Source organism: Hemitrygon akajei, chromosome 31, assembly GCF_048418815.1.
Source record: "Hemitrygon akajei chromosome 31, sHemAka1.3, whole genome shotgun sequence".
In the NCBI taxonomy this organism is placed as follows: domain Eukaryota; kingdom Metazoa; phylum Chordata; class Chondrichthyes; order Myliobatiformes; family Dasyatidae; genus Hemitrygon; species Hemitrygon akajei.
The window spans coordinates 30,230,571-30,374,749 of record NC_133154.1 but is presented as its reverse complement, the minus strand read 5'-3'; the positions used below and the strand labels follow the sequence as shown (position 1 = coordinate 30,374,749).

The 144,179-nt window shown below is 43.7% G+C and overlaps 3 protein-coding genes across 3 annotated transcripts; 1 reads left to right on the top strand and 2 right to left on the bottom strand.

Moving 5' to 3' along the window:
- Window positions 1–34,789: 34,789 nt before the first annotated feature.
- On the top strand, window positions 34,790–46,495 carry LOC140719210 (guanylate-binding protein 1-like). The gene is made up of 9 exons (XM_073033649.1): window positions 34,790–34,961; window positions 35,441–35,565; window positions 36,143–36,252; window positions 37,264–37,448; window positions 38,280–38,525; window positions 40,094–40,374; window positions 40,722–40,934; window positions 42,227–42,329; window positions 46,119–46,495. The coding sequence occupies exons 1-9, from the start codon at window positions 34,790–34,792 to the stop codon at window positions 46,493–46,495; spliced, it is 1,812 nt and encodes a 603-aa protein (XP_072889750.1).
- Window positions 46,496–59,468: 12,973 nt separating this feature from the next.
- LOC140719209 (uncharacterized) lies at window positions 59,469–93,961 on the bottom strand. The gene is made up of 15 exons (XM_073033648.1): window positions 93,835–93,961; window positions 93,535–93,716; window positions 93,034–93,276; window positions 91,553–92,164; window positions 90,899–90,978; window positions 88,847–88,986; window positions 74,616–74,849; window positions 73,993–74,120; window positions 73,280–73,389; window positions 68,488–68,675; window positions 67,404–67,649; window positions 65,559–65,839; window positions 64,780–64,992; window positions 63,394–63,481; window positions 59,469–59,830 (listed from the first exon to the last, which is right to left on the bottom strand). Exons 1-15 carry the CDS (start codon window positions 93,959–93,961, stop codon window positions 59,469–59,471), a joined length of 3,234 nt encoding a protein of 1,077 aa, XP_072889749.1.
- A 14,518-nt stretch (window positions 93,962–108,479) lies between these two features.
- On the bottom strand, window positions 108,480–138,010 carry LOC140719035 (guanylate-binding protein 1-like). The gene is made up of 10 exons (XM_073033388.1): window positions 137,962–138,010; window positions 123,025–123,258; window positions 122,400–122,527; window positions 121,731–121,840; window positions 119,968–120,155; window positions 118,348–118,593; window positions 116,655–116,935; window positions 115,224–115,436; window positions 113,849–113,942; window positions 108,480–110,498 (listed from the first exon to the last, which is right to left on the bottom strand). Exons 2-10 carry the CDS (start codon window positions 123,233–123,235, stop codon window positions 110,155–110,157), a joined length of 1,815 nt encoding a protein of 604 aa, XP_072889489.1. The 5' UTR covers window positions 123,236–123,258; window positions 137,962–138,010; the 3' UTR covers window positions 108,480–110,154.
- Between the last annotated feature and the right edge of the window lie 6,169 nt (window positions 138,011–144,179).

The window sequence follows — 144,179 nt, the reverse complement described above, 5'->3', positions numbered from 1 at the left end:
CTGAGTACTTGTGATTTGAAAAGCTTGGAATGGATACCAGAGAAACTCAATGTAGACTTGGGACTCTCGGATTGTAGAGTCAGGATATGCACTCAGAATAAAGGCACCCTCTCCTCAAACCACATATGTCAAAACATCACTTTTCAAACTTTGCTGAGTCCATTACTTGGCAAGATCCTTCTGTCATGCTGGAGACAAAAACAAGAGTTCATACATAGAAATTCCAATGTAATATTATTGTCTCAACAAATCACTCTGACCAATGAATCTTATGTCCAATGTCAGCTGCCCTCTCCCTGCTGGATCCATCTTTGTGTGGTTAAGACTTGTTGTCACAACGGTGTGGATGTGGCCCAAGTGCAGAGTAAGAGACACTGACGCAGGTTGGTAGTTCACAGATATTAATGTGAACAGTGTTAAAGGGAAAAGAAAACAATAAACGCTAGGCTAAACAGGGCCATTAACTAAAACTCTCAAATGGAAAACGAAGTCCACACTGCAGCTGAAAAGAGCAACTGATACTGAAAAACGGATACTGCTGGTCTTCAGTGTCAGTTGACTGGACAGTCCAATTTCCCAGGCAAGGCTGAATGCAAACAGGCAGCGAAACGTTGCTGTGTTCCAGGCCTCGACAAATACTGCGATGGAATGAATAGAGTTAAATACTATCATAATTAAATAATAATTAGCTGACATGTGCATATTCATGAGCACAATTGCTGAATCTGATGCGCTGCTGAATCCGTGGTTGTAACAGATCAGAACTGTACACAGTACTCCAAACTCAATCTCACTAATGTCTTACATACTGTAACTTCATTGCATTCAGTTCTGCTGTCCACATTATAGGAAGGATGTGGAAGTTTCAGAGAGGCTGCAGAGGAAATGCTGCCTGGATTAGAGCACATCTCTCAAGAGGAAAGGTTGAGTGAGGTAGGGCTTTTCTCTTTGGAGAGAAGGAGAATGAGAGGCAACTTTTTAGAGGTGTATAATATTTTACACAGTGTGTTGTCGCTGACTGGAACACATTGCTGGGGGCAGTGGTAGAGCCTGATGTAATATGGGTATTTCAGAGGCAAATCAATGTAAGAAAAATGAAGGGTTACAGACTCTGTGGGAGAAGGGGTTAGAATGATTGTGGAATAGGTTTCTATAGGACAACAAAACACCGAGGGACACATACTGTGCTGTGCTTTCCTATGTTCTAAGACCTTAACCTGTGGATTCACCCTATCTTTCTCCATAACTATTGAATACAGGTGCTTCCCCCCCCCCCTACAAAGGTAGAGCATTCCTATGAAACCTTTATTAAGCTGAAATGGCGTAAAGCAAAGAACCATTAATTTTTACAGGAAAAATTTTTGTAAAAGCAAAAATCCTCTTTGTAATGCGAAAACAGGTTACTAATGTAGGTCTTTTGTAAAAGCGAATTGGCATAAAGCAAACATTCGTAAAGCGGGGGGACACCTGTAATGGCTGATTAAATATGCCTCCTCTCCTTTACTCTCTTTCACCCTCCTTCACCCCACTATCCTCCGTTTTACCACCCTCTAACCCCTCTTGGTACAGGGTCGATAAAAATGTCTCTGCTAAATCAACACCGGACTCATTCAAACTGTCTCCTGTCTCAGCTGCCTTTCTAGACATGCTGCGAGTTATTGCGCAGGCGGGATAAATCTTAGAATCTATGGGCGGGTCCTCAGCACTTATGGGCTGGCTTGTCAGCTTCACTGCTGAATACACATCACCACCTGCCAGATTGTTACCAAGTAGGATGTTCACGCTGTCCATTGGTAGTTTCGACCTCACCCCTATTTCGATTGGTCCAGATACCTGGTCACATTTCAAAAATATCCTGTGCAAAGGTATGACCTCAGTCCCTTTTCCGATACCTCTTAACACAACCTCCCCAGTCTCGGTCTCAGAACCAAAATCTAATACCTTCCTTAAAATCAATGACTGACCAGCCCCAGTATCTCTCCAGATCCGCACTGGAACTGGGGTTTCACCCTCCTTCACAGACATCGTCCCTTCCGAGATAAACTTCTCACACCCCTCTTGGGCTCTATCTAACTTCGCCTTCCTCCTCTATCCATTGACCAGCTCAATGCAACCAGTCGGAATTGCTGTTTTCCCTTTTCCTGTCTCTTTCTTTGGAGCAAAGCACTTAGATGCTACTGGGCCTGCTTTTCCACAATTATAACATGTAAAGTTAGGAACCTTCCTGCCAGCCTGCTTTTCCTCCTCCTTACCTTTTCCACTAGTTCCCAGCTTATTCTCTGCCTTAGCTGGTGGGCTCTCTCTACCATCCCTACTGCCTCTCTGGTAACTCTTATTTGTGGAAAATTTTGTCTTGTGGGTTAAGGCGTACTCGTCTGCCAGCTTGGCAGTCGCAGACAGAGTCACTGTCTCCTTCTCATCCAAGTACATCTTCATACTTTCAGGGATATAACCTTTAAACTGCTCAATCAGCACTATCTGTAACAGTTTTTCATAATCTCCAATAACCCCTTTTGAGGTGCACCAACGCTCACAATACATTTGCATCTCACGGGCAAACTCTAAATACGTGTGGTTCCATGGTTTTCTCAAGTTCCAGAACTTCTGCCAGTATGCCTCTGGCACCAACTCGTAACTCCTCAATACAGCCCTTTTTACTTCCTCATAATCCTTAGACTCCTCCATGGACAATGCCAAATACGTTTGCTGAGCCTTCCCCCTTAGTACGCTCTGTAACAGAACAGCCCATTTCCCCTTAGGCCAGTTCTGATTGACAACTACTTTCTCAAAATGGAGGAAGAACTTATCGACATCCATCTCCTCGAATGGAGGCACCAACTGGAACTCCCGACCAATCTTGAATCCCTCATTTGGGTTTGCTGCCCGGTCTTTTCCCTGTGATGCCTTTAACTTCTCTATTTCCAGCTCATGCTACCTCATCTTTCTCCCTTTCCTCCCTCTGCTTATCAGCTTCTTCTCTCTCCCTTGCAGCTTCCTCTCTCTCCCTTTCAGCTTCCTCCTTCTCCCTTTCAGCTTCCTCCTTCTCCCTTTCAGCTTCCTCCCTCCGCCTTGCAGCTTCTTCTCTCTGCTTTGCAGCTTCTCTCCCTGCCTCCAGCTGCCTTATCCGAAGTTCATGCTCCCTCTTCTTTTCCTCCTCAGCCAACCTTAATTTTTCTATCTCTAACTGAAGCTCACCTTCGGCTGGTTTCCTCTCAGGGAACAGGTCCAATACATCCGGCGTGAACACACCCGTGGATACATAATGCATAGCTATTGCTCTCTGTATATCTACCTTTCTCATCAACGATTTCACTGCCGAGAGGTTTAATCATCTCGCAACAAATCATCTCACCAATTCCAACTTTCTGGCATCCTCTAATGCCCCCGTAGTTAGTCCTTTTAAAAATTTGTCAATTTTCAACTCTGCTGGTTTCCCGTCTGGTTATCTACACAACCAGATCAGGTCAGGGACTTTTATCCCAATTCACCAGCCCCCCCAATTTAATAATCAAATCCCGGATGAGCCCCCAATTTGTTACGTACCCATAACTGGGTGTCAGACCAGCAAAGATAGAAGTATCAACTGGAGTCTGGTGATACTATATTTCAAGGTGTTTATTAGTAAAATATACAATAAAGTATCAAAAATGCAAATACACATATAACACAAGTTAGCAGTAATAAACCTACAAGTGTAGGAATAATAATAAGCAATAATAAACAAGCTCTATTGATGTCTAGGGGTAAATGATCTGACATAGAAGAGTATAAAGTTCAGTTCAGTTCATTCGTGCTGAGGTAATTATGGTTGTTGGGTTGCAATCGTTGGAGAGAGAGAGAGAGAGAGAGAGAGAGAGAGAGAGAGAGAGAGAGAGAGAGAGAGAGAGAGAGAGAGAGAGAGAGAGAGAGAGAGAGATTGAGCAGCTGCAGTCAGCAAACTTTCCTGTTGCCTTTTGATTCCGTTGCACCATCATGGTCATTCGACTATGACCCCTCCGTCCTTCAGCTAGACCATTCTTCTGTGGTGGACTCATCACTCTGGCATGAGTGGACACACACACAAGTCCCCACCGGCCCTGCCTTTACACTGTGAGCTTTACTGACCGATCTCCTGATTCAGTCTCTGAAGAGCCCACCTTTCTGTGGGTTCCACAGCACTCAATTAGTGTCCACTGGTGTGTCTGAAGGGTGTCTTCCCAGACCCGTCTTTTATCCCTACTAACGGGGTCTTAGCTATCCATCAACTCTGATTGACTGTGTCCATCAAATCAGGCCACTCCTGCTGTCTCCTGGGGAATTTTAACGAGCAATATCATGTCCTTGTAGTGGAAGGTAAATAATCCAGGATGAGTCAAAATACCACAAATCAACAGACTCTTTCCCCCTCTTATCAGTGGCAGCTTTTCTTGCCTGTGTTTTTGTCTCTCTTTCTCATGGTCAGCATAGCAACAGTAATAGTTCATGGTTTTCGGGGGGGGGGAATGGTTAACTCTGTACCCCGTTGTCCATCAGGTCCATCAGGTCTGTTAATCACTCATAACAATCTAATACTCGCCTGTCTTTGCTCAAATCTTTGACACACCTGCAGCTGAAAAATCCATCAATCTCAACATTAGAAAAATTCACTTTGGACTCAAAACTAAAAGAGTTAATATATGTGGAGTGTTAAATGTCTCTGCGCTTATACTCAAAGGGAGTACTTAAAGGGCTGGAGAGTGTGGGGTGTCTCGTTAAGACATACAAAATACTGAAAGGAATGGATAGAGTGGATACCAAGAGGATATTTTCATCAGCAAGAGAGTTTAGCATCTGAGAATATAAAGGGACATCCTTTTAGATATGAGATGAAGAGGAATTCCTTCAGACAGACTCCACAGAGGGCATAGAGGTCAAATTATTATGTGTTTCTCATGCATAAATTTACAGATTCTTAATTGGTTAAGGATTGCAGGGAGTAGCAGCCATGGTAGAATGGTGGAGAAGACATGATGTCTTCTACTCACTTCTACAGGTGCCTTTGATAATAATCTCAGGATTAACAACTTGGTGATTCTGCTCTTCTCCTGCATTCTAGAGGCTCATTCTCACTCCACAACCCTTCTTCTATCATATAACTGACTTGCTTTCAATGTGTACCAGGACAATTGGATCATTCCGCTCTGATCTTGAGGATAAACCCCAGCCCAGGACAAACACAAATGTGAGGATTTATGCTCCCAGGCTGTGGAGAATAGTATCTCTCCCCCTGGATTACTGTTCCTGTCACCAGTACATTCCCTCTTCACTCCCACAGCCTGAATGACCCTCTGTCCCACAATGCTATAATCAGAATCAGGTTTATCATCACTCGCATTGGTCATTATTTCTTTTGCAGCATTAGAGAGCAGTACATAAAATTACAACAATACTGTAACGTCTTCAGCTCCCTAGCTCTGTCTATATGTGCCAAAGACTTTTTCACAGTACCCTATATACTACTCAATCACACCTAGCTCATGATTAGATTCCAGCCTGTAATTCACTCCTTGGGATCCGTTATTTATATATACAGTATAAAGCCCTTGAACTGCTCGATTAGATCTCAGTTCTCTAACTCTTAAATCTATTTATCTATCTGTCGATGTATATATCCAGTCAAAGTTACAAAAAAAACAATAAATATTAAAATTGAAACTAGTATCACATGCTGAATTGCAACATAAATGTTTAGAAAAGTGAGTAAAAAGATAACGAAGTGTTGTTGAGCAGAAACTGAAATTCCAACCTACAACTAATTAACCAGGAATGGAGGGCTGTTATTATCAGGAGAGTCTGGATACACCAGATTCATTGTCATTAGAACACAAGAGGAGAAAGTGACTTTATAGAGGTTTATAAAATTATGAAGGGCGAAGATAAGGTACTTTCCCTCTGGGGTAAATATCAAATTAGAGGGCACATGTTTAAGTTATAGTGAAAAGATTTAGAATGGGATCTGTGGAGCAAGATCTGCAAGCTGCACAGGTTGACTCTGTGGTTAAGAAGGCATATGGTGATTTGGCCTTTATCAATCATGGGATTGAGTTTAGGAGCCAAGATGTAATGTTGCAGCTATATAGGACCCTGGTCAGACTTCACTTCGAGTACTGTGCTCAGTTCTGATCGCCTCACTACAGGAAGGATGTGGAAACTATAGAAAGGGTGCAGAGGAGATTTAGAAGGATGTTGTCTGGATTGGGGTACATGCCTTGTGAGAATAGGTTGAGTGAACTTGGCCTTTTCTCCTTGGAGCGGCAGAGGATGAGAGATGCCCTGATAGAGGTGTTTAAGATGATGGGAGACATTGATTGTGTGGATAGTCAGAGTCTTTTTCCCAGGGCTGAAATGGCTAACACGAGAGGGCACAGTTTTAGATGCTTGGAAGTAGGTACAGATGACATGTCAGGGATAATTTTTTTTACGCAGTAAGTGGCAAGTGGATGGAATAGGCTGCCAGTGATGGTGGTGGAGGTGGAAACGATATGGTCTTTCAAGAGACTCCTGTATAGGTACATGGAGCTCAGAAAAATAGAGGACTATGGATAACCCTAGGTAATTTCTAAGGTAAGAACATGTTTGGCACAGCTTTGTGGGCCGAAGGACCTATATTGTGCTGTAGGTTTTCTATGTTTCTATGTTTCTAATATCTTCTACCCAGAGGGTGAGGTCAGTGTAAGGAACAAGCTGTCAGAGAAAGAGGTAGAGACGGGAACAATTGCAACATTTGGATAGGTTCATGGACAGGAGATGTTTAGAGGGATATGTGTTGAATGCGGACAAGCATAAGTATGTGTCAGTGTTGACATGGACTGAAGGGCTCGTTTTCTGTGCTGTACCACTCTGTGACCAGCCACTTCGTATACTTGTCTAGCTCAGGGCCAGAGCTGCACCCACTGGGAAACACTGGCAATGAAAGTACTCACTCTGTGATGTCTTTCTGTCAGATGAGTCCTTCCTTCACCAGGAGAATCCTTCTCATTAACCGAACTGATATGGCAGATTCAAAGGTGAAACGGACAGTCTAATCTATGTTTTCTGAGGATGAAGGAGCTCCCATCAAACCCTCCTGGCTTCTCTGCAGAGGCTCTTAGTGAGGAGTCACAAGGCTCTGTTAAACTGCCTGGCAGCCAATCCAAGCAGGGACAATACACTTATGGACTGTTTTAGTGCTCAGCTCTATTGACCCCTCCCCCAGAGAATGAACCATCTGAGGCCTCCGGCTACTGCACAACTTCCTGCCTCAGGAGGCTACACTACATGTAAATGAGCTAACTGGAGTCATTGAAAAGTACAGCACAGAAACTGGCCCTTTGGCCCATCTAAATTGTGTCAAACCAGATAAACTGCACTGCACCATCGACTTGCACTGGGACCACAGCTCTCCATACCCCTACTATCCATGTAACTATCTAAACTTCTCTTAAATTTTGAAATTGAGACCTTATCAAAAACCAACTGGAAATGCAAGTGTATCACAACCACTGGCTTGTTTTTATCTCTTCTACTAGTTCAATATTGAAAGAGAAAATTCACGCTAATCAAGGCCTGTGATGAGTGGAGTACCACAGGGCTCAGTGTTGGGTCAGATCTTGTTCATCATCTATATTAATGATGTGGTTCAGAAAATTTGCAGTTAACACCAAGATTGTGGGCATTCCAGACAGTGAGGAAGACTATCAAAGCTTGCTGCAGAATTTGGCCCAACTGGGAAAATGGCAGATCGGATTTCATGAATACAAGTGCAAGGTGTTGCACTTTGGGAGGACAAACTAGGGTAGGACTTATACAGTGAATGGTTAGGCACTAAGGAGTGTGGTAGAACAGAGGATTTGGGAATACAGGTCCATAATTCCTTGAAAGTGACATCACAGGAAGATAGGGCTGCAAAGAGTGTTTTTATCACGTTGGCATTCATAAACCATAGTATTGAGTACAGGAATTGAGATGTTATGTTGAAGTTGTGTAAGATGTTGGTGAGGCCAAATTTGGAGTATTGTATACATCTCTGGTCACCTACATACAGAAAAGATATCAATAAGATTGAAAGAGTACTGAGAAGATCCATAAGGATGTTGCTGGGACTTGAGGACCTGTTATAGGGAAAGTTTGAATAGGTTGGGTCTCCTGCCCTGGAGCACAGGAGAAGGAGCGGTGATTTGATAGAGGGATACAGAATGTTGAGGGGCATAAATAAGGTAAGTACAAGCAGGTTTTTTCAACTGAGGTTGGGTTTGATTACAACATTTAAGAGAAATTGAATTAGTATCTGGATGGGAAGGGAATGGTCCAGGTGTGGGTCGATGGGACAAGGCCAACTAAATGGTCTGAAAGGCCTGCTTCTGTGCTGTAGTGCTCCATGACTGTGAGTACAACACAGGAATAGGCCTTTTGGCCCACAATGCAGTGTCTAACTAACGACACCTCACACTTTCTGCCTACACAATGCCATCTCCATCAATTCTCTACACAGTCAAGAGTCAAGATTGTTTAATGTCATTTCCTACACACAAGTGTTAAGGAGGACAAAATAATTGTTACTCTGGTTCAAGGCAGCACAAAAAAGTCACAATAAGACAAAGAAAACAATAATAATAAAGAAAAACACAATAAATATAAATATGTAAGATAGCTTTTACAGATAAATGGATTGTATGTTCATAAAGTGAAGCTGGGCTAAAGAGTGTTTGTGACGTGACTGGTGGTTAGGAATGTGGAGGGGTGAGTTAGTGGGTGGAGGGGTTATATGTATCTAAGTGTGCCTTAAACATGTCCATTGTTATGTCTCCACCAACACCCCTGGCAGTGCATTCCCAGTGCCCATCATTCTCTGTGTAAAGACTTGTCCGGCATATTACCCTTGACTAGGAAGGGGAGGAGGGAAGAGAAGAGAGCAGTAGTGATAGGGGATTCTATAGTCAAGGGGGCGGATAGGAGATTTTGTGGGGAAGATCGGGAGTCTCGGATGGTGTGTTGCCTCCCTGGTGCCGGGGTCCGGGACATCTCAGATTGGGTGCAAGTTATTTGCGAGAGGGAGGGCAAGAACCCAGATGTTGTGGTCCATATAGGGACCAATGACGTGGGTAGGATGAGTGAGGGGGTCCTACATAGTGAGTTCAGGGAGTTAGGTGCGAAGCTGAAGGGCAGGACCTCCAGGGTAACAATCTCAGGATTGCTACCTGTGCCACGTGCGAGTGAGGCAAGGAACAGAAGGATTATACAGATTAATACGTGGCTGAGAGGATGGTGCAGGAGGGAGGGCTTCAGGTTTTTAGATAATTGGGCTTTGTTCCAGGGAAGGTGGGATCTGTTCCGACGGGACGGTTTACACCTGAACTGGAGCTGTACTAACATTCTTGCAGGAAAGTTTGCTAGTGCTTCTCGGGGGGGGGGGGGGGCGGGGTTTAAACTAAATTTGCAGGGGGCAGGGATTCAGAATGCGAGAGAGGATAGCGAGATGAAGAATAAAGGACAGGTGGGGACTACATGGTTCTGGAATATTAAGTGTGTAGTAGAGAAAGGTGAGGCGGAACAAGTGATAAGGAGGACACATGTACAGAGGGATGGTCTGACGGAACATGGAGTTAAATGTGCAGAAGGAATAAGTAAATTTAGGAAGGACAACAAAATTCAAGGGGCCTATAGCCCGATGGGAGTTCGGGGAGCTGGGTTAAGCACAATAGACAGCGATTTAAACACAGAGAGGAGAAATGGGCTAAAAATTCTATATCTGAATGCACGAAGTGTCAGAAATAAGGCGGATGAGCTTGAAGCTCAGGTGCGAATGGGTAACCATGATGTTGTTGGGATAACGGAGACATGGCTGCAGGGAGATCAGACCTGGGAAATGAATGTACAAGGGTATACGTGCTATTGTAGGGACAGAAATGTGGGCAGAAGGGGTGGGGTGGACCTGTTGGTGAGGAATTAGATTCAGTCCTTTGCAAGGGGGGGACATAGGATCAGGAGAAGTAGAGTCTGTGTGGATAGAACTGAGGAACAGTAAGGGCAAAAAGACCCTAAAGGGTGTTGTCTACAGACCACCTAACAGTAACATGGATATTGGATGCAAGTTGAATATGGAGTTAATATTGGCATGTGGCAAAGGTAATGTCGCAGCAGTTATGGGGGATTTCAACATGCAGGTGAACTGGGAGAATCAGGTTGGTGCTGGATCACAGGATAGGGAGTTTGTAGCGTGCCTACGGGATGCATTCTTGGAAAAGCTTGTACGAGAGCCGACCAGGGACAAGGCTATTCTGGATTTAGTGTTATGTAATGAACAGGATTTGATAAGCGATCTTGAAGTAAGGGAGCCATTAGGAGGTAGTGACCATAATATGATAAGTTAATATCTGCAATTTGAGAAGGATAAGGGCAGATCGGAGGTGTCAGTGTTGCAGTTGAACAGGAGAAACTATGGAGCCATGAGGGAGGAGCTGGCCAAAGTTAACTGGACGGATATCATAGCAGAAAAGACAGTGGAACAGCAATGACAGGTATTCTTGGGAATAATGCACAAGGTGCAAAATCAGTTCATCCATTGGAGAAGGAAGGATTCAAAGGGGGGAAAGGGGCCACAGTGGTTGACAAAGGAAGTCAGAGATTGCATAGCATAAAAAAAAAGGAAATATGACAGAGCTAAGGTGAGTGGGAGGACAGATGATTGGGAAATTTTTAAGGAACAACAGAACTTAACTAAAAAGGCAATATGGGGAGAAAAAATGAGGTACGAGCGCAAGCTAACCAGGAATGTAAAGGAGGATAGCAAAAGCTTTTTTAGGTATGTGAAGAGAAAGAAGATAGTTAAGAACAATGTTGGGCAATTGAAGAATGAATTGGGTGAAATTGTTATGGGAAACAGAGGAATGGTAGAAGAATTTAATAAGTACTTTAGATCTGTCTTCACTAGGGAAGACACAAGCAATCTCCCAGATGTATGGATGGGCCAAGGACATAGGGTAACAGAGGAAATGAAACAGATTGACATTAGGAAGGAAACAGTGATGAGTAGACTGATGGGACTGAAGGCTGACAAATCCCCAGGTCCAGATGGTCTGCATCCTAGGGTACTAAAGGAGGTGGCCCTGGAAATTGCGGATGCATTGGTAATCATTTTCCAATGTTCCTTAGATTCAGGATCAGTTCCTGAGGATTGGAGAATGGCTAATGTTATCCCACTTTTTAAGAAAGGAGGGAGGGAGAAAACGGACAACTATCGTCCTGTCAGCCTAACATCAGTAGTGGGGAAGATGCTAGAGTCCATTATTAAAGATGAAATAGTGGCATATCTAGATAGCAGTGATAGGATTGGGCCGAGCCAGCATGGATTTACCAAGGGCAAATCATGCTTGACTAATCTATGGGAGTTTTTCAAGGATGTAACCAGGAAGTTAGACAAGGGAGATCCAGTGGATGTAGTGTACATCGATTTTCAGAAGGCATTTGATAAGGTCCCACATAGGAGATTGGTGGGTAAAATCAGAGCTCATGGCATTGGGGGGAAGATATTGACATGGATAGAAAACTGGTTGGCAGATAGAAAGCAAAGGGTAACAGTGAAGGGTATCATCAAGATTGCTGATGATACTAAGCTGGGTGGCAATGTGACATGTGATGAGGATGTTAGGAGAATTCAGGGTGACTTAGATAGGCTGAGTGAATGGGCAGATACTTGGCAGATGACGTTTAATGTGAATAAGTGTGAGGTTATCCACTTTGGGAGTAAGAACAGGAAGGCAGATTATTATTTGAACGGCGTAGAGTTAGGTAAGGGAGAAATACAAAGAGATCTAGGAGTCCTTGTTCATCAGTCACTGAAGGTGAATGAGCAAGTGCAGCAGGCAGTGAAGAAGGCTAATGGAATGTTGGCCTTTATTACAAAGGGAATTGAGTACAAGAGCAAGGAAATCCTTTTGCATTTGTACAGGGCCCTGGTGAGACCACACCTGGAGTATTGTGTACAGTTTTGGTCTCCAGGGTTAAGGAAGGACATTCTGGCTGTAGAGGAAGTGCAGCGTAGATTCACGAGGTTAATTCCTGGGATGTCTGAACTGTCTTACGCAGAGAGGTTAGAGAGACTGGAATTAAGGAGATTGAGAGGGGATCTGATTGCAACATATAAGATTATTAAGGGATTGGACAAGATAGAGGCAGGAAATATGTTCCAGATGCTGGGAGAGTCCAGTACCAGAGGGCATGGTTTGAGATAAGGGGTAGGTCATTTAGGACAGAGTTAAGGAAAAACTTCTTCTCCCAGAGAGTTGTGGGGGTCTGGAATGCACTGCTTCGGAAGGCAGTGGAGGCCAAGTCTCTGGATGCTTTCAAGAAGGAGCTAGATAGGTATCTTATGGATAGGGGAATCAAGGGATATGGGGACAAGGCAGGAACTGGGTATTGATAGTAGATGATCAGCCATGATCTCAGAATGGCGGTGCAGGCTCAAAGGGCCGAATGGTCTACTTCTGCACCTATTGTCTATTGTCTATTGTCATATTTCCTTTGAACTTACCCCCTCTCATTTTAAATGCATGTCCTCTGGTATTGGACATTTCCACTCTGGTTAAAAACATACCAGCTATCTATTCTATTTTTGCCTCTCATATTCTTATATATCTCTGTGAGGTCTTCCCTCAGCCTCTGCTGTACCAGAGAAAACAACCCAAGATTGTCCAGCCTCTTTATAGCATCAGATCTCACTCACGAGTACACTATTCCCTTTTCTCATCTCTACCACAACCAGTGTCATGATGAGGTATTCCATTCTACAACATCCAAGAGGTCCTCTTTTTTTCAGGAAAGTGGATCCCCTACTGATATCACTGTAAGCCTCACCTGCATCACTTCTGTTTCCCATATGTTTAACCTTGCCTCATTCCCACAACCCCAGGTACAGAATTTCCTTCATCCTCATCTTCCACCCCACAAGCAGATACTTTCTATGCCATGTTCGCCATTTGTAATGGGATCCCACCACCAGGCACATCTCTCCCCTTTCTGTAGCCTCTCTGGATATATCATTCTTTCCAGGATTCCCTTGTCTGCCTGTCCTTTCCCATCGATCTCCCTCCAGGCACTTAACCCTACAACTTGAGTTCGGTGTTACACTTGACCATATACCTCCATTCAGGGCCCTAAATAGTCTTTCTATGTGAGGTAGTCCTTCATCTGTGAATCCACTGGTGTTATTTATTGTTCCCAGTGCAGTCTCCTCTATTTCAGTGAGACTCGATTCAGATTGGGGAATTGTTTCATCAATCCCACTCACATACAAGCTGGGATCACCCAATGGCCATATTCCAATTTCCATTCCCACTTTGACATGTTTGTCCATAGCATCCTGTACCGCTGAGTCTGCATTTCACACAGATTTGAGGAACAGCAGCTCATATTCTACCTTGGTAGTGTCTAACCTGATGGCATGAATATCAATTTCTCTAACTTCCAGTAACCACTCCCCTCTGTTCCCCCTCTTTTATCTCTCAAATTCACCAGCCCTAACACCCTTTCTTTCCCCACTCATGCTCTTTTGATCGACACATCACCTACATACTGTTCACTCTGATTCCCCTCCTCACCTCCTTCCCTTTGCTCGATCGTTCATTGTCCTCTTCTATCAGATTTCACCATCTTCAGCACTTCAGCATTTCCACCTATCAGCTTCCAGGTCGCCCTTTGCCCCCACTGGTTATCTGCTCTCTTTCTATCTAGTCTAGATGAAGGGTCTCAACCCAGAACATAGGCTGTTTATTTTCCTCCATAGATGCTGTCTGACCTATCAAGTTCCTTGAGTATTTTTGTGTGTGGATCTTTTTATAGCTCTCTTCTAATCCAGGCAGTATCCTGGTAAGTCTTGTGGAGTTAGTGCATGTATTCAGCATCTGCTGTATTACCTGTTCCCCATCTACAAGTCAGCAGGGTGATGATGCACTTCCCAATTCTCTGGGTGGAATCAGTGCACATGCTCCACATCTGCCACATTATATCTCTCCTATCTACAGATAAGGAGTGTGATGGGATACTCCCAGTTCTCTGGGTGGGGTCAGTCCATGCACTCCACAGCTCCACGTGTCCTCACTCCCTCCTACAGGTCAGCAGTGTGCTGAAACACTCTCCACTTCCCTGGCTGAGAGTGGCTCAGCACCATCCAGAACAAACCAACCCATTCAATCTGCCCCCCATCCACCTGAAACATGATTGCTGTCCAGCACTGACACACAGTGGCTGTTGTGTGCACATCAACACCCTTTATCAGCAATTAATTTACCACAATGTTTGTCCATATTACTCCAGCGGCATCTAACACACACAACGCCTCTCTCTCAAGCTGGGCAAATGCGGTAGGTAGAGGGGGGCTCCTGGCTCACCCACCAATTTTTAGCTCATACTGACTTGGATATACACCCAGTGGCCACTTTATTAGGTTCAGGAGGTGTATGTCCATGGTATTTGGCTGCTGTAGCCGATTCACTTCAAGGTGCAACTTATTGTGTTTTCAAAGATGTTCTTGTGCACATCTCCGTTGTATCGTGTGGTGATTTGATTTACTGTCACCTACCTGTCAGTTTCACCCAGTCCGACCATTCTCTTCTGATCCTCCTCATTAACAAGGCGTTTTTGACCACAGAGCTGCCACTCTGGATAACTAGATGTTATCTTGGTTTTTCACTCTATTCCGTTTAAATTCCAGAGACTGTTTTGTGTGAAATTCCTAGGAGATCAGCAGTTTCTAAAATGTCGAAACCATCCTGTCTGGCACCAACAAACATTCTATGGTCAACATCATTTAGATCACATTTCTGACATTTGGTCTGAAGAACAACTGGCCCTATTTACCATGTCTGCATGCTTTGATGCATTGAGTTGCTGCCACGTAATTGTTTGATTAGATATTTTTCACAAGCTGTGGGTTTTTGTACGAACTGTGTGGCCAGACGCTTTGCTATCACTAGGAACGGCTGGAAGGCGTGAGCACTCAGGGCCGGGAGGTTCAAAGTCGGGGAGCAGCCCCGTGGGTGACCTGGTTCTCACTGGTTTCACCAACTGAAATGTCGTGAAAGACTGAAATATCAAGACTGTAAACACTGAGACAGCAGGCGATGTGTTTGCTAACCATCACCTGCTGTTAGAGGAAGGCCCCTGTCCTCAAGGGTGCCCTCTCTTTCGAGAGACAAAGGGAGAGAGAGAGCCCGTTGGTCCTCAGTAACACTCCACATCTGCCACATCATATCACTCCTATCTACAGATAAGGGTTATGATAGAATACCCCCACTTCTCTGGGTAGTATTAGTCCATGCAATCCACATTTGCCACATTATATCTCTCCTATCTGCATGCTCTTATGCATTAAGTTGCTGCCAGGTAATTGCTTAATTAGATATTCTTGACAAAGTGTGAGTTTCTGGACTAACTGTGTGGCCTATCGCTTTGCTATCTCCCAGAATGGCCTGAAAGACATGAGTCCTCAGGTCTGGGAGGTCAGTTTTCAGGGAAAAGCCCCAAACCAGCTCCTCACTGATTTCGCCTGCTGAAGTATCGTGAGAGATTAAAATATTGAGACAGCAGTCAGCGTGTGTGATAATCGCCGGCTGCTGTCGAGGAGAAAGCCCCTCTACTCGAGCAATCCCACGCTCTCTCAGAGAGAGCTTGTTGGTCCTTAAGACAGGGGTCAAAGGAGTAGTGACATGGAAGACTGTAACATCGGAACAGCGGGTTGCTGGTCTCTGATCTTGGGAGGAGCGACCTCTTTCTCTCACTGGAGAGTGAGAGCCTGACTGAGATACTGAAGTGCTGGTTTGTGATCTGTAGTTTGCCAGACTCCGGATCAAGGACACTTTGGGCTCTACAGCTGCTGCTCGCACGGTGAGGGTGTTGGGGGTTTGTCAGTGATTCTGCTGCATGGGTGGTCATTGGGGTGGGTGGGGCTCAATGTTTTTGCTGCTGCTTGTGTGAATGGAGAGGGAAGGGGAAGCTATGGGGTTGATGTTTCTATCATTCTGTGGGGTTTCTCTGTTTCATTGACTTCTGTGAACAGGATAAACTTCCAGTAGTACGCTCTATAAATTTTCTGATATTAAATATACTTTGAAATATTGAACTTTATTTGCATTAACAAGCCGATGTACAGGTGTACCTAATAAAGTGGCAGAAGATCAAGGAGTGACACAGCCCCACCCATCTTCTTACCATCAAAGCCAACATACTGGAAATTAATACTGAACTCTGTCACACCCAGTCAGAAATTTTTTGAGATTTAGAAGTCCCCATTTGTTTTTCTGAATGTGAGTATATAAGGTCCTGGAAATGAAATCAATTCTCATGTGCGAGACTTACTATTGCTGGAACCAGTGTGGTAAAGCTTCAGTGCAGTCCACCACTGGTGAGAATATATGGAAGGGCACTAAATCTTTCACTGTAACCCCATCAGTTCCCTTTACTGTAACTCCCTCTGGCTCTTGTTCTTCTCCCCAACATTATAACCACCCAGCCCAACCAGTCTTTCTCCTGAAATTACCACCAGCTCTTTCACTCCTCCTTAGCAACGTAATGCCCTCAGGCACTAAAACTCCTTCATATTTTTGTAAAACTCTCCAGCCCTGTCACACCTCCCTGTCTCTGTAACTCTCTCCAGACCCTATACCAATGGTTCTCAACCTACTAATCAACCTAATGTGATTCATGCACAAGCACTCCCAAGTCCCTCTGCACAACAGCATGCTGCATTTTTTTTACCATTTAAATAATCTATTCTTTCACTTTTCATCCCAAAGTGGATGACCTTTTAATTTACCAACATTATACTCCACTTAACCTATATGCAGACTCTCCATATCTTCTGCATAATTTGCTTTTCCACTCATTTTACTGGAATTAATACAAGGCATTATAATCTTTAATTATAATATTATATTAGTATTGATATTCCTTCACCAAAAACTTTGACAAAGTCCTATAGATGTACACTGGAGGTATACAAGACTGAGTCAATAACTGGAACCTCATCCAGGGTTTTGTGGGGGGTGCGAAATTGATAGAATGTCACATCACCGGGTGTGGGTTACAGGCTGGGATTTAACACAGGAGTTCGAGGAGTTATATAAGGAATAACAAATCCCCAGAAGGAAGTTCATTCTGTGGTGCATTTTAAGGGTTCATGAGTTTATATTTAGAATAACCTATCCCTGTGAGTGTTTTACAGACTGAGATGTAATCCAGGTTTTTGGGGTAGAACATATCTTTGGGAATAGATTACATGATGGGTTCTAATCAGGAGTATTATGGCTGGTAGGTGGGATGTACTGTATGTTCGATAATGGATTCCCACCGTTATTTACAGACTGGTGCTTAAGTGTCTGATCACAGTAGAAAGCAAAGGCCTGTTTTTGTAGTCATCTAAGTACGTATATTGTTCAGGATTCACTTCCCATCTTTGTTATTTCTACCTGACTGAAACTTGAACTCCACAAGCAATGTGGTTTTAAGGTGGCGCGCCATAAAGTGTAAACTCCCTCTCAGGGAGTTGTTTCCTGGACAGAGGTGTGTCATTACAGTCAGGTGACATGTACATGCTAACAACATTGAAAATAAATCTGGATCCTGGTGAAAGCTCAGTGCCCTCCACGGTGAAAGGAATTTTGGTGAGTAGAGGAATTCAGGAGCGTTCATTTTATATACACATTCAGTTATTTAATTCTGAGTTCAAGGGACAGGAGGGATCAAGTGGGCTGGGATGTGGTTGTAGTTTATATTATAAAACGACAGATAGGAGAAGGTGTGTCCTAACCCAAAGGTTTGAGGGGTTTGATATTGTATTTGTAATATCCTTGTTTAAGTTTATGCTTTATTTTATTAATGCAGTTATGCTATTGAGTAAGTGTTCCAGTAAATTACATTATACAATCGAGTATTTCATTCTTGCTGTTTAAAATAAAAATTCAGTTGAATAAGTTAGGCTTGTTATATTACCCAATAGGATTTGTCTTGTTAATTTTTTTTGAGAGTTTGCATGGCAAAAAAGAGCTGGGAAGTCATTTTACAGTGAACATAGCATCGAAGAAGGAGAAGGAAGGAAAACAGAAACAGACAATCACCACCATTGAAGAACATGGTGAAATGTTCACAGAATCTATTTGGAAGGACAGACACTGCTGTCGAAAAATCCTTCTGCATATTTTGGTTTCACACAACCTTGGAGAAGGTTCAACACTTTTCCTTGGTTGTTGCATGAATACTTCTTTCCTGGGATGGTTATTCAGTGCAAAACCAGTTCAGTACCGTGTGCAAATGAAATGAAACAAACTGAATTGATTATGCCACTTTTAAAAATATTTTGTTAATACAATTTTAATTTAAGTTTATACTGGTGTGAGTCAAATTATTGCTTCCCAATGAATAGTTATTCATGGGTGTGTCACTATTCATACAAGTAAGAGTCCTACCTTCCCTTAAAGGGACATTCAAACTTATATGTTTGAATTTACCTGAATCATATTTATCCTAGATGTGTTTATTTATTGGAAATGGCATTTTCTTTGTTATTCCCATGCATTGTTGAGTATGTTGCTGTTTGCTTGTATTCACAGCAACAGGTAGTTCATTACAAGCCCATGGTGAGAGGGTTACATATTATATCTGTAATGAGAGAGCAATGGAGAGTGGTGAGCCCAAGTGCAGAGTAAGGTCTAGAATTAACTCAGACTCAGACTGGAAATAAACAAGACAACACCAACTGATTCCAAAGGCAAAATCACAAACAGTAGCACTAGAAATGTAACTTCTATGACTGAACACTGGGTGCTTGGCACTAGACCTTTAAGTACAGGCTTTCCATGAAGGGATGTGGCAGGCAATAATTAGCAGCCTGAGTCTTAAAGGGATAGTGGCAGCTAACCATACTCTGGGGAACTGGAGTGCCAAAACATGGATGCCTGCTGCTGTTCAGTGAGGACTATGACAGAACCACCTACTGGGCCAACTCCTGATGACCCAGGGTGATTATGATGGTGCAGGTGAAAGTCCTCAGCCAGAATAGGGTTCAGAATGACCCATGAAGGAACCAAGCTTCTTCTTTCTGGACCTTATGCCTCTCAATCTATGAGATACTGCCTTTTACTTCAGGCTATGTGGGTGTCCAAAAGTTGCTGTAATGTGTAGGCGGGTTGTCCCTCAACAATTTTGGGAGGAGAAGGAGGTTTGGGAACTGGAGCCAAGGGTTTGAGGTAGGATACGTGGAATGTGGCATGAATCCGCATGTTGCTTGGGACTTGGAATCGACAGGTAACCAGATTGATGTGTTGCAGGATTTTGAACAGAGCAATGGAACAAGGGACCAATTATTTGGATTCAACCCGCATGGGGAGATCTGTGATTGAGAGCCAGACCTGCTGACCAGAAAGCAGTGCTGGTCCCTGTCTTCTCCAGTGTTTGGCCTGGTCTTGTTGTTGTATGAATTGGCCAGCAACATCTCTCTCACCTTAACCCATTTATGTCGACATCTTTCGATCAGTTGATCCACTGATGGAACCCCAACCTCTGGTTCTTCTTCTGAGAACAGTGGAGGATGGTACCCCAATTGGCATGGGAAAGGGGACTTCCCAATAGATAAATGCTGAAGTGTGTTGTACGCAAGCTCTGCCCAGATCAGTTTATCACTCCAGGTGGTAGAGTTCCCTAAGGCTAGACATCCGAGTGTTCTCTTTAGGTCCTGGTTGAACCCCTCTATTTTCCCATTGTTGTGCAGAAGCAACCTGGATAACAGACAGGCAAAGGCCCCAATGAGATTGCAAAAGGCTTTCCAAAACCTAGAGCCAAACTGGGGGCCACTATCAGAGACATGTGCTGGGGGGAACCGTGAACCCCGAAGATGTGCTGCAACATGAGCTTGGCAGTCTCTGAAGCTGATGGTAGTTTGCGAAGGGGTATGAAGCAGCCAGCCTTGGAGAATCATTCTATGACCACTGCATAACCCTGAGATCCTGGCAGACCAATGACAAAGTCCATAGATATTTGGGATCTAAGGCTAGTTGGAATGGTGAGAGACTGGAGCAAACCATAAAGCTTTGCTCAGAATTCTTTGTTTCGTGCACTGACATCACACGTTCTCAGACATCTTTAGTTAAGCCTGGTGACCAGTAACGTCTCTTGATGAACTCTAGGATGTGAGTCACCTCTGATTGCCAAGCCAGGTTTGAAGTGTGTCTCCAATTGAACAGTTTTGGTAACAAAGATCATTTACCTGGCTCTGCCCCAAGCTGCTCTTGGGCTCAGCGTGCTAACAAGTCTGTGTTGCAGCAGATGAGCACCACCACTCAAGGGCTTCAAATTATACTTGAAGGGTCTCTTCTCTGATATGTGCTTTGAAATGTTAAGAGAGTGTGTCTGGTTTTTGATTTTGTGATCCTGAGTGATACATAATAAGGAAGTCGAACCTACTGAAGAATAGGGACCAATGTGCCTCCCTGGAATTCAGCCTCCTCACATCCTGTAGGCTGGTTTTTGTGGTCAGTCCATATCACAAACAGATACTTGGACTCCTCTAACCAGTGCCTCCACTCCTCCAGTGGCAGATTAATGACCAACAAACCCTGATCCCAGATGTCACAGTTTGCCTTTTCAGGAGAAATATGTCTCCAATAGAAGGCTCAGGGATGTAGTTCGTGATCTGAGGATGTCGTTGGGACAAGATGACCCCCTACTCCCATGTCCAATGTGTCGACTCCCTTGTTGAGGCTGGTGTGTGGTGCTACCACTGAAATGAAATTGCAGATAAACTGCCTGAAAAAGCTGGCAAAATCTAGAAAGCACTGGAGATCTTTCACAGAGGTGGGTTGCAGCCATTTCTGCATTGTCTGGGTCCAATTGTATGTCGTCATTAGAAAAAACAAACCCAAGGAATGAAACTGTTGATACCTGGAAGTTGATCTTTGTGCTTGACAAATAATTGGTTCTTGAATAGCTGTTGTAGAACCTGTCAGATTGGCTGGGCCTATTTTTGAGTGGCCTATTCCTGAGTTTCTTTATTAAAATTTTAAATAACATGACCCTACACATAAAAAATAGGCCAGTTAAAATTACATTTCATTTTTTAGTGACATGTCAGTGTGAAGAGCACGGTCTGAGACACTAACTGTACTTTTTTCCATAGATGCTGCCTGGCCTGCTGAGATCCTCCAGCATTTTGTGCATGTTGTTCTGATTTCCAGCATCTGCAGATTTTCTCTTGTTTTTGTCCAGTCAGTGTGAAGGCTGTTGCTGCTTAGCTTGAATGAGGTCATTAACTTGTGGGATGGTCATATTGGACATTCAATCAATTTTGATGTTTAGTTTTAGTGGTTTTAATTGAAAACCCTGGTTCTTGCAGGGTTTACACTTCCACAGCACACTTTACAAGGTGAGGATAGGCTTCTCTTAAGGAATGCCAGAATTCTCTAAGGCTTTTTCAGGTAAACTCCAACTGCAGTCAGTTTTTTGTCCCAAGATCAATGAATTCATCTTTAGTTAGATTAACATCTACAGTTTATAGTAGAAGGGAAAGAATTGTGAATCCATGGTTCAAATTAATTGCCATCAAGAAGGAAATAACTTTTGAGAGAGATCTGAAGTGTATCCATGTCTTTGCAGATGTCTCTCTTCAAAGAAATTGACAGAGAAATTTGTATTTCAACTCTATCTTGAAAGTTTGCAGAAGTGTCGGCCTCTACTCCCTTTTTCCATATCGACAGCTTAACCAAGAAAGCTTGTAATTTTTCAGTCTCATCCATAATGGTTGCTTCAGGACCTTGAAATGAAAGATTTATTTGATTAATATTGTCAAAAATATCTGCCAGCTAAGCCAACCCATGGATACAATCATGTCTTTTTTCTCAAACTGTCCCAAATATTGGTTTTCTTTTCCTTTCAGAAAAAGCAAAACTTCTGTCCTTAGTTTGAAAATATGCTTCAGGACTGGTCCGCTTGAGCCACCAGCCTTCTGTGTGGTAAAGAAGCACTTCGTTTTCTGCACCTATTTCTTGATAAAGACTTAAAAATGCTGTTATTCAGAGACCTGCTTCTGATAAAGTTGATGGCTTTTATGGTTGTTGACAAAACTTCTTTCAGCGCTGTTTCAAGAGTCTTTGTTACTAGTGCAAACCTGTGTAAAAGGCAACGAGTGATGATGACATGAGGAGTCTTCCATTCTCACTGAAGTAGCAAATCCTGATGTCTTACCAAGCATCACAGGAGCACCATCTATGTAAAGAGATGGATTTTACCTTTCCAATCAAAGTTTTGTTGGCAAAATAATTTTTTACCATTTCCACAATGTTGACGGTCTTTGTATTTTCCAAAAGGGAATGACAAAATAAGAATTCTTCTTTGATGGTATCAGCATAACAAACAAAAACAAGGAGCTGACTACATTGAGAGATGTCTGTAGTTTCATTCTGAATAAGAATTGTGAGGCTGCCAATTCCTCAATGACTTGCTTCAAAATGATGAAAGAAATATCATCTATTCTAGGATGTCAGATCAATTGTTTGTTCTAGGCCTATACTCACTGGACTTCAGAAGAATGAGGGGGATCACGTTGAAACCTATTGAATGTTCAAATGGTCTCAATAGTGTGGACATGGAGGGGATGTTTCTTATGGTGGGGAGTCACCAGAGGACACAGCCTCAAAATAGAGGGAAGCCCATTTAGGCTTGAGATTACAGAGAGAAGGCAAGACATTAGGCCTGGGAAGAAACACGATCAGCCATGATGGAATAGCAAATCAGACTTGATGGGCCAAATGGCCTAATTCTGCTACTATATCTTATGATATTATAAGGGATCTGGTTCCAGATTTTCCCTCTTTTCTAGTTCACAGACCAGCTCGACCATTTCCAATGCACATGATTTTACTAAAGTCTCTCCAATAGTGTGGGGCATATACATGGGGCAAGAACATATACGTCAACATATATGACCCTGAGATTCATTTTCTTGAGGGGATACTCACCAACAAATATATGGAATAATAACTATAACAGAGTCAATTAAAGACCGCCCAACAGAATAAAGGAAGCTCCATTTAGATCAGAGATGAAGAATGTTTTTAGCCAGAGTGGTGAATCTGTGGAATTTGTTGCCACAGTCAGCTGCGGAGGCCAAGGGTTTTAAAGCAGAGGTTAATAGTTTCTTGATAACTAGTCTCTCAGCTTTCTCATTGATATACAGGAGGGGTTAGAGTGGTCTCTTTTTGAATGATTGTAAGGATCTCAACCCAGTGGCTCCTCCAGGACTGTCCAGTCGAACACTGCCCCAGCCACTGAAAAGGACCAGCTTACGTGTATTCACTCCCCATTCAGCTTAGGGAGACTACCTTCAGACACTGTGTATTTTTGTTTCTTTGTTGGTCTGCCATGCCATTGAAGTTGTGGAATCTGATGTCTCAGATCCCTTCCCATCTATTTTCCCTAATATTTTTCTACCCTGAGCTATACAACTAATCATCTTCCTTTGCAACCAGCCTTCATTATGGAGTAGAGTTCCCGTTATACTTTAACATACTGTTCAGGGCTTGCTGTCGCACTCTCTCGGTGTGCTCGGCTTTTGCTTTTACTGTGGGTCATGTTGATGCAGTGGCAGGTGCGGTCACTTGGGTCCTCTGCAAAGACACTGTTACCAGGTACACTTGATCTCTTGCTCTGTCTGTGTGTGGTGAGATGGGAGGGGGCTATGACAAGATGGTAAGTCGTATGCTTTAACCTGAGTCCAATGATCCCACTGGCTGCGTCGATATGTCTGCACACAAACACAGCTGTGATTTGCTAGAAGTACCATCTGTGATCCCATCCATCTGCGGGCAAACTCTGCCTTTTCAATCAGCACCCTCATCTTGATTTAATCACCTGGCTGTGGGAGGACTGCCTCCTCTCCCTCTGGTTCTCTCTGATCAGCAATATACTGCAGTGATGAAGTGTTTTGAAAGGCTGGTGTGGAAGCATATCAGCTCCTGTCTGACTGGTGACTTGGATCTGCTCCAATTCACCTACCAAAGCAACAGCAGATGCTATCTCGTTGGCTCTTCACACAACCTGGAATATCTGGACAGCAAAGATGCATACATCAAGATGCTCTTTATCGATTACAGCTTGGCATTTAACGCCATCCTACCCTCAAAACTAACCAGTAAACTCTAAGTCCTGGGCCTCAATAACCCCCTTGTGCAATTGGATCCTGGATTTCCTCACTTGTACACCACAGTCAGTTTGGATTGGCAAAAACATCTCCTCCACAATCTCCATCAGCAGAGGCACATGGATGTGTACTTAGCCCCCTGCTCTATTTGCTTTACATCCATGACAGCTCCAACACTATAACAAGTTTGCTGATGACACCACTGCTGTAGGCTGTACCAAAGGGGATGATGAATCAGCATACAAGAGGGAGATTGAAAACCTGGCTGAGAGGTGTAATGAAAAAACCTCCCACTCAATGTCAATAAGGCAAAGGGACTGACTTAGATTTCAGAAGAGGGAAAACAGAGGTCCATGAGCCAGAGGATCAGAGGTGGAGAGGGCCAGCAACTTAAAATTCCCGGGTGTCACTATCTCAGAGGACCTGCCTTGGACCGATCATATAAATATTATTGTGAAGAAAAAATGACAGCACCTTTACTTCCTAGGTTTGGCATGTCATTGAAAACCTTGGCAAACTTCTATAGATGTGTCTGACTTGCTGCATTACAGCCTGGTACAAGAACACCAATGCCTTCAAAAGATAGTGGACTAGGCCCATAACACCATGGGTAAAACTTTCCCAACCACTCCCAACTACATGAAACATTGCCATGGAAAAGCAGCATCCATCATCAAAGATCCTGACCACCCACATCTCTTCTTGCTGCTGCCATCAGGTAGAAGGTACAAGAGCCTCAGGACTCGCACCACCAGGTTCAAGAACAGTTACTACCCATCAACCATCAGGCTTTTGAACAAAAGACATTATCTAACCTCTTTTAAGGACTATGTTTTATTGTTATTTCATGTTCGTTATCTATTGCTATTTATTTTTATCTGCATTTGCACAGTTTGTTTCCAATTACTGTTCTATAGATTTGCTAAGTATACCCTCAGTAAAAGAATCTCAAGGGTGTATGTGGTGAGGTGTATGTACTCTGATATGAAACGTTACTTTGAACTTTTGAACATTAAACTTTTGTGTTGCTCGATCCTTCAACACTTTAACTTGGTCACAGAGGTCCTTCACATACAGAGATAGAATGACTTAGTAACTTCCAGGCTCACCACAACCCATAATCACCCCAGAAGGGAGTCGCATTGCTCACCCCATCAATAATTTGTAGGGGCTGAGACCCAGCGTGTAGTTTGAGGTTGCTTGTAATTTCTTCAGGATTCCTGGTTGATACATCAACCCATGTTTTGCCCGTCTCTGCATTAGTTAAGGTAGGTTTGATTGTTTGGTTCATTCTTACTGCCATTACTGACCTCTGAGGGTGGTATGGTACATGGAACATAGTCAAATCCCTAACAGCTTGCACATTTCATTCATCACTTTCCCTGTGAGATGTGCTCCCTGATCCGAGTCCACCTGGACTGGAGTTCCCCAATAAAACCCTAAACTAGAATCCATGTAGCCGTGCTGGTGGTGCAGACCCTTGTTGGGAAAGCCTCTGTCACCAGATGAAATGATCCATGATCATCAGACAGTAGTGTAGGTTTTCACAAATGAAACAAATTGAGGTGATTTATGTTTAATGAAAACCGGAACACATTTCATTGAACTCCAAAACCTAAACACAAAAGCACACTGAAAATCCTTACATAATCACATCAGACCAGCCTCTTAAAGTGAAACCTCAACTCAAAGTTGGTGGTTGTGAACTATGTACATTTCTCCCAGTTATGTTACCCTGCAAAGCCTCCTTCCCCCGCCCCACAACCAGAATTCATTAAACCTGGTATAGTGAGCCTATCTGCAGGTCAGACAAGCTGCCCACTCAGGCCTTGTGTTCCTTGGGTGGAGAAACAGCAAATGCGTTTGGCTCATCACGAGGTATATTGACGCACTCATTGACACAGAGGATCTCCCAGTGGCCACACATTTTAATTCCACATCCCATTCCCATTCTGATCTGTCTATCCATGGCCTCCTCTACTGTCAAGATGAAGCCACACTCAGGTTGAAGGAACAACACCTTATATACCGACTGGGTAGCCTCCAACCTGATGGCATGAACATTGACTTCTCTAACTTCCGTCAATGCTCCTCCTCCCCTTCTTACCCCATCCCTGACATATTTAGTTTTTCTCCCCCCTCCTTTTATCTCTCTCTTTCTGCGCATCACTCTGCCTATTCTCCATCTTCCTCTGGTGCTCCCCTCTCTCTTTCTTTCTCCCTAGGCCTCCCATCCCATGATCCTTTCCCTTCTCCAGCTCTGTACCCTTTTTGCCAATCACCTTTCTGACTCTCAGCTTCACCCCACCCTTTTGAGTCTTCTCCTATCATTTCGCATTTCCTCTCCCCCTCCTACTTTCAAATCTCTTACTATCTTTCCTTTCAGTTAGTCCTGACGAAGGGTCTCGGCCTGAAACGTCGACAGTGCTTCTCCCTATAGATGCTGCCTGGCCTGCTGCATTGCACCAGCATTTTGTGTGTGTTGCTTGAATTTCCAGCATCTGCAGATTTCCTTGTGTTTGCTTTTCAAATCCTGGGAACGTTGGTTTAAGTTGAGATACTGAAATATATTTGGTTTACCCCTCTTAACTTTGATACGTAAAAGTTTTTTCCCTCCGTTCCAAAACACAGGAGAAGCCACCATAAATAGACAATAGACAATAGACAATAGACAATAGGTGCAGAAGTAGACCATTCAGCCCTTCGAGCCTGCACCGCCATTCTGAGATCATGGCTGATCATCTACTATCAATACCTGGTTCCTGCCTTATCCCCATATCCCTTGATTCCCCTAAAGGGGCCTAAGGGGATGGTGGTGTGTATCCTCCAAATCTTGCGGGAATAGAATAAAACCATGGGCAAGAGACTCAAAGCAATATTGCTGACTTTGTTTTCTTTGCTGCAGTAGCCATTGGTAATCTGATATAAAAACTGATAATTAGTAAATAACAGTACAGTATATACATGTGTGTGAGAGAGACTTTATTAAGATCAATACAATTGTGTGATTAGGCTCCATAGAATATTAGTAAATGTTGAAGAATTATACTTAGTGTAATCCCAAATGAAAAGGTATCAATTTTGTTGGATCCCTGTAATTTTTGATCCCTGGTTCTTTTTGGAGTTCAGGAATAAACAAGAAATTTTGATTAATTGATTCTGCACTATCATTCATTTTTATGTTTAAACAAAGATACAGGAGAAGTAACAAGGCGCATGAGAGACGAGAGAAATTAAACAGATTCAATAGATCCGATGACAAGATGGCACCTTTGAAAAATCTATCACCTTTATATTCACGGTAACAGAAATTCCTTAGATTACAGAATCCAATCTAAATCAAATTAAAACAATTATACAGTGTAGAATGAGCTAATAGCCAACTAAAAATGAAAATAGTAAACCATTATGTAACTGATATACTGCTTCTGCCACATACTGTGAAAAATACATGGGTTTAATAAAGATACAAATTGTTAAAAGTACAAATTATGGTTTTGTTTTACTGTCATGATTAAAATTATGATTTTAGTCTTGCATTAATCCAAATAATATCTTATAAAAGGTATAAATAGCAACTGTTTCCAACCATATTGAATACACATGCAAACTAAAACTAGCTTTTTAGTCAGTTTTTAGATACATTTTTTAAAAATGCTACTATATGTACAAATTTCTGGCAGGAATAAAGAGTGTGTTCTGGCATTGAACTTCCTTTCAAACCATGGTAAGTATCAGGGACTTAATGGAAGTTGTGGTGGTAGATAGTGATGCAATGGTAGACTTCATGTATTCTTGCCTCTCTGCAGTTTAGCCATTTGTGGCAGAATACCCGGGTACAGTAGCTGCTGTCTTCATGCCACCTTTTATAAGTATTATAATACACATGGGTCAGAGGAAGGCAACTGTACTGGTGCTGCATTCCCTTGTTGGGTACCTACTGCGTGAAGTGATCCATGACCATCAGACTGTTGCTTCTGTCCCAGTTTTTTTTGCAAGGGCCCCATACAGTCTATCTGGATCTTTTGCCAGGGTCCTCCCAGCACTGGCTGGTTTGGAGCCTCACCTTTATGCCCTCCGCAGGGTTTTGCTGTGCAAACAGGAGTGACAGAAATTCTCAAAATTGTCACCCATCCCTGGCCAACACCAGTCCTGTCAGAGGGTTATCATCCTGCTCTGCCTTCCCTGAAGCAACACCCCATGACACAAATTCAGTAGTATCTGCCACAGAGATTCCTGTTTCCCTGTGAGTCCAGATTCCATCTGGAGCCTCCTTTGCTCCCTTTCTCCTCTGCCTTCACCTCTCAGTTTCTTCCTGCCCCATTGCAATTTCAACTGCCTCTTGTTCATCTGCTGCCCTCTTCACACTGATGTCTGCCTACTCATTTCCATTCTGCTCCTTACTCTCCCCTTTCTGGTGACCCTTTACTTTAATCAGTTCAAACTCTGCTGGCAGCTTCACTGCTTCTAACAGATCTTGTACCTATGCTGAATAATTGCTCCTGTTGAGGTTACATATTCTCGATGTCCCCATACCATCAGATAATCATGCACCACCCCGAAGGAATATCTGCTGTCTGTGTATATATTTAATTGTCTCCCCTTACAGTAGTGCAGTGATTCTATCAGGTCCAGCAGTTCCATCACATGAACCTCCTTGCAATACTCCTACAGCTAATTTCTCACTGAATGTTGAAAGGACTAGATAGGGTGGATGTGGAGAGAATGTTTCCATTGGTGGTGGTATCCAGGATGAGGGGGCACAACCTCAAAATTGAGAGGCGACCCTTTAGGACAAAGGTAAGGAGGATTTTTTTTAGCCAGAAAGTAGTGAATCTGTGGAAAGCTCTGCCACAGACTGCAGTGGAGACCAAGTCCATGTGTATATTTAAGACAGCAGTTGATTGTTTCCTGTTCAGACAGGGCATCAAAGGATATGGTGAGAAGGCAGGTGTAAGGGATCCAGGATCAGCCATGATGGAATGGCGGAACAGACCTGATGGGCTGAATGGCCTAATTTTGCTCCTAAGTCTTACAGTCTTATGTTTCCTTCACCACAGCCCATCCAGTCCGCGGCTTCCTATCTATGTACCTCTGAGACACATTTATTAAAAAATCCTCCATTTCCCTTTCCAGAGATGTTTCTTTTACTCCAATACCTTCCTCCTGTGGTTTCCATTTGGCTCTGGTGTGCTTCACCGTTTGTTAGGATGGTGCTTGTGGGGACATTTACTCTTACTATTCTCACTGACTTGTCTTTAGGATGAGAACTGTCCCCCAACTGCCCTTCTGCTGTCAGTGACTGATCTCAGCCTCCCTGTATTCAGGAGCTCTACAATGGTATGGGGAGTGTGTCATATGAGTTGTCCCATCATCACAACAGGGTCACTTACTCATACAGTCTAAAGTTGTTATGCAGCAGGGAAATTCTGCTACAACATGTGCCTGTTTCATTGAATAATATGCCACTGGCTTTCTTGTGCCCCCATGGTCCTGCACCACTACTGTGTTGCAATTCCCTCCCTCTCTGCTTCAGTGGGGGTGAAAGGGGTGAACTGCATCTGGTAACACCCCATGCCCCCTACACCCATTATGTTTACTGGGCAGGGCATGAAGCTGTTTGCAGAATGTCTGCCATCTAACATGTCCTTCCTCCCATGGGAGATCATGTGGGAAATCCTGCCCCCTGTCACTCTCGAAGTTCCACATACTGCTGGTGTCTTCCATAGTGAAGACTGATGTAAAATATTTATTCGCCTGCCAATTCCTTTGTCCCCTAATACTATAAATTTACAGTGGTCTGATCTCCACTCTCACCTCTCTTTCACACTTCATGTATCTGAAGAAACATTTCATATCCACTTTATTATTGGCTAGCTTACCTTTACATCCTATCTTTTCCTTCTTTATGTCTTTTGTAGTTGCCTTCTTTAGGTTTTTAAAAGCTTCCCAATCTGCTAGTTTCCCACTAATTTTTGCTGTATTATATGCCCTGTCTTTAACTTTAATGTTGTCTTTGACTTTGCTTGTTAGCCATGGTAGTGTCATCTTGCTTTTAGAATACTTCTCCCTCTTTGGAATGTATACATCTTACGCTTTCTGAATTGCTTCCAGAAATTCCAGTCATTGCTGCTCTGCCACCATCCCTGCCAGTGTTCTTTTCCAATCAATTTTTGCCCACTCCTCTTTCATGCTTCTGTAAGTCCCTTTACTCCACTACAATACTGATACATCTAGTCATATTCATGCAATGGGGTGTTGATTGCATTCATACCTATGCAGACATCTCATTGATATGGATGTCTCCCAGTCCGTGACTTACTCTAAACATTGTGGTCTTTGAGTTGTATTTATGGAATGGGATGTTGATTGCATTCATGTATATGCAGACATATATCAGTCAATTGGATGTCTCCTGGTCTGCAGTTTACACTAAAATGCAGCTTCAGGAAGACCAATGCTCCAAACCACATTTTAAATTAATCTACATTCCCTACTCTGATCTGAAGGTTGTTTTGCCATTGACATTAATATTTCCTAAGTTACCCTAAATCCAGAATACTCCCTAACAATAGATTCTTTATTAGTCAGTGCAAGAAGGGACATGTAGAGAGGCTGGAGATTGGGGCTAAGGGGGAAATGGATTAGCCATGGTAAACTGGCAGAGGATTGGGTCAGAAGGCCCAACTCTGTTTTATGACTCTAATTGAACTCATTAAATGGCTCTAATAGGAGGAAGGCATGAACATCAATTCCTCAAACTTCCAGAAATTACTCCCACCCTTCACCATTCCCATTTTCCTCTCTCAATTTATCTCCTTACCAGCCTATCTCCTCCCTCTAGTGCTCCTGCTCCTTCTTTTTCTTTCATGGTTTTCTACCCTCTCCAATCAGATTCCCCCTTCTCCAACCCTTTCTCACTTTCAGGTATCAGCTTACCAACTTTTTTTTAACTTCATCCTTCTCACTCTCCTCATTTCACCCATCACCTACCTCCTTGCACTTCTTCATTTCTTCCTCCCTACCCTCACCTTGTTCTAACTTCTCATCTATTTTCTCCAGTCCTGATGAAGGGCCTCAGCCCAAGCCTTCGACTGTTTACTGTTTTCCATAGATGCTGCCTGGCCTGCTGAATTCCTCCAAAATTTTGTGAGTGTAACATCCAAACACTAACCCCTCCTACCTACACAATGCCCATATCCCTCCATCTTTCTTTCATCCATTTTCCTATCCAAACATCTCTTAAAAGCCTCTTTTTATTTGCCTCTACCACTATACCAGGCAGTGCATACCAGGCATCCACCACATTGAGTAAAAATTACCCCTCACATCCTCTTTGAAACTACCCCCTCTCACCTTCAATGTATGACCTCTTTCTTCCAAACCTGTCTACTTTATAGACAGACAGATGACAGACAGATAGATACTTTATTCATCCCCATGGGGAAATTCAACATTTTTCCAATGTCCCATACACTTATTGTATCAAAAACTAATTACATACAATACTTAACTCAGTATAAATATGATATGCATCTAAAATCACCCTCTCAAAAAAAAGCATTAATAAATAGCTAATAAATTAATAAATAGCTTTCTCCACATTTAAGAAGGTGTTTCATCCTTTATTCTTCAGTGGTCCCATTTGCCCCCTAGCTATCCTCTTGCTCTTGATGTACGTATAGAATGCTTTGAGATTCACCTTAATCCTACTTGCCAAGGACTTTTCATGGCCAGTCCTGACTTTCCTAATTCCCTTCTTTAGTTCTTTTCTGGGTTCTTCAGACTCCTTGTGTGCTCAGTTTGATCCTGACTTCCTAGGCTTTATATACTTCTCCTTTTTCTTCTTGAATAAATTCATCACCTCTCTAGACATCAAAGACTCTCTGATCTTTCAATCCCCATCCTTCCTTTTAACATATCTTTTCTCCTCTCTGTGTAATTGATCCTTAAACACCCTCTAAAATTGTCAGAAAAAAAGATACTCCCAATTAACTCTTCTTAGTTCCTGCTGTAATGCCCTTGTATTTTGCCCTATCCCAATTTAAAATTCTCCTTCAAGGACTTTCTTATCTATAGCTATCCTGAACGTTAAGGACTTGTGGTCATTGTTCACCTACTTAAAGAACAGTCACCTGGCCAGACTCACTACTCAACACCAGGTTCAGTACGACCCCTCCTCTCATTGGACTATCCACATATTGATTTAAGAGCCTACCTGGATAACAAATTCTACCCCATCTAAACCCTTTACATTAAGAAGGTCCCAGTTTATATGAGGGAAGTTGAAATCCCCCATTACAATAACCTGGTAATTTTTACACATTTCCTTAATCAGATTACATCTCTGTTCCTCAGTGTCCCAGTGGCTATTGGTATAGTACAGCCCTATCCATGTGATTGCACCCCTTCTATTCCTGAGCTCTACTTGATAGACCCAGTGTCTGATCCCTCCATGATGTCAAGTCAAGTCAAGTCAATTTTTATTGTCATTTTGACCATAACTGCTGGTACAGTGCATTGTAAAAATGAGACAACGTTTTTGAGGACCATGGTGTTACATGACAGAATGCAGTTGTGATATTGTCCATGAGTAGTAGCACAACTCCACCCCTGTTTTACTTTCTCCTCTATCTTTTCTAAAATTCGGTACATTAATCACCCATTACAGTTCCTCTCTCAGCCAAGTTTCAGTACAGACAGACAGACATACTTTACTGATCCCGAGGGGAAATTGGGTTTTGTTACAGCCACACCAACCAAGAATAGTGAAGAAATTTAGCAATATAAAACCATAAATAATTAAATAATAATAAGTTAATCATGCCAAGTGGAAATAAGTCCAGGACCAGCCTATTGGCTCAGGGTGTCTGACATTCCGAGGGAGGAGTTGTAAAGTTTGATGGCCACAGGCAGGAATGACTTCCTATGCCGCTCAGTGTTACATCTCGGTGGAATGAGTCTCTGGCTGAATGTACTCCTGTGCCTAACCAGTACATTATGGAGTGGATGGGAGTCATTGTCCAAGATGGCATGCAACTTGGACAGTGTCCTCTTTTCAGACACCACCGTCAGAGAGTCCAGTTCCACCCCCACAACATCACTGGCCTTACGAATGAGTTTGTTGATTCTGTTGGTGTCTGCTACCATCAGCCTACTGCCCCAGCACACAACAGCAAACATGATAGCACTGGCCACCACAGACTCGTAAAACATCCTCAGCATCTTCCGGCAGATGTTAAAGGACCTCAGTCTCCTCAGGAAATAGAGACGGCTACAACACTGTAGTCCTATGTACTGTTTACTAGCAGGAACGGGATGATAGCATGGATGAATGAATGTCTAAGGATTTGTTGCAGCGTACAGGGTTTCAAGTTCTTGGATCATGGCACCACTGGTAATCTGGAGGTTACTACTCTGGACATCTTTCTCGTCAGCCTCTTTCTTCACTCTATATACTCACTGCATAGGACATCTTCCCATTTTCTGCCCCTGGCATTGATGCCAATATGTACCATGACCTCTGGCTCTTCACCCTTCCCCTTGAGAATATCCTGCAGCCGCTCCAATACATCCTGGACCCTAGCAGCCAGGAGGCAACTCACAATCTCCTTTCTGACCTCTATAACTATCGCACTGCCTGACTTTAAGTGTCTTGGCCTGAAACATCAATGTTTACTCCTTTCCATAGATGCTGCCTGGCTGCTGAATTCCTCCAGCAGTTTCTGTGTGTTGCTTTGATTTACAACATCTGCAAATATTCTCTTGCCTGTGAAGCCAAAGCCTTCCCACTCTATCACTGGCACACTCCAATAATAGCCACTCTGCTTGACCCAATCTTCCTATTATTTGCATCTGAGTCGAGGCTTCTTACCATACCTGTGAAACCGACAAAGATGGACTTGTTGAATCTGGGCCTTTTCTACACAGTCCTCTCTCCCGATTTCTGTAGGACTACGACAGTCACATTCACTGTACATGAGCAACTGAAAAAGTATAGTTGAAAATCAGTAGGTTTGTAAAAGATATTGGTTGATAGTTTGTCTCCAGAGATGGAAATAGAACGATCAAGAATGTGAAAGGAGGTGCCAGAGATGTACTAAATGAAATTAAGTGCAGGGTGGAAGTTAGGGACAATATTGATATAATTAATGAGCTCAGCATGGGTAAATGAAGCAGCACCAACACAGTGGAGGAAGAGTTGGGGAATAAAACTGGGCAAGGTTTTGAACATAGACTTTTCTACATAGCCGACAAAGAGGCAGGCATAGCATGGGCCCACAATAGTGCCCATAGCTACCACTTGGCTGTAAAGTGGGAGGAACCAAAGAAAAACATTTTCAGGATCTGTGGTAGAGATTTAAGGGCTGGGTTAAATCCATGGTATTGAGAATTGGTTTATACTGTAGATTAACAGACCCTGGTGAGTAAATTAAAGTTTGTGATCTACTCCAGGTTCGCAGAATTGAAATGCGGTTGTTTTGCTGATGCCTTGTCTGTTCCATTTCCTGTGATTCAAATTGTGTGTGATTCCCTTACTCTGACTTTGTAGATATTTTGGGAAAGCACTGTCAGATGTCAGTAATCAGAGACACTGCTGCCACCAAACAGAAGATGGAGAAACCCTTGCAGCTGGTTTGCAACAAGGATGGGAAACTGCAACTTATCCCAGAGGCTCTGAAGGTTCTCCAGTCCATTGAGGATCCAATGGTTGTTGTAGCTATGGTTGGTGCTGCTCGTACAGGGAAGTCTTACCTCATGAACTGTCTCGCAGGAGACAAGAACGGTAAGGGCAGTGGCTGTAAACTCCCACCTCTAACCTTCCACCTCTGTTTACTATCTGTCTTGCAGAAATTATCCTGAGACCTGGGACACACAGAGCACACTTGCATTGTCAAGCTGTCAGAAGTGGGAGATGTACTAGAGACATCTGTTGGTGTCACATTGGTGTTCCCATCACTGTTTTGGCCAATGGATCTAGAGAGATCTGGGGAATTTAAAATGCATGCTTGTTTCATATCTCAGATGCAGAGAGCACACTGGTCTTGTTCATGGCAATCAGAGTTACTTGCTGTAAAACTGACTCTGCACCGACCATCAATAATTCTTTTTCATGAATTCTACAAAAATCCCTTTTTTTCTTCCCATGCTTCCATCAATTTCATCCAAACCCTATCCCTCACTCAAAAATGTGCATATCTATGAACATAATAGATTCACTTTTCTACTCACAAACTTTACCTTTCTGTCTCTCTCACCCTCCAGGATTCTCAGTGGATTCAACCACACAGACTCACGCCAAAGGAATCTGGATGTGGTGTCGACCCCTCCCTGAGAGACCCAATGAGGTCCTCCTGTTGTTGGACACCGAGGGTCTGGAAGATCCTGAGGTCAGTCCCTCCTTTACAACTATCCCCCTCCTCAGAACAGTGGTTTCATTACCAAATGGGTAACCCACAGAGGAACGATCCACAGATCAGAGTTCAAATCTCACCACAGGCAGTGTTAATGATTAAGTGCTGTTTATAATCTAGATTTAAAGTAAAAATTAAATAATTAACTAACATTGTCATCTCAGGTTCATGCTGAGCTTCAGGGAAGAATTCTGCTGTATTTTCCATTTGAACTGTATGTAGTCCAAGACCATTACCCACTCCAAGCTTCCTGTCCCCACTCACCCCAATTCCCATGCCCATCCTCCCAGATGAAAAGGATGTTAAGGTACCATGACAGTGTATTCACACCAGCACTGTTGTGGTGAGCACTGGCGGAGACTCTGTCTGTAAGGCTTCCCTTGGCCATACACCGGCCACTGGTGGCATTGACAGGAAGGATGCTGTGGAGGGAAGCCTCACCCACCAATCTCTGTAAACACTGAGCATGAACCACCTAGAACTGGGATGCTTATTTATTCAACTGATCTCTGAGCAGAAGCTCTCACTAACCGCTCGTCTGTTCTACTTGCAGGGAGACATCGACAATGATAATTCCATCTATTCACTGACTATCCTTCTGAGCAGCATCCTCATTTACAATGGTCAAAAAAACATAGACCAGCAATCCCTGCAATACTTACAGTATCCTTCATGGTGTCTCTCAGTCCTTCTCTTTCAGGGTGATATCTCTACAGTGACCTGTGTCTCTCAGTTCCTCTCTCTCGGGTATAAATACTGTGACCAATGTTTCTCAGTCCCATTCTCTTGGGGAGATATTGTAGTCTGATCAATTTATCTCAGCCTGTCTCTCTCAGTGGGATATCTGTGCACTGCCTGATGTTCCTCTGCCCCTTTCTTTTGGCATATTTCTTTTGTACACTGACCATTGTCTCTCAACCACAGAGTCATTGAGTTATACAGCAGGAAAACTATCCCTTCAGCCATGCTTGTCCATACCGACTAAAATGTATTCGCAACCTGATCCCATTTTCCAGTACATTCCCATATTGCTCTGAATTCTTGTCATCTTCAGACCTGTCCACATACTTAATAAATGTGTCTAATATACATGCCTCACCCACTTCCTCTGCTAGCTGGTTCAATATAATCACCACCCTCTATGTATAAATAATTACATCTCAGTTATTTATTAATCCTTTCACTCTAACCATAATACTATATCCTGTAGTTTTCATTTTCGCAACCTTGCAAACAAAGACCACAGACCCTATGAATGTCCTTCATGATTTTGTTATTACAGCTGTGAGATCACCCCTCAATCTTCTATCCTCCAAAGAAGAAAGGCCACGGTGTATAACCTCTCATTTCTATGACCCCTGGCAACATCCTTCAACAGTTTCTTTACTCTCATCTTGGTTTAATCTAACCCTTGCTACAACCACATGATCAGAACTGTACACAGTACTCCAAGTGTGACTACACCAATGCTCTATACAATCGTGGTGTAACCACCCATTTCAAACTTAGTGCACTAACTGCCCTGTGCCGTTCAGCCTCTCTCTCTCTGAGGGGGAAATCTGTGGACCAGTGACTCTCATTTCTTCTCTCTCGGGGCAGATCTGTACAGTGACTGACATTCCTCACTATTTTCCTGCCAACCCTTCATTCCTTTATCCTTGATGTCATTCCTAGTATTGTGACTGAAATGACGAAGCGGATCCTGTTGAAGTCCCAGCCCAATGTCCGTGACAGTTGGGACTTCGTCCGTTTCTTCCCTGAATTTGTCTGGCTGATCCGTGATTTGACACTGGATATGCACATTGATGGGGAAGATGTGACTCCGAATGAGTACCTGGAGCACAGCCTGAAACTGGACTGTGAGTATGTAGCAGTGCCAATCACTGAGGAGATAGGGCAAACTTGGAAAGGGGCCAGAGAAGGGAGGGAGCAGAGGGGAATTCAATGTGTGAGGGGGTGGTGGAGGAAGGGGCAGCCCATTACCTTTGATGATCTGTGCTCAAACTCTCCAGTGTCTCCCCAACCCTTCACATCTCTCACTCCCCACTTACTCTGCATTCCCCTGCCCTGTTCACATTCATATATCCTCAAAATTCCCTGGAGGGTTACATAATTGGGAGAAATGTGGATAATTCACAACCACTGACTTTGTGTTGGGGTTTCTCTTGTGATGACATTGCTACATAAGGGGTTTCAGGGCATTTTTGGTGTTTAGGTTTTGGAGTTTAATAAAATGTGTTACAGGTTTCATTAAACTTTAAACACCTCACTTTGTTTTGTTTGCGAAAACCTACAACCAATTCCCATGACCTCACAATTCCCTGGAATAACCTGATGCCAATGTACAGCGTCCTCTGGTTTGAAGGTATAAATGCACCATTCCCATTCAGCTGACAACTCCTTCCCATCACAGTTTCACATGATTGGCAGGGTGCCACACTCAATCAATATGATCCTCCACTACACTGTACGACACCAATGTCACATCATTCCCCTCCATGACAAGTCACCCATGACCTAACGGCAATGCAATGCACCTCCCACACATCCTGTCCCTCGCCATTACTGCCTCCCCTCTGTTTCCTTCCTGTCCTTCACCTATTCCTGTGGGTAACAGTCACCATGCTGGGAATGGGAGAACAGACTCAGTAAGGGTGATTCCTGCCTGAATCCTAGTTCTTTTTTTCTAGGTGAGATCAGTGAGCAGGACAAGGAATATAATGAACTCCGCAGGTATATCCGCGATCATTTTCCCTCACGTTGCTGCTTTGCATGTCCCACTCCCACATTCCGGAAGAAACTCAAGCAGCTCCAGGAACTGGAGGACAAGGATCTGGATGAGGATTTTGTCAAGGAGCGGCAGAAACTCATCAATTACATTCACACCCACAAGAAAGTCAAGAGAGTTCTTGGGGGTCAGCTGGTCACGGGCAGGAGTGAGTAACCGGGCAAAACCTCACCACCTCTCTTCAGTATAACACACTAACCTGGCAGGAGAAAATGTGCAGATGCTGGAATTCTGAAGCAACACACACAAAATGCTGGAGGAACTCAGCAGGCCAGGCAACATCAATGGAAAAGAGTGGACAATCAATGTTTTGTGCCAAGCCCTTTCATCAGGACTGGAAAGGAAGGGGAGATATTCAGGATAAGAAAATGGGGTGGGGAGGAGGGAGAAGGACAAGTTGGCAGGTGATAGGTGAAACTGAGAGAGGGGTAGCTGGTAAAGTAAGGAGCTGGGAAGTTGACTGGTGAAAGAGGTAACGGGCTAGAGAAAGGGGTATCTGATAGGAGAGGACTGGAGACCATAGAAAAAAGGGAAGGGGGAGGAGCACCAGATGGAGGTGATGGGCAGGTGAGAAGAGAAGCAGTGAGAGGGAAATAAGAATATGGAGTGGTGAAAGAGATGGGGGTGGTGGCAATTACTGGAAGTTCAAGAAATTGATGTTCATGGCATCAGGTTGCACACCTTCACTCCGTCTGCCACCAAAAGCCAGATTTCCTGGTGGTCATCTATTTCAATTCTACCTCCCATTCCTTTTTCAACATGTCAGTACATGGCCTTCTCTGTTGTCATGATGAGGCCAGTTTATATTCAGTCTGGGTGGCTTCCAATCTGATGGCATGAACATAAATTTCTTGAACTTCTTACTTGCCCATCATCTCCCTCTGTTGCTCCTCCCCCTTCCCTTTCTTCCATGGTCATTCTCCTACTCTATCCCTTTATCTCTTTCACCAATCAACTTCCCAGCTCTTAACGTCACCCCCCTCGTCCTCTCCTAGTATGACCTATCACTTGCCACCTTGGACTTCTTACTGACTCCTTCCCAACCTTCTTATTCTGATATCACCCCTTCCTTTCCATTCCTGATGTAGGGTCTTGGCTCAAAATACACACCTGGAATGAGAATATACAATTTGAGTACATGGGATTATGGATAGTGAGATTGAATGGGAAGGTATTGGGATCCCATTAGAAGTGTATACAATGGAAGAGAATGGGAAAGGGGCTGAAATCCCATTGGAAGTGTGTACAATAGATGTGAATGTGAAGGGGTGGGATCGCACTGGGAATACTGATGATACAAATGTGTAGGATGGTGTGGGATACTAGCATGAGGGTAGAGGGTAGAAGTGAATGGAAAGAGATAGAGTCCACTGCGAGTGAATGGGGAAAGGGTGGGCTCAAATTGGTAATATCAACTGGTATTGAATGGAAAGGATTGGGAATATTGACTGTGGGATTGGATGGGAAGGTCTAGAGTCCCATTGGGATCATGGACTGTGGAAGTGAATGGGAGCAGGGTGGGGATCCCATTGGGAGCATAGACTGTGGGATTGAATGGGAAAGGGCTGGGGTCCTATTGGGAGTATGAATGATGGGAGAGAATAGGATCCCATAGGAAGTGAATGAGAATGGGTTGGGTACATTGGGATATGGAGAGTGGGAATTGAGAGTGTGATCAGATCTCTAGGCACTGACCTCCAGAAACATCCCACACAGGATTTGTTGAATTGATCAAGATGTACGTGGGCATGATGGCGGATGGGGTCCTACCGTGTGTGGAGAACTGTGTCGCCAAATTAGCGGAGGTGGAAAATGAAGCAGCAGTAGATGAAGCCTTCAAATTCTATGATAATGAAATGAGAATAATCCCAAAATCTGACTGTCTTACTATGAGCAAGCTCATAGAGTATAACAATATGAAGAGCAGAGAGGCATTCAATATCTTCCACAAAAGATCTATGAACAACAACAGTGGCAAATACATCCAACAGCTGAAGGTGAGCTTCTAATATTCGATGATTACCAACTGTCTCATCTCCGAACACCAGTCACTGGACCCAACCCATACAGACATATACTGAGAGACAGAGAGCATAGGTATCATCCTGAAAGTGAGGGACTGAGAGACACCAGATAGTACTATCGCTCTGAGTGAGAGTGGTGAAGACACACCGGTTTGTATAGAGATCACTTCTTGTCAGTGTAGAGATCTCTCCCTGAGAGAGAGCAACTCAGAGACACAGTCAGTGTGCAGATCTCCCCTAAGAGAGAGGGACTGAGAGACACTGGTCAGTGTACAATACTTGGTATCCTACTTTACTGTTCGTCTTTCCTTCAATCCCAGAGGAAGATGTATTCCATTTACAAGTCTGTCATGGCCAAGATCAAGGAAACCTCACAAGATCAATGTAAAGGACATCTAGCAAAAGAATTGTCATCAATAAAAGAAAACCTGGCATCTGGATATTACCAGAGAGCTGGTGGTTTCCAGGAGCTGAAGGAGGATCTTGATAAGGCCATCAAGGAGTATGAAGAGAAGACCAAGGACGAAATGGAGGTGTGTTCAATATATTACAGCAAGGCATTTACTTTTCAATTCTCATAGCTTTTCTTTCCTCTGCCCTGCATGGATTCAGAAAACTCCCCCCTCTGCCTCCTTCCATGTCACCCAAAAAATGTGAATTTGCTTTCCACTCTCTGACATCTGGAATGGGATTAACTTGATGGAGTGAGTCTGGGATTAGGTAACCAGTTATGGCAGGCTATGGGAGGAGTTTCATTGGGTGGGGTTTGTCAGTGATGGGGGTTAGTGCCTGTGAGGTTGTGGAAGGGGTTTCTGTGGGTAGGAAGAGTGTGTGATGGAGGTGATGCTCATGGGATGTGAGTTGTTTCAGTGGGTGGAGAGGCAGTAACAGGGCAGAGTATCCATGGGCTGTGGAAATTACCTTTTAATGCTAGTTTTCAAACACTTTCCATCTCTCCCTTAAAAAAACTTAACCTTCTGCTTCCACTGTGCTTCGATGGAGAGAGTTCCAAAATTCAGTCATGCACTGAGAGAAAAATGTTCGTCTCATATCTCCGTTGATCAAGCTACCTGTTTCTCTAACTCAGCTTTGTGAATCATGACCATCTCCCATACTCTACCCATCCAATCTGTGACTTCTAGTTCTGGGATTTTCCACAGAAGTGTCTAGTCACAACCTTTCCTACCTTCTCTAATAAGGTAATCTGTCCTTCCAGGTATCAGTCCAGGAACTCATCTCTGAACTGCTTCCAGTGTGCTAGTGATAAAGGAGACCTGTTCTATCCATATTCCACATGTAATCTCACAAAAACCTGATTTAACTGAAGATTTTCCCTTTTATTTTTGTTACACACTCTCTTTCCCACTTACTTGCACACAAACATTTTGTGAACCTTGCACCAGGACACCCAGATCCCTCTACATCTCAGAACTTAATTAACTCTCCCATTTGGTTAATATGCTTCTACTTATCTTTCTGCTGTAATGGATATTTTGCATTATCCCACGTTGTGCTTGATTTGCCTGATCCTCAAACATTCACAGAACCCATCTCTATTCTTCGTCACCTCTGTGTGTCATTCTTACAACTTGTCCTTGTGTCACTTAAGAAATTTCTGCCTCCATCCAAGACCACGATATAAATTGTATATAGTCTCCAATCATGGTCTTACCAGTTTCCTGTAGATTGGGAAGAGGAGTTTCCTAATTGTGTATCAATCCCCAGCACTAGATGTTTGACGGTGAGAACCTGTCTCTGGTCCCTTGTGGACAGGTGTGGTGGGAGCGAGCTGGATATGAATGATTGTATCTTCTCTTCTCTGTAGGGGTTTGCTGTCCTGACCCATTTCCTGAAAGAGGAAAAACATCATCTAGACCAAATACAAAAGATGGACAGCAAGCTGGGAAAGGAAGAAAAGCTTGTCTCTGGTGAGAAAATAAATAAAATGCTCAAAGAACTGTGGGATTGTAGGAAGTAAGGCAGTAAAAAGAGGAGAGCTCAGTGGGAGGGTGGGGAGAAGGGCTGGAGATATTGGGAGGCATGGGATACCAAGAGTGAATGGGGTAGGATGTTAGAAAACAAGGAGCAGTAGGACACAGTGGTGGCATGAAATAATAACATTACAGTGGCAAAGGCAGTAAACACAAATATCCAATGCATGTTAGAATAGATCAGTAGGTGTGATCAGCAGCACTGGGGCTCCACAAGGGACTGTCCTGTCTCCCCTTCTCTTCACCATCTACACCTTGGACTTCAACTACTGCACAGAGTCTTTCCATCTTCAGAAGTTTTCTGATGACTCTGCCATAGTTGGATGCATCAGCAAGGGAGATGAGACAGAATACAGGGCAATGGTGGGAAACTTTGTCACATGGTGTGAGCAGAATCATCTGCAGCTTAATGTGAAAAAGACTAAGGAGCTGGTGGTGGACCTGAGTAAGGCACTGGTGAGCTCTGTTTCCATCCAAGGGGTCATTGTGGACATGGTGGAGGATTACAAATACCTGGGGATATGCATTGACAATAAACTGGACTGGTCAAAGAACACTGAGGCTGTCTACAAGAAGGGGCAGAGCTGTCTCTACTTCCTGAGGAGACTGAGGTCCTTTAACATCTGCTGGACAATGCTGAGGATGTTCTACGAGTCTGTGGTGGCCAGTGTTTGCTGTTGTGTGTTGGGGCAGCAGGCTGAGGGTAGCAGACACCAACAGAATCAACAAACTCATTCGTAAGGCCAGTGATGTTGTGGGGGTGGAACTGCACTCTCTGACTGTGGTGTCTGAGAAAAGAATGCTGTCCAAGTTGCATGCCATCTTGGACAATGACTCCCATCCACTCCATAATGTACTGGTTAGGCAGAGGAGTACATTCAACCAGAGACTCATTCCACTGAGATGCAACACTGAGCGTCATAGGAAGTCATTCCTTTCTGTGGCCATCAAACTTTACAACTCCTCCCTCGGAGTGTCAGACACCCTGAGCCAATAGGCTGATGCTGGACTTATTTCCACTTGGCATGATTTACCTGTTATTATTTAATTATCTATGGTTTTATTTTGCTATATTTCTTCACTATTCTTAGTTGGTGCGGCTGTAATGAAACCCAGTTTCCCTCAGGATCAATAAAGTATGTCTGTCTGTCTGTCTGAATAGGACTTGCTTATTGAGTAGATAGATCAAATTATTCCAGACAATCTTGAGGAGGATTATGTAGAATGCATCTGTGATAGCTTTCTGAAACAGTGTGTTACTGAACCTACAAGAGAATCTACTATCTTTTTCTCATCCTGGGTAACAAGAGTGGAGAATGATCTTGTAGTTAGAGATCATCTTGGAAAGGGCGATCAGAGTATAATTAATTCCTCATACAAATGGAGGGTCAATAGTTTGATCAAAAACCTGGTGAATTGTGCTGAAACAAAGGTGAATACAACAGGATGAGAGAGGATTTGGACTATGTAGATTAGAAACACAGGCTACATGGTGGGACAGTGGCTGCTGGAGTGGGACCCCAGTACTTACACTGATCATGGCTGTGGGTGATGGGAATGGACAAAAGCTGTGGGACACTGACCCCTCTCATGAGGCAAAATAATGGTGCTCCAGTGGTTAGGGGAACTCCCAGTGATTGTGGACTGTCTGCCCATTTCATAATGATGAATAATTTCCCTGGACTTGTTTACAGGGGTCAGAAACTGTGCAAAGGGTTGCAGTGAGGAGACTTGTTCCTGTTTACCTCAGGATGTGGCTCCAGATGGACTTTCAGAGCCAGAAACAATGAGGGCATCCTTTAGTCTGACCCCTGATGTGGAGACGGTCCCTCCCCTGTGGTCACCACAGGATCAGACTCCCCTGTGTTGTCTGAGGATTCCTCCACCACTGATCCTGGGGTTAGGATTGTGTTGGAGATGGGACAAGCTGGTGGGTAGGGGAGACTTACTGCAGAGTGAGGAATGCACGTGTCAGCTATGAGTGGCTTCTGCCTGGAGAGAGACAGGTACTTGTAGTAGTTGGGGGTTTTGGTGTCCATTGACTGTGAGAAGATGGACTGTTGTGTGACTTGTATGATAATTCCTCTCATCCTAGATCCTGCAATAAGTCCCCACTGGCTATTGACTTCTAGGTTGGAAATAGCAGAGCTCACGGGGTGTGTCTGTAACATTCTCCAATACACCTGGTACTGTGCTCGGACCACCACCTGTTGTGGGCAGAGCTCATTCTATCACACATGTGGGCAGGGTCTACGTACTGGAACTTTAACAGGCTGGAGAACAGCCTATTTCCAAGATCTGTTCTGACGTAGAAGGACAGCAGGGGAGCTCCCCTCTCCAAGGGTCATGGGCAAAGCTGACATTTGTCTCTTCTGTCAGGAGTATATCTGGGTGCTGACCAAGGAGTAGAGAAGATTGAGGAAGAGGACAGAGATGAGACTTTAAAAATGTTGTTGTTGATTGCATGTATATTTGTAAAGAATAATCTGAGAAATATCTAACAACGTTTGTTAGAAGCAAAACAGTTTGAACACTGATGTCCTTCTTCAAAGAAAGGGATTCCCTCCCTCCATTATTGATCCTAACCTCACCCACATCTCTTCCATTTCCAGATTATTCACACTTACCCCATCTTCCTGCAACCTGTAACAGTGATACAGTTATTCTTGTCCTTGCCCACCACCCCAGGAGTCTCCGCATTCATCTCATCATCCTTTGCAACTTGCACCATCTCCAATGGGATCTTACCACTAAACATATCTTTGCATCCCTCTCCCTCTGCTTTCCACAGGAATCGCTCCCACCACAATTCCTTTATCCATTCATCCCCATGGACCCCCAAATAATACCCTCCTGGCGTTTATCCATGCAAGCAGCCTAAGTGCCCATACACCTTCTCCATCATCTCATTCAGGGCCCCAAACAGTCCTTCCAGGTGAGGCAATGCTATACCTGTGCATCTGCTGGAGTCGTCTATTGCTTTTGGTGCTCCTGATCTGGCCTCCTTTACAATGGTGAGACCCATCGTAAACTGAGGGACCGCTTTGTCAATCATCTCTGCAACAGCCGCCTCGAGCAGGTCTTCCCAGTGGCCAAACATTCTCATTCCGATTCCCATTCCTGTTCTGACATGTTGGTCCACGGCCTCCTCTTGTGACAAGAAGAGGCCAGGCCACCCTCAGGGTGCAGGAACAACACCTTATGTCATGTCTGGTAAGCCTCCAACCTGATGGCATGGATATCGATTTCTCCTTCTGATAAACAAACATCCCCCCCACTCCTTCTAATCCCCACTCTGATCTTTAACTTCTCTCACTTGCCTGTTACTACCCTAAGTTCTCTCCTCCTTCCCTTTCTCCTATGGTCCACTTTCCTCTCCTATCAGATTGCTTCCTCTCCAGCCCTTGACCTTTCCCACCCACCTGGATTCACCTATCACCTTTGAGATGGTATCTTTACCTTTCCCCTCCTCCATATTTTTATTCCGGCATCTTCCCCCTTCCTCCTCAGTCCTGAAATCGGGACTCTGGTGAAACGTTGACGGTCTATTCATTTCCATAGATGCTGCCTGACATGCTGAGTTCCTCCAGCATTTTATGTGTGTTGTCTTGGGCTGAACAGTGAATGAATCTCCCTCTGAATGTCCTGTCACACACATCTCAAGAAATGACCGCTTCAACACTCTCTGCACGGACTAACCAATTCATCCTCTGCCCCTTTTGTCAGCTTTGGAAGAGGAGCTCTCAAGGGTGAAACAGGAGATGAAGAAGATGGAGCAGAAGGGGAAGGCGGCTGAGCAATGCTGGCATAAGGAGATCAAGCAGCAGATCAGGAAGAGGCTTGAGGAGGGTAAAAAGTGCAGTGAGGAGGAACTGAAGGAAGCCATGGAGCATACGAGGAGTGAGATGGAGAAATACAAAGTCGAGGGCAGGGAGGAGGATGCCGAAAGGGCTCAGCAGAGATACGAGTACCTGAAAAAGAAATATGAAGAGTCAACAGAATGGAGTTTCATGAAATTTATAAGGGAGCATGCTCCTGAAATTATTGATGTGCTGATGATTGTGATGGTTGCTGTAGCAGAATACAGAAGGGTGTCATCATAAAAGATGCGTACATTTAGAAATGTGCCCACAGCACCAACCCTGTGATGTCCTGAACAGCTTCCAACCACCCCCCCCCCCCAGTCTGATCAATGAACTAGACCCCAAATATTGTCTGCCCCACACATTTCACATCCAATCCCCAGCCTGATCTTGCGGCGCACACACTGGAACACTTAAAGCGGGGTCAGGAATTTCCCCCCAGTTTATCCACAGATTCCAGCTGGTGAATCTCAGAACCCCAGGGATGTGAATGAGATCATAATTTCCCTAATCCCAGTAATATGTCCCACTCACTAAATCTTCTACCACAGTCCATGGACACTCGCCCTCACTTTCTAAATCCCCTCTCTCAGCCCACAGACACTCACCCCATCACTGAATCCATTCTCACAGCCCACAGACATTCACCCTCATGACCAACTATCCCCACTCACTGAATCCTCTCCCACAGCACCAATCTCCCTAATCAGCAATGTCACCACCCATCACATCCCCTTTCACAGTCCATGAACATTCTGCTCCATCACTGACTACCCCCACCCACTGAACCCCCCCCCCCACAGTCCGTGGACGCTCTTCCCAATCACTCTCCTGCCATCCACCAAACAGATTCCTGCCACCCACAGACACTCTCTCCAATTACCAACTACCTCACCTCACAGAATTGCTTTGCATGTTCAATATATGGTTTCTCTCATAACCAATACCACCTAACAACTCAGTTAGTCCTCTCCCACATCTGATGGGAACACTGTCCAATAACCTGCTCTCCCCACCCACTGAAGCCACCCCACAATCTCGCAGACTGTCTCCCTCATCATCAAATCCCCCACCAACTGAATCCCCTCACACAGCCTACAGACACTCCTCCCAATGACCAGCTCTCCCCACCCACTAAATCCACTCCTGTACGTCACGGACATTCTTACCCACCCATTGAATTCTCCCCCACCACCATAGCACATGAGCACTCTCCCCACTCATTGAATCCTTTCCACAAGTCAGGGACATTCATTCCCAATCACTGAATCCCCTCCTGCAGCCCATGGACACTCACCCCAACCCATTTAATTCCCTCCCACAGCCCATGGACATTTTCCCCCAACACTTACCCCACCCCCGTCACCCACTGAATCCTCTATTTTGTTGGTGGGGGTGGGAGTAAAGGAAGTATTGACGCTGGGTCAAGATCGTATATTAGAACTGATAGAGGTGTCCTCAGCACAGGGTCTCTGCCAAAAATGTCGACCATTCCTTTCCTACAACAGATGCTGCTTGCTCCACAGAGTTCCTCCAACAGATTATTGCTTTATATAAGTTGAAGAATTGTTTTCCTTAATAGATTTGGTAAGTAACATAGATGTTAATTTTAACTTTTCTTTTTTTTAACAAGTAAGTGATCTTTCCAATTAGCCAAATAAATATAACTGCAATAACAAGAATCAAGATATATGAATTATAACCCAGATCTTTGTAGGTAAGAATAAAGATTATTGTTTCAAAGGTTTGCTTATTTATCCCTGCAGTATAGAATTCTGAGATTCTTCTCCAGATAGCCACAAAACAAAGATAAACCTTGGAAGTCAGTTCAGTGAAAATCAGCCAACTTCCCCCCAAACAAAACAAGAACAGCAACCTGATCATCAAAATCCCAACCCCCCTCCTGTTGTATGAAGCACAAGAAGAACATCAGCCCCAAGTCCCTCTCCCCTGCACAAATCTGATGGAAACACAATATGAACATTGACATCCAAACCTCCCTCCCCTCACATTAAATGCAACAAGAACATTGGCTATCATATCCCTCTCGTCCACATAAACACAGCAAGAATATCAAACCCCCAGACCCCATCACACAACAAAAAATGCCACGAGAACATCTACCCCCAAATCCTCCACCCCCCATATTAGGGAAAAATTTGCAAAGGAGTTACAGTCAAAGTTGGTCACAAGTAAATTGGACATGGACTTTGAAGAAGCTAGTGAATACACTTATTCATGAATAAGGGAGGATGTGGCTCAACAACAGTGTGATCGCCAGTCTTCCAGAGAGCAATAGTCACAGCCTTTTTTATACATTAACCCTATGTAATTTTTGATATTCCACAAAAGGTGAGAGACACCAGCCAAAAGCCAGTCTGTATTGTCCCACAGCCTTTGGTATTTCCACAATTCATAGAACATAGAAAACCTACAGCATAATACAGGCCCTTTGGCTCACAATGTTGTGCCGAACATGTACAGTATTTACTTTAGAAATTACCTCAGGTTACCCATAGCCCTGTATTTTTCCAAACTCCATGTACCTATCCAGGTCTCTTAAAAGACCCTATTATATCTGCCTCCACCACCGTCACTGGCAGCCCATTCCATGCATTGACCATTCTTTGCGTAAAAATCTTACCCCTGACATCTCCTCTATACCTGCTTCCAAGCAACTTGAAACTCTGCCCTCTTGCACTAGCCATTTCAGCCTTTGGATAAAGCCTCTGACTATCCACACAACCAGTGCCTCTCATCATCTTACACACCTCTGTCAGTTCACCTCTCATCCTCCATCGCTCCAAGGAGAAAAGGCCAAGTTTACTCAACCTATTCTCATAAGACATGCTCACCAATCCAGACAACATTCTTGTAAATCTCCTCTGCACCCTTTCTATAGTTTCTACATCCTTCCTGTAGTGAGGTGACCAGGACTGAGCACAGTACTCCAAGTGGGGTCTGACCAGGGTCCTATATAGCTGAAACATTAGCTCACGGCTTTTGAACTCAGTCCCACAGTTGCAGGACAACACACCATATGCCTTCTTATAAACACTGTCAACTTGCACAGCAGCTTTTAGTGTCCTGTGGACAAGGACTCCGAGATCTCACTGATCCTCCACACTGCCAAGAGTCTTACCATTAATATTATATTGTCTTCAAATTTCATCTACCAAAATGAACAAGCTCACACTCATCTAGGTTGAACTCCATCTGTCACTTCTCAGCCCATTTCTGCATCCTATATGTGGCATACTATAACCTCTGACAACCTTCCAGATTATTCACAACACCCCAACAGCAAACCCTTGTGTTAACAGCAAACTTACTAACCTACCATTCTACTTCCTCATCCAGGTCAATGATATAAATTACAAAGAGGAGGGGTTACAGAGCAGATCCCCGCAGAACACCACTGATCACTGCCCTCCATGCAGAGTATGAACCATCTAAAACCACCCTTTGTCTTCTGTGGGCAAACCATTTCTAGATCCACAAAGCAAGGTCTCCTTGGATTGCATGCCTTAGTATGTTTTGTATGAGCCTTGCATGGGAACCTTATCAAATGCCTTACTGAAATCCATATGCATTACATCCACTGCTCTACCTTCATCAATGTGTTTTGTTACATCCTCAAATAATTCAATTCAGTTCAGTTCATAAGGCATGACTTATCCTTGACAAAGCCATGCTGACTATCCCTAATCAGATATGTCTCTTCATAAATCTTGCTTCTCAGGACCCTCTCCAACAACTTGCCCAGCACTGAAGTAAGACTCACTGGTCTATAATTTCTACCAGTTTCTGGGTTATCTCTACTCCTTTCTTGAACAAGGAAACAACATTAGCAAACTTCCAATCCTCTGGTATTTTCCTGTCCCTATTGATGATGCAAAGATCATCGCCAGAGGTTCAGCGATCTCCTCCTTCACTTCCCACAGTAGCCTGGGGTATATCTCATATGGACCTAGCAACTTATCTAATTTAATACCTTCCAAAAGCTCCAGCACATCCTCTTTCTTAATGTCATTTCAGTCCATTGTAAGTCATCCCCACAACTGCCAAGGTCCTTTTCACTGGTGAATAATGAAGCAAAGTATTCATTAAATACCTCCGCTAACTCCTCTGGCTCCATGCATATTTTCCCCATCGCTCCTGATTGGTCCTATTCTCACATGGCTTATCCTCTTGTTCTTCACATACTTCTGGTATGCCTTAGGGTTTACCTTGATCCTGCTCACCAAGGCCTTCTCATGGTCCCTTCTAACTTTCCCAATTTAATTCTTGAGCTCCTTCCTGATACCCTTGATATTTTCTAGAACTCTAACAGTACCTAGCTTCTTGAACCTTTCATAAGCTTTTCTTTTCTTTTTAACTAGATTTTGTGTCCTTTGTACACCATGGTTCTTTTACCCTACCATCCTTCCCGTGCATCAATGGAATATACGCAAAATACTAAGTAGATGTTTTCTGAACATTTGTCACATTTCCGTTGTGCATTTCTCTGAGAGCATCTGCTCCTAATTTATGATACCAAGTTTCTGCCTAATAGCATCATATTTCCCCCTACCCCAATTAAATGTTTTCCCAAATTCCTTCTCCAGCACTATGCTAAATGAGATAGAATTGTGATCACTCCCTCCAAAATCCTCCTCCAGCAAGAGATCTGACACCTGACCAGGTTCATTTCCCAATACCAGATCAAGTGCAGCCTCTCATCTAGTTGGTTTATCTACATATTGCATCAGGAAACCTTCCTGAACACACCTAACAAACTCCACCCCATCTAAACTCTTGCCCTAAGGAGATGCCTGTCAATATTAGAAAAATTAAAATCACCCATCACAACAACCCTATTATTATTGCACCCTTCCAGAAACTGCCTCCTTATCTGCTCCTCAATGTCTCTGTTACTATTGGGGGATCTATAAAAAACACTTATTGCCCCCTTCCAGTTTCTGAATTCCACCCACAATGACTCAGTAGGCAATCCCTCCATGACATCCTCCTTTTCTGCAGCTGTGATACTCTCCCTGATTAGCAGTGCCACTCCCCCACCCTTTTTACCTCCCTCCCTGTCCTTTCTGAAACATCTGAAGCCCGGCATACTCAGCAGCCATTGCTGCCCCTGAGACATCCATGTTGCACGAGGTGACTGAGGAGAACCCAAGTGCAGGACACCGGCACGTCGACTGAGTTGGGGAGGCTGGCGTAGACGTGAACGTAGAACAGCAAACTGGAGGAATCTTGACAAGGAGATAGAATTTACAGGGACTATCTTGAAAATGGAGCTGAATTTAGAACTAATGGTTCTAATCGGACAAGGAAATGAAGTATCACATGAGAATAAACCAACAAACTGGCAACCTGTGATAGTGACGCCATTGTACTTATTTCAGTCTGATTAAAACCAGGTGTACTGTAATTAAGTAAACTAGCAGCAAATGGAAATCTAATGACTGTAATTAGGGCAGAATCAGGGAGAAAAGGGCTTTAAAAGGGAACAGCCAACCAGAACTATGACAACCCAAGTCCCTGTAATAGCCACAACATGATAGTTCTGCATATTGATCTATTTTCCTTTTCATCTGCCTTGCTAATGATACCGCTGGCATTAAAATAGACACATCTCAAACCATTTGGCTGAGTGCATATTTCCTCTGCTTATCCTTCCTCACAAACTCCCTACAAGGGGTTTCTACTTGTGTACCAACCTCTTCACTTCGTTACAAATCTAGTTAAACCCTCCCCAATAGCATTAGCAAACCTCCTTCTCAGGATATTGGTTCCCCTCCAGTACCCATCCCACTTGTACAGGTCACCCCTTATCCAGAAAAATATTCTAATGATCTACGAACTGGAAACCCTGCACCCCCCCCCCCCCCCGCACCATCTCCTCAGCCACTCATTCATCTGCGCTGTCTTCCTGTTCTGAGCTTCACTAGATCGTGGCACCGGGAGAAATCCGGGGATTACCATCTTGAAGGCCTTGCTCTTCAGCCTCCTTCCTAACTCCCTAAACTTACTGCGCAGGACCTCTAACCCTCTCCTGCCTATGTCACTGATACCAACATGTACCACGACCCCCGGCTACTCACCCTCCCTTCAAGAATATTCTGCAACCACTCTGAGACATCTGGGATCCTAGCACCCGCGAGACAACAGCCAGGGGTGTCAAACTCATTTTAGGTCACGGGCCGGATTGAGCAAAATGCAGCTTCATGCGGGCCGGATCAGTCGGACGCGTGCGAACGCAGCTTTCGTTGCCTCTGTTTTTTCAGCCTGCTCTCATGTGTCTCAGTCTCTGCTATAACTACAAAGTGTTTCACTTTACAAATTCCGTTTCTTATGAAGAAGACTGCCGAGCAAGACTGCAGAATAAACACTAAAAACCCTAAAAACCTGGTACCTGAATAAACTCAGCATTAGCCATATCATACACCATAGGCGCTTCGATTACTGGGGCCAGCTTTAATAGTAATTAGATATTATCTCGCGGGCCAAAGATAATTCCACCGCGGGCCTTGAGTTTGACATATATGCAACACACTATCCTGGCGTCTCTTTTGCTGCCACAGAATATCCTGTCTGTCCCCCTAACTATCGAGTCCCCTATGACTATTGCTCTGCCTGACTTCACCCTACCCTTCTGAGCCTCAGAACCGAGTATAGTGCTATTGGTCTGGCTGCTGCTGCCTTGCCCAGAAAGGTCATTCCCCTCAGCAGTATCCAAATGGGTATAACTGTTGCTGAAGGGAATGGCCACACGGGGACCCTGCACTGACTTCCTTCTCTCTTTACCTCTCTCCGTGTTCACCCATCTACTCCCCGAATTCTGCACTCCGGATGTAACCACCTGCTAGTCATTATCGAGCAATTGCTCTGTCTCTATAATCGACAGCACCTCAGGCTATTTCAGTATATTGTTGACCAATGATTGTTTCTAATGATCAATGCGGTTTATTGTTCGTGTTAGAATGCTCTTGTGGGATTATGGTGGGAAATTCCAGCTCCTTTATTGTTACATTTTAGCTTGGGTTATACAGTTATTCACCTGTGTTATTTGTGGGTCACCCTAACTGTAAATGGGGTGCGCAATGGTCGCCCCCCCCCCCCGTCTGTATGCGTCTGGTCGGGTTCATTCTCCGGGTCATGGTGTCCGGTCTGTTTTCTATTTATCACAATAAAATGCTTGTTGAATTTAACGAGTTTCCTCGCCTGTCATTATGGACCAAATTCTCGCCACAATAGATATACTATTTTACTATTTCTAGGGGTTTCTCATCTGTGCGTATCTGCGCTGTTGGAGCACTTGTCAAAGGGGGATTAGAACCCGTGGGGAGAGGTCTTCCCGTCAATACTTCAAAAGCGGTCAATTTAGTGGACCTGTGAACATGATTTCTTAAAGTACACGGAGCAATCGGCAGCGCCTCAGGCCATTTCAATCCCGCCTCTTGGCATACTTTGTCTTTCAGTACTCCATTCATCCTTTTCACTGTTTCCGATAACTGTGGTTGGTAGGGCACTGCCACTCCAGGAGAATCCCAGAGCTTGCTCCGATGCTTTAGTTAATTTCCCCGTAATGTGCGTTGCTCTTGTCACTATTAAATTTACTTTGAATCCCAAATCGGGGAATAATCTCCTTCACCAGTAATCTGGATACTGCCCTAGTGTCATCTTTTCGTGTGGGAAAAGCCTCTACCCATTTAGAAAACATGTCCAATATTACTAACAGATACTTATATCCTCCACTATGTATAAGTCTGCAGATTCATTAACGGTGCCTCTGAGGTGTGCAGATCATCAGATTTAGCAGCGGACATCTTCCAATTATTTCTTTGGCAAATCTCACAAGTTCTGACCATTTGTTCTGCTACCGTTAACTCTGGCCCAGACCACTGTTGTCGTATTTAGTGTGTTACTCGTCCTTTTCCTGCATGTTTTCAGCCATGTACCAGTCTACAAGGCATAGAGGAAACAACATGGTCATCAGGGTGTGACCATAATTCACCAGTATCACTGGTGCGGTGTTCCTCTGCCTCGCCGCCTGCTGCGCAACCAGTAAGGAGGTCAAGGGTCTGGGTGTAGACTGTCGTAAATTCACCGAGATGCCTATGGCCTCCCCAGAAAGGGCGGCGTGTTTAGCGGGCACATCTGCTCAACATTACCCTTTGTCACCTGGTCGGAGCGACTCATGCCATTTCGATTCCAAAATCATTAGGTTCGGGTGATGAACCATCAGTAAAAAGAAACAGATCTGGGTTATCTGAAGGAAGTAGAACTCAAATCAGGACGAGGGAAGGTAGTGGCTTCCACGGTTAATACACAGTCATGTCGTTCGGCCCCACTATGAATGCGAACAAGGGAGGCGGATTAAGAGCAGATGCCCTTTTAAAAAATAATCAAAATTGGCTTTGGTAATAGCAAGCTCTCACGCCCTGGTCGCCATGCCGCTGGGAAGTGTTGCGGCATAGCTGCTGAACTGAGGAGTAGCATTACTGCGTGAGGAATCAACACTGTGCAGGGATGGTCCAATATTACAGGCGTCGCCTTTTCAACCATCACTGCTGCTGCCGCCACATTTCGGAGGCAGCCAGGCAGTCCACAGACCACGGGTGGCAATTGATATGCCACCGGTCTGTTCAAGCCAGACAATTTAGCAGCTTTGGCGAAGTCACAAGGAAAAGGGAAAGCCTGTAACAGATTTCATTTCCCGGTTTAAAGATGCGTGGTAAGCAATACGACTGGAAAATAACGGACTTTCAGCAGTGCAAACCATTTTAAATTGTCTGCGACCCGAAGTAGTGCACTCATGCCAATTGGCTAAACTAAAGTGGCAGAATAAAACACGGGAAGAAGTGATAACTTCCCTTATTAATATGAAACGTAATGCATTGTTTAAAAGTACTGAAGAAGAGAAGGGACAGTATGTGCAGCAGGAAAGAGGGTGTTATGAAAAGTCGCAGGAAGTGTTCAAGCCCCCGTCTTCTTGACTCACGGCGCTCGCAAATTCCTCCTTTTCATCGGTATATAGCTGGAAGGGTGTAGGGTAGTCAGGAATGCCCAGGGCTGGTGAGTGGAACAGTTTCTCCTTCAGAGTCTCATATGTGTGTTCCATTTCCGGACTCCATTGAAATTGAGACCGCGCATCCACAGCATCATAGACTCGTATTCAGGAACACAATGTGGATAGTAATTTGTCATTCGGAGAAATGCAAGCATCTGTTTTTAAAAAAAATGTTCTGGTCTGGGAGAGTATACGATTGCGGATATACATTCCGGACCAAGTACTCTAGCGTCTTGCTGCAGAATATCACCCAAATATTTAACAGTTGTTTGTCAGAACCGTAACTTAGACAATGAGATTCGGTGTTTATGGTTTGCTAGGTGGTTTAACAATTCTACATTCTTTCTGGTAATCCGCCAGCATCTTGGAAGCCAGCGGCAGATCATCAGCATATTGTAAAATTACTCTAGTGCCTGGCAACAGTAACGTGTTCAAATCGCGTTGTACTGCAGCTGCAAATACCGATGGGCTCTCAGTATAACCCTGAGGCAACTTCGACCAGTTATATTGAGCCCATTATAGCTAAAGGCGAACAGGTAATGTGCAGAGGGACCGAGAAGATGGCAGAGCAGAGGTAAATCGCCGTGTACCATCGAGATTCAAGATGAAATTTGGGTCCGGTACAACCGGGAAAGTGGGCTGTACTACCGGTTGATAGCCCGCAAATATTGCATAAACCACAATTCATCCGGCCTGCTGGGTTTCGGGACTGGCAAAATGGGGATATGGAGAGGGCTTTGCGTCATGGTCAATAAACATTGCCCTCATTCTCTTTAGCACAGCCTTTGACAAGGTCCCGCATGTCAGGCTGGTCCAGAAGGTTTGAATGCATATAATTCAGAGAGAGTCTGCCAATTGAATTCGTAATTGGCTCAAAGGTCAAAGGTTGTCTCTCCTACTAGAGACCTGTTAGTAGTGATCTTCCTCACAGATTGGTGCTGGCGCCTTCATAGTTCATTATTCACATAACGTCCAAGGCACAATCAGTAAGTTTGTGGATGACAGTAAAATAGGTAATATCGTAGAGAGTGAGAAAGGTTATCAAAAATTACAGTGACATCTTGAGCAGCTGGGATAAGTGGGTTCAACAATGACAAATGACTTTCAACTTGGATAAGTGTGAAGTGTTGCATTTTGGGAAGTCAAAACAGGGTATGACTTTCACAGTGAACAGTAAAACTCTGGAGAGTGTTGTAGAATATAGGGACCTGGAACACAGGAATTTAGTTCACTGAGAGTGGGGTCACAGACAGACTGGGTGGTGAAAATGGCTTCTGGCATTAATCGTATTTTTCCTCGCTGTAACCTGTGGTGCATCGGGAGGCAACATTGCCATTTCGTTAGTATTTTGTCTGTGTTTTACAAGGCCGAGTTGCTAGCTCAATGCTCAACCCAGCATGGATGGAAAGTGTACAAGGAGCCAGCTGGATTCAAACCTGGGACCATTCGCCTCGAAGTTTGGTGCAGATGCCACTACACTACTGACTGGCTTTTATTCATTAGTCAAGTCATTTAATATAGAATTTAAAGGGTTATGTTGCCACTGAACTAGAGACCAGTGAGTATTGTGTTCAGTTTCGGTCGTTCTGTTACAGAATAAAAAGACGTCATTAAACCAGAAACAGTGCAAAGAGGTTTATGAGAATGCTGCCAGGGCTCAAGAGTCTGAGTTATAGGGAGAGGCTGTGTAGGCTAGAAAGTTATTCCTAGGAACACAAAAGACTTTGTATAAAATCATGAGGAGTATAGATAAGGTGTATGGTCATGGTTATTTTCCCAGGGAAGAGGAACTAAAACCTGAAGGACACAGGTTTAAGGTGAAAGATATAAATGGGACCTGAAGGGCAATTTATTCACTTAGAGAATGAAGCACTTATGGAAAGTGCCACCAGATAAAATGATTGAAGCAGGTACAACTACAACTTTTGAAGGATATTTTGACAAGTAAGTAGATAGGGAAGTATTAGAAAGATATTGACCAAATTCCATATTTGAAGTACTGTTTACAGTTTTGACACCCTGTTTTAGAATGGCATGGTTAAATTGTAAAGAATGCAGAGAGGGTGAGGTTGCTGCTATTTATAAGGAGGGCTTGGTCAGGCAAAGTCTTTATTCTTGGAATGTAGGAGAATGAGGAGTGACTTTATAGAAAGGTCCTTATTTATGGGACAGATCTATCTAGAAGGCCATGTAAGAGTTCCCTAAATGTCTACATTTCTGCTGTGCATTTTTCTGAGAACACCTGCTCCCTATCTAGGCTCCTGTGTTACTCCCATTGCCACTTGACTTGCCCTTTCCCAATTAAATACATGGGTCTTGTTCTGAAACATCAACTGTTTATTTATTTCCTGCTGAGTTCCTCCAACATTATATTTGTGCTCCTGTAGATTTCCAGCATCTGCAGAATCTCTTGTATTTAGAAAGGCTGAATGAGTTCTACCAGGGCAAAAAGCATATATTGCTGTATTCCTCAAAAATGTTATGTGGTAACTTATTGTAAGCAACTTTCTTTTATGCATTCCACAGTCTGATTACTATGCAAGGATGTATTTGATAGTGACACTGAAGCCTGTGAAGGTACCATACATCCAGTTATATAAGAAAATGTGAACTTAATCTAAAATAGTGTTTCCAAGGGAAAGAAAGCATACATTTCCAATGTCCACAAAATCACTAACAGGTACTAAACTTTGGTTAAAACAGTTTTATTTAACACATTTAATGATGGAGTGCTTAGTTGCCTGCACTTATAATAATAATTTAGGCTTAGCTTATGATTATGCTACCTGAACCAATATGTCAAGTTGCTGGGTGTGTATAGAGATTCATGCACATGCAGGTGGGGTGTGCCTTTATGATCAATACCCTTCAATAAAAAGGAACGGGAATGCTTCCAGGATATAACCAAGGCCCAAGGAGCACACTACTGGCCAGATGAAGGGAAAGAATGGATAACAAAGCAAGCTGACAAATAACAAGTTAATAAGTCTGAATGGTTATCAATTTCTGGGAGTAATTGCTTGAAAGGAATGTTGTATGCCTAATTAGTATTTAACAAACCCTAATGCGCTGAAGTCCAACAGCTGCTGAAGAAATGTCCACAACCCTAACTTGGAGAAAAACTTACTGCATTGAAATCTAAAACTGTTCACCTGGAGCAGGTAATGTATGAACACAAGTAGAGGTTTTGAGACTAAAAAGTAACAAGAATTGTTTGAAACTACATGCTAACGCATTGACAAGTTTGAGCTAATGATTAATCAAGAAAAGTTATCAGGCAAAATTATTGTGAGGCTTGTTTCTCATGCAGTGTATCGAATACAAAACAGGATTCAGTGGGTGGGTGGGAGGAGTGATAGAAGAGAACGTCCATGGACTGTGGGAGGGGATTTAGTGGGTGGAGATAATTAGAAATTGGGAAGTGGGCCTATGGGCTGCGGGATGGGATTCAGTAGGTGCGTGAGTTGGTGATGGGAAAGACAATCTGTGAGCTTGTAGAGTGGATTCAGTATGAGGAGAGAGTGTCCATCAATTGTGAGAGGGGTTTCAATGAGTTGGTGGGTGGGGTTGGTGATGAGGGAGACCATACATTCATCGTACAAAGGGCTTTGTGGGGTAGGTAATTGGAGAGAGTGTCTGTGAGATATGGGGGTCTGTTCAGTGGATGGTGGGAGAGTGATTGGGGAGAGCATCCATTGTAGGGGTGGGGAAAGTCAGTGATGGGGGAGAATGACCATGGGTTGTGGGAGGGAATTTGATGGGGAAGAGTATCTGTGGGGTGTTGCAGGGGATTTAGTGAGTAAGGGGAGAGTGTCTATGGGCTATGTGAGAGGATTGAGTGAGTGGGACATATTACACTGGGTCATGGGGAAATGATGATCTCATTCACATTCCTGGTGTTCTGAGATTTACCAGCTGGAATCTGTGGATAAACTGGGGGGAAATTCCTGACTCCTCTTTAAATGTTCCAGTGTGTGTGCCCCTGATATCCAGCTGTGGATTTGATGTGGAATGTGTGGGGTGGACAATATTTGGTGTCCAGTTCATTGACAGACTGGGATAGGGTGATGTGGAAGCTGTTAGGGATGTTACAGGGCTGGCGCTGTGGACACATTTCTTTTTTGACTACTTTCCTGCTTTGAATCATTTGTATTTTACAAAGGCCACCACAGTTAGCAGCGCAGGAAAAATCACAGTGACAGACTTCATTACGAATTTCATGAAACTCCATTTTGTTGCCTCTTCATGTTTCTTCTCCAGGTTCTTGTACATCTGCTGAGCCCTTTCTGCATCCCCCTCTCTGCCCTCGACTCTGTATTTCTCCATCTCACTCCTCGTATGCTCCATGGCTTCCTTCAGCTCCTGCACATTGCACATTTTACCCTCCTCAAAGCTTTTCCTGATCTGCTCCTTGTTCTCCTTATTCCTGCATTCCTCAGCAGCCTTCCTCTTTTGCTCCATCTTCTCCATGTCCTCTTTCAGCCTTGAGAGCTGCTCTTCCAAAGCTGACAAAAATAGCAGAAGATATATTGGTTAGTCTGTGCAGAGAGTGATGAAGGGGGTCACTTCTCCAGGTGTGTGTGACAAGACATTGAAAGGGAGCTTCACTCACTGTTCAATCTAAGAAACACACATAAAATGCTGGAGGAATTCAACCGGTCAGGCAGCATCTCTGGAAATGAATAGACATCAATGTTTCACTAGAGTCCCTATTTCAGGACTGAGAAAGAAGGGGGAAGATGCCAGAATAAAAAGGTGAGGGGAAGGAAAAGGTACTACCTGGAAAGTGATAGGTATATCTAGGTGCGTTGTATAGGTCAAAGGCTGGAGAAGAAGTAATCTGATATGAGAGAATTGTGGACTATAGGAGAAAGGGATGGTGTAGGGAACCTAGGGGGTAGTAATAGGCCGGTGAGAAGATGTAAAAGGTCAGAGTGGGGGAAAGAGGAAGGAGTAGGTGGAAATTTGTTTATCTGAAGGATGAATCAATATTCATGCCACCAGATTGGTGGCTTACCAAATGGAAGACAAGGTGTTGTTCCTCCACCCCTGAGGGTGGCCTCTTCTTGGCACAACAGGAGGCCATGAACCAACATGTCGGAACTGGAATGGGAATCAGAATTAAAATATTTGGCTATTGGGAAGTCCTCTATGTGGCAGAAGGTGCAGAGGTGATCGGCAAAGTGGTCCCCCAACTTACGATGAGTCTCATCAATGTAAAGGCCACATCAGGAGCACCAGACACAATGGACAACTCCAGTAGATTTGCAGGTGTAGTGTTGTCTCACCTGGCAGGACAGTTTGGGGCCCTGAATGGAAATAACGGAGGAGGTGTATGGGCAAGGGAAACACTCAGGGGGAGATATTTGGGGGGGGGGCATGGGAACGAATGGATAAGTGAATAGTGGAAGGAGTGATCACTGCAGATGGCAAAGAGAAGGGGATGTAGAGATATGTTTAGTGGTAGGATCCCTTTGGAGATGGTGAAAGTTGAAGATGATGATGTGTTGGATGCGGAGACTCCTGGGGTGGTGGGTAAGGACAAGAGGAACTCTATCACTGTTAAAGCTGTGGGAAGATGGGTAAGTGTGGATATTCCAGAAATGAAAGAGATGCAGGTGAGGTCAGTATCAATAGTGGATGAAGGGAAATTTCATTCTTTGAAGGACATCACTGGTCAACCTGTTTTGGTACCAAAAAGCTATATTTTAGATATTTCTCAGATTATTCTTTACAAATACCCATGTAATCAACAGCAACATATTTAATGTCAACAGTCAACAACCTCATCGGCTGTGCCATTTCCAACCTAGGATTCAGTAGCCAGTGGAGTCTTATTGCAGAACTAGGATGAGAGGAATCATCATACAGGACACACAGCTGTCCATCTTCTCACTGTCAATGACACCAACACCCCAACTACCACAAGACCCTGTCCCCCTCTCATCTCTGTCCTCCTTCTCAATCTTCTCTGCTCAGAAGAGGCAAATGTGAACTTTGTCCATGACCCTTGGGGAGAGGAAACTCCCCTGCTTCCCCTCTCCATCTCTCACAACAGTCAGAACAATTCTTGGAAATGGGCTGTCCTCCAGCCTATTAAAGTGCTAACTGTTAAAGAGCCAGTACATGGACCCTGCCCACATGTGTGATAGAATGAGCTCTGCCCACAACAGGAGGTGGTCCGAGCACAGTACCAGGTGTATTGGAGAATGGTACAGACACACCCCATGAGCTCTGCCATTTCCAACCTCGAAGTCAGTAGCTAGCAGAAACTTTATTGCAGAACTAGGATGAGAGGAATCCATTGTACAAGACACATGCCAGTCAACCTTCTCACTGTCAATGGACACCAACACCCCCAATTACCACAAGTTCTGGTCCCTCTACAGGCAGAAGCCACTCATAGCTGGCACATGCATTCCTCTCTCTGCAGCATGTATCCCAAACCCACCAGCTTGTTCCATCTCCAACACAATCCTAACCCCAGGATCAGTGGTGGAAGAACCTCAGACACCTCAGGGGAATCTGAGCCTGTTGCTGACCAGAGGGGCGGGATCATCTCTACATCAGGCATTAGATTGAAGGATGACCCCATTGCTCCTGAGCCACTTCCTCAGGTAGAGATGAGCTTTGCACACTCTGAACCCAAGTAAAAATGTCCAGGGAAATTATTACTTGTTAAGAAATGGGCAGTTATTGGCCTACCCTGGAGACTGAACATAAAATCCAACCTTTATGGTCTATGTCCTCTTTGTTACCCAGTTCACTGTCCCAGCAACACTGGGCATCCTCCAACCACTGGAACACACTTACTCTGCCCCCTGAGAGGGCTTTTTTCCATTCCCTTCACCCATGGCCATGATCAGTGTAAATACTGGGGACCCACTCCTGCAGCCACTGTCCCACCATGTAGCCTGTATTTCTAATCTATACTATCCAACCCCTTCTCTCATCCAGTTGTATTCTCCCTTGTTTAGGCATAATACACTGGGTTTTTCTTCAAACCATTTGAATGAAAAATTCAGACGTACTCTGATCTCCTTTTCCAAGATGATCTCCAACAACAAGATAGCACATTTCCTTGTAGGTTCAGTAACACACTGTTTTGGAAAGCTATTATGGATGCATTCAATGAAGTCCTCCTCAAGATTGCCTTGACCAATCAAAGGGCAAGTCTCCATCACATCTGCTGATCTATTCTAACATGCATCGTATATTTTTGTTTATTGCCTCTTCCACTGTAAGGTAATTTTTTTCATCCCACCTTTGGGTCCTACTGCTCCTTTCTTCTACCATCTTTCCCCTCTCACTCCTGGTCTCCCATGCCTCCCAGTATCCCACAACCTCTTCACCCCTCTGAGCCTTCCTCTTCTTATCTTCCTACTTCCTAGAATTCTTCTGACCCTCCTCCCACACCTGACCCCCACCCCATCTCCTGCCATGTCTTCAATAAACTGTCTGAACTTCCTCTCTTTGAAGCGGAGAGTTCTTTCCTCAGCCAAGACCTTCCCTTCTCCATGTGCTTACACCTCAATGAGTTCAGAATTCAGAATAAGCTTTATTATCACCAATAGATGATGTGAATTTGTTTTTGTGTGACAGCAGCACAGTATAGGGCAAAGACATATCATCTATACATTTCAAAAATAAATGAACAGTGCACAAAAAAGGGTTAATGAGTTGGTATCTATGCTCGAGTTCCAATGGCATCATATCCCAAGCCTTTCTGTTGTCTCTGTGCCTACATCTCTTTGACAAGGATTACCCACTCCTCACTGATGACCCGTACTCCAGCCTGAGATCTACCTCTCCTCTTGGGCACCCCACTCTGGTCTTCTGTTTATGTTCTTTGAGAGAACCAACACCAACATTTTTCTTCATGTGAACATGTCCAAGAACATCAGCACCTTCCTCCCTGATCTCACAATGACTTATGTCCTTCTAATGAACTCAATGGTGAAGTACCCAGCAGGAGTGTCTCACATTTTTAGTTTTCAGGCTGAGTTAATTTTAAATATACAGACACACCCTGACCTCAATATTTTGAGTACTTTGTTTATTTTCTCACCAGAGACATGCATTTGTTCCTCCATCTCCTGTACCTGGTCTAGATGAGGTTTTCCCTCTTCCAGGAAACTGGCAAGGACAGCACACCCCTACAGAGAAGAGAAGATGCAATCATTCATGTCCAACTCTTTCCTAACACACCAGTCCACAAGGGATCAGAGACAGGCTCTCACCATCCAATGTCTAGTGCTGGGGATTGATACACAATTAGGGAACTCCTCTTACCAATCAACAGGTATTTGGTAAGACCATGATTGGAGACAACAAACAATTTATACCTTGACCTTGAATGAAGGGAGAAAATGTTTTTAAATGACACAAGGATAAGTTCTAAAAATGAGACACAGAAGTAACGAAGAGTAGAGAGATGGGTCTTGTGTATGTTCGAGGATCAGGCAAATCAAGCACAATGTGGGATAATACAAAATATCCATTATGGCAGGAAGGTAAATAAAAGCATATTATCCAAATGGGAGAGTTTGTGAAGTTCTGAGATGTAGAAGGATCAGGGGGTCCTAGATCAAGAATTGCAAAAATGTTTGTGTGCAAGTAAGTGGGAGAGATAGAGTGTGTAACAAATGTGGAAGGGAAATGCTTCAGTTATATTAGGTTTTGTTGATATTACATCTGGAATCTGGACAGTATAGGTCTCCTTTAACACTAACACACTGGAAACAGTTCAGAGATGGGTTCCTGGACTGATACCTGGAAGGACAAATTACCTTATTAGAGGAAGTAGAACAGGTTTTGACTAGACACTTCTGTGGGAAAGCCCAGAACCAGGAGTCATGGACTGGATGATTAGTGTAGGGGAGAAGGTCATAAAGCGCAAAGCTGAGTGAGATAAACAGGTAGCTGGATCAATGGAAATATGAGCCAAACATTTTTCTCGTGATGCATGATTGGATTTTGGAACTCTCCCCATTGAAACACAGTGGAAGCAGAGAGTGAAAATATCTGAAGGGAGAGATTGGAAGGCTCTTGAATACCAGCCTTGAAAGAAATTCCCACAGCCCATGGAAACTGTGCCCCATTACGGCCTCTCCAACCGCTGAATCCCCTCTCATATCCTATGGACATCTCCCCCATTTTGAATGCTTTTTACCCACAGATCCCCTCCCACAGCTTCACAAGCACTTGTCCTCATCATTGACAAATTCCACCCACTGAAATTCCCCTACAGCCCACTGACACTTATTTCCTGATCACAGATTCACTCCACCTATTTAATCCCATTTCAGATGTTACAGAGAGTGGAAATTACATTTGTTGGGTGACATGGAAAGAGACGGGAGTGGGTGGTGTTTTTTGAATCCATACAAGGTAGAGGAAAGAAAAGCTATGAGAATTGAAAAGTAGATGCCTTGCTCCATAATATTGGACACACCTCCATTTCATCTTTGGTCTTCTCTTCATACTTCTTAATGGCATGATTAAGTTCCACTTTCAGCTTCTGGAAACCACCAGGTCTCTGGTAATAGCTAGATGCCAGGTTCTGTTTTATTGATGACATTTCTTTTGCTAGATGTACTTTACATTGCTGTTGTGAGGTTTCCTTGATATTGGCCATGACAGACTTGTAAATGGAATGCATCGTCTTCTGGAATTGAAGGAAAGATGAACAGTAAAGTAGCATACCAAGTATTGTACACAGACCAGTGTCTCTCAGTCTCTATCTCAGGGGAGATCTGCACACTGTGTCTCTGAGTTGCTCTCTCTCAGGGAGAGATCTCTACACTGACAAGAAGTGTTCTGTATTCAAACCGGTGTGTCTTCACCAATCTCACTCAGGGAGGGATAGTACTCTCTGGTGTCCCTCAGTCCCTCATGTTCAGGATGATATCTATGCTCTCTGTCTCTCAGTCTAAGTCTGTATGGGTTGGGTTCAGGAACTGGTGTTCGGAGATGAGACAGTTGGTAATCATTGCAAGTTGGTAAAGATTACAAGCTCACCTCCAGCCATTGGATGTGTTTGCCGCTGTTGTTGTTCATAGATCTTTTGTGGAAGATATTGAGTGCCTACTGCTCTTCATATTGTAATTCTCTATGAGATTGCTCATATACCTATGCTCTCTGTCTCTCGGTCTATGTCTGTATGAATTGGGTCCAGAGAATGGTGTTCGGAGATGAGATAGTAACAATGTACACTGAACGTTAGAAGCTCACCTCCAACTGTTGGATGTATTTGCCGCTGTTGTTGTTCATAGATCTTTTGTGGAAGATATTGAATGCCTCTCTGCTCTTCATATTGTTATACTCTATGACTTTGTTCATAGTAAGGCAGCCAGATTCTGAAATTTTTTTCATTTCATCATCATAGAACTTCAGGGCTTCATCTACTGCTGCTTGGTTTTCCACCGCCGCTAATTTAACCAGACATCTCTCCACACAGGGTAGGACCCCATCTGCCATCATGCCCACGTATGCCTTGGTCAATTCAACAAATCCTGTGGGGTGTATTTCTGGAAGTCAGTGCCTGGGGATTTGATCACAACCTCAATCCTCATGCTTCAGATCCCAATTAACCCAATCCATTTTCATTTATGTCCACCCACTGCCTTCCTCCAGTTCTTTCCCATTGTTCATAGTCTCAATGGGATCCCGTCTCTTTCCCATTCAATCCCACAGTCAACACTCACAATCTGTCCCATTCAATATCACACTTGATATTCCCAATGGGATCTCACAACTTCCCATTCACTCACAATGGACTCCATATCTTTCCATTCACTCCTACTCTCTACACCCATGCTGGTATCCCATACCAACCCACTTATTCCCATCATCTGTAGTCCCTATGGAATCCCAACCTCTTCCCATTCACTCCCATTGTACCCACATACAATGAGACCCCAAAACCTTTCACATTCACTTCCATTGTACACACTTCCAATGGAATCTCAGCCCCTTCCTATTCTCTGCTATTGTCAACAATTTTAATGGGATCCCAACTTGTTCCCATTTAATACGCTTCCAAGAGGATTCCAATCCCTTCCCATTCACTTCCATTTTACACAAGTCCAATGGCATCTAAATCCCTTCCCAATCAATCTCACTGTCCACACTCCCATGTGCTCCAGTAGTATATTCCCATGCCAGGTGTGTGTTCTGGGCTGAGACCCTGCAGCCAGACTGGAAAGGAAGGGGAGATATCAAAATAAGAAGGTGGGGGAAGGGGGAGGCAGAAATCCCAGGTGGCAGGTGATAGGTGATAATGGGAGAGGAGGAGGGGGTAAAGTAAAGACCTGTAAATTTGATTAGTGGAAGAGCTAAAGGCCTGGAGTATGGGGAATCTGATAGATAATGGACGAAAGGAAAGGGGAAGGAATAAGAGAGGGAGATGTTGGGCATGTAAGAAGTTTGAGAAATTTAAGTTCATGCCATTAGGTTGGAGGCCACACAGACAATATAAGCTGGCCTCAGCATGCCAGTAGAGAAGGCCATGGACTGACATGTTGGAAATGGAATGGGAGGTAGAACTGAAATGGATAGCCACCAGGAAATTTCACTTTTTGTAGCAGATGCAGTGAAGGTGCTCAACCTGATGGTATGAATATCAATTTCTTGAACTTCAAGTAATTACCATCACCCCCATCTCTTTCAACATTCCCCATTCTTGTTTCTCTCTCACACTTTCTCTTCTCACCTACCTATCACCTCTATCCGGTGCTCCAATCGCTTCCCTTTCTACCATGGATGCCAGTCCACTCCTATCAGATACCCCCTTCTCCAGCCCATTATCTCTTTCACCAATCAACTTCCCAGCTCCTTTTTCAGTCTTCTCCCTCTCCCAGTTTCACCTCGTATGTCTTCCTGCCCACCCCCATCTTCTTATTCTGATATCTCCCCTTCACTTCCAGTCCCGATCAAAGGTCTTGAAACAAGATGTCAACTGTTTACTCTTTTCCATAGATATTGCCTGGCCTGCTGACCTCCTCCAGCATTTTGTGTGTGTTGCTTTAGATTTCCAGCATCTGCAGATTTTGTAATGCGTTTTGCCCAGTTACTCACTCCTGCCCGTGACCAGCTGACCCCCAAGAACTCTCTTGACTTTCTTGTGGGTGTGAATGTAATTGATGAGGTTCTGCCGCTCTGTAACAAAATCCTCATCCAGATCCTTGTCCTCCAACTCCTGGAGCTGCTTGAGTTTCTTCCCATGTGTGGGAATGGGAAATGCAAAGCAGCAACGTGAGGGAAAATGATCGCGGATACACCTGCGGAGTTCATTATATTCCTTGTCCTGCTCACTGATCTCACCTGTAAAAAAAGAACCAGGAATCAGGTGGGAATCACCCTTACTGAATCTGTTCTCCCATTCCCAACACGGCTGTGGGAAGAAATGGGGAAAGACTGGAAGGAAATTGAGGGGAGATAGTTTGCGAGATGTGATGTTAGGGGACAGGATGTGTAGAAGGGACATCAAGTGCACAGTCATTGGGTCATGGGTGACTTGTCAAGGAGGGGAATGATGTGACATTGGTGGCATACAAGTTAGTTGAGGACTATATTGATTGAGTGGGGTCTGTGTGTGGGAGAGTGGCAGCAAGTCATTCAGGTGAAACTCAGAAGGGAAGGAGGTGTCAGCTGGGTGGGAATGGTGCATTTATAACATCAAACCAGAGGACAGTATAGATTGGCATCAAATTATTGCAGGGAATTGTGAGGTCATGTGAATTGGGTGTAGGTTTTTGCGCAAACAAATGAAAATGAGGTGTTTGAAGTTCAACAAAACCCGTAACACTTTTTATTGAACTCCAAAACCTAAATACCTTACATAATGATGCTGTCATGACTGAAACCCCAACTCAATGTCGGTGGTTGTGAATTATGTACATTTCTCCCAATTACTTTACCCTCCAGGGAATTTTGAGGTAATGTGAATGTGAACAGGGCAGGGGAATGCAGAGTAAGTGGTGAGTGAGAGATGTGAAGGGTCGGGGAGACTCTGGAGAGTTTGAGCACAGATCAAATGTAACAGGTTGTTCCTTCCTCCACCACTCCCTCACACATTGAATTGAACTCTGTTCCCTCCTTTCTCTGGCCCCTTTCCAAGTTCACCCTATCTCCTCAGAGACTGGCACTGCCACATACTCACTGTCCTTCAGTTTCAGACTGTGCTCCAGGTACTCATTCGGAGTCATATCTTTTCCATCAATGTTCATATCCAGTGTCAAATCACGGATCACCCAGACAAATTCCGGGAAGACACGGACAAAGTCCCACCTGTCACAGCCATCATGCTGGGACCTCATCTGGATCCGCTTAGAGAGTTCAGTCACAAAACTGGGAACAACATCAAGGATAAAGGAATGAATGGTTGGCAGGAAAGTAGTGAGGAATATCAGTCACTGTACAGATCTGCTCCTGAGACAGAGTTACTGAGAGACACTGGTCAGTGTACAGATCTACCATTGAGAGTTAGAGAGAGATAGTAAGAAATTACTAGGCTTACCCATAGACCTCTATTTTTCTAAGCTCCATGTACCTATCCAAAAGTCTCTTAAAAGACCCTATCTTATCTGCCTCCACCACCGTTGCCAGCAGCCAATTCCACGCACTCACCACTCTGAGTAAAATATTTACCCCTGACATCTCTTCTGTCCCTACTCCCCAGCATTTGAAACCTGTGCCCACTTGTGGCAACCATTTCAGCCCTGGAAAAAAGCCTCTGACTATGCACAGGATCAATGCCTTTCATCATCTTATACACCTCTATCAGGTCACCTCTCATCCTCCATCGCTGCAAGGAGAAAAGGCTGAGTTCACTCAATCTGTTTTCATAAGGAATGCTTCCCAGTCCAGGGAACATCCTTGTAAATATCCTCTGCACCCTTTCTCTGGTTTCCACATCCTTCCTGTAGTGAGGCGACCAGAACTGAGCACAGTACTCCAAGTGGGGTCTGACCAGGGTCCTATAGAGCTGCAACATTACCTCTCAGCTCTTAAAATCAATCCTACGATTGATGAAGGCCAATGCATCGTATGCTTTCTAAACCACAGAGTCAACCTGAGCAGCTGCTTTGAGCATCCGTCCTATGGACTCGTTCTGCAAGATCCCTCTGATCCTCCACACTGCCAAGAGTCTTACCATTGATACTAGATTATGTCATCTTTTCTTCTTGACTAGATTTATTACAATCTTTGTACACCACGGTTCCTGTATCCTACCATAAATTCCCTGTCACATTGGAACATACCTATGCAGAACTCCACACAAATGTCCCCTGAACATTTGCCACATTTCATCTGTATCTTTCCCTGAGAACATCTGTTCCCAATTTAAGTTTCCAGTTTCCTGCCTGATAGCCTCCCTGATAATTCCCCTTACTCCAATTAAACACTTTTCTAACTTGTCTGTTCCTATCTCTCTCCAATGCAATTGTAAAGGAGATAGATCACTATCACAAAAATGCTCTCCCACTGAGACATCTGACACTTGACCAGATTTATTTCCCAATACCAAATCAAGTACAGCCTCTCCTCTTGTAGGCTTATCCACATAGTGTATCAAGAAACTTTCCTGAGCACACCTATTAAACTCCTCCTCATCTAAAGCCCTTGCTCTGGGGAGATGCCAACTGATATTTGGGAAATTAAAATCTCCCATCATGTCAACTCTGTTATTATTACACCTTTCCAGGATCTGTTTCCCTATCTGCTCCTCGATATACCTGTTACTATTGGGTGACCTATAAATAACACTCAGTAAAGTTATTGATCACTTCCTGTTCCTAACCTCCACCCAGAGAGACTCCGTAGACAATCCCTCCATGACATCCACCTTTTCTGCAGCCATGACACGATCTCTGATCAACAGTACCACACCCCCACCTCTTTTGCCTCCTTCCCTATCCTTCTGAAACATCTAAAGCCTGGCACTTGAAGTAACCATTCTTGTCCCTGAGCTATGCAAGTCTCTGTAATGGCCACCACATCATAGCTCCAAGTACTGATCCTTGCTTTAAGCTTATCCACTTTGGTCACAATACTTCTTGTGTTAAAATAGACACATCTCAACCATTGGTCTGAGCACATCCCTTCTCTATCACCTGCCTATCCTCCCTCTTGCAATGTCTACAACCTTTCTGTATTTGTGAGCCAACCACCTCTTCTTCAGTCTCTTCAGTTCAGTTCCCACTCCCCAACAATTCTAGATGAAACTCTCTGCAGTAGCCTTAGCAAACCTCCCTGCCAGGATATTGGTCTCCCTGGGATTCAAGTGCAACCCATCCTTTTTGCACAGGTCACACCTGCCCCAAAAGAATTCTCAATGATCCAGAAATCTGAATCTCTGCCCCCTGCTCCAATCCCTCAGCCACACATTTATCCTCCACCTCATTCTATTCCTATACTCACTGTCGCGTGGCACAGGGAGTAATCCCAAAATTACTACCTTTGCGGCCCTGCTTCTCAACTTCCTTCCTAACTCCCTGTAGTCTTTTCTCCGGATCTCTTCCCTTTTCCTACCTATGCCATTGGTACCCATATGTACCAAGACCTCTGGCTGTTCTCCCTCCCATTGCAAGATATCTTGGATGCGATCTGAAACATCCCAGACCCTGGCACCTGAGAGGCAAACTACCATCCGAGTTTCTTTCCTGCATCCACAGAATCGTCTGTCTGACCCCCTAACTATAGAGTCCCCTTCCTCTCCCTACCATTCTGTGCCAGAGGCATGGCCACTGGTGCTTCCCCCAGCTAGGCTGTCCCCCCCCCCCCCCAACAGTACTCAAACAGGAGTACTTATTGTCAAGGGGTACAGCCACAGGGGTACTCTAGTACCTGACTCTTCCCCTTCCCCCTCCTGACTGTGACCCACTTGTCTGTCTCCCGTGGCCCCGGTGTGACCACCTGCCTATAATTTCTTTCTATCACCTCCTCGTTCTCCCTGACTTGATGAATGTCATCTCCAATTTGCTAACGTGGTCCTTTAGGAGCTGCAACTCGACACACCTGGTGCAGATATGGCTGTCCAGGAGGCTGGGAGACTCCAGGACCTCCCACATCTGACAGCAAGCACTGAAAAACAGCCTCACACACATACTACTTCCTTTCCTCAATTAACACAGTTAAACCTACTTTGCCTTGTACTGTTACCACCTAAGCCAGTTGAGCCAAAGCCCTATCACTCTGCTGTCTCACATTCTGTTGCCAGCTGGATATGGCAGTCTTTGTTTTAGACCTTTCCCACTCCACTGGCTGACGTCATGTGCCTTCGCAGTCTTACTTCTCTTTTACCCTGAGTAGTAAAACTGCCTTCACTCCGGAAATCCTTAGCCATTCACCTGCAGCCTTCTTGCTCTGAATCAAAAACCACTGAAGATTTCTTGCCTGCTTTTTGGACTGAAACACTGGTCAGTGTATAGATTTCCCCCTCATAAAGAGGGTGATTAAGAGACACCTGTCATTATTGAGATATCCGCCCGAGAGAGAGGGTCTTGATGAGTAAAAGGCAAAGCTGCTGGTAGTTGAGAACCCCGAATATCAAGGAATATTGTAATTTTGGTCAAGAAAATAGGAGGTGTCTTGATTCAGGTGCAGGCAGCTGGGATCAGGTGAATCATTGAATACATATAGAGGATTCCAAAGTAAACTCAGGATGGGAATTTTGAGGGCAGAAGAGAGCATGAGGTGACTTTGGCTAAGAAAATTAAGGAGAATTCTAAGTGACTTCATAAATATATTAATGAAAGAAGAGTAATGTGGGGGTGAATAGGGCCGCTGAAAGAGCAAAATGGAAATACATTTGTGGAACTGCAGGAGACGGATACAGTTCTCAAGCATTATTTCACTGTCACAGCAGACAGTGAAGAGGAGTACCAGCAAGTACAGTGGGATCTTGGGCAGCGGGGTAATTGGGCTTAGGAATGTCAAATGGAATTCAGATAAGTACATAGAGTTACATTTTGGAAGGATTAATCATTGTAGGACTTTTGAATACAAAGGTTCTAGATACTTCTGTACAACTGAAGACTTTGGAGTAGAGGTGCATGGTTTCTTTAAAGGGAGTCACAAGTAGGGAGAACGGGGATGTGAAGAAGGTTTGTGGCAGGCTGGCGTTCATCAGTTAATGCACTAAGTTTGAGTGATTGGTTACACTACAGTTGGTGTGGTCACACTTAGAGTATTGTGTACAGTTTTTGGTCACACAGTTATAGCAAGGATGTGATTAAACAAGAAAGAGTGCAAAGATGTTGCCAGGAGTCATCGAATTGAGTGGTTGGACACCTTGGCCTTTATTCTTTGGAGCATAGAAGACTGAGGGGTGATCTCACAGCTGTAATATCAGAATCATGAAGGGCATTGATAGGGTCAGTGGTCTTTGCAAGTCTGGGGAAATGAAAGCTACAGCATATACTATTACAGTTAGAGTGAAATGATCAATAAGAACTGAGATATCTTTTTTTTATTGACAAAGGGTGGTGATTATATTGAACCATCATCAGAGGAAATAGGTGAGGCACATACATTAGACACATTTATGAAGTATGTGGACAGGTGTGAACATGACAACAATTCAGAGGGATATTGGAACATGCTGGAAAACAGCATCAGCTTGAGAATACATTTTAGTCAGACTGGACAAGCATGGCTGAAGGGATACTTTCCCTGCTGTACAACTCAATGACTCCATGATTGAGAGACAGTGATCAGTGTACAGATATATGACAAAAGAAAGGGACAGAGAAATGTAAGTCTGCACATAAATTCCACAGAGAGAGGGTCTGAGATAAACTGGACAATGTACAATATATCCCTGACAGAGTGGGACTGCGAAACATCGGTCACTGAATAGATATTCCCGAGAGAGAGGAACTGAGAGACACTGGTCACTGTCCAGATATCACCCTGGAAGAGAAAGACTGAGAGACACCAGTGAAGGATACTGTAGGTCTTGCAGGGATTGGTGGTCTATTTTATTTTGACTATTGTAAATAAGGATGCTGCTCAGAAGGGTAGCCAGTAAATAGATGGAACGATCATTCTGGTTGTCTCCCTGCAGGCAGAACAGACGGACAGTTAGTGAGAGCTCTTGCTCAGAGATCAGTCTAATAGATAACTATTCCATTTCTGGACATTTCTTGCTCAGTGTTTACAGAGGTTGGTGGGTGAGGCTTCCCTCCACAGCGTCCTTCCATGTCAATGCCACCAGTGGCAGGTGTATGGCCAAGGGAAGCCTTACAGACCGATTCTCCACCAGTGCTCACCACTACAGTGCTGGGGGCAATCACACTGTCATGGTACCTTAACATCCTTTTCATTTGGAGGGAAGGGGATGGGAATTGGGGTGGGTGGGACAGGAAAAGGAGAGTGGGTAATGGTCTTGGATCACATCACAACCGTATGGAAAATGTGGCGGAATTCCTCCCTGAAGTTCAGCATGTACCTGCGATGACAATGTTAGTTAATTAGTTAACTATTTAACTAATTAATTAAATTTTATTTTAAATCAAGATTGTAAACAGCATTTAAATGTCTACACTGCCTGTGGTAGTATTTGAACTCTGGTCTATTCACCATTCCTCTGTCTGTGGGACACTGATTTGGTAATGAAACCACATTTCTGAAGGGGGGGAATAGTTGAGAGTGAGGGACTGACCATTTCAGGATCTACAAAACATTCAGTGTCCAACAACAGGAGGACCTCATTGGGTCTCTGAGGGAGGGATCGACACCACATCCAGATTCCTTTGGTGTGCGACTGGAGGGTTGAATCCACTGAGAATCCTGCAGAGGGACAGAGACAGAGAGGTAAAGTTTGGAAGAATATAATTTTGCAAAGACAAAAAATGTGCAGGCTGTGATTTCCCTATGCCTTGTTTGTGTGTGAGTGATAGGGTTTGGGAGGAATTCTTGGGACATGGGAAGAATAAAATGGGATTATTGTAGAATTCATGAAAATAACAATTGATGGTCAACACAGAGTTGGTTTTGCAGCAAGTGACCCTGGTCACCATTAACGAGACCAGTGTGCTTTCTACATCTGTGATATGAAGCAAGCATACAGTTTAAATTCCCCAGATCTCTCTAGATCCCTTGTTCAAAACAGTGATGGGAACACCAACATGATACCAACGAATGTCTCCAGTACATCTCCCACTACTGACAGCTTGACAACGCAAGTGTGCTGTGTGTGTGCCAGGTCTTGGGATAATTTCTGCAAGACAGATAGTAAACAGAGGCGAAAGGTTAGAGATGGAAGTTTACAGCCACTGCCCTTACCATTCCTGTCTCCCGCAAGACAGTTCATGAGGTAGGACTTCCCTGTATGAGCAGCACCAACCACGGCTACAACAACCATTGGATCATCAATGGACTGGAGGACGTTCAGAGCCTCTGGGTTAACCTGTAGCTTCCCATCCTTGTTATAAATCAGCTGCAAGGGTTTCTCCATCTTCTGGTTGGTGGCGGTAGTGTCCCCGGTTACTGACATCAGACAATCCTGTCCTGAAATGTCTACAAAATCAGAGCAAGCGAATCACACACTGATTGAATCAGAATAAATGGAATAGACAAGACACAAAGCACATCAGGCAAACACCTACATCTCAATCCTGAGCCCCTGGAGTAGATCACAAACTTTAATTTACTCTCCAGGATCTGCTAATCTATGGTACATACCAATCCCTGATACCGTGGATTGGAACCCAGCCTCCAGATCACTACCAAGTTCTTTTATTTCATTATATATTCCCTCCTGGAATAGATTATGGCTGATAATTAACTCCTAGGAATCTGTTATTCAACATATAACCTCCCCACACCCCTGCATCAGATCCAAGCCTCTAAAGCACTCCCACTGAGCTGGTAATTTTCTATATAGAAAGCTCCAAACCACTGGATTAGATCTCAGCTTGTAAATCACTCCCAGGAGTCTATCACTGTAGAGCATAACACCCTAAAGAACCCTTCTGTTACTCACTCCAAGAGATCTGCTGTGATATTGTCATGGTCATGACTGAACTGCGGTAGGCCTCCAAGATCCTGCGCTCCAATTCCTCAGAGTATGGTTATCTGCCACTGTCCATCAGAGACTCAGACTGCCAAATACTGCTTACCGCATTCCTTCATGGAACGTCTCTACTTAAAGGCCGTGTGCTGACCACTCAGTGCTCAATCAGAGGAGTTCCATTTCTAGTACTACTGTTTGTTGATTTTGGCTTTGGATTTTGTTTGTATCATCTTGTTTATTTTGAGTCTGAATTAATTCTGGACCTTATTCTGCACTTGGGTTAACAACCATCCATAGGTCTCTTGTTACAGCACGATTGAGCCATCATGAACTGGAGTGGCTGCCAGTTTCTGGTATCTTCAAGCTGGAGATTCTGTCAGTACTCATCTATTCCTCATCAGGACAGCCTCAAAGCTGTCTGCTTCTTTCTTGACATAAAAAACAACCAATTCCCTTACACCACCACCTTCTGACTGACAGAACTAGTTCTGACCATGAACAATTTTTTTGTCAGGTCCTCCAACTTTCGCTGAACCCAAGAGTAGGTTCGGCCTCTGGCATGGGCCCAATGTATGTAGAATAGTCTATGTTTGAAACCTTGCCCAGATTTAATCTGCAATTCTTCCTCCACTACATTGATAACTGTGTTAGTGCTGCTTCATGCACCCATCCATGTCAGTAAGTGAAGGATCAGTCCAGAGGTAGGTATCAGGGAAAATATTCAAATGCAAAATTGAAATAGCAGGTATGATGGGTTGAATAGTTTGAAGTGTGTCTATTTTGATACTTGGAGTATTATGGGTAAAGTTGATAAACTTAGAACATGTATCAGTACATGGAAATATGATGTTGCAGCCATTACTAAAACTTGGCTGATAGAGGGGCAGTAATGGGTGATTAATGTACTGAATTTTAGAAAAGATAGAGGAGAAAGTAAAACAGGGGTGGAGTTGTGCTACTACTCATGGACAATATCAAACCTGCACTCAGAACGGTCAGACACTGAGTCCATTGGGTAGAACTCAGGAACAGGAAATGGGATTCTACTATACAACCGCTGATAGCCACCGGAACATTAGGAACAGATAAGTAATCAGATTAAGGAAATGTGTAAAAATTATAGGGTTGTTGTCATGGAGGATTTCAACTTCCTTAATGTAAACTTGGGCCTTCTTAGTGTAAGGGGTTTAGATGGGGCATAATTTGTTAAGTGTGAGGGATGATTGATAAGTTCATGGGCTAAGGTAGAAAGAGTCAATTTTAGAAAACCTAGCACATTTATTTTTCAACATAGTCCCCTCCTACATTTACACACTTAGTCCAGCGGTTGTGGAGCATACGGATCCTTTCTTTGTAGAAGTCAGTGTCTTGGACCTCCAGAGGTCCATAGCAGGGGTGATTGATAAGTTTGTGGCCTAAGCTAGCAGGAGCTGAGTTATACAGCTCTTGTTACCTGCATGTGCAGATCAACCATTTGAGTGATCATGCAGAAAGTTTGAAGTTAATAACTTCAAATGGGATCTGTTTGCTCCATGACCGCTGCACTGTGTGCAAATGTAGCAGGGGACTATGTTGAAAAATAAATGCGCTAGGTTTTCTAAAATTGACTCCTTCTACCTTAGGCCATGATCTTATCAATCACCCTTCCTACATCCAGGTAGGTTCTCAAATCAATATGTGGACAGTCCAACAAGAGGAGGGGCCATACTGGACCTGCTGTTGGGTAGTGAGCCTGGCCAGGTAACTGACCTTTCATATGTGAACAGTAACTTAACTCCTTAACATTCAGGATAGATATAGATAAGAACAGGCATGGTCTTTGCAGGAGAATTTTAAATTAGAACAGGGCAAATTACAAGGGAATTAGAGCAGGAGCTAAGAAGAGTTAATTGGAAACACCTTTTGTTATGGTAAACCCACATCAGACATCAATTTAAAGATCAATTGCACAGAGAGGAGGAAAGTTAAGTTCCTGTTAGAAGGAAGGACAGGGATGGAAAGATAAGAGAACCTAGGATGTCCAAAGAGGTGATGAATTTAGACACACAAAAAAAGAAGTAAGTAAAGCTTCAAAAGTCGGGATGAAACGGAGCACAGGAAGATTATAATGAATCCAGAAAAGAACCAAGGAAGGGAATTAGAAAAGCCTGGACGGGCCACGAAAAGTCCTTGGCAAGTAGGATTAAGGCATTCTATACAGACATCAAGAGCAAGGAGATAACAAGGGATTGGGTGAGACAACGCAAGGTAAAGTGGGGAACATTTGTTTTGATGTGGAGAATGTGAGTTAGTATTTAATGAGTACTTTGCTTCAGTATTTACCAAGGAAAAGGATATGGAGGACCAGGAGATTAGGGCATATAAATATGTTAGAGCATTTTAGAGGTCAAGGGGAAGGTTGAGTCTCTGAATGTGCATTAAGCTGGATAGGTCCCCAAGGCCTGATGGGCTTTACTACAGATTATTGTAGGAGTCAAGATGTGAGATTGCCGGGGCCTTGACCAGTATTTTCATGTCCTCTCTAGCCACAGGTGAGGTCCTGGAGAACTGGAGAGTGGTTAATGTTGTACCGGCATTTAAGAAGGGAACGAGGGAAAATCCTGGGAACTATTGTCCGGTGAGTCTCATGTCAGTTGTAGGGAAATTGCTGGAGAAAATTCTTAGGGACAGGATATATTAGCATTTGGATTTCATGGCCTAATCAGAGAGAGTCAGCATGGCTTTGTGCGGTGCAGTTTGTGCCTTACTGAGTGGACTGAATTTTTGAGAAGGTGACGAGAGAGATTGATGAGATAATCCTTGTATCTATCTGAGTATCTAAATGACATTAAAAGTGTTAAAACTTTGCATAAATTGTAAAGTCTGCCTTAGTTTACTTACTTGGCATACAAATTTCTTGAATATCTTACACTTCAGTTAATTAACATACAGATTACTATTTTCTTTGCAGATTTATCAAATTACTTAAAACCCACAAAAATACTGAGTTTTAAATATATCAGTTGAATCAAATATTTCATTTTAGCTATATTTACTTTATATTTTTACGGAACCAATTTAAGTTTAAATGTGGAAGGAAACTAAAATTTGGGACACTTCCAAAACTTGGATTTGCCATTTCATAAAACACTTTTCTCAAAGCATCCTATAATTATGAAGAAAGCATGGCAGCTCCTCTACTTCCTTAGGAGTGTGAAGATTCGGCATGATACTTAAACTGAGAGTCTTCTGTAGATGTGTGGTGGAGAGTATATTTACTGGCTGCATCACAGCCTGGTATGGAAACACCAATGCCCTTGAATGGAAAATCATACAAAAAGTATTGGATATGGCCTAGTCCATCATGGATAAAGTGCTTCCAACCATTGAGCTAATCTGCATAAAACTCTTTTGCAGGAAAGCAGTATTCATCATCAGGCACCCACACCATCCAGGGCATGCACCCTTCTTGCTGCTCCGAACAGGAAGAAGGTACAAGAGCCTCAGGCCTGGCACCATGAGGTTCAGAAACAGTTATTATCCCTCATCCATGAGACTCTTAAACCAAAAGGGATAACTTCACACAACTTTACTTGCCTCATCATAGAGTACACAACCAATGGACTCACTTCGAACTACTTGACATTTCAACTTCTCGATATTTATTCCTTATTCATTGATTGTTGTTGAGTATGCCCATAAGAAAATGTATCTCAGGGTCACATATGGTGACGTATATGTTCTTTGATATTAAACTTTACTTTGACCTTACCAGATTGCCAAACAAAATAAACTCAACACTATTGGAGAGACCATTGGAAATGGTCGAGCTGGTTTCTGGACTGAAACAGAGGGAAACACTGGAATCAGGTCCTTTATAAGACCATAAGATATAAGAGCAGAATCAAGTCTGCTCCATTATTTCATCAAGGATGATCGATCGAGTTTCTTCTCAGCCCTAATGTCTTGCCTTCTTCCTGTATCCCCTCATGCCCTGACTAATAAAGGACCTATTAACTGTTGCCTTAAATGTACCCAATGACTTCTCCTCCGCATCTGCTTTGGCAACAAATTCTACAGATTCACCATGCTCTAGCTGAACAAATTCATCATCTGAAGACTAAATGGGCTTCACTTTATTCTGAAGTTGTGTCCTCTGGTATGAGACTCCCCCATCATAGGAAACATCCCCTCCACATCCACTCTATTGATGCCACTTAAACATTCAATAGATTTCAATGAGATCCCTATCGTTGTTCTGATGTCCCGTGAGTACAGGCCTAAAGCAATCAAATGGTCAACACATTCTAGAATAGAACATATTTCTTTCAACATTTTGAAGCAAGTTATTGGCAGCCTCACAATTCCTATTCAGAATAAAACTACAGACATCTCTCCATGTAGTCAGCTTCTTGTTTTTGTTTGTTATGCTGATGCCATCAAAGAAGAATTCTTATTTTGTCAGTCCCTTTTAGAATATACAAAAGCTGTCAACATTGTGGAAATGGTAGAATGTTATTTTGCCAAACAAAACTTTGACTGGAAATGTAAACTCCATCTCTTTACACAGATGGAGCTCCTGCGAAGCTTGGTAATACATCAGGATATGGGACTTCAGCGAGAAAGTAATCTCCTCACATTGTCGTCACTCATTGCCATTTACACAGGTTTGCACCAGTAACAAAGGCTCTTCCAACAACCCTAAATGAAGTTTTGTCAACAGGCATAAAACTCATCAACTTTATTACAAGCAGAATTCTGAATAATCACGTTTTAAAAGACTTCATCAAGTAATGGGCGTAAAATATGAAGTGCTTTTTTTACCACACAGAAGTTTGTTGGCTTTCAAGAGGATCAGTCTTGAAGTGTATTTTTGAACTAAGGGTAGAAGTTTCACTTTTTCTGAAAGAAAGAGAAAATCCACTTTTGGGACAGTTTGAGAAAAAAAGACAGGACTGTATCCATGGCAGATATTTTTATCCAAACGAATCAAATAAATCTTTCAGTTCAAGGTCCTGAAGCCACCATTATGGATGCTACTGAAAAATTACAAGCTTTCTTGGTTAAGCTGCTGATATGGAAGAAGGGAGTAGAGGCTGACACTTTTGCAAGCTTTCAAATACTGAGGGAAGTGCTTCACCAAGATGGACCTGAGATACAAATTCCTCTGTCAATTTCTTTGCAGAGAGACATCTACAAAGATCTGGAAACACTTCAGAATTCCCTCAAAAACTATTTCCTTCTTGATGGCAATAAAACTGAACCATCGATCCACAACCCTTTTCCTTCTGATATAAAGTGTATCAAAGTTGTTGATCTTGCCAAAGATGATCTCTTTGATCTTGGGACAAAAACCTGACTGCAGTTCCAGTTTACCTCAAACTGCCTTGGAGAATTCTGTTGTCCCTTGACAGAAGCCTATGCTCATCTTGTAAAGTGAGCGATGGAAGTGTAAATTCCATTTGCAAGAACACATAATTGCAAACCAGTGTATTCAATTGAAACCATTAGAAAAAAAGTCAAAATTGATAGGATGTCCAGTATGACCATCCCACAAGTTAATGTTCTCTTTAGGGCTAAGCAGCAACAGCCTTCACACTGACATGTCTTTAAAAAAATGAAATATAATTTTAGCTGGCCTATATTTTAAGTGCAGAATCAAGTTATTTAAAGCGTTAATAAAGAAATATATATATTACTATATCTCAAATTTGTCTTTTAAAAATGTTGATAATTTATATTTCAATGTAATTGGTTTCTTTTGTATCCTCTGAACTGAATATTTAGTTTATATATATAAATATATATATCTAAATGCATTATTCTGAGAAGAGGTCTATAGGCTTCACCCAACTGCCAAAGAGGTCCATGACATTTTAAAAAAATGGTTAAGAATTCCTGATCTAGATGATAACCTCACTTTCTCCCAGTCTACTCTGGAACAGGCCTAGCAACTCTGGCAAGTTCTACAACAACTATTCAAGAATCAATTATTTGTCAAGCATGAAGATCAAATTTCATGTAACAACAGTTTCATTCCTTGGGTTTGTTATTTCTAACGGCGACATAGAAATGGACCCCGATAAGATCCAGATCATGTGGAAATGGCCACAACACCTCCATGAAAAGGCTCCAGGTGTTTCTAGATTTTGCCAGTTTTTACAGGCAATTTATCTGCAATTTCATTTCAGTGGTGGCAGTTTTTGAAAAGTTAAAACAAAGGTTCACGTCCCATCCTTGTTCCACCAGACCCAGATTAACTTTTGTGGTGGTGGTCAATGCATTGGATATGGGTGTTGGTGCTATCTTGTCCCAGTGACCTCCTCCAATCACAAACTACAACCCAGGCCCTTCTATTCAACACATCCTTCTCCTGCAGAGGCAAACTATGACATTTGGAATAGGTAGCTGTTGGCTGTTAAACTGGCAGCTGAGGAGCTGAGGCACTAGTCAGAGGGATCTAAACATCTGTTTGTGATGTGGACTGAACACAAAAACCAGCCTACAGGATGTGAGGAGGTTGAATTCCAGGCAGGCACATCGGACCCTATTCTTTAATAGGTTCAAGTTCCTTATTACTTGTCACTCAGGATCACAAAATCAATAACCAGACACCCTCTCTCGACAGTTCAAAGCACCAATCAGGGAAGAGAGCCTTCAAGAAAAATTTCCAGGCAGCCCTTGAGTAGTGGTGCCCATCTGCTGCAGCACAGATTTGATAGCACACTGAACCCAAGAGCAACATGGGGCAGACCCTGGTAATTATCCTCACGAATCTATCTTTGTTCCTGAACCTGTTTATTCGGAGATGCTCAGCTGGGACACGCTTCGAACCAGGCTGGGATTTCAGGGTGACTCACATCCTAGAGTTCGTCAAGAAATGTTACTGGTAATCAGACTTGACTAAAGATATCTGCGAATGAGTGACATCTGTGCATAAAATAAAGAATCCCGAGCATAGCCTCAAGATTTGCTTCAGCCTTTCCCCATTCCAACTAGACTTAGATCCCACATTTCTATGGACCTTGTCATTGGTCTTCCAGGATCTCGGGGTTATACAGTAGTCATGGTGCTCATAGAACAATTCTCCATGGCCTGCTGCTTCATACCTATTCCCAAATTACCATCAGCTTCAGAGACTGCCAAGCTCATGTTGCAACACATCTTCAGGGTTAATGGTTTCCCCCAGCACATTGTCTCCAATGGTGGCCCCCCAGTTTGACTCCAGGTTTTGGAAGACCTTTTGCGAGCTCATTGGGCCCTCTGCTAGGATCCATCTGTAGACCAATGGGCAAATGGAGCGGGTCAGGCAGGGCCTAAAGAGAACACTCAGATGTCTAGCCTTGGGGAACTCTACCACCTAGAGTGGCAACCTGATCTGGGTGGAGCTTTTGTACAGCACACATCAGCATTTTTATATTGGGAAGTCCCCTTTCCAATGCAAATTTGGGTACCATCCTCCAGTGTTCTCAGAACTAGAACTGGAGGTTAGGGTTCCATCAGCACATCAACTGATCCAGAGATGTCTACATAAATGGGTTAAGGTGAGAGAGATGATCTTGGCCAATTCATGTCAATAACAAGATCAGGCCTACCACTGGAGAAGATAGGGACCAGCATTTCTTTCTGGTCAGCAGGTCTGGCTCTCAACTAGAGATCTCCCCATGCAGGCTCAATCCAAAAAAAAAAAATCAGTCCCTTATTCCATCAGTCCATTCAAAAGTTTGCAACGCATCAATCTGGTTACCTGTTGTCTCCAACTACCAAGAAACATGCGGAATCATGCCACATTCCACGAATCCTGCCTGTAACTTTTGGGTGCCAACCCCTTGGTTCCAGCTCCCAAACCTCCTCCACCTCCCAGAATTGTTGAGGGACAACCCACCTACACATTATGGCAACTTTTAGGACACCTGCATAGTTTGAGGTAAAAGGCAGTACCTTGTGGATTGGGAGGGATATGGCCCAGAAAGAAGAACTTTATTTGTTCATGCAAAATCCTGGACTTTATGCTGACTGAGGACTCTCACCTGCACAATCATGATCACACTGGGCCATCAGGATTTGGCCTAGGAGGTAGTTCTATCATGGTCCTGACTGAACAGCGACAGGCATCCAAGTTTTGGCCTCCAATTCCTCAGATTATGGTTAGCTGCCATTATCCCTTTAAGACTCTAACTGCCAATAATTGTCTGCCACATCCCTTCATGTAAAGTCTCATGCTGAGCACTCTGTGCTCAATCATAGGATTTCCATTTCTAATCCTACTGTTTGTGATTTTGCCTTTGGATTTTGTTGGTGTTGTCTTGTTTATTTCCAGTCTGAGACTAAGTTAAGTCTAGACCTTGCTCTGCACTTCAGTTCACCACACTCCATTGCTCTCTCATTACAGATATAACATGTAACCCTCTCACCGTGGGCTTGTAATGAATTAGCTATTGGTATGAATACAAGCAAACAGCAACATAACTCAACAATGCATTGGAATGATGATGTAAAGGCCATTTCCAATAAATAAACACATCTTGGGTAAATATGATTCAGGTAAATTCAAACATAAAAGTTTGAATGTCCCTTTGAGGGAAAGTAGGACTCTTACTTATATGAATACTGACACACCCATGGATAAATATTCAACAGGAAGTGATAATTTAACTCACTCCAGTATAAACTTAAACTAAAATTGTATAGACTTAATATTTTTGATTGTGGTGTAACCAATCCAGTTTGTTTCCTTTCATTTGCACACAGTGTTGAACCGGTTTTGCACTGAAGAACCTATCCAAGGGGAAAAAAAATTACACAACATCCAATGAAAAGGCGTTGAACTTCTCCAAGGTTGTGCGGTAATCAGCTAACTAAAAGTTATCTGCACATTCTCTGTGAAACCAAAATCTGTATAGATATTTTCCAACAGCAGTATCTGTTCTTCCAAATGGATTCTGTCAGTATTTCAACATGTTCTTCAACAATGTTTGTTGTCCATTTCTACTTTCCTTCTTTCTGTTTCTTCGATCCTATGCTCTCTCTGAAGTGGCTATCCCGCTCTTTTTTCCTGCGTAAACTCTTGAAAAAAATGTTAACAAGACAAATCCTATTGGCTAATATAACAGGCCTAACTTAATCATCTGAATTTTTATTTTAAACAGCAACAATAAAATACTCAATTTTATAATGTAATTTACAAGAACACTTACTCAATAGCATAACTGTATTAATAAAGTAAATTATGTTCTTAAACCAGGATATTACTAATAAAACCTCAACCCCTTTAGACTCCTGGGTTAGGACTCAGCCTGTAATTCACTCTCGCCTATCTGTTGCTCTATGATATAAACTGCAGCCACACCTCAGCCCTATTGATCCCTCCTGTCCCTCAAACTCACTGTTATGAAGACCACTGCCCACGTACAATTTCATTCCTTCACAGAATTAAATAACTGATCGTGTATTTTATGTGAAGCTGCCTGAATTCCTGTACTCACCAGAACTCCTTTCACCATGGAGGGCACTGACTTTTCAACAGGATCCAGATTTATTTTCAATGTTGTTAGCATGTACACGTCACCTGACTGTAATGCCACACCTCTGTCCAGGAAACAACTCCCTGAGAGGGAATTTACACTTTATGGCGTGCCACCTTAAAACCACATTGCTTGTAGTTTCAGTCAGGTAGAAATAACAAGTATGGGAAATTAATCCAGAATGACACACTCAGATGACTACAAAAATGCACCTCTGCTTTCTGCGGTGATCAGACACTCAAGTGCCAGTCAGTAAATCATTGTAGGTATCTATTATCGAACATGCCAGATATCCCATCTACCACCCACCAAACTCGGGATTAGAAACCATCATGTAATCCATTCCCAGTGATATGTTCTACCCCAAAAGCCTAAATTACATTTCAGTCTGTAATCCACTCACAGGGGTAGGTTATTCTATATGTAAACCGATGAACCCTTAAATTGAATCCCATCATGAACTTCCTTCTGGGCATCAGTTATTCAATATATAACCCCTTGAACCCCTGGTTAAATCCCAGCCTCTAACCCACACCCGGTGATGTGACATTCTATTAATGACCCCCTGAAACCCTGGTGAGGGATATAATTCCTAATATAATAATTATAATCAACTGTTATAATGTCTCATGTTAATTCCTGTAAATAATACATTATTTGCCTCTCTCTGGTCTATCCCACATTTCCTGCCCTTTCTGATTTAAAATTCAACATCCATTCACATGCACAATAGATTTCCCAATTTGAACAATGGTGATCTCACCAGAATTGCTTATGGAGGTAAGGGTGATCCATGGCCTCCTCTTGTGGCCACCCTCAGGGTGAAGGAGCAACACCTTATATTCCGTCTGGGTACCCTCCACTCTGATGGCATGAACATCAATTTCTCCTTCCAGTGAACAAATTCCCCCACTTCTATTTCCTACTCTGACCTTTCACCTCATTGGGTTATTTACCACAGGTTCCCTCCTCCTTCCCTTTCTCCTATTGTCCACTCTCCTATCAGATTTTTTTTTCCCCAGCCAATGGCCTTTCCCACCTCTCATCTCCCAGCAGCTTCTTCGACTCCTCCAACACTTTATTCACACATGCTCATCCCTTTCCTTCTCTATTCTGAAGAAGGGCCTTGGCCAAAAACGTTGAATATTTACAGTTTTCATAGATGCTGCCTGAGCTGCTGAGTTCCACCAGCATTTTGTGTGTGTTGCTTTGGATTTCCAGCATCTGCAGACTTTCTTGTGTTTGTGATTTAATACACGTGAGGGATTGCTGCACCTGCCAGGTGGTATGACAGCAACCCCAAAGAGTGCTGTGGATTCTCGGTACAATGCTTCTTGGCCTTCAATTTACAGCCATTCAAGTTCCTGTCGGAACTCAGTCGGGTCACTTATATCATCTGTCTCCTTCCTGGAAGAACCATTCCCAGCTCCCCACACTCTTGGGGAAGTGTTCCGCCAACTAGAGCGCAGACCCTTTGTTAGGGTCCGGTCCGGAGCCCGCCTTCCAGGTCTTGCTCCGGTCCGCGTACTCCGGACTCCGGGCCTTGCAGGCAGCCCTCCTGTCACCAGGAACCATTGGATTATCTTGGTTTAAGGAGGTACACCTGTCACCTATTAGGGGGCAAGTGTTTATAAGGGGCTCGGGGACTGAGCCTAGTTGGGGGGTCATCCTGTTCTGAAGCTGGTTTAACCCGCTCTGTACCTGGTTTGTCTGTGCCGAATCCTGTTCTGCCCTGGTTGCTGGCCGCTCTGAATCCGGTTCTGCCCTGGTTGCTGGCCTACTCTGTATCCTGTTCTGCCCGAGTTCTGACCTGCTCCGTATCCTGTTTACCCTGCCTGGGTTCTGTCCTGCTCTGTATTGGTTGTGTCCAGGTTTGTCTTGTTTTCCTGCTTCTCTCGTGTGCGCTGGTCCTGCTGTTCTGCCGTATTCGCCTTGCCCGTGCTGTCACGCTGTCTGCTTACTTCCCCCTATTTACTGGTGTATCCTGGTTGTCCTGCTGCTCACCCTGGACACAGCTCCCTTCTGTTCCCTTGCCTCCATCGGGTAAGCCAGGCTGTCGACGTTACCCCTTGGGTGGTTCTGTCCCTTCCTGTCCTTTTCCTCCGTTGGGGGAGGCAGACCATCTGCCATTGCCCGGCAGGGGGACTCGGACCCCTTCCTACCCCTCACCTCAGATGGGTTGTGCCCCGCACCTGCCCAGGGGTCCGTGCCTTGCCCAGGCCTCCATGTTTCTGCCTGGGAGGCGGCCCTGCCCAGGAGTTATGCGCCCGCCCGAGGGGGCTCTCCTGCCTCGCCTGAACTCTGGGATCCTCCTGCTCTGCCTCGCCTGAACTCTGGGATCCAGCCCCGCCTGCATTACCCCTTGCATGCCACGGCAACCCCATCCTGTCCTACCCCTAGCACTTCACAGCCTACATCCTGAATTTGGGTCCATTCCATGTCCGCTCGTGACACCCTTTCCAGAAACTTAGAGGAGGATGTTTATCACCCTATTGGAGGACATGGGTCTGTGATAAGGCTCCTCAACTTGCGCCAGGGGTATCGGTCTGCAGCTGATTATTCTATAGAATTTTGTTCCTTGGCCACAAAGAGCAGTTGGAATATGGAAACACTAACTGATTTACTCCATAAGGGATTGAGTGATGAGCTAAAGGATGCCAATGTGGCCTGAGACCCAGTGGATGATTTAGTCCATCTTATGGATCTGGGGATTTGACTCGATAATCAATTAATGGAAAGAAGGGATAGACAAAGGGGATTGCATTGAGCAGACTCTCCCTTTGACTGACCTCTCTCTTGTTCTTATACCCTGGACTAGGATTCCTCCTCAACCACCGTAGACCCCAGCCTCTGAGGAACCAATGCAAATAGGCTAAACAAGGCTCTCTCAAGCTGAAAGGGAGAGGAGGAGGGAAATTTGCTGCACTTACTCTGGAAAAGCTGGAAATTATCAGACCTCTTTTCTCAAACTGCAGGGAAACTCATGGGTCCGTCCGGAGTAGGGGGGGCTGTGATTGTTGTTAGCCTTGCTCTCAGTTCAGCTTCTGCTGGCATGGTGCTCCCCATGTCACTGCCACAGGGATGCTCATAAGGCATGACCTGCCTTTGACAAAGCCTAATCATATTATGCCTCTCAGGAACTTCTCCATCAACTTAACAACCACTGAAGTAAGAATCAATGGTCTATAATTTCCTGGGCTATCCCTACTGCCTTTCTTGAATAAGGGAACAACATCCACAAACCTTCAATCCTCCAGAACCTCTCCCATCCTCATTGATGATGCAAATGTCATCGACAGAGGCTCAGCATCTCCTCCCTCACTTCCCAAAGCAGCTTTGGGTACATCCCATCCGGTCATGGAGACTGACCCAACTTGATGCTTTCAAAAAGCTCCAGCACATCTTCTTCCTTAATATCTACATGCTCAAGCTTTTCAGTCCACTGCAAGTCATCTCTACAGTCACCAAGATCCTTTTCCATAGTGAATATTGAAGCAAAGCATTCATTAAGTACCTCTGCCATCTCCACCAGTTCTATACACACTTTTCCACTGTCACACTTGAGAGTAACTGGGGAACAATAACGTTAGTGGTTCAGGGAGCTGACGAGCCAGCCATGGATTTTGCAGAACATACATATTGAGTGTTTGAGGAGCATTCACGGTTGGATAGTCCAGGGAGGGATGATCCAGTCTTCCTAAAAATGCTGAAGGAAGGCCTGAGCTGAGCTCACCATGACGTTTTAGACTTGGGGAGAGAAGTGGTATCGATCTACACTGCGATAGCATCATGGCTCAGTGTGAGAGACCAGAGGAGGGGGAAGAGAAGATGTAAAGTAACTGCAGTGGATGTAGCAGGTGTGATGTCACAGAGAAATTTCTTTGTGTGCTGCCAACCAGGAACTGGATGAGGAATTGTGGAATAGACATGGGAGGGTAAAGGAGAGGATTCATTACAGCCGTGTCTTGAGAAGAGAGGAAGTTGTGAGAATCACTCACCAAAGCCTTCAGAATCCACAGCAGGGCGCTTTCTATCTGATTTAACTGGTGGCCAGGTGATAGAGCGGGTGAGGTCACACAAACAGCTGATAGTAGCCTCCATTGCCAGTGCTGCTGACGTACAGATGTACACAATATCACTGTTAGATGGCCAGCAGTACAATATGTCAGTCAACACAGGGGCATCGGTATTGATAACTAATCTACCCTTACTAATGACTGGACAGGCTATTCATATTACAGGTGTAAGAGGGAAAACAGTGAGGGTAGAAAGAAGCAAATCACAGATACTTGAAATCAGCGGAGTGCAGCTTCCGGTGTATTTCTTGATCTGTCCAAATAATAAGTACACTATCCTTGGAATAGGCATCCTAATGGAAGAGGAGTCGTTATAGATTCCAGAAAGAGAGAAATAGTATGGACAAGTCAGGGGCAGTGAACACAAAATCAGTAGAGCATACAACCGAGCCAGCATCTGCTCCATTTGATCTGATCATTAGGGACTGCAGCCAGGATGGTGTCTATGGTTTACTTTGTCAGCAGCTCCCAACAGTTTCCAAGCAAGATTGTGGTCGAGTAAAGATAAATCAGTTAAAATAGAGGGTGACCTGCATAAACCCTATAAGCAGTATCCTATAATAGCTGATGCTCTGACATCTGTTCAGAGTACAGTGAAGTACTGAAAAACTAGGAGATACTGAGAGAGATGTGTCAACCACTACCTCACTGATATGACTAGTGAAAAAGCCAGATAGATCATATCGGTTAACAACAGACTATATTGACTTTAATAAGACCACACCAAGATTGCATCCAATTGTGGCAAGCCCTGCAACTGTTACACGAGTGGTGCAGTGGACGAACCCAAGTGCAGAACACGGGCGTGGAGGCAGAGTCGGGAGGCGTTATTAACGTAGCGAGTGTGGAATCGGTATCCAGGAGTGATGCTAGACCTAGAACTGGTAGTCCTAAGAACTATGAAATGAAGTTACTCACACCAGAGTCAAGCAATGAACTGGCAGCTCATTGCTGTGGTCACAGAGTTTTAATCCTGCATTTGCTGATGGAAAGCAGGTGTTTGTAATTAGTGGAACCTAGGGGTGAATGGGAACTAAACTAGGTGATAGAGGCCCAATTCCTGAGGAAAATAGCGGGGTTGGCGATTGCCAGAAGGGACCATGACAGTACACCTCACACAACGGGAGCTCCAGGCGATCCTCCAGGCCTGTCTGGGTGGTCCTGATGAAAATCCTGGATGAGGGAAGAGTCTAGCATGAAGGAGCGGGGAACCCAGGAACGCTCTTCTGGACCATACCGTTCCCAGTCTACCAGGTATTGGAGACCCCTGCCTCTACAGCGCACATCCAGTAGTCTTCAGATGGTGTATGCCGAATGGTCGCCGATGATACGGGCAGGTGGGGGAAGTCTCAGCCGGGGCTGACAGAGACTGGCTTTTACTGGGAAACATGTGCAGTCGGGTGGATGCGCATGGATCTTGGCAATTTTAGGCGGACCGCTGCGGGATTGATAGCACTTTCGACCTTGAATGGTCCTAGGAAGCGAGGAGCGAGTTTCCTATGCTCGTTCTTCAGCGGGATGTCCTTGGAGGAAAGCCACACCATCTGCCCCGGTTGGTACTAAGGCGCCGGAGTCCGGTGTCTGTCGGCCGTCTTCTTGTTATGTTTTGCTGATCTGAGTAGGGCCGAGCGTGTCTCCTCCCACACCTTAAGGCACCGATCGATATGGTCCTGAACCGATGGTACCGCAATATCCTCTTCCTGCGCGGGGAACATCGGGGTTTGGTACCCCAGGAAACACTCAAATGGAGACCTTCCAATGGCCGAGCTTACTAGAGAGTTTTGTGCGTACTTAACCCATGGGAGGTGGTCGCTCGAGGTCAACGGGTTGTTTGCAGTTACACAACGTAGCGTCTCCTCCAGGTCTTGGTTGACCCGTTCCGTCTTCCCGTTCGTCTGGGGGTGGAAGCCGGATGACAGGCTGACCGATGCACCTAAGGCTTGACAGAAGGCCTTCCATACCTGGGAGACGAACTGGGGACCTCGATCGGAGACGATGTCTGCGGGAAATCCATGGAGGCGGAAGACGTGGCGGACGAGAAAGTCTGCGGTTTCCTGAGCAGAAGGGAGTTTAGGGAGGGCTACGAAGTGCAGCGCCTTGGAGAACAGGTCTACCACGGTGAGGACTGTGGTGTTTCCGCGGGAAGGGGGTACACCGGTGACGAAGTCTAGGGCGATGTGCGACCAGGGACCGGTAGAGGACATTATAACCCCACAGGTGGCCGATGAGAGGCTTTTCCCCGGGCACGGATGGAACATGCCGAAACATAGGAGCAGGTACCCGCCTCCATGGACGGCTACCAAAAGTGTTTTTTTCTCAGGAACGCTAGGGTCCGATCACTCCCGGGGTGGCAGGCGAACCTAGACTTGTGCCCATTGAAGTACCTGGGACCTGACGGAAACGGGCACATACAGGCGATCGCCGGGGTCATCCCGCTGGCCTTCTTTTACTTTCGACTCTAACAGTGAGGGTGGCAACCACGCAGGATGGTGGGAGGACAGTCCCTGGGCTGGAAGTGTCCTCCTTGGAGTCGTATTGGCGTGAGAGCGCGTCCGGCTTCCCGGTCTTGGACCCTGGACGATATGTGAGGGAAAACTTGAACAGTCCGAAAAATAACGCCCAACGGACCTGGCGGAAGTTCAAACGTTTGGCGGTCTGAATATACCCTATGTTTTTATGATCAGTCCATATCACAAACGGTTGTTCTGCCCCCTCCAGCCAGTTCCTCCATTCTTCCAATGCTAGTTTGACCGCCAGGAGTTCCCGGTTCCCCGCATCGTAATTCCAATCGGTGGGGGACAGTGGGCCGGAATAGAAGGCGCAGGGGTGAAGCTTTTCGTCCGAACTTGATTGTTGGAACAGGACTGCTCCTATCCCGGAGTCAGAGGCGTCCACCTCGACAATGAATTGACGGGCTGTGTCCGGATGGACCAGGATGGGAGCGGTGGTGAACCGCCTCTTCAGGTCGGTGAACGCCGAGTCAGTTTCAGAGTCCCAACAGAAGGGGGTAGTAGGCGAGGTAGGCCGGGTAAGGGGGGGGGGGGGCACTCGATTGTAGTCTCTGATAAGCCGGCGGCAGAAATTTGCAAACCCCAGGAATCGTCGACGTTGTTTGCACGTCGTGGGCCCTGGCCATTCTTCCACTGTCCGGATCTTCTCGGGGTCTGCTCTCATCTGCCCACTTTCGATGATATAACCTAGGAAACTGACCGAAGGAACGTGGAACTCACATTTCTCCGCCTTCACAAATAATTGGTTTTCCCATAGTCTCTGGAGGACTTGACGGACATGGTGAACGTGTTCTTGCGGGGGGCTAGAAAATATCAGGATATAATCGAGGTAAACGAATACGAACCAATTAATAAAGTCCCTCAGTACATCATTAATGACGGCTTGAAAAACGGCGGGAGCATTGTTGAGGCCAAACGGCATGAGCAAATATTCGAAGTGGCCCAGAGGTGTATTAAAGGCCGTCTTCCACTCGTCCCCCTCCCTCACCCTGACTAGATGGAATGCGTTCCGAAGGTCCAGCTTTGAGAAAATGGTGGCTCCAGGCAGTTGTTCAAAAGCCGAACCAATGAGGGGTAAAGGGTGCTTGTTCTTAACTGTTTTACTGCTTAGGACTCTGTAATCAATACAAGGACGAAGCGACCCGTCCTTCTTTTCTACATAGAAGAAATCGGCGCCTACCGGGGAAGATGAAGGTCTGATAATGCCCTCCGTGAGGAACTCGCTGCCGTATTTCTCCATGGCCTCTCTCTCCAGTCGGGATAGGTTAAAAATGATGGGTAGCGAGGCCCCGTGGAAAGGTCGATGGCACAATCATATGGGCGGTCCGGAGGCAGGGAAAGAGCCCGTTGTTTACTGAGTACTGGTCCCAGGTCATGGTATTCTGTGGGGACTCAGGACAAATCGAGGGGCTCTGGAACAGGCGGGGTCGCGGTAGCTTCCCTGGGAGATGGGGGTGACGGCAGACAGTTGGCGTGGGAATACCGGCTCCATTTGGCTATCCTCCCGGTAGACCAGTCGATGTGGGGATTGTGTTGGGTCAGCCATGGGTACCCTAGAACTACCGGGGCTTGAGGTGAACGAATGAGACTGAACCGTACCTCCTCCGGATGGTTGCCGGATAGGATCAAGGTCAGGGGAGGCGTACAGTGGGTCACCCGAGCCAGCAGTCTTCCCTCCAGGGCCCGGGCCTCCAGGGGTGTAGTTAGCGGCTTGTGAGGTATTCCAGCCTGGGAGGCTATGTCCTCGTCCAGCAGGTTGCCCTCGGCACCGGAATCCACCAAAGCGGATAGGGTCAGACACTGTCGTTGGTAATTCACGGTAGCCGGGATCTGCATCCGAGTCTTGGGGGGGGGGGGGGGCTGAAGGGAGTGTTGTCGGACTCACCAGAACAGTAGGAGCGGGGGCTCTGCGAGGAACGGAAGGGGAAGAGCGGTTTGGGCTGGTAAAAGAAGGCAAGGTGGACCGTGGGATGGCCAGATGAACAGGGTAACCGGTCTTCTCTCTCAGACGTTCTCGGAGTCGGTTGTCCAGCCTGGTAGCTAGGGAGACCACTGAATCCAGGCTGTTAGTGTCACCCCTAACCGCCAACTTGCCCTTACTTTGTCACAGAGGCCTTGCTGGAATACCTCCTGAAGTGCCTCATCATTCCAGCCCGAGTCGGCCGCGAGCGTCCGGAACTCCACCGAGTATTCGGCAACACTGCGTGAGCCTTGACGGAGGGCGAGTAGACGCTTAGCAGCATCTTTATAGCGGACGGGATGGTCAAAAATCTTCCTTATTTCTGAGATGAATGTGGGGAAGGAAGACCGGGTCTCTGGCTGCTTATCCCAAATTGCAGTAGCCCATGATTATGCATTTCCTCGCAATAACACCATAATGTACGTTATTTTTGATCGTACGTGGACGGCTGCTGCTCGAACAGCAAGGAGCATTGCAGTAGAAAAGCCCGGCACATCCCCAGATCTCCGGCGTTGGGTTCTGGTTCAGGTACGTGCGGCTCACTTGGCAGACGTGTTGTTGACGCATTGGGCGTCACCACTACAGGCTGTCCAGGCTGGTCAGACGGAGTTCCCGGAGTTGACGGGGTAAGATGGGCGGATACTCGGTCGACCTGTTCACTGACCTTTCTTACGTCCACTGACAGGGAACGGAGATTCTCGATTACATCCCAGAGCAGATGATCGTGCAATTTCAGTAGGGAGCCCTGGCTGGCGAGGGCTTGTTGCGGGGAATTCGTGTCCGCTGAGTTCACTATGGCCAGTTCGTTCCGTTACACGAGCGGGGCGTGGGCGAACCCAAGTGCAGAAAACGGGCGTGGAGTCGGTATCCAGGAAGGATGCTAGACCTAGAACTGGTAGTCCTAAGAACCATGAAACGAGGTTACTCGCACCAGAGTCGAGCAACGAACTGGCAGCTCCTTGTTGTGGTCACAGGATTTTTTATAATGCATTTGCTGATGGAAAGCAGGTGTTTGTAGTTAGTGGAACCTGGGAATGATTGGGAGCTAAACGAGGTGGTTGAGTCCCAGTTCCTGAGGGAAATAGCCAGGAAGGCGACTGCCAGAAGGGACCATGACAGTAACAACCCTGAATGGACTGTCTCCAGTCATTAAATTTTTTTAGTCCTGGATATTGCTAATGGATTTTGGGGGCTCCCTTTAGCACGCAAGTCCCAGGACTTTTTTGCTTTCACCTTGGGTGGGCAGCAGTATAGGTACACCGGACTACCCCAGGGTTTTCACAATACCCCATCCGTCTTTCATAGTCTTTGGAAAAGTTCAATCTAACACCCTACTGGTCGATCATCTTACAATATGCAGATGATCTACAAATCGCGTTGGAAGATGAAACAGATCATATATGGGTGAAAGCCAATGTTTTAAAGATATTTCAAGGGTTTAAAATCAGTCTACACGAGGCTCAGATAAGAAACCAAGCTATACAGTACCGAGGCTACATGATCGCCCACCGGAGGAAGGAAATGTCAGATGACAGACGTTTTGCAATCAGTTTCATGCCCTGTCCAGTAAACGTAAGGAGGTTAAGGGGCATGGGATCTATTCGATTAATGCTGTAGTTTCATATCAGAGTTCTCAGCACTAGTGGCACTGATTGAGGCCTTAATTCAAGGAGGGCATCTCCCTCTGCATGAAGTGAGATGAGTGCCTGATGAGGAAAAGGTTTTCACTAACATCATGAAAGCCCTGGTCTCTGCACCTGCACTAGTGTTACCAGATGTAGCTTTTCCTTTTCACCTATAAGACCATAAGACCATAATATATAGGAGCAGAAGTAGGCCATTCAGCCCATCGAGTCTGCTCCACCAATCAATCATGGGCTGATCCAATTCTTACAGTCAATTCCAGTCCCCTGCCTCCTCACCATACCTTTTGATGCCCTGGCTAATCAACAACCTATCTATCTCTGCCTGACATGCACCTACTAACTTGGCTTCCACAACTGCTCCTGCAACAAATTCCACAGATTTACCACCTGCTGACTAAAATAATTTCTCGGCATCTCTGTTCTAAATGCATGTCCCTCAATCCTGAAGTCGTGTCCTTTTGTCCTAGACTCCCCTGTCATGGGAAATTACTTAGCCATATCTAATCCGTTCAGGCCTTTTAACAGTCAGAATGTTTGAGATCCCCCTCATTCTCCTTAACTCCAGGGAATACAGCCAGACGTTCCTCATTTGGTAATCCTTTCATTCCTGGAATCATTCTCGTGAATTTTTTTTTCTGAACCCTCTCCAGTGTCAGTATATTCTTTCTAAAATAAGAAGCCCAAAATTGCACATAGTATTCCAAGTGTGGTCTCACGGGTGGCTTATAGAGCTTTAACATCATGTCCCTGCTCTGATATTCTAAACCTCTAGAAATGAATGCCAACATTGCAGTACTTACAACATAGTGGTGGTGCAGGACCCTGGGGACACAGGAAGACCAGTGGCATATTATTCAATGAAATAGACAGCATTGCAGCAGAATTTTCCCGCTGCATAACAGCTTTTGTAGGGCAGTACGAGTAAGTAAACCTGATGTGTTGACAATTCATGCTACACACTCCCCACCCCATTGTTAAAGTTAAAGTTAAAGGCTGTCCCGAGCCTTATAGGCCATAAGCAACTGAGAGTATGAGACTCCGCTGGGAGAGGACGCCAGTCTATCTTAACCCTCAGCATTTTGCCAGTACCCATTTTCAGCTGGGTGGACTGGAGCAATGTGCCGTTAAGTGCCTTGCTCAAGGATACGACATGTAGCCTCAGTTGGAGCTCGAACTCATGACCTTCAGGTCGCTAGTCCAATGCCTTAACCACTTGGACACACGCCATACTCATCCCATCATAGAGCTGAATCATGATCATCATCCAGAATACAGGGAGGCTGACAACAAAAGGGAGAGAATTGTTGTCCTTACTGTCAAGTCAGCGAGAGTAGTAATGGAGACCAGAACGAACCCAGAAAAAACATCCTAACAGGAAAGGAGGCACATGAGTGTCAAATGGAAATAGAACTGGAAGAAGGTATTGGTGTAAGAAAACATCTCTGGAAGTGGAGCCAAAGGATTTTTTAATAAAAATGTGGAGAGTTAGCTGTAGGAGAATTGCCAGGAGGTTCCTCAGCTCATGTGATGGAACTGCTGGCCCTGATAGAATCACTACGCTACTGTAAGGGGAGACAAGTAAATATATATACAGGCAGCAGGTATTCCTTCAGGGTGGTGCATGATTATCTGATGGCTTGGGCACGTCAAGGATATGTAACCTCAACAGGAACAGTTATTCAGCATAGATACAAGAGCTGCCAAAAACAGTGAAGCTGCCAGCAGAGTTTGAACTGATTAAAGTAAAGGATCACCAGAAAGGGGAGAGTAAGGAGCAGAAAGGAAATGAGTGGGCAGACATCAGTACGAAGGGGGCAGCAGATAAACAAGAGGTAGTGGAAATTGCTAAGGTGCAGGAAGAAAGTGAGCAGTGAAGGCAGAGGAGAAAGAGATCAAAGGAGTGTCTAGATGGGAGCTGGACACACGGGGAAGCAGGAGTCACTGTGGCAGATACTACTGATGTTTTATCATATACTGAAGTTATACAATACATCGGAGAAGGCATAGCAGGATCATGATCTTCGTGCAGAACTAGTGATGGCCAGAGATGGGTGGGGATGTTGAGAAATTTTGTCACTGTTGTATACGTGTGCCCAGCATAACTCTGGGAAGAGCATAAAATGAGGCTGGGAAACCAGCCAGTGCCAAGAGGAGTAAGTATATCTCGAGTATAAAGGTGATAAATTTTTCAAAGATGCCATCTTGTCATTGAATTTACTGAATCTGTTTAACTTCTCTTTTCTCTCAAGAGCCTTGTTATTTTGTCTGTATCATTGGTTAAATTTAGAAAAAAGATTAATCATGAAGAATCAATAAATCAAAGTTTCTTGCTCATTCCTGAACACCTAAAAGAACCAGGGATCAAAAATTACAGAGACCCAACAATACTGAATTTCATCTGAGATTACACTGATTATGATTCTTTGACGTTTGCTAATATTCTATGGAGCCTACTCACACAATTATATTGTTAATAAAGTCTCTCTCTCTCTGACACACACATACTGTATATGCTATTAAAAAAAAATCAGATTACCCATGACTATACAGTAAAGAAAAACCATCAGCAACATTGCATTGAGTATCTTGCCCATGGTTTTATTCCATCACCACAGGACAAAGGGATACCACTGTGGCTAATTTGTATGACTATACTGTCACTGGAATTATGCGACCATATAAACTGAGGAAACATTCGGAGGCAGCATAAAAGGAGACAAATCACTTGATTACTTCAAAAAGACTACGTGATAAATTTCAATCAAGGCAGAAGTAAAGCAAATGTTTAGTGAAATAAGCTTCACATGCATTCCATGAGATTTCAAACAACTGTAAAAGTTATTATTCCACACATTGTAGGTGAATCATTCATTCTACCTGTAGTTTTTGTTGTAATTTCCACTTTTGTGAATCAGGGCACATATTAAACGATCCAAGCCATCCTCTTGAGCAACTCATTAGTATCGAGGAATATTGATGAAACATTAGATGATGTAGAAAAACAACTTGTTTTGAAAAACAATGACAGTTTAAGAAATTTCCCTTGCATATCGACGAAAGCTCAGTAAATGATAATGAAGCCCTTCTGATGACATCAGTTAGGTTTTAGAATAGTGATCAGGCCATCGAGGAAAAAATTTTTGCAGGAAAAATTAAGACAGATATCAAAGGTGAAACTATTTTTGAAGAGATCAAGAACTGTATCTTTCAAAAAAATATTCCACTGGAAAATATAATGGGTTGTGCAATGGATGTTGCTGCTTCGATGGTAGGAAGGTACAAAGGATTCGTGGCTCATTTAAAATTGCTGTGCCTGGTGTTTGTTACATACACTGTGTCAACCACCATCAGCATCTGGTTGCAAGGTGATGATCTGATTTCTATCTTGAGCATTGGAAACAACTGCACACTGATACGGACCCCGGATGGAGATGCCTATTCCAGAATGGGTTGTGGATCCATTTGGGATGAATGTGAATGCTGTTGCCTCCACAGCATCAATATCACAATAATTGTGCTGCAGAGCGATACCATGGCCCAAGCAAAATTCAAATACAGCAAGTAAATTTTTTGGATAATTAGTGATATTGAGAATAAGTTTCCACAAGTCTCGGAGAAAACAAATTTGTTTTTAATTGAATTTCCCACCTCTTATCTAGTTGAATAATATATGTATTCTGCCGAAGCACAAATAGCCAGCCGCAGGTGTAGTGGCATCAGCGCTGCACTTCAAAGCGCATGGTCCCGAGTTCTAATCCGGACGGCTGCTTGCACTCTTTCCATTCATGCTGGGTGGAGCTAGCAACTCAGCCTCATAAAAAAAGTCAAATACTATGGAAAATGCAAAAAAAAAGGGCCACCCGATGCAGCATAAAGCATGAAAAGGAACAATTACAATCTTTCTTTCTTTTTTCAATCTTTTTATTGATTTAAGAAAAAGTGTGTATACAAACAGGAGGAGAATATCTCTGATGTATATGTCAATAGCAGTACATACAGAAGGTAAAATAAACAATATCAGAATCACACATAGTGTTGATCTACAAAGTATAAATTTGATGTAGAATGTATAATTCTCCTCTTATCAGTCTATGAAGAAAGGGAGGACTATTAGAAATTTTTATGTAAAAGAAAAGAGAAAAAAAACACTATTCTAAAGAGAAAAAAAGGACTGGGCAGTCCATCCTGAGAGAAAAACCAAGAGAAGAGAGACTCTCTGATCAAATCGAAGGTTCTGAATAGAATAGCTGCAAGAGAATCAGTACAAAAATTATATCATTTGAAAATATTGACTAAAAGGTCGCCAAATTTCTTCAAATTTAAAGGATGCATCCAATGTCCGACTTCTTATTTTCTCTAGACTTAAAAAGGACATGATAGAGGAAAGCCAATAAAAGGTGGCAGGAGGGTTAGGGTCCTTCCATTTAAGTAAAATGGCTTTCCTAGCCAATAAGGTTGAAAAGGCTATCATCCGCTGAGTGGAAGCAGGAATATATCCTTTTTCTGATGGAATAATCCCAAAAATAGCTGTAAATAAGTTTGGTTGCAAATCCAGATCCAGCACTTTAGATAAGGTTTTAAAAAATCTTTCCAAAAATTCTCCAACTTTACGCAAGACCAAAACATCTGAGTTAAGGTGTCCACCTGAGAATTACATCTATCACAAATAGCATTAATATTGGGAAAATACATGCTAATTTATCCTTTGACATATGTGCTCGATGTGGTTTAACCTGGAAGAGGATATCTATTATATTACATGGATAAGCAAAAGGATAATTTGGAAGCAAAGTACGTAAACAATTCCTAATTTGTAAATATCTAAAAAAGTGTACATTGGACAAATCAAATTTATCCACTATCTGAGTAAAAGTCATTAAACAATTCCCTATAAACAAATCTGAAAAAGTTATTATACCTTTGGTTTTCCAATTTAAAAAGCCTGATGTAAAATTGATGGTTTAAAAAAAAGTCAGGAAGCTCCTCCACTGCCTCACCATCTGTGTGCCTGTGATACCTTGCAACTCATGACCATACTCTTCATTCTGTAGAGATCTTTCACTATTCTTGATAGAGTTCTCCTTGTATGTGTCAAACACAACATCTATTCTGCTACTCTGACTTCCTTCCCACAGAGCCATGGCCGGAATTATTGTGGCAACATCTCTGTAAGTAACTTGATCACCTTTCACTCTTTGGACCAAGTTCATTCCATCAGCCACTGTAGCAGAGTTTCCTAGGAGTTGTTCTTCTACTGCATATATGTCAAACTCAAGGCCCGCGGGCCAAATCCGGCCCACGGTGGAATTATCTTTGGCCCGCGAGATAATATCTAATTACTATTAAAGCTGGCCCCAGTAATTGGAGCGCCTATGGCGTATGATATGGCTAATGCTGAGTTTATTCAGGTACCAGGTTTTCAGGGTTTTTAGTGTTTATTCGGCAGTCTTGCTCGGCAGTCTTCTTCATAAGAAACGGAATTTGTAAAGTGAAACACTTTGTAGTTATAGCAGAGACTGAGACACATGAGAGCAGGCTGAAAAAACGGAGGCAACGAAAGCTGCGTTTGCACGCGTCCGACTGACCCGGCCCCCATGAAGCTGCATTTTGCTCAATCCGGCCCGTGACTTAAAATGAGTTTGACACCCCTGTCTACTGCTACATTTTTCTGCAAGGTTGTGGCTAAAGTAGCTTTATTTGTCTTTCTCAGCACTCCTTTTGGTATGGACAGGGCCCAGGGCAATGTTCCAAGGGGATGAGAAAGGATATCCTCTATACATAGACTGCACCCTTGTGCCATCACTATGATGTGTCCAGACAAAGATCTGTCTGCTTCAAGATGATCGCCCTCCCATTTGATTCAACTTCTCTTTTTTTACACATATCACCGAATGTCTCATCAGTGCTTCATAGACATACTCGTGGACCCTGACAGCACGATTGTAGTGTTTACCAACAAGGACTCCATTGACAGACCCCTCTGCGACAATTCCAGCCTCTATGCATACATTCTTTAGACCAGCATCCCAAAGTCATTTCCTAGGATGGCTAAGGCATTACATATGGTATGGAATGTCCCCATCCTGTGAAGAATGTTGGATAAGTGCTCTTTGTGCTTCCAGGCAATTTCAGTGGCTTTTGCATAGAGTGCTTGATCCATAACAACTACAATTGTTTCTAGATGAAGTTCCTTCCTGATCAGCTCTGATTGATTCAGGATTTCAAATATTTTGGTCCACTCTGTTGCTGGTGAATTGATGGTTGGCAGATACCCAACAATATCTCATGAGATGGGTTCTTGATCCCTGGTGCTGATATTAAAACTAGTCCCAGCTTCGGATTGTCTGATTCTCTCGATCTGTTTGCCCTGCAAGTGTCCTCACCAGGTTCTTCTTGTAGGCAAGAAGAGCAAATTCCTTAGTTTGCTGGACACAGTGTTCCCTGGTTGGGAGAGGCTGTGGGCTCACATGTGAACCTGCAACATATACTTCTAGTTCTTGGTCCTTGGTGGTGACTGATCTTTGCTTCAGTTTCTCAATGCGTGGAAGCTCAGATTTTGTCAGATGTGGTCCATAGACATTGGCCTGTACCACTATGCCATTGACTCTATGTGATGTATCTTTTCCAGTGAGAGTTTCCTCAAGTCTATCAATATTGTCCCATGCCAGATTGGTGAAGACATGAGGCTTGATGGAGACTGGAAGTACAACTCTCTGGTTGGGGGCTGTTGTTAGCTTTTGGAGACACAGAACAGTTTTGTTCTCTTCAAGTTGGGAGTAAGACACCCCATGCCCAAGCCTGTTCAGTGTTTGGATAAGCTCAGTGTTACCCGTCACTGTTTTTACTGGATAAGGAAGTAGAAGGTGCTTTGGTGGTTTATGTTGACCACATGTCACAGCATATATTATGTACTGACTAAATGACTGAACCAGAGCAGTGACCCTTTGTGTTTGAGTCTTGGTGTCAGGATTTCTAGTGAGCGGTCCAACAAGATGCTGCTCTAGTTGATCCGGTATGGAAGTATGAGCACTAACTTTCACATCAGATGGATGGAATTGCCAGGGAGTCACAGTCATCTCCTGTCTAATTATTGATCTGATATGTGATGAAGTCTGATCTATGATCTTGTCGAAATTGGTTGCTTGGTCCTCCAAACAGAAAGCTACCACCGCTGCAATGCTATCACATATTTCCCAGCAATAGGGGTGTATATCTTGCCAAAAATCACTATAAGAATTATTCCCCCCAGACGGTACCAGTGGCCCAAATTTGGGGTCCTGGCTCACGGACCAACTGAAAGAAATTATAGTTAGGAGTTTAACATCCAAATATGCAAACAGTATCGAAAGGACAGGCAGGAAGGGAGATGCTTGGTGTGGCTCTATTAGTAATACATGATATTAAATCCTTAGAAAAAGATGACATAGGATCGGAAGATCTAGAATCCTTGTGAGTAGTGTTAAGAAATTGAGAGTGTAAACATACCGTGATGGGAGTTGTATACAGGCCTCTGAACAGTAGCCAGGGTGTATCCTACAAATTACAATGGGAGATAGAAAAGGCAGGTCAAAAAGGCATGTTATTGTCATCATGGGAGCTTTCCATATGAAGCTAGATTGGGAAAATGAGGCTGGTGCTGGATTGTAAGAGAGAGAATCTGTAGAATGCTTCCAAGATAGCTTTTTAGAGCAGCTCATGGTTGAGTTCAATAGGGGATCAGCCATTCTGAATTGGGTGTTGTGTAATGAACTGGATTGGATTAGGGAGCTTAAGTGAAGGAACCCTACAGAGACAGTGATCATAAAATGATAGAATTCATTCTGCAGTTTGAGAGGATGAAGCAAAAGTCAGATGTATCACAGCACAGTCAGAAATGGGGTAAAAGCAATAATGGAGCCATGAGAGAGGAACTGGCAAAGGTTGATTGAAAGTGGACACTATCAGGATGATGCAGCAAAGGCTGGAGTTTCTTGGAGTTATTCAGAAGATGCTGTTGGCCTGAAAGGATTATAGTTTACAAAGCAATGAATTTGAATGAATCAAGGACAGTGGAAGTAGACAGACCAATTGTCTTTATTCTTGCCATGAAGTCAAAGGAATTGAGGCTGCCATTTTGTGAAGCTGCTCTGCATTGTCCAGTTTGTGAACTGGAATTGCTTGGCTTGATTAATGTTTTAATGTAGACACAATGATTCTCCATGTCATCCTTTCTCAACCTTTTTGCCCCGGAGGAACACTTGAAATAATATTCAGGTCTCTGGGAACCCCTGCCTACAAATTAGACCACGTGAGGTCCTTGATGATGTAGATGTCGAGGAACTTAGAGCTGTTTACCCTCTCAACCCCAGCTACATTGACGTCAATGGGGGTTAGCCCATCTCCATTCCTCCTGTAATCCATACCAGCTCCTTTGTTTTTGTAACATAGAGAGAGAGCTTGTTTTCTCAATATTAAGAGGAATAGACAGAGTGGACAGCCAGTGCCTCTTCCTCAGGGCACCACTGCTCAGTACAAGAGCACATGGTTTTAAGGTAAGGGGAGGGAAGTTCAAGGGGGATATTAGAGGAAGGTTTTTCACTCAGAGAGTGGTTGGTGTGTGGAATGCACTGCCTGAGTCAGATACACTAGTGAAGTTTAAGAGACTACTAGACAGGTATATGGAGGAATTTAAGGAATTTATGGGAGGCAGGGTTTGAGGGTCGACACAACATTGTGGGCCGAAGGGCCTGTAATGTGCTGTACTATTCTATGTTCTATGTTCTGTGATATCACTATGTCAGAGAGATGATTTTTCCCTGTAGGCCACCTTGTTATTGTTTGAAATAAGGCCAATCAATATAGTGTCATTGGCAAATTTAATTAGAGCTGTGGGTGCCAATACAGTCATGGGTATACGGGGAGTAAAGGAGAGAACTCAGTACACAGCCCTGAGTACACCTGTAGTTCAACCTTCAACTCAAACACCCTGTTGGGAACTCTTCTTCTGCTGGGCCACCTGATTTTTGTTAGTAGCAGGACATTGGTGTGCTCTTTGTCCAGGATTTCAATCAGATTTTTTAAACATTCTTGAGTGAACTGGTGTTAAAGCTACTAAATAGCCTTACTTCCTGAATCTTTTTTCTGTGACTGTATTTTCAAAAGCTTTAATCTGTTTGTTTAGAGATTCCAATCAATGTTTAAAATAATCAGCACTTTTATATATCATATGGCTGTGATTTGTAGTGAAGTGTGTTTTCAATTTTGCTGGAGCCATTGCTACATCTGCAAGTTGCTTTCCACAGACCAGATGCAATGGAATAGGACAACTTGGATCACCCGTCCATATAAAACCCGTCAATATGTACATTTAATTTCAAACACGGACTTTTTCATGTCCGTTGTTGCACTAGTGCAGTGAGATGACTCAGAAAATTGTAACTCTTCATCATTAACCTTATCAGAATTGTCCATAGGCCTAGGCCTAGAATCATCCTCTTCCATCTCATATCTCCTCCTCAAAAATCGGCACACAGGAACTGTCTTTAGAATGAAAATCTCCCTCCAATTTTCTACTACACTGGTAGTTTGTTTGCTCCCATAAGTTGGTTGGCGGCCGATAAGGAGATGTTGGAGGAGGTAATTCAGGAGAGAGAGTCCGACATTACAGACCAGTTGTGCGACTCCATTCAATGCCTGGAAAACACACTTCAGGCTCCTCTACAGCATACCACCTTCCCCTCTGTGCAATACAGTGCACACCAATTATCAGCCTACTGTCCTGCCCTCCATGCAGTACAGCACTCACCAATTATGAACAGCCTCCCCCATCTTGTGTTAATAACTGAGAATGGACACAAACATATAAACACTGTCCTACCGCACACTGCCATATTGGGCTGAGAGACCTCTAATGAGATTGCTAACGAGTCTGCTTGGTCACTAGGCCACCACTGGCACATCGCTTGTAGCTACAAGTTCAAAAAACAAAGTTTTTTTAAAATCATGATCTCTTGTGGAATCCTTAGCGACCTCAGGGAAACCTAGGGTTCCGTAGATCCCCGGTTGAGAAACACTGCTCCAGGCAATCTGTTGGACTGGGGATCATTTCCAACTGAGAAGTTACTTGTAAGGTACTCATTGCAAGTTTGTGAATGTTAGGGTTTGTGAGTGCGCTGAGTGATACAAGCTGGTTACTGGCTTGGTAACTGATTGAGATCCTTGATCCCAGCGCTGAGCCTATTTAATGAGATTGAGAACAGCTTCAGGCTGTGTAGCCCAAGTTTGTCGCTGCGCTGGGATATCGGTTCTAGAGTAAGGCACTAACCAGTGCTTGGACGATTTAAATGATGATCCAGATAGATAGGGAAGTCCAAGTGTCAGGACCAGAGGTGAGGGTCGTGCTGATCTTGCTTGCTCTCCTGCGGTGTTCGTTCCTCTCTCTGCAGCACCGAGGTTGTGAACTGCTCATTTCTGAGAGTTTTGTTACATTTTTGCCTGGCTAGTATGATGAACTAGGTTCGAGGCTTGGGCCTCCTCCTGCTGCTTCGGGGAGCAGATCTAAGGACAGAGTATTGGTGTGTGTGTGTGTGTGTGTGTGTGTGTGTGTGTGTGTGTGTGTGTGTGTGTGTGTGTGTGTGTGTGTGTGTGTGTGTGTGTGTGTGTGTGTGTGTGTGTGTGTGTGTGTGTGTGTGTGTGTGTGTGTGTGTGTTTATTTTCTCTTTCTCAGTGCAGTGGTTATGGTCTTTTTAAAAAAAGATAGTGTTTTTTGGGTTTCTTGCTTTGTGGCTGCCTGTATGCAAATAAATCTCAAGGTGTATAGTTAATACATTCGTTGATAATAAATGTTATTTGCATCTTTGAAAATGGAGGCTGGCCGGGACCAGAAACAATAAGGTGTTATAGGTCAGTCAGATATCACTAGCCAATGACACTGAAGTTTAACATCTGATAAGGATGAATATAAAAGCAGAGGCTTTCAAAGGCAAAATAATGATAATTTCAAAGATTATGCATCACAGAACAAGGGTGAGAAACCCTATGTGGAACACACGGAGAGTGGATTGCGACAACAAAGGACAACTGGCCAGCATAGACTCCTTTCCCTGGTTATTACCTTTTCTATTCTTTCACTATTCAGGACAGTCAGAGAAACTGAGTTGGTATGCACACAAATACTTAATGTATGAATTCACGTGCTTGTTCGTTCAGACAATAAAGAACTTGTTGATAATCACAAATTCTCTCTGTGGCTCTCTGATATTATTACAAGGTGTGATCCTTGTAACAGTGTAGATAGATGCAGACCAAAGATGAAGTATTCTAAAGGGAGGATAACACATCCTAGGCTGACACGGGAAGTCAAATAAAAGCAAACAAGAAGGCATACAATATGATACAAATTAATGCAATGCTAATGGATTAGGAAGCTTTTAAAAAACAGAAGAAGGGAACTAAAAATGCCATAAGGAGAGAAAAGATAAAATGTGAAGGTAGGCTAGCCAACAATATAAAAGAGGATATAAATATTTTTTCAACTATGTAAAGAGTAAAAGAGAGCCAAGAGTGGATATCAGATCACGGGAAAACAACACTGAGAATGGTAGTAATGGGGTCAAAGAAATGGTGGAGAAACTTATGAAATATTTTGTGTCAGTCTACACTGTTGCAGAAATTCAAGTGTCAGGGTACTGAAGCGAGTGTTGTCATTATTACTAAGAAGTTGCTCGGGAAGGTGAAAGGTCTGAAGGTATCTCAGTCACCTGGAGCCAATGGATGAAACCCCAGTGTTCTGAAAGAGGTAGCTGGAGAGACTGTGGAGATATTAGTAATAGTCCAGTGACTAGTGCTGTTCTGTAGGGGTTGATGACAGGAGTGCTTCTTTTCAAGTTATATGTCAGTGATTTTGATGACAGAATTGATGGTTTTGTGGCCAAGTTTGGTGGAGGGCCAGTTGAAATGAGGAAGGAGGGAGTATGCAGAATGATTTAGATTAGAGGAATGGGCAAAGAAATGTCAGATGTAATATAACGTAGGGAAGTGTTCTGATCATGCATTTGGGTACAAGGGTAAAGGGGCATAGCCTTTTTTCCAAATAGGAAGAAAATTCAAAAATCAGAGGTACATTGGGATTTGGGAGTCAAACAAGCTTTGGTTCCTGCTTGGAGACCCAACAAGCTGATTATTCCTCTCACCAAACAAACCAACTCAGCAGATACCTGTCAACTCTGCAAGGTCATCCAAGTCTGGTTCCCTGATTATTGTGCTTTCAATGGAGCCCTTTTCTGATTTAAAATCCAAAATACAGTTACCTGCACTAGAGAACTTCACAAGTTGAACTATAGTGATCTCACCAGAGTTGCTTATGGCGGCAAGGGCAAACATTGGCTCACCTTTCCCACCTCAACCATCACATTGAAAATTAACCAGCAGACATTTTGTTTCACACTTCAATTCCCAACTTAGTTTGGCCACAATGAGTTGGTTGATATTCATTAATGTGAGACTATCTTCATAAATGTCACTGATTCCTATTGTGATAATGATTCCAGTCAAGATGGCACCTCCATACAACACTCTCTTGGTCAACATCTTCTGGATAGATGACAAAACTATTTATTTCACTTTTTTATACATCTATTTTGAATGTGTTTCTGGAACTGCTATAGTCTGTGATTTACAGCTTAGAGATCGAGAGTGATCCAGCGCTTTGCTGTCTCTGAGAAGATTCTAGAAAGCAGTGAGGGTAGCCCTCAAGGCGAAGAAACTGCAATCCATTGTTCAACTCCATTTCACTGATTACTGCTTCCATTGTTCACCAATTAAAGCCCCTTGTGACTGTCTTTTGATGATGTTGGTGGATGTTACTGAGATTTCTGCAATTACCGATATGCACTATGGCCTATAAAATTTTCAGCCTTAGGGTTTTTATATTCTGTGTTTTTGGTTGGGGGGTGAAGGGGATTTGGTGGTTGATGTTCTTATTGCATTTTGTGTAGGTTAGGAAGTCCTGGGTTGATGTTCTCATTGTGTTTTTGTTAGTTTTCATGTGAGGGAGGGGGATTTGGGGGCTGATGTTTTGTTGCATTCCATGCAGGGGGACAAGGGTTTGGGTAGTTGATGTTTGTGATCCCAGTTTTTTTTTAAATCAGGGGGTGGTTGGGTGGGTTTGCTGTTTTGTTCTGAACTTACCCATGTTTTTTCTTTGTTTCATGGCTATCTGGAGAAAAAGAATCTCACAGTTCCATACTGCATACATACTTTGCTAATAACGGAATCTTTGAACCTTTCAAACAATAAGCTCCATTCTTACCTACAAAGATACAGCTGTCATATTCTTCTACTCCCCGGTATGTCCAAAATGCAATAGAGAACACCTCCTGTTTCACACCAGACCTTTATTGAAGTTTCACAGATTCATCATCATATACAAACTGCTAGTATTTAAATCCACACTTCCATGTGGTGGGATGAGGATCCAATATCTAAGTTCATCCACATGTATATATCATGATACTTATTATTGCAGTTACATTGATTTGGCTAATTGGAAAGATTACTGATCTGTTTAAAGTTATATTGTGTTTAAATGTAGCATCTATGTTATTTAACAAATCTATGACCTAAAATTATTCACTCAACCTATATAAAGCAATAACCTGCTGGAGGAACACAATGGATCAAGCAGTATCTGTGGTCAGAAAGGAACTGTCGACATTTTGGGTTGAGACCCTCTGCTGAGGACACCTCTATCAGTTCTAATACCTTATCTCGATCCAGCATCAATAATTCCTTCACCCCACACTCACCAACAGTTGCTGCTGGACCCACTGAAGATTCTCCCATCTTGCTGTTTTTGTTCCAGATTCCAGAACCTGCAATCTCACGTATCTCTGCTGAAAGTCATCTGTTCCCACATTTCAGCTTCCAATTGTTCATTGATGGCGGTTGCTTTTATTGCCTGGTTAATTAGTGTGATCCAGTAATCACACTGATCGTGGATTGATGGTGGGAATTTAGCAGCCAGAGGGAGATGACAAGTTCCCCATTAGCCTCTGGGAGGAAACTCTGCTGGTGAGAGAGAGATCCACAGAACACAGAGCAGAGTGGAGGAAGGCCACATTATCAACACAGGGTCAGTATTGAATATAGCGGACCACTGAGCCAGAACATTGAACCAGCTGATAAAGAGGATGCAGGAGCTGACATTCTGTGCTGGAGACAGTTTGATGAATTGCTCAAGTTTATAATTAAAGAACCAATTATTCAGGTAATTGTGGTACAGTGTAGACAGGTATATAAGAGGATTGAAAAAAACATGGATAAGAACTGGACATGTAGCTTTATAATTAGCTACCAATAACTAGGCAGAGTCCAGAATGCATAAAATGGTGCATGAGGAGATATTTGGTGGTGGTAACTCTGGAGTCCAACAACTGCAGGAGAAATGTCCACAACCCTGTCTCAGAGAAGAACTCATTGCATTGAAATCTAGACATGCTCACCTGGAGCAGGTAATGCATGAACACATGTAGAGGTTGTGAGTCTAAAAAGTAACAAGAATTGTTTGAAACTACTTGCTAAAGCTTTGACTTTTTGGACTAATCATGAAAGTTATCAGGCAAAATTATTGTGTGGTGTATTTCTTATGCACTGTATCAAATACAAAATAGAGGATTTAGTGTCCGTAGGCTGTGGGAAGGGATTTAGTGAGTGGAGGAGAGTGTCCATGGGCTGTGGGAGGGGCTTCGATTGTTGGGGATAGACAGTGATTGGGGAGAATGTCCATGGGAGAGTGTGGGACATATTACACTGGGTAATGGGGAAATGATGATCTCATTCACATCCCTGGAATTCTGAGATTCACCAGCTGGAATCTGTGGATAAATTGGGGGGAAAAAGTCCTGACTCTACTTTAAATGGCCAGTGCATGAGTCCACGATATCTGGCTGGGAATTGGATGTGGAATGTGTGGGGTGGACAATATTTGGGACCCAGTTCATTGATCAGACATGGGGTAAAGGGTGGGGTTTGTTGAAATCTGTTAGGAATATCATAGGGTTGGTGCTGTGGACACATTTCTAAATGACACATCTTTTTTGTCTGCTTTCCTGCTCAGGATGTAAATGGTTTTACCACTTAGCCTGTGATTTCCATCCACAGCCTGAACTCAGCAGCACTCTCCCTTAAGAACATCATGAAACTCCATTTTGATGTCACTTCATATTTCTTCATCAGGTAGTCATACATCTGCTGAGCCCTTTCTGCATCCTCCATCCTGCCCTCAGCTTTGTATTTCTCAATCTCACTCCTCGTATGCTCCATGGCTTCCTTCAGCTCCTCCATACTGCACTCTTTACCCTCCTCAAACTTTTTCCTGATCTGCTCCACGATCTCCTCCTTCCTGTGTTTCTCAGCCGCCTTCCTCTCCTGCTCCATCTTCTCCATCTCACTTTTCACCCTGGAGAGTTCCTCTTCCAAAGCTGACAAAAGGGGCAGAGGATGAATTGATTAGTTTGTGCAGAGAGTGGTGACAGGGTTACATCTCTATGTGTGTGTGACAGGACACTGAGAGGGAGATTTACTCACTGTTCAGCCAATAATAACACACATAAAATGCTGGAGTAACTCAGCAGGTCAGACAGCATCTATGGAAATGAATAGATGATCAACGTTTCACTGGAGACCTGGTTTTAGGACTGATAAGGAAGGGGGAAGGCAGAATAAAAAGGTGGGAGGAGGGGAAAGCTATTAGCTGGAAGGTAATAGGTGAATCCAGATGGGTGAGAAAAGTCCAGGGCTGGAGAGGAAGCAATCTGATAGGAGAAGAGAGTGGACCATAGGAGAAAGGGAAGGAGGAGGGAACCCAGGGGATGGTAATAAGCAGGTGAGTGGGGTATAGATGAAAAAGCGGGGGAATTTTTTTTACCAGAAGGAGAAATCAACATTCATGTCATCAGGTTGGAGGTTTCCCAGACGGAATATATGTTGTTATTCCTCTACCTTGAGTGGGGCCTCTTCTTGGCACAAGATGAAGCCATGGACCAACATGTCAGAACGGCAATTGGAATCAAAATGTTTGGCCATTTGTGACAGATGGTGTGGAGGTACCCGATGAAGCTGTCTCCCAATTTACGATGGGTCTCACCAATGTAGAGTAGGCTGTATCGGGAGCAGCAGATACAATAGATGACCCCAACAGAGTTGTACCATGGCAGATTATTTGGGGGGGGGGGGTGTGGGGCATGGTTAGAAACGAATGAATGGGAGTGTTCCCTACCAAAAGAGGAGAGGGCTGATAAAGATATGTTTAATGGTAGGATAAACATATGTTTAATGGTAAGATCCTTTTGGAGATGGCAGATGTTGCAGAGGACAATGTACTGAATGTAGAGGCTGATGGCGTGGTAGGTAAGGACAAAAGATACCAAAACACTGTCAAGACTACAGCGAAATGGGCTGAGTGTGGCTAGTCAGGAAATGGAAGAGATGCAGGTGATGTCAGCCTCAATAGTGGAGGGAGGAAAATACCATTCTTAAAAGGACATGATTGATCAACCTGTTTTCTTTCCAAAATGTCATTTTTAGAAATTTTTCAGATTATTCTTTACAAATATGCATGCCATCAAAAGCAACATATTTAAAGTCTCATCTCTGTCCTCTTCCTCAATCTCCTCCACTCCTTGGTCGGCTCCCAAATATACTCCTGACACAAGAGACAAATGTGAGCTTTACCCATGGCCTTTAGGGAGGGGGAAGCTCCCCTGCTTTCCTTCTCCATCTCTCACAACAGTCAGAAGAAATCTTTGAAATGGGTTGTTCTCCAGCCTATTAAAGTGCTGTACGTGGACAATGCCCACATGTGTGATAGAATGAGCTCTTCCCACAACAGGTGGTGGTCCGAGCACAGCACCAGGTGTATAGGAGAATAGAGCGGACATACCACATGAGCTAAGCCATTTCCACGCTAGAAGTAAATAGCCATTGGCATCTTTTTCCATGGAGTAGGATGAGTGAAATTATTGTACAGGACACATGGGAGTCCATCATCTCACTGTCTATGGACACCAACACCACAATTACCATAAGTACCTGTCCCCCTCCAGGCAGAAGTCACTCCTACCTGACACGTGCATTTCTCAATCTGTAGAGGGTGTCCCATACCCACCAGCTTGTTCCACCTCCTAGACAATCCTAACATCAGGATCAGTGGTGGAGGAATCCTCAGACACCTCAGGGTAATCTGAGCCTGTTGGTGACCACAGGGGAGGGACCTCTCCACATCAGGAGTCGGACCGAAGGATGGATTCATTGTTCCTGGCTCAGAAAGTCTATCCTGAGGTAGACAGGAGCAAGTCCCCTCACCGCAGCTCTTCACCCAGTCTCTGAACCCTGGTAAACAAGTCCAGGAAAAATATTCCTCATTCTAAAAAGGGCAGCTCTTGGCCTACCGTGAAGTCTGAACATAAAACGCAACCTATATTGCCTGAGTCCTCCTCTTTACCTAGTTCACTGCCCCAGCAGCAACACTGGGCAACCCCCAACCACCCTTACTCTGCCCCATGAGAAAGGTTGGTGTCCTACAGATTTTTTCCATTCCCATCACCCACGGCCACAATTGGGTAAATACCGGGGCCCCACTCCATGTGGACTGTGTTTATAATCTACACCAGCCAAATTGTCCCTCATCCTGTTGTATTCTCCCTTGTTTTGGTATAATACACCCGGTCTGGATTAAACTATTGACTTTCCATTTGTATGAGAAATTCATTTATACTCTGATCACCCTTTCCAAGATGATCTGTAACTACAAGGTTTTTACCCTCTCTCATTACCCAGAATGAGGAAAATATAGCACCTTCCGTTGTAGGTTCATAAAAACATTTTTTTTAGAAAGCTATCACAGATGCATTCTATGAGGTCCGGCTCAAGACTGCCTTGAAAAATTTGATCTATCCACTCAATGAGCAAGTCACCATCATACCTGCTGATCTATTCTAACATGCCTCTGCCACTGTAATATTATTATTTCATGCCACCACAGGGTCCTAATGCTCCTTGTCTTCTAACATCTTTCCCCACTCACTCCTGGTCTGCCATGACTCCCAATATACCACAACCCCTTAACCTCTCTGAGACCTCCGCTTTTTGCCTCTCTACTTCCTACAATTCCTTCAACCCTTCACCCAACCCTAACCCCAACCCCACCTCCTGCCATGTCTTCAATACCCTTTCTAATCTTCTTCTCTCAGAAGTGGAGTGTTCTGTCCTTAGCAAGGACTCTTCCTTCTTCTCCATGTGCTAACACTTCAGTGAGTTCAGAATTCAGAATCAGGTTTATTATAACCAACGTATGATGTGAATTTTTTCTATGTGGCAGCAATACCATTTCGGGCAAAGACATATTGTCTATACATCTCAAAAATAAATGACCAGTGTACAATAAAGAGTTAATGAGTTGGTATTTATGCTCGAGTTCTAATAACATTATATGCTAAGCCCTTCCGTTGTCTCTGCACCTATATCTCTTCAACAAGAATTACCCACTCCTCATTGATAACCCTTACTCCTGCCACAACCTCCTCCTCTTGGGCAGCCACTCTGGATTTCTATTTGTGTTCTTCAAGAAACCCAACACCAACTTTTTCTTCACGTGAACATGTCCAAGAACATCAGCACACCCTCTCCCTGAAGGACTTTGGTCCTTCTGATGAACTCAAGTGAAGTAAGCAGGAGGGTCTCACATTTTTAGTTTTCCGATTCAAAGAGTTAATTTTAAATCTACAGTTTCACCTTGACATCAATATTTTGACCACTTTGTTTATTTTCTCACCAGAATATTTCTCCGTCATCTCGCTGTCCATCTTCTGCACCTGCTCTAAACGAGGTTTTTCCTTTTCCAGGAAGTGGGTGAGGACAGCCAACCCCTACAGAGAAGAGGAGATACAATCATTCATGTTCAACTCACTCCCATCACAGCAGTCCACAGAGACCAGACACAGGCTCTCACCATCAAACGTCTAGTGCTAGGGATTGATACACAATTAGAAAACTTCTCTTACCAATCAACAGGAAATTGGTAGGACCACGATTGGACACTACATGCAACTTATACTGTGGCAATGAATGAAGGCAGAACATCTTTTTAAATGACACAAGGATAAGTTGTAGAAGTTACACACAGAGGTGACGAAGAGTAGAGAGATGGGTTCTGTGAATGGACAAGGATCAGGCAACTCGAGCACAACGTGGGATAATGCAAAATATCCAATATGGCAGAAAAACAAATAGAAGCTTATTATCCAAACGGGAGAGTTTGTGAAGTTCTGAGATGTAAAGGGATCTGGGTGTCCTAGTGCAGGATTTGCAAAATATTTGTATGCAAGTAAGTGGGAGGGATAGAGTGTGTAACAAAAGTAGAAGGTTAATACTTCAGTTCTATCAGGTTTTGGACAGTATAGGTCTCTTTTAACACTAACACACTGGAAGCAGTTCTGGGATTGGTTCCTGGACTGATACCTGGAAGGAGAGGTTACCTTATGAGAAAAGGTAGGACAACTGGGACTAGACACTTCTGTGTGAAAACCTAGATCTAGGAGTCATGGACTGGATTGGTTAGTGTGTGGAAAATGGTCATGAACTGCAAGCTGGAATTTGATAAAAAAAAGATAGATTGATCAACAGAAATATGACGCAAACATTTTTTCCCTCAATGCCTGATTGGTTTTTGGAACTCTCTCCATTGAAGCATAGTGGAAGCAGAAAGTTAACGTTTTTTAGGGAAGAGATTGGAAGGTTTCGAAACCCAGCATTAAAAAGATAATTCCCACAGCCCATGGATACTGTGGTTGATCACTGACTCTTCACCCACTGAATCCTCTCTGACATCCCACAGACATCTCCCCCATCATGAACTCTTCTCACCCATGGAATCGCATCCCACAGTCTCACAGGCACTCATCACTGAGAAACCCTACCCACTGAAATCCTACCACTGACAGAGTACCATAACTGGTTTCCCGATCATAGAATCACTACACCCAGTTAATCCCATTCCAGATGTTTCAGAGAGTGGAAATCAAATTCACTTTTGCTGGCTGACTGGAAGGAAGAAGAGGGGGGGAATTTTCTGAATCCTGGTAAGGCAGAGGAAAGAAAAGCTATGAGAATTGTAAAGTAAATGCCTTTCTCTATAATATTGAACACACCTCCATCTCATTCTTGGTCTTCTCTTCATAATGCTTGATGGCCTTATCAAGTTCTGCCTTCAGCTCCTGGAAACCACCAGGTCTCCGGTAATGTCCAGATGCTAGGTTTTCTTTAATTGATGACATTTCTTTTGCTAGATGTGCCTTACATTGCTCTTCTGACTTTTCCTTGATCTTGGCCACAAGAGACTTGTAAGTGGAATTCATCATCTCCTGAGAATGAACAAAAGATATACAGTAAACTAGGAGACCAAGTATTGTACACTGATCAGTGTCTCTCAATCTCTCTCACTAAGGGGCAGATCTCTACACTGGCCAGTGTCTCTCAGTCCCTCTCTCCCAGGGAGAGATCTGAACACTAACCAGTGTCTCTCAAGGGGAGATCTATACACTGACTAGTGTCTCTCTAGGGAAGACCTGTACACTGGCCAGTGCCTCTCAGACCCTGTCTCTAAGGGGCAGATTTGCACACTACTAGGGGTGATTAATAAGTTTGTGGCCTAAGGTAGAAGAAGTCAATTTTAGAAAACCTAGAACATTTATTTTTCAACATATTCCACTCCTACATGTACACATTTAGTCCAGCGGTCATGGAGCATACGGATGCCTTCTTTGTAGAAGTGGTCCACAGCAGGGGTGATTGATAAGTTCATGGCCTAAGGTAGAAGGAGATGAGTTATTAACTTCAAACTTTCTGCATCATCACTCAAAGAGTTGAATAGCACGTGCATGTAACGAGAGTGTCTTGGACTTCCAGGTGGTGCACAGCAGGGATGATTGTTAAGTTCATGGCCTAAGGTGAAAGATGAGTTATACAGCTCTCGTTACATGCACGTGCAGTTCATTTCTTTGAGTGATAATGCAGAAAGTTTGAAGTTAATAACTCATCTCCTTCTACCTTAGGCCATGAACTTATCAATCACCCCTGCTGTGGACCAGTTCTGGAGGTCCAAGACGCAGACTTCTACAAAGAAGGAATCCATATGCTCCACAACCACTGGACTAAGTGTGTAAATGTAAGAAAAATAAATGTGCTAGGTTTTTAAAAATTGACTCCTTCTACCTTGGGCCACGAAGTTATCAATCACCCCTCGTAAATTTATCTCTAAGTTGCACTCTCACAGGGAGAGATCTGTGCACCGACCAGTCTCTCTCAGCCCCATTCTCTCTGGGGTATATCTGACCACTAGCTGTACCTCTGAGTTGTGCATTCTCAGGGAGAGATCTCTACACTGACAAGGAGTGATCCGTATACAAACTGGTGCCTCTCTGCCACTCTCACTCAGGGAGTGACCTGCACTACCCAGTGTTTCTCAGCCCCTCACTTTCAGTATTACTGTCTGTCTCCCAGTCTATGTTGGTAAGTGTTGGGTCCAGGGATTGGTGTTCGGAGATGAGACATTTGGTAATCACTGAACATGAGAAGCTCACCTCTAGCTGTATGATGTATTTGCCACTGTTGTTGTTCATAGATTTTTTGTGGAAGATATTGAATGCCTCTGTGCTCCTCGCATTGTGATTCTCTCTGAGTTTGCTCATAGTAAGACAGCCAGATTCTGAAAATCTTTTCATTTCATTTTCATAGAATTTCAGGGCTTCATCTACAGCTGCTTGGTTTTCCACCTCCACTAATTTAGCAACACTGCTCTCCACACATGGTAGGACCCCATCTGCCATCATGCCCACGTATGCCTTGGCCAATTCAACAAATCCTGTAAGGAATATTTCTGGAGATCAGTGCCTGGAGATCTGATCACACTATCAATTCCCACTCTCCACATCCAACATACCCAACCCATTTTCACTCACATCCATTCACCACCCCCTCCAGTTCTCTCCCATTGTTCATACTCCCAAGAGGACCCAACTCCTTTCCCATTCATTCACACGATCCAAATTTCCAACCCTTCCCATTCATTCTCAGTGGACTCTATCTCTTTCCATTCACTCCTCCCCTCTACACTCCATGCCACACCATCCCACTCATTCCCATTAATTGTATTCCCATAAGGATTCCAATCTTCCCATTCCCTTCCATTCTACACACTTACAATGAGATTCTAATAACTTCTCACTCACATCCCTTGTACATCCCATTTGTACGCCTCCAAATCTCTTCCCTTTCAATCTCACTGTCCACATTTCCATTTATTCTGATAAGATATTCCCATTCCATGTGAGTGTTTTGGGCTAAGGCCCTTCATCAGGACTGGAAAGGAAGGGGAGAAATCATAATAAGAAAGTGGGAGTGGGGGGATTAAGTCCAAGGTGGCATGTGATAGGTGAAAACAGGAGAGGAGGAGGAAAGAGCTGGAAAATTGATTGGTGGAAGAGATAAAGGGCTGGAGTAGTGAAAATCTGAAATGAGAGGGTAAAAGATTATGGAAGAAAGGGAAGGGGGAGGAGCAACAAAGGGAGGTGATGGGCAGGGAATAAGTTAGAGAAATCAATGTTCATGCCATCAAGATGGAGGCTACCCAGACAGAATTTGGCCTCATCATGACAATAGAGAAGGCCTCGCAGTGATATTTTCAAAATAGGACCGAAGTAGAACTGAAATGGATGGCTACTGGGAAATTCTGCTTTTTCTGGAGGACAGAGTGAAGATGCTGAACCTGTTGGCATGAACGTAGAATGCTTGAACTACTGGTATAGCCCAACCACGCCCCCCCCATCTCCTTCACCATTCTCCATTCTTGTCTTCCTCTCACACCTTCTCACATGCCTATCACCTCCACGTGTCCTGCTTCCCCTTCCCCTTCCCTTTCTTATATGGTCTTCAGTCCCCTTCTATAAGATTTCCCCTTCTCCAGCCCTTTATCTCTTTCACCGATTGACTTCTCAGCTCCTTTCTTCACCCTTCCCCCTCTCCTGGTTTCACTTTGTACTTCTTCCCCTCCATCATTTTCTTATTCTGATTTTCTCCCCTTCCGTTTCAGTCCCGAGGAAGAGACACAGTGCGAAATGTTGACTGTTTACTCTTTCCATACATGTCGCCTGGCCTACTGAGTTCCTCCAGCATTTTGTGTGTGTTGCTTTGGATTTCCAGCATCTGCAGATTTTCTTTTGCCAGTTTAGTGTGTTATACTGAAGAGAGGTGGTGAGGTTTTGCCCGGTTACTCACTTCTGCCCGTGACCAGCTGACCCCCAACAACTCTCTTGAGTTTCTTGTGGGTGTGAATGTAATTGAGGAGGTTCTGCCGCTCCATAACAAAATCCTCATCCAGATCCTTGTCCTCCAATTCCTGGATATGCTTGAGTTTCTTCCGGTGTGTGGGAATGGGAAATGCAAAGCAGCAACGTGAGGGAAAATGATTGCGGATACACCTGCGGAGTTCATTATATTTCTTGTCCTGCTCACTGATCTCCCCTGTAAAACAGAACCAGGAATCAGGCAGGAATCACCCTTACTGAGTCTGTTCTCCCATTCCCAACATGGTGACTGTTACCCACAGGGCGGAATAGGGAGGAATAGGGAGGAATAGGGGAAGGACAGAAGGAAATAGAGGGGAGGCAGTTTGTGAGGTGTGATGGTGAGGGACAGGATGTGTGGGAGGGGCATCAAGTGCATTGTATTTGGGTCATGGGTGACTTGTCATGGAGGGGAATGATGTGACATTGGTGTCAAACAAGGTAGTTGAGGATCATATTGTTTGAGAGGGGTCTGTGTGTGGGAGAGTGTGTGCACCCAGCCAATTAGATGAAACTGGTGTCAGCTGTGTGGGAGTGGTGCATTTATTCCATCAAACCAGAGGACAGTGTACATGGGAATCACAATATTGCAGGGTATGTGAATGAGAACAGGGCAGGGGAATGCAGAGTATGTGGGGAATGAGAGATGTCAATGAGCTGGGAGACCCCGGAGTGTGTGTGCACAAATTCTCAAAAGTAACAGATTGCCCCTTCCTCCACCACCCTCTCACACACTGAATTCTGAGATCTAGGCCTCATGTGGAGCCAGTGATCATTAATGGAGAATGTGTGGAGCAGGTTAAGACCTACAAGTATCTGGGAGTACAGTTAGACGAGAAGCTAGACTGGACTGCCAACACAGATGCCTTGTGCAGGAAGGCACAGAGTCGACTGTACTTCCTTAGAAGGTTGGCGTCATTCAATGTCTGCAGTGAGATGCTGAAGATGTTCTATAGGTCAGTTGTTGAGAGCGCCCTCTTCTTTGTGGTGGCGTGTTGGGGAGGAAGCATTAAGAAGAAGGACGCCTCACGTCTTAATAAGCTGGTAAGGAAGGCGGGCTCTGTCGTGGGCAAAGTACTGGAGAGTTTAACATCGGTAGCTGAGCGAAGGGCGCTGAGTAGGCTACGGTCAATTATGGAAAACCCTGAACATCCTCTACATAGCACCATCCAGAGACAGAGAAGCAGTTTCAGCGACAGGTTACTGTCGATGCAATGCTCCTCAGACAGGATGAAGAGGTCAATACTCCCCAATGCCATTAGGCTTTACAATTCAACTGCCAGGACTTAAGAACTTTTTTTTAAAGCTATTATTAATGCTTTTTGAGTTAGTGATTTAGATGCATATCATATTATTACTGAGTTAAGTATTGTATGTAATGAGTTTTTGCTACAACAAGTGTATGGGACATTGGAAAAAAATGTTGAATTTCCCCATGGGGATGAATAAAGTATCTATCTATCTATCTATCTTCAACCCTGTTCCCTCCCTTCTCTGGCCCATTTCCAAGTTCACCCTATCTCCTCAGAGACTGGCACTGCCACATACTCACTGTCCCTCAGTTTCAGATTGTACTCCAGGTACTCATTCGGAATCATATCTTTTCCATCGATGTTCATTTCCAGTGTCATATCACGGATCACCCAGACAAATTCAGGGAAGAAACGGACATAGTCCCAACTGTTACATCCATCAGGCTGGGACTTTATCAGGATCCGCTTAGACAGTTCAGTCACAAAACTAAGAGCAACATCAAGGATAAAGGAATGAATGGTTGGCAGGAAAGTAGTGAGGAATGTCAGTCACTGTACAGATCTGCCCCTGAGAGAAGAACTGAGAGGTGCTGGTCAGTGTACAGATTTCCCCATGAGACAGAGAGACTGAGTAGCACCAGTCATTGTACCAGTCATTCTTGCTGGCAGTAGAGAACCCTGGATGTCAAGGATTATTGTAATTCTGGTCATGAAAAGAGGAAGTTTTGATGAAGATGAAGGTAGCTAGGACTAGTGAATCATTGAATATATATGGAGGATGCCAGTGTAAACTCAAGTTGAAATTTGGAGGACAAAAGGGAGATTGGGGTGACTTTAGCTAAGAAAATTAAGGAGAAGTCCAAGTGACTTTACAAATATATTAATGAAAAAAGAGTAAAATGGGGTGACTAGTGCACCTGAAAGATCAAGGTGGAAAAGTATGTGTGGAACTGCTGGAGATGGACAGTTCTCAAAGATGATTTTACTGTCACTGTGGACAGTGAAGAGGAGTACCAGCAAGTGCAGTGGGATCTTGGTCAGCTGGCAGCTGGGCTCAGGAATGTCAAATGGAATTCAGATAAGTAAGTAGAGTTACATTTTGGAAGGACTAATCATTGTAGGAGTTTTACATTAAATGCAAGGGCTCCAGGTCCCATTGGAGTAGAGGTGCACAGTTCTCTTAAAGTAAAGAGGATGGGGGAGTGAAGGAATTTTGGGAAGGCTGGCCTTCATCAGTTAATGAACTATATTTGAAGTGGGTGGTGACACTGCAATTGTACAAAGCGTTAGTGTGGTTACACTTTTGTATTGTGTACAGTTTTGGTCACACAGTTATAGCAAGGATATGATTAAACCAGAACGAGTACAACAAAACATTTAGAAGGATGTTGCCAGGAGTAATGGAACTGAGAAGTTAAACAACTTGGCCTTTATTCTTTGGAGCATAGAAGATTGAGGGGTGATCTCATAGCTGTAATACCAAAATCATGAAGGACATTACTAGGGTCAGTGATCTTTGTAAGGTTGAGGAAATAAAAACTACAGGATATAATATTACAGTTAAAGTGAAATGATTAATAAGCACCTGAGATGTCAATTCATATTGACAGAGGGTGGTGATTATATTGAACCAGCCAGCAGAGGAAGTGGGTGAGGCACGCACATTAGACACATTTACGAAGTATATGGATAGGTCTGAAGATGACAATAATTCAGAGGGATATGGGAATATGCTGGAAAATGGAATGAGAAAAAATTTTATTTGGTGTGGACAAGCATGGCTGAAGGGATACTTTTCCTGCTGTAAAACTCAATGATTCTGCGATTGAGAGACAATGGTCACTATACAGATATAAGCCAAAAGAAAGGACAGAGAAACATCAGTCTGTGCACAGATATCCCAATGAGAGAGACAGGGGCTATAATATCTCCCCAAGAGAGTGGGATTGAGAGACATCGGTCACTGTGCTGATATTCCTGAGAGAGAGGTACTGAGAGACACTGGTCACTGTTGAGATATCATCCTGAAAGAGAAGGACTGGGAGACACCAGTGAAGGATACTGTAGGTCTTGTAGGGATTGCTGGTCTATGTTTCTTTGCCCATTGTAAATGAGGATGCTGCTCAGAAGGATAGCCAGTGAATAGATGGAATTGTCATTGTGTTTGTCTCCCTGCAGGTGAACAGACAACCAGTTAGTGAGAGCTCTTGCTCAGAGATCAGTCTAATGGATAAGCATCTGTACATTTCTTGCTCAGTCTTTACAGAGGTTGGTGGGGTTTACAGAGGCTTCACTCCACAGCATCCTTGCTGTCAATGCCACCAGGAGCAGATGTATGGCCAAGGAAAGACTTACAGACAGAATCTGGGCCAGTGCTCTCCACCACAGTGCTCGGAGAGAGCACACTCTCATGGCATCTTATCATCCTTTTCATTTGGGAGGATGAGGATGGGAATTGGTGTGGGTGGGACAGGAAATGGAGTGGGTAATGGTCTTGGACCACATGCAGTTCTAATGAAACATATGGCAGATTTCCTCCCTGAACTTCAGCATGAATCTGTGATAAAAATGTTAACCAATTAATAAAGTAATTCATTAATTTTTACTTTAAATCTAGATTGTAAACTGCCACACTGCCTGTGGTGGGATTTGAACTCTGGTCTGTGGGTTACCCGTTTGGTAATGAAACCACTGTTCTGAGGAGGGGGATAGTTGTGAAGGAGGGACTGACCTTGTCAGGATCTCCAAAACCCTCGGTGTCCAACAACAGGAGGACCTCATTGGGTCTCTCAGGAAGGAATTGACACAACATCCAGATTCCTTTGGTGTGAGACTGGATGTTTGAATCCACTGAGAATCCTGCAGTGGGAGAGAGACAGAGAGGCAGAAAGGTAAACTTTGCAAATACAAATGCCAAATTCCATAGCCCAAAGATGTGCAGGTTGTGAGTACCCTATACCCCGTTTGTGAGAGAGTGATAGGGTTTGGGAGGAATTGTTGGGAACATGGGAAGAATGATTGTTGTAGAGTTTGTCTAAAAGAACGATTGATGGTTGACTCAGAGTTGGTTTTACAGCAAGTAACTCTGGTCACCATTAATGAGACCAGTGTTCTCTTGCATCCGAGATATGAACCAAGCTGTTGAAATTCCCCAAGTGTCTTTAGATCCATTGCCAAAAACAGTGATGGGAACACCAACATGACACCAACGGATGTCTCCAGTACATCTCCCACTACTGACAGCTTGACAACGCAAGTGTGCTCTGTGTGTCCCAGGTCTCAGGATAATTTCTGCAAGAGTGATAGTAAATAAAGGTGAAAGGTTAAAGGTGGAAGTTTACAGCCACTGCCCTTACCATTCTTGCCACCTGCGAGACAGTTCATGAGGTAGGACTTCCCTGTACGAGCAGCACCAACCACAGCCACAACAAGCATCGGATCCTCAATAGACCGCAGGACCTTCAGAGCCTCTGGGTTAAGCTGCAGCTTCCCATCCTTGTTATCAACCAGCAACAAGGGTTCTTCCATTTTCATCTTGTTGGCAGCAGGGTCCCCAGTTACTGACATTTGACAGTCGTTTCCTGAAATGTCTGCCAAGTCAGAGCAAGGGCATCACACACAGTTTGAATCAAAATGAATGGAACAGACAAGGCACAGAGCACATCAGTAAAACAACTGCATCTCAATCCTGAATCCATGGAGTAGATCACAAACATTAATTTACTCACTGGGAACTGTTAATTTACAGTTAACAATTCCGGATACCATGGATTGGATCCCAGCCTCTAGATTACTCCCGGGATTCTGTTATTTTATATATAGTCCCTCTGGACACCTGGAATAGATTATGGCCTGTAACTAACTCTTGGGAATCTGTTATTGAACATATAATCTCCCCAAATCCCTGCATTAGATCCCTGCCTCTAAAACAGTCCCAGTGATCTGTTTATTTTCTGTATGAAACCGCCAACCCCCTGGATTAGGTCTCAGCTTGTAACTAATTCCCAGTTGTCTATTGTTGAATAACATCACGCCACAAAGAACCCTTCTGTTACTCACTCCAAGGGATCTGTTGTGATATTGTCATGGTCTTGACTGAACAGCAGCTGGCATCCAAGATCCAGTGCTCCAGTTGCCCGGAGTATGGTCATCTGCCACTGTCTCTCAGAGACTCAGACTGCCAATTATTGCCTGCCATATTCCTTCATGGGAAGTCTGTACTTAAAGGCCTCCTATTGAGTACTCAGTACTCAATCATAGGAGTTCTATTTCTAGTACTACTGTTTGTGATTTTTGCTTTTGGATTTTGTTTGTATCACCCTTTTTACTTTGAATTTATTCTGGACCGTACTCTGGACTTGGTCTCTCATTACAGCATGATTGAGCCATCATGAACTCAGCAATGTATGAATCACACTGGCCTACCAGCGAGCAACTGTAGGCAGGCCTGACAACATACTTTGGAAGAGCCTCACCACTCTCCAGAAACTCTCACACTCCAGCAGGCAGGATCCAAGTTTGTTCTGAGCTGCTGCCAGATCCAGACACGTTCAAGCTGGAGATTCTGTTAATAATCGTCTATCCTCCATTATCCTCCTCAAAGCCCCGTGCTTCTTTCTTGACAAAAGAACCAACTAATTGCCCTCCACCACCACCCTCCTCTGTCTGAAAGAACTGGTCCTCACCCTGAAAGTCTTTTTCTTTGGTTCCTCTCACTTTCTCTAAAGCCAAATGGTAGCTATGGACACTCGTGTGGGCCCAAGCTAAGGAGATCAATGCTGAGTGTATAAATATGTTAAAGCATTTAGAGGTCAAGGAGGAGGAAGTGTTGTGTCTCCCCATGAGTATTAAGGTGGATAAGTCCCCAGGACCTGATGGATTTACCACAGGTTATTGAAGGAAGCAAGAAGCAAGATTGCTGGGGCCTTGACCAGTATCTTCATGTCCTCTCTAGCCACAGGCAAGGAATTGGAGGTTGGTGAGTGGCTAATGTACCTCTATTTAAGAAGGAAATGAAGGAAAATCGTCAGAACTATGGACCCACGTCAGAAGTAGTGAAATTACTGGAGAAAATTCTTAGACATAGGATAAATGAGCCTCTGGAAACTCATGGCTTTGTGTGGGGCAGGTTCTGTCTTACTAACTGGATTGAATTTTTGACAAGTGATGGGAAAGACTGATGAAGGTAGGGCAATGGATGTTGTCTTCATGGATTTTAGGAAGGTGTTTGAAAAAGTCCCTCTTGGGGTCTATTCCAGGTAATTAACATACATGAGATTCACAGCGAATTTGCCATTTTGATTCAACCTGGCTTGCACATAAAAAGAGGGTAGTGGGTGAAGGGACTTACTCAAGCTGGGTGTCTGTAATTAGTGGTGTCCTGCAGGGATCTGTGCTGGGATCTCTGATATTTGTGAAGTATATGAATGACCTGGATGAAAATGCAGACGAGTGGGTTAGTAATGATACCAAGATTGGTGGAGTTGTGGTTAGTGTAGAAGACTGGCCAAGAATACAGCATGGTACAGATTAGTTACAGATATGGGCAGAGAAATGGCAGATGGAGTTTAACTCATATTAATGTGCGGTGTTGTACCTCGGAAGGGCAAATGCAAGGAGACGGTTTACTGTCCTTAACAGTGTTGCTGAGCAGAGAGATCTTGGGATCCAAGTACTTGCTCCTTAAAAGTGGCTACACAGGTCATGGTGATGGTTAAGAAGGCACATGGAATGTTTGCTTTAATTATCGAGGCATTGAGTTCAATATTCAGGAGGTTATGTTGTAAATTTATAAAGCTCTGATGAGTCCACATCTGGAGTATTGCATGTACTGTAGTTCTGGTTATACCAATACAGGAAGAATGTCGAGGATTTGGAAAGGGTGCAGAAGAGGTTTTGCAGGAGGCTGCCTGGTTTAGAGGGCATGTGCTATCATGAGAGGCTAGATAAATGGGATGTTTTCTTTAGAGTCACGGAGGCTGAGGAGAGATCAGATGAAAGTTGTAAGATAATGAAATGCATAGATAATGTAAACAGGGAGTATATGTTTCCCAGGGTTGAAAGAAAGAGGTGCTGCATTGAAGGTGAGAGAGGGTAGTTTCAAAGAGGATGTGAGGGGTAATTTTTTTACTCAATGTGGTGGATGCCTGGTATGCACTGTCTGGTATAGTGGTAGAGGCAAATAACTTAAAGGCTTTTAAGAGATATTTGGATGGGCACATAGATGTAAGGAAGATGGAGAGATATGGACATTGTGTAGGTAGGAGGGATTAGTGTTTGGGTGTTTCACACACAGAATTTTGGAGGAACTCAGCAGGCCAGGCAGCATCTATGGAAAATAGTAAATTGTCGAAGGTTTGGGCTGAGACCCTTCATCACGACTGGAGAAAAAAAAAGAGAAGTTAGAACAAGAAAGTGGGGGTGGGGAGGAAGAAATGAAGAAGTGCAAGGTGATAGGTGAAACGAGGAGAGCAGGAAGAATGAAGTTAAAAAAAGCTGGCAAGCTGATTCCTGAAAGCGAGAAAGAGTTAGAGAAGGGGGAATCTGACTGGAGAGGGCAGAAAACTATGAAAGTAAAGGAAGGAGCAGGAGGAGATGGGCTGGTAAGGAAATAAGTTGAGAGAGGAAAACAGGAACAATGAAGGGTGGGAGAAATTACTGGAATTTCAAGAAATCGATGTTCATGCCATCCACCTATTAGAGCCACAATGACTTCAATTAGAGTCATAAAACAGAATTGGGCCATTTGACCCATCAAGTCTTCTCTCCCATTTCACCATGGCTTATCCATTTCCCCCTTAGCCCCAATCTCCTGCCTTCTCTACACGTCACTTCTTGCCCTGACTAATTAAGAATCTATTGTTAGGGTGTATTCTGGATTTGGGGTATATAACAAATATTAATTTCAATGGCAAGCAACCTTCAGATCCGAGTATGGAATGTAGATTGAATTGAAAATGTGGTTTGGAGCAATGGTCTTCTGGAAGCTGCAATTTAGAGTAAATTGCAGACCAGGAGACATCCAATTGACTGATATATGTCTGTATATACATGAATGCAATCAGCATCCCATTGCATGAATACAGTTCAAAGACCACAACATCTAGAGTAAGTCGCAGACTAGGAGACATCCATATGACAGAAATGACTGCATAGGTATGAATGCAATCAACACCCCATTGCATGAATATGACTCAGATGTTTCAGTATCGTAGTGGAGTAAAGGGACTTACAGAGGCATGAGAGAGGAGCTGGCCAAATTTGATTGGAAAAGAACACTGGCAAAGATGATGGCAGAGCAGCAACGGCTGGAATTTTTGGAAGTAATTTGGAAACTGTAAGTTAGATACATTCCATTGAGGAAAATGTATTCTAAAGGTAAGATGATACACCTATGAATATCAAGCAAAGTCAAAGACTACATGAAAGCTAAAGAGAGGACAAATAATGAAGCAAAAATTAGTGGGAAACTAGCAGATTGGGAAGCTTTTAAAAACCAAAAGAAGGCAACTTAAAAAGTCATAAATATGAAAAACTGGAATGCGAAGGTACGCTAGCCAATAATAAAGAGGATATAAATAATTTCTTCAGATACATAAAGTGTGATGGAGAGGTGATGTGGTAACCCGGCCACTGGAAAATGATGCTGGAGTGGTAGTAAAAGGGATAAGGAACTGGTGGATGAACAAGTATCTTGCATCAGTCTTCACTGTGGAAGACACTAGGGGTAGTCCGGAAGTTTGAAAGTGTCAGGGAGCATGAGTGTGTGACGTTATCATTACTAATGAGAAGTTTCTTGGGAAACTGAAAGAGCTGAAGGTAGACAAGTTATCTGGACCTGATGATCTACACCCCAGGATTCTGAAAGAGGTGGCTGAGGAGATTGTGGAGGCTTTGGTAATGACCTTTCTAGAAGCAGAGCAATACACACTAAATGCTGGAGGAACTCAACAGGCCAGACAGCATTTTGGGCTGAAACATTGACTGATTATTCTTTCCCATGGATGCTGCCTTGCCTGCTGAGTTCTCCAGCATTTTGTGTATATTGCTTTGATTTCCAGCATCTGCAGATTTTCTCTTGTTTATCTTTCAAGAAGCAATTGATTCTGGCATGGTTCCACAGGAAAATGCAAATGTCACTCTACTGTTCAAGAAGGGCGAGGGTAAGGGAAAGAAATTATAGGCCAGTTAGTCTGACCTCATTGTTTGTGAAGATGTTGGAGTCAATTGTTAAGAATGTGGTTTCATGTTGGTAAAAGTGAAGTGCCCGAGGAATATATGGGACAGTATGGCCCAGGGAGTGCAGGATAGTATGTGGGCAACTCCAGGGAATTCCAGCAATGAAGAGATATTGCTTCTTCAAAGTGGAGGTGAAGCAGAGCCTGCAGGAGGTGAGATTAACTGCGGAATAATAATATTAGTAATTCAGAGAGCTGATGAGGCTGCCATAGATTATGCAGAATGTATGTAATGTGTATGAGGAGCAGTCAGGTTGGATAATCCAGGGAGGGATGACCCAGTCTTCCTAAAAATGCTGAAGGAACGTCTGAGCTCAGCTCACTGGGAAGTTTTAGATTTGCGGATAGTGGAGTATGGACCAACCCCTGCAATAGTATCATGGGCTAGTGAGATAGACCAGAGGAGTGAGATGAAAAATTGTAAAGTTGCGGCAGGGGCTGTAGTTGCTGTGATGTCACAGAGGAATTGCTTTGTGTGCTGGTGACCAGGGAACTCGGCATGGAACTGTTGAATAGACATGGGAAAGTAAAGGAGAGGATTTGTTTCAACTGTGGCCTCTCAAGCCATAGCTGCAGGCTAGATTACAGAGCTGGTGAGGTCAGACAAGTGACTGAGGTTGGCAGGGGCCATTATAGATTCCAGAAAGGGAGAAATAATATGGAAAAGTCAGGGGCACTGAACACGTATATCCAATGGAATACACAACCTAGTCAGCATAGCCACAGCTGCTCCGATCCTCAGGACTGGAGCCAGGATGGTGGCTATGGGTTACTCTGTCAGCAGTTCCCAGCAGTGTGGGCTAGACACAAATAAGATTGTGGTCAAGTGAAGATAAACCAGTTAAGATAGAGGGTGACCTGCATAAACCCCATAAACAGCATACTACAAAATCTGATGCCCTGACAACTGTCCAGAGTATAGGGAAAGTACTGAAACACCAGAGGATATTAAGAGAGACAGTGTTAACCACTCACTCACCAATATGACCAGTAAAGAAGCCAGAAGGATCATATTGGTTAACAATAAACTATATCGCCTTTAATAAGACCAAGCTGAGACTGCATTCTATTGTGGCGAACCTTGTAACAATGCTGATTGGCCTGTCTCCAGAACATTAAATTTTCTCTGTCCTGGATATTGCTAAAGGATTTTGTGGACTCCCTTTAGTACCTGAGTCCCAAGACCAATTTGCTTTCACCCTGGGTGGGCAGCAGTGTAGGTAGACCAGACTCCTCCAGGGATTCCCCAATAGCCCATCCATTTTTCATAAAGTTATGGCACAGACTTTGGAAAAGCTCAATATAACACCTTACCAGTCGATCATCTTATGATATGTAGATGATCTACTAACTGCTTTGGAAGGTAAGAAGCAGGACATTTTTAGGTGAAAGCCAGTGTTTTAGTGATACCACGAGACAAGGCGTTTAAAATCAGTCCACACAAGGTTCAGATAGGAAATCAAGCTGCACAGTACCCAGGCTACATGATTTCCCAGCGGGGGAAGAATATGTCAGATGACAGACTTTCTGCAATTGGCTATATCTCTGCCCAGTAAATGTAAGGGGAGTAGGAGACATGCGGTCTATTCAATTACTGCCGTAATTTCATACCAGGGTTTTCAACACTTATGGAGCCAATAAAGGCCTTTATTAATAGAGTGAATTCCTCGTCTTGAGGAATTAAGATGAGGGTCAGATGAGGAAAAGGTTTTTACAAATATCACAAAAGCCCTGGTCTCTGCACCTGCACTCGTGTTACCAGATGTGGTTCACCACTTCCACCACCACTACAGCAATGAGGGAGGGAATTATAACACAATGGTGCTGCAGGACCTGGGGACACAAGAAGGTCAGTGGCATATTATTCAATAAACCAGACGCACGTTGTAGCAGAATTTCCCTGGTGCATAGCAGCTTTAGACTGAGCAGTGTGGGCAGTATGAGTAAGCGATACTGTTGTGATGATGGGATAACTCATATGACACACTCCCATCCCATTGTAGAGCTCCTGAATACAGGGAGGCTGAGAGCAGTCACTGACAGCAGAAGGGCAGTTGGGAGACAGTTCTCATCCTAAAGACAAGTCAGTGAGAATAGTAAGAGTAAATGTCCCCACAAGCGCCATCCTAACAAATGTTGAAGCATGAGTGCCAAATGGAAACAACAGGAGAAGGTATTGGTTTAAGAAAAACATCTCTAGAAAGGGAAATGTTGGAATTTTTTTTATAGATGTGTCTCAGAAGTACATAGATGGGAAGTCACGGACCGGATGGGTTGTGGTGAAGGAAACATAAGACCGTAAGACATAGGAGCAGAATTAGGCCATTCAGTCCATCAGGTCTGCTCTGCCATTCCATCATTGGTGATCCCGGATCCCACTCAACCCCTTACATCTGCCTTCTTACCATATCCTTTGATGCCCTGACCTATCAGGAAATGATCAATTTCCTCCTTAAATATACACATGGACTTGATCTCCACTGTAGTCTGTGGCAGAGTATTCCACAGATTCACTATTCTCTGGCTAAAAAACAAATTATCTCTGTTCTAAAGGGTCGCCCTTCAATTTTGAGGTTATGCCCTCTAGTCCTGTATACCCCCACCACAGGAAACATTCTCTCCACATTAACATTTGGTGAGGAATTTGCTATAGGAGTATTGCCAGGAGGTACCTCATCTCATGTAATGGAACTGCTGGCCCTGATAGAAGCAATACACTATTGTAAGGGGAGACAAGTAAATATATATACGCAGCAGGAATTCTTTCGGGGTGGTGCATAATTATCTGATGGCATGGGGACATCAAAGATATGTAACCTCAACAGGAGCAGTTATTCAGCATAGGGACAAGGACTGCTGGAAGCAGTGAGGCTGCCAGCAGAGTTTGAACTGATTAAAGTAAAGGGTCATCAGAAAGGGGAAAGTAAGGAGCAGAAAGGAAATGAATGGGCAGACATTAATGTGACGGGGACAGCAGATGAACAGCAGGCAATTGAAATTGAAAGTGTGCAGGAAGAAACTACTGAGAGGTGGAAGCAGAGGAGAAAGAGAATGGAGGAGAAAGGGAGCAAAGAAGGGTTCAGATGTGAGCTCAACTCACGGGGAAGCAGGAGTTGCTGTGGCCCTACCATCTATTGGACATATGCTATTGAAGTTATATCATGCGGTGATATATCAGGGAAGGCAGAGCATTATCACAACCCTCCAGCTGGGCTTGTGTTGGCCAGCGATGGGAGGCAACGTTGAGAAATTTTGTTGTATCATTTGAGCCAATATATCCCTTGGAAGGCCTAAACGTGAGGCTGCAAACCATCCACTGTTAAGGGGGCCCTGGCAAAACATCCAGATGGACTTCACAGGGCCCGCACCAAAAAGCAGGGAGAAAAACTTGATGATTGTGGATTATTTCACCTGGTGAGCAGAGGCTTTCCCAACAAGGGTCTGCACACCAGCACGGCTGCATGGATTCCAGTTCAGGATTTTAGTGGGCAATCCCCATCCAGGTGGACTCGGATCAGGGAGCACATTTCAAAGGGAAAGTGATGAAGGAAATGTGCCAACTGTTAGGGATTTGACAATGGTTCCTATGTACCCTACCATCCCCAGAGGTCAGAAATCATAGTAAGGATGAACCAAACAATCAAACCTTCCTTAACTAATGCTACAGACGGGCAAAACATGGGTTGATGTATCAACCAGGAATTCTGATGAGATTGCAAGCAGCCTCAATGACACACTGGGTCTCAGCCCCTACAAATTATTGATGGGGTGAGCAATGTGACCCTTATGGGGTGATTATGGGTTGTGGTGAGCCTGGAAGTTACTGGGTCATTCTGTCCCTCTATATATAAATTGAATCAAATTATTCATTTTAGCTACTGTATATTTACTTCCTAATTTTTTGCAGACCCAAGTTAAGTTGAAATGCTGAAGAAAAGAAAGCATGAAGAAAAAAATTGGGACACTTCCAAAACTTGAATTTGCCATTTCGTAAAATACTTTTCTCAAGGCATACGATAAAGTAATTATGAAAAAAAAAAGCATGGTAGCTCCTATACTTCCTTAGGAGTGTGAAGATTCAGCATGATACATAAAACTGAGTCTTTTGTACATGTGTGGTGGAGAGTGTATTTAATGGCTGCATCACAGCCTGGTATGGAAACACCAATGCCCTTGAAAGGAAAATCCTACTAAACGTAGTGGATATGGCCTAGACCATCATGAGTAAAGTGGTTCCAACCATTGAGTTTATCTACATAATGCTCTGTTGTGGGGAAACAGCACCCAACATCAGGCACCCACACCATCCAGGACATACACCCTTCTCACTGCTCCCAAAGGGAAGAAGGCACAATAGCACCAAGAGGGTCAGGAACAGTTATCATACCTCATCCATGAGGCTTTTAAACCAAAAGGGATAACTTCACACAACTTCACTTGCCCCATCATTGAGAAGTTCCCACAACCAATGGACACACTTTGAGGTATTGTCATCTCATCTTCTCGATATTTATTCCTTACTTATTTATCATTATTGTTTCTTCTTTTTTTACTTGCATAGTTTGTTGTCTTCTGTTCTACACCTGACTGTCCTTGTTGGGTGGTGTTTGATTGATTCTGTTAAGTTATTATTCCATATATTTGTTGTTGAATATGCCCACAAGAAAATGAATCTTAGGGTCATATATGGTAATATATATGTTCTTTGATATTAAACTTTACTTTGACCTTACCAGATTGCCAAACAAAATAAACCCCACACTATTGGAGAGACTTTAGTAAAATCCTGTGATTGGAAATCGTCGAGCTGGTTTGTGGACTGGAACAGAGAGAAACACTAGAATCAGATCCCTTATAAGATGATAAGATCATAAGATATGAGCAGAATTAGGCCATTTGGCCCAGCAAGTCTGCTCCGCTATTCCATCATGCATGATCGAGTTTCTTCTCAGCCTAATGTCTTGCCTTCTATCTGTATCCCCTCATGCCCTAACTAATAAAAAAATTAACAACCGTTGCCTTAAATGTACCCAATGACTCGGCCTCCACAACAGCCTTGGCAACAAATTTCACAGACTCACCATGCTCTGCTAAAGAGATTCCTCAACTAAGACTAAATGGACTTCCTTCTATTCTGAGGCTATGTCCTCTGGTGTTAGACTCCCCCATGACAGGAAACATAATCTCCACAGGAAACATCCCCTTCACATCCACTCTATTGAGGCCATTTGAACATTCAATAACTTTTAATGAGATCCCCCTCATTCTTCTGAAGTCCAGTCAGTACAGGACTAGAACAACCAAATGATCTGGCATCCTAGAATAGATGATATTTCTTTCAACATTTTGAAGCAAGTCATTGGCAGCCTCACAATTCCCACTGAAAATGAAACTACAGACATCTCTCAATGTAGTCAGCTCCTTGTTTTTGTTTGTTCTGCGCATGCTGATGCCATCAAAGAAGAATTCATATTTTGTCAGTCCCTTTTGGAAAATAAAAAGACAAATGGTAAAAAGCCATTTTGCCAAACAAAACTTTGACTGGAAAGGTAAACTCCATGCTCTTTGCAAAGATGGAGCTCCTGTGATGCTTGTTAATGCATCTGGATTTGCTACTTTAGCGAGAAAGGAAAGCTCCTCACATTGTCATCACTCATTACCTTTTACATAGATATGCACTTGTTACAAAGACTCTTCCAACAACCTTGAAAGAAGCTTTGTCAACAACCATAAAAGCCATCAACTTTATTAGAAGTAGGTCTCTGAATAATCACATTTTTAAAAGACTTTGTCAAGAAATGGGTGCAGAATGCAAAGTGCTTCTTACTACACAGAAGTTTGGTGGCTCAAGGGGATCAGTCTTGAAGTGTATTTTCCAACTGAGGACAGAAGTTTCACTTTTTCTGAAAGAAAGAGAAAACCCATTTCTGGGACAGTTTGAGGACAAAAGACAGGATTGTATCTATTGTTTGGCTTACCTGGCAGATATTTTTAACCACATGAATCAAATAAATCTTTCAGTCCAAGGTCCTGAAGCCACCATTATAGATGTGTTGGAAAAATTTCAAGCTTTCTTGCTAAGCTGTTGATATGGAAGAAGGAAGTAGGGGCTGACACATTTGCAGACTTTCAAATACTGGGGAAACAGCTTTACCAAGATGGATTTGAGATACAAATTTCTCTGTCAATTTATTTGAAGAGAGACATCTGCAAAGACCTGGAAACACTTCAGAACTCTGTCAAAAGTTTTTCCTTCTTGATGGCATTAAAGTTGAACCATGGAACCACAATCATTTTCCTTTTGTGTCACAGATGTTGATCTAACCAAAGGTGAATTCATTGACTATGGGACAAAAAACTGACTGCAACTGGAGTTTACCTCAAAAAGGCCTTGGAGAATTCTGGTGTTCCTTGACAGAAGCCTATCCTCATCTTGTAAAGCGAGCTATGAAGTGTGAATTCCATTTGCAAGAACATATATTTGTGATCCAGGGTTTTCAATTAAATCCATTAAAAAAGTCAAAATTGATTGGATGTCCAATATGACTATCGCACAAGTTATTGATCTTGTTCAAGCTAAGCAGCAACAACCTTCACCCTGCATGTCTTTAGAAAATGAAATTTAATTTTTAGCTGGCCTATATTTTAAATGTAGAGTCATGTTATTTAAAACTTTAATAAAGAAATATATATATTACTATAGCTCAAATTTATTTTTTAAAATGTAGATAAATATGTTTCAATATAATTGGTTTCTTTTGTATCCTCTGAACTGAATATAATTTACATATCTAAATGCATTATTCTGAGAAGAGGTCCATAGGTTTCACTCGACTGCCAAAGAGGTATGACATTTTTCAAAAATGGTTAAGAGCCCCTGATGTAGATGATATACTCATTTTCTCCCAGTCCACTCAAGTACAGGTCCTGCAAGTCTGGCAGGTTTTACAACAGCTATTCAAGAACCAATTATTTGTCAAGCTTAAAGATCAAATTCCATGTAACAAGTTTCATTCCCTGGGTTTGTTTTTTCTAGTGACAACATACAAATGGACCCTGATTAGACCCAGACTATGCAGAATTTGCTGCAACCCACCTCACATGAAAGAACTCCAGTGGTTTGTAGATTTTGCCGGTTTTTACAGCCAGTTCATCTGCAAATTCATTTCAGTGGTAGCGCCATTCACCAACCTCAACAAGAAATCTACTGGGCCCTTCTGCTGGACCTCAGATGCCAAGGGAGCTTTTGCCGAGTTAAAACAAAGGCTCACATCTGCTCCTATCCTCATTCCACCAGACACAGACTTTTGTGGTGGGGGCCGACATGCTGGACATGGGAGCTGGGGCTATCTTGTCCCAATGACCTCCTCAGATCACGAACTACATCCCTGGGCCTTCTATTGGCGACATCTTTCTCCTGCAAAGACAAACTATGACATCTGGGATCAGGATGTATTGGCCGTTAAACTGCTACCTAAGGAGCAGAGGCACTGGTATGGGGGTTCTAAACATCTATTTGTGATATGGATCAACCACAAAAACCTTTCCTACCTCCAAGATGCAAGGAAGCTGAATTCCAGGGAGGCACTTTAGTGCCTATTCTTTAATAGGTTCATCTTCCTTATTACATATCACTCAAGATCACAATATCAAAAACCAGAAACCCTCTCTTCACTGTTCAAAGCACCTATCAGGGAAGAGAACCATTCAAGTATAATTCCCAGTCCTTGAGTGGTGGTGCTCATCTGCTGCAACACAGACTTGATAGCACGCTGAGCCCAAGAGCAACTTGGGGCAGACCCTAGTAATGATCTATCCAGATGTATCTTTGTTACTAAAACTGTTTGCTTGGAGTTGCTCAACTGGAGACACGCCTTCAACCAGGCTGGGCATTCAGGGGTGACTCACATCCTAGACTTTTACTGTTTGCTAGGCTTGACTACAGATGTCTGTGAATGTGTGATGTCTGTGTGTGAAATAATCTCAAGCGCAGCCTCAAGTTCTGTTTCAGCCTCTCTCCATTCCAACTAGCCCTAGATCCCAAATTTCTATGCACATTGTCATTGGTCTTCCAGGATCTCAGGGTTATGCAGTAGTCATGGTGCTCTTAGAATGATTCTCCAAGGCCTGCTGCTTCATACCTATTCCCAAACTACCATCAGCTTCAGAGATTGCCAAGCTCATGTTGCAGCATATCTTCAGAGTTCCCGATATCCCCTAGCACGTTGTCTCCGATCATGGCCCCCAGTTTGCCTCTAGGTTTTGGAGGACTTTAGTGAGCTCATTGGGCCCTTGGTAGGTCTGTTATCCAGGTTCCTTCTGCAGACCAATGGGCAAATGGAGAGGGTCAGCCAGGACCTAAAGAGAACACTCAAATGTCTAGCCTTGGGGTACTCTACCACCTGGGGTGACAACCTGATCTGGGTGAAGCTTGCGTAGTCCCAAGCAGCATGTGGATTCATGCCACATTCCACATACTCTTCCTCAAACTCTTGGGTGCCAACCCCTTGACTCCAGTTCCCAAAACTCCTCCACTTCCCGGATTTGTTGCGGGATAACCCACCTACACATTATAGTGACTTTTGGACACCCACATAGTTTGAGCCAAAAGGCAGTACCTCACTGATTGGGAGGGATATGGCCCAGAATGAAGAAGCTTGGTTCCTTCATGGGACATCCTGGACCCTATGCTGGCTAAGGACTTTCACCTGGACCATCATGATCGCTCTGGGTCATAAGGAGTTGGCCCAGTAGGTGGTTCTGTCATGGTCCTGACTAAACAGTGGCAGGTATCCAAGTTTTGGCACTCCAATTCCCCAGAGTATGGTTAGCTGCCATTATCCCTTTAAGACTCAGACTACCAATTATTGTCTGCCTCATCCCTTCATGGAAAGTCTCTACTTACAGACCTCATGCTGAACACTCTGCTCAATCATTGGATTTCCATTTGTAGTATTACTGTTTGTGATTTTGCCTTTGGACTTGGTTGGTGTTGTCTTGTGTACTTCCAGTCTGAGTCTGAGTTAATTCTAGACCTTACTCTGAACTTGGGTTCACCACTCTCCATAGCTCTCTCATTACAGATGTAATATGTAACCCTCTCACCGTGGGCTTGTAATGAATTAGCTATTGCTGTGAATACAAGCAAACAGGAACATAACTCTACAATTCATGGGAATAATGATGAAAAGGCCATTTCCAATAAATAAACTCATCTAGGTTAAATATGATTCAGGTAAATTCAAACATAATAGTTTTAATGTCCCTTTAAGGGAAAGTAGGATTCTTACTTGTATGAATACTGACACACCCATGGATAACTATTCACCAGGAAGCAATATAAACTTATATTAAATTTGTATTGACAAAATATTTTTGACTCTGGCGTAATCAATCCAGTTGGTTTCATTTTGCTTGCACACAGTAGGAACTGGTTTTGCACTGAAGCACCCATCCTAGAAACAAAGTATTCATGCAATGAGCAAGGAAAAGCGTAAAACCTTCTCCAATGAACTAAAAGTTATCTGCACATTCTCTGTGAAACCAAAATCTGCATAAGGATTTTCTGAGAGCAGCATCTGTCCTTCCAAATGGATGCATTTCATCATGTTCTTCAATGATGTTTGTTGTCCATTTCCATTTTTATTTTGTGTCTTTTTTCCATCCTATACCCTCTGTAAAATGGCTACTCCACTCTTTTTCCCACACAAACTTTGGAAAAAAAATATCAACAAGACAGATCCTATTGGCTAACATAACAAGCCTAACTTAATCAACTGAAGTTTTATTTTAAGCAACAAGAATGAGATATTCAATTGTATAAAATAATTACAAGAACATGAACTCAACAGCATGACCAGGTCTTAAACCAAGATATTACAAACACAATAACAACCCCTTCAAACTCCTGGGTTTGGACTCAGCCTGTAACTCACTCTCGCCTATCTGTTGTTCTATAATATAAACCACAACCACATACCAGTCCACTCGATCCTCCTGTGCCTCAAACTCATGGTTATGAAGACCACTGCCCTCCCACTGAATTCCTGTACTCACCAAAATTCCTTTCACCGTGGAGGACACTGAGCTTTCACCAGGATCCAGATTTATTTTCAATGTTGTTAGCATGTACACGTCACCTGACTGTAGTGACACACCTCTGTCCAGGAAACAACTCCCTGAGAGGGAGTTGACACTTTATAGTGTGCCACCTTAGAACTAAATTGTTTGTAGAATTCAAGTTTTAGTCAGGTAGTAATGACAAACATGGGAAGTGAATCCTGAATGACATACTTAGATGACTACAACAGACAGACAGACAGACAGACAGACATACTTTATTGATCCCAAGGGAAATTGGGTTTCATTACAGTCACACCAATGAACACACCTTTGCTTTCTGCTGTGATCAGACATTTAAATGCTAGTTGGTAAATCATTGTGCATATGCATTATCAAATATACAGTATATACACTCCAAACTCATGATTAGAACCCATCATGTAATCCATTCCCAGAGATCTGTTCTACCCCAGAAACCTAGATTACATTTCAGTCTGTAATCCACTCACAGGGATAGGTTATTCTATATATAAACCTCTGAACCCTTAAATTAAAACCCAGCCTAAACTTCCTACTGGGGATCTTTTATTCCATATATAACCCCTCGAAGCCTCATGTTTGATCCCAGCTTATAACCCACTTCCGCTGATGTGTCTTTCTATTAGTGACCACCTGAAACCCTGGATGAGGTCCCAATCAGTCACTCAGTCTTGTGCATATCCTGTGTACATATATAGAATTTTGTCAAAGTTTTTAGTGAAGGATATAATTACTAATATAATAGTATCTAGTGTTAATTTGCATAAATTGAGTGGAAAAGCAATGTATCTAGTGTTTATTTGTATAAGTTGAGTGGAAAACCAAATTGTGCAGAAGATATGGGCAGTCTGCAGAGAGATATACATAGGTTAAGTGAGTAGGCAAAGGTCTGGCAGATGGAGTGCAATGTTGGTAAATGTGAGGACATCCACTTTGGAATGAAAACTGAAAGAGCAGGTTATTATTTAAATGGTAAAAAATTGCAGCATGTTACTGTACAGAGGGACTAGGGAGTGCTTGTACATGAATCACAAAAGATTGGTTTGCAGGTACAGCAAGCTATCATGAACACAAATGGAATGTTGGCCTTCATTGCTAGAGAGATTGAAGTTAGAGTAGGGAGGTTATGCTGCTACTGTACCTGTCACTTATCACCCAGTTTATTTCCCCTGGGTCCCCCTCTCATTCTCTTTTTCTTATTGTCCACTTTCCTCTCCTACCAGATTCTTTTTTCTCCATCCCATGACCCTTCTCAGCCATGGCTTTGCCCACCTCTCATTTTCCAGCAGCCCTTCCACCCCACCAACATTTTATTCAGACATGTTCCCCCCTTCCTTCTCTATCCTGAAGAAGGGCCTTGGCCAAAAACATTGAATGTTTACACTTTTGCATAGTTGCTGCTTGAGTTCAACCAGCATTTTGTGTGTGTTTCTTTGGATTTCCAGCATCTGCAGACTTTCTTGTGTTTGTGATTTAATACACGTGAGGGATCACTGCATCTACTGTATCCCAGGTGGTATGATGACAACCCCGAAGTATGCTGTACATTCCTGGTGCAATGCTCCTTGCCTTTTGATCTACAGCCGTTCAGGTTGCCATTGAAACTCAGTAAGGTCACTTGTATCATCTTGCTCCTTCCTGGAAGAGCCATTGTCAGGTCCTCACACTCTGGGAGAAATGTTCCCCCTTCTACACAGTGCAACCTTCTTTTCAGAGACTTAGAGGAGGGTGTTCTATCAGCCCATTGGAGGACATGGGTCTGTGATAAAGCTCCTCAACATGAGCCAGCAGAATTGGACTGTAGCCGATTATTGGATAGAACTTTTTACCTTGGCCACAGAGAGCAATTGGAACACGGAAGCACTAACCGATCTATTCAATAAGGGATTGAGTGACAAGCTAAAGGATGCCCTTGTGGCCTGATACCCAGTTGGCGATTTAGTCTGTCTTATGGATGGGGCAATTCGATTCAACAACCAATTAATGGAAAGCAGGGATAGACAATTATACCGAGCAGACTCTCCCTTTGACTAACCGCTGTCCTCTCATATTTTTATTCCCCGGGCTAGGACTCCTCCTCTACTACTGTAGATCTCAGCCTCTGAGGAGCCTATGCAGTTGGGCTGAGCCAGACTCTCTCGAGCTGAAAGGGAGACAAGGAGGGAGATTTGCTGCATTTACTGAGGAGAGGCTGCACATTATTGGACCTCTTGTCTCAAACTGCTGGGAAACTCACATGTCTGTCCAGAGTGGGGAGGGCTGTGATGGTTGCTATCCTCACTCCCAGTTCAGCTCGTGATGGAGTGGTGCTCCCCATGTCACTGTCACGGGGAGGTCAAAAACATTCCCCAGATGCGTTAATGACTCCTGTGAAGTGGGAAATTTATTGAAGCACAGACTGGCCAGAAGATTGAAAATCCCGTTTCACGTCTTATCCAGCGGCTTGTTGCCATGACCTTTAGTGGAGGGACAGATCAACCATCAAACTTCCCCACTCAAGCTGAAGATTGATCAGAATGTGGAATCAATCCAGTTCCATATCATTAGCTCCCCACAAATGCCACTCATTGTGGGTCATCCCTGCCTGCCATTCCACAATCGTAGAGTCAATTGGATTACTGGCATCGGTGTGGGCTGGTCAAAACAGTGCAAAAAGAAATGCCTCTAAAAGGGGCCTAAGACACCTTCTGAGACACCTCATGAATTATCCGTTGAACCTTCCACCTTGAACCCCAGTGCATCTGATTTCTCTAGAGACCTCCAGAATATCCAGATATGCTGGAGGTCTTCAGCAAGAAGAAGGCCACCACTCTAACACCTCATCAGGACTATGACGTGCTATCTATCTGCTACTGAGCACTTGCCCTCCTCGGGGACAGTGCTACTTTCTATCGGCTTCAGGGAGAAAAGCCATGGAGGACTACATCCATGAAGCTCTGATTTCTGGGTTTATTCAACTGTCCACTTCTCATGTTCAGGCCTGTTTTTTTTCTTTGTCACCAAGAAGGATGGTGGATGAAGAAACTGCATAGACTATACAGGCTAAATAAGATCAATTGTCAGACCATAAGATATAGGAGCAGAATTAGGCCATTTCAGCCATTTGACTCATCGAGATTAAAATTGCATTGATAAAGTACGTTAAACAATACAAACTAAGTAAGCCAAGATCCCATTAATATTTATGTCTATAACAGCCCTCAGGGCTGTGTACTAAGTCCTCTCCTTTACTTCCTGTATACCCCTGACTGTGTTACCATGCACAGCTCTAATCTAATTAAATTTGCCAATGATACATTAATTAGCTTAATCTCAATCAATAATGAGGTGGCCAACAGAGAAGAAGTCATCTGTCTGACACAGTGGCGTCAAGAAAATAACCACTCTCTCAATGTTGCAAAAACAAAGGAGCAGGTTGTCGATTGCAGGAGGAATGGAGATGGGCTAACTCAATGGATTTGGTGTTGAGAGGGTAAACAACTTTAAGTTCCTCAGCATCCACAACACCAAGGACCTCATGTGGTCTGTACACACCAGCTGTGTGGTGAAAAAGGCACAACAGCACCTCTTTTACCTCAGACGGTGGAGAAAGTTTGGTATGGGCCCCAAATCCAAAGAACTTTCTACAAGGGCCCAATTAGGAGCACCTTGACTGGCTGCATCACTGCTTGGTATGGGAACTGTGCCTCCCTTAATTGCTGGACTCCACAGAGAGTGGTGTGGATAGCCCAGTGCATTCGTAGTTGTGAACTTCCCATGACCAGGACGTGAGGGCTATAGGTAAGCCTAGTAATTTCTAAGGTAGGGACATGTTCAGCACAACTTTGTGGGCCGAAGGCTCTGTATTGTGCTGTAGGTTTTCTATGTTTTTCTAGGACATCTTCAAAGACAGGTGTGAAAAAAGGGACTGAAGAATCACTGGGGACCCAAGTCACCTGAAGCACAATCTATTCCAGCTGCTACCATCCAGAAAATGGTATCCAAGCATAAAAGCCAGGACCAACAGTGTCCAGGACAGCTTCTTCCACCAGGCCATCAAACTCATTAACTCACATTGATCTGAGTGTATTTCTGTGTTACATTGACTGTTCTATTTATATAAATGGCTACGTTTTCACATTGCACATTTAGCCAAAGATGTAACATAAAGATCTTGACTCCTCATGTATGTGAAGGATTTATGAAATAAAGTCAATTCAATTTAATTTTATAACATGACCTTAATCATTGTAGCTCATTGTTGCGTAATCAATCCAGTTTGCTTCACTTCCTTTACTTATGCTACTGAAACAGTTTTGCCCTGTAGAACTCACCCCAGGAAAAACATATTCACACAACATCCAAGGAAAAGGCCTCAAACTTTCTCCAAGGTCGTGTGTGAACTAACTAACAGAAAGTTAGCTGTATAATCTCAGTAAAACTAAAATCTGCATGAGAATTTTCTGATAGCAGTATCTGTTCTTCCAAATGGTTTCTATGAGCATTTCAACATGTTTCTTTGCAATGTCTGTTGTTCAATTCCATTTTCCTCCTTTCTCCTCCATCAATCCTGCACTCTCTCAAAAATGGCTATTCTGTTCTCTGAAATAAAAATGTTAACAAGACAAATCCTATTGGCTAATATAACAAGACTAACTTAATCAACAGAAAATTTATTTTAAACAGCAAAAAAGAAATACTCAATTGCAAAATGTAATTACAGAACACTTACCCTTCAACAGAACTGGATCACAAATATGGCAGAAAGCTGAACTGGTGGATAAAAAAAGGTGTGTGTGTGTGTGTGTGTGTGTGTGTGTGTGTGTGTGTGTGTGTGTGTGTGTGTGTGTGTGTGTGTGTGTGTGTGTGTGTGTGTGTGTGTGTGTGTGTGTGTGTGTGTGTGTGTGTGTGTGTGACATATGACAGGCATTATGAGTTCAGACACACATACTGTAAGTGGCAGATTGCAGAGTATATACTCCATGCTTTGAAGTATGTACTGTTTAATTTTTACCCATCATTTATGTTTTGTAAAATGTGTGAATTAATGTGGAGGTATTTGAGGGAAAGGTTATACCCAGATATACCTTATTTATATACATTTATATACATTAATGATCTGGATGATGGGTTGGTAAATTGGATTAGTAAGTATGCAGATGATACTAAGGTAGGTAGTGTTGTGGATAATGAAGTAGGTTTTCAAAGCTTGCAGAGAGATTTAGGCCAGTTAGAAGAGTGGGCTGTACGATGGCAGATGGAGTTTAATGCTGATAAGTGTGAGGTGCTACATTTTGGTAGGAATAAACCAAATAGGACATACATGGTAAACGGTAGGGCATTGAAGAATGCAGTAGAACAGTGATCTAGGAATAATGGTGCCTAGTTCCCTGAAGGTGGAATCTCATGTGGATAGGGTGGTGAAGAAAGCTTTTGGTATGCTGGCCTTTATAAATCAGAGCATTGAGTATAGGAGTTGGGATGTAATGTTAAAATTGTACAAGTCATTGGTAGGGCTGAATTTGGAGTATTGTGTACAGTTCTGGTCACCAAATTATTGGAAAGATATAATCAAAATAGAAAGAGTACAGAGAAGATTTACTAGAATGTTACCTTGGTTTCAGCACCTAAGTTACAGGGAAAGGTTGAACAAGTTAGGTCTTTATTCTTTAGAGTGTAGAAGGTTGGGGGGGACTTGATAGAGCTATTTAAAATTATGAGGGGGATAGATAGAGTTGACGTGGATAGGCTTTTTCCACTGAGCGTAGGGGAGATTCAAACAAGAGGACATGAGTTGAGAGTTGTGGGCAAAAGTTTAAGGGTAACATGAGGGGGAACTTCTTTACTCAGAGAGTGGTAGCTGTGTGGAATGAGCTTCCAGTAGAAGTGGTATAGGCAGGTTCAGTATTGTCATTTAAAGTAAAATTGGATAGGTATTTGGACAGGAAAGGAATGGAGGGTTATGGGCTGAGTGCGGGCCAGTGGGACTAGGTGAGAGTAAGCGTCGGCATGGACTAGAAGGGCCAAGATGGCCTGTTTCCGTGCTGTAATTGTTATATGGTTATACCTGTCGGGATAGCACCTTTTGATGTCAGGTAGCGTCAGGTCGAAAATTGAAGAAACTCTTGAATAAAGCTTGAAGAAATGTTGAAATTTGTCAGATGCATCCCAAATATATATGTGTGTTAGCAAAA

Coding starts and splice junctions, on each gene's coding strand:
- LOC140719210 (XM_073033649.1), top strand. CDS start 34,790: ATGGAGAAACCCTTGCAGCTGGTTTGCAACAAGGATGGGAAACTGCAA. Junction 35,566..36,142: donor AGGGTCTGGAAGATCCTGAG/GTCAGTCCCTCC, acceptor TTCTACTTGCAG/GGAGACATCGACAATGATAA. Junction 40,935..42,226: donor AGACCAAGGACGAAATGGAG/GTGTGTTCAATA, acceptor TCTTCTCTGTAG/GGGTTTGCTGTCCTGACCCA.
- LOC140719209 (XM_073033648.1), bottom strand. CDS start 93,961: ATGCGTCAACAACACGTCTGCCAAGTGAGCCGCACGTACCTGAACCAG. Junction 92,165..93,033: donor CCGGCAACCATCCGGAGGAG/GTACGGTTCAGT, acceptor TTATTTGTGAAG/GCGGAGAAATGTGAGTTCCA. Junction 63,482..64,779: donor AGACCAAAGATGAAATGGAG/GTGTGTCCAATA, acceptor TCTTCTCTGTAG/GGGTGTGCTGTCCTTGCCAG.
- LOC140719035 (XM_073033388.1), bottom strand. CDS start 123,235: ATGTCAGTAACTGGGGACCCTGCTGCCAACAAGATGAAAATGGAAGAA. Junction 121,841..122,399: donor GTTTTGGAGATCCTGACAAG/GTCAGTCCCTCC, acceptor GTTCACCTGCAG/GGAGACAAACACAATGACAA. Junction 116,936..118,347: donor TCAGCTGGTCACGGGCAGAA/GTGAGTAACCGG, acceptor TATTCCTTACAG/GATTTGTTGAATTGGCCAAG.